This window comes from Eumetopias jubatus, unplaced genomic scaffold, assembly GCF_037043125.1.
Source record: "Eumetopias jubatus isolate StellerSeaLion01/CBP00866 unplaced genomic scaffold, mEumJub1_p1.0 scaffold_4, whole genome shotgun sequence".
Lineage (NCBI taxonomy): Eukaryota > Metazoa > Chordata > Mammalia > Carnivora > Otariidae > Eumetopias > Eumetopias jubatus.
Genome location: NW_028274810.1, coordinates 79,055,290 through 79,191,783, shown reverse-complemented (window position 1 = coordinate 79,191,783; position 136,494 = coordinate 79,055,290). Strand labels below are relative to the sequence as shown.

General features: G+C 50.4%; 4 protein-coding genes and 1 long non-coding RNA gene across 12 annotated transcripts; 1 reads left to right on the top strand and 4 right to left on the bottom strand.

Moving 5' to 3' along the window:
* Positions 1 to 7,987: 7,987 nt before the first annotated feature.
* Positions 7,988 to 11,081, bottom strand: LSM10 (LSM10, U7 small nuclear RNA associated). Of its 2 annotated transcripts, none has more exons than XM_028113656.2 (2): positions 10,766 to 11,081; positions 7,988 to 9,110 (listed from the first exon to the last, which is right to left on the bottom strand). In XM_028113656.2, exons 1-2 carry the CDS (start codon positions 11,025 to 11,027, stop codon positions 8,716 to 8,718), a joined length of 657 nt encoding a protein of 218 aa, XP_027969457.2. In that variant the 5' UTR covers positions 11,028 to 11,081; the 3' UTR covers positions 7,988 to 8,715. The 2 variants fall into 2 exon arrangements, with proteins under 2 accessions (XP_027969457.2, XP_027969456.1); XM_028113655.2 differs by lacking the exon at positions 10,766 to 11,081 and adding an exon at positions 9,979 to 10,736.
* Positions 11,082 to 19,563: 8,482 nt separating this feature from the next.
* Positions 19,564 to 48,464, bottom strand: OSCP1 (organic solute carrier partner 1). 2 transcript variants are annotated; one of them, XM_028113651.2, is made up of 10 exons: positions 48,234 to 48,464; positions 36,019 to 36,173; positions 32,091 to 32,258; positions 31,290 to 31,370; positions 23,872 to 23,975; positions 23,299 to 23,427; positions 22,686 to 22,755; positions 21,148 to 21,287; positions 20,130 to 20,193; positions 19,564 to 19,910 (listed from the first exon to the last, which is right to left on the bottom strand). In XM_028113651.2, the coding sequence occupies exons 2-10, from the start codon at positions 36,148 to 36,150 to the stop codon at positions 19,794 to 19,796; spliced, it is 1,005 nt and encodes a 334-aa protein (XP_027969452.1). In that variant the 5' UTR covers positions 36,151 to 36,173; positions 48,234 to 48,464; the 3' UTR covers positions 19,564 to 19,793. The 2 variants fall into 2 exon arrangements, with proteins under 2 accessions (XP_027969452.1, XP_027969453.1); XM_028113652.2 differs by lacking the exon at positions 48,234 to 48,464 and adding an exon at positions 44,300 to 44,771.
* Positions 48,465 to 48,484: 20 nt separating this feature from the next.
* MRPS15 (mitochondrial ribosomal protein S15) lies at positions 48,485 to 57,107 on the bottom strand. 2 transcript variants are annotated; one of them, XM_028113653.2, is made up of 9 exons: positions 56,453 to 57,107; positions 54,938 to 56,053; positions 54,598 to 54,645; positions 53,429 to 53,504; positions 52,475 to 52,523; positions 51,908 to 51,992; positions 50,444 to 50,502; positions 48,990 to 49,181; positions 48,485 to 48,654 (listed from the first exon to the last, which is right to left on the bottom strand). In XM_028113653.2, the coding sequence occupies exons 2-9, from the start codon at positions 55,068 to 55,070 to the stop codon at positions 48,517 to 48,519; spliced, it is 780 nt and encodes a 259-aa protein (XP_027969454.1). In that variant the 5' UTR covers positions 55,071 to 56,053; positions 56,453 to 57,107; the 3' UTR covers positions 48,485 to 48,516. The 2 variants fall into 2 exon arrangements, with proteins under 2 accessions (XP_027969454.1, XP_027969455.1); XM_028113654.2 differs by lacking the exon at positions 54,598 to 54,645.
* Positions 57,108 to 57,199: 92 nt separating this feature from the next.
* On the bottom strand, positions 57,200 to 70,532 carry CSF3R (colony stimulating factor 3 receptor). 5 transcript variants are annotated; one of them, XM_028113646.2, is made up of 18 exons: positions 70,334 to 70,530; positions 69,132 to 69,186; positions 67,761 to 67,895; positions 67,117 to 67,200; positions 65,009 to 65,305; positions 63,943 to 64,066; positions 63,597 to 63,784; positions 62,587 to 62,793; positions 62,357 to 62,449; positions 62,189 to 62,268; positions 61,734 to 61,941; positions 60,614 to 60,802; positions 60,095 to 60,196; positions 59,322 to 59,468; positions 59,050 to 59,190; positions 58,720 to 58,813; positions 58,407 to 58,488; positions 57,200 to 57,984 (listed from the first exon to the last, which is right to left on the bottom strand). In XM_028113646.2, the coding sequence occupies exons 3-18, from the start codon at positions 67,870 to 67,872 to the stop codon at positions 57,505 to 57,507; spliced, it is 2,628 nt and encodes an 875-aa protein (XP_027969447.1). In that variant the 5' UTR covers positions 67,873 to 67,895; positions 69,132 to 69,186; positions 70,334 to 70,530; the 3' UTR covers positions 57,200 to 57,504. The 5 variants fall into 5 exon arrangements, with proteins under 5 accessions (XP_027969447.1, XP_027969446.1, XP_027969445.1 ...); XM_028113645.2 differs by having other exon boundaries at positions 58,407 to 58,485; positions 62,357 to 62,510; positions 62,624 to 62,793; positions 70,334 to 70,529; XM_028113644.2 differs by having other exon boundaries at positions 62,357 to 62,510; positions 62,624 to 62,793; positions 70,334 to 70,528.
* A 19,620-nt stretch (positions 70,533 to 90,152) lies between these two features.
* On the top strand, positions 90,153 to 97,077 carry LOC148164543 (uncharacterized). Its single transcript, XR_015767993.1, has 2 exons — positions 90,153 to 90,437; positions 95,591 to 97,077. It is a non-coding gene; the product is annotated as an uncharacterized LOC148164543 (long non-coding RNA).
* The last annotated feature ends 39,417 nt before the right edge of the window (positions 97,078 to 136,494 follow it).

Below are 136,494 nucleotides of genomic sequence, written 5' to 3'. Positions count from 1 at the left end.
CTTTAACCAGGCCACCAGCTTCTTGAAATAAGAGCTAACATGTATCATGTGACAGACATGGTTCTGTGTGTTTTACATGTGTTAACTTTTTTTTTAAGATTTTATTTTTAAGTGATCTCTACACCCAGTGTGGAGCTCGAACTCACAACCCTGAGATCAAGAGTCACAAGCTCAGGGCACCTGGGTGGCTCAGTTGACTAGGCATCTGCCTCCGGCTCAGGTCATAATCTCAGGGTTCTGGGCTCAAGCTCCTGCATGAGGCTTGGCTCAGTGGGGAGTCTGCTTCTCCCTCTCCCTCCCCACTTGTGTGCACTCTCTCTCTCCCTCCCCCCTCCAAATAAATACAATCTTTAAAAAAAAGTCTAAAAAAAAAAAAGAGTAGGCGCTCCTACATGTGTTAACTTTTTTAATCTTCACAACAACTCTCTCTTATCACCCGTTTTAGAGATGAGGACACTGAGGCACAGAGAGGTTATACCACTCTCCTACTTGTCACACAGCTAGAAAGCTGCAGAGCCAGAATTTGAACTCGGGGAGTCTGGCTCCAAAGCCCACTCTTCACCACTATACCAGAGGGTTCTTGCCTCTCCAGGCAAAGATACGGTTGTTGTCATGTGGGGAATGAATGAATAAATGAGGGCTACCTCCCAAAACCGCTGGTATAGCAGGGCGGTCAAGGAGTCCCTGAGCAGCTCACAAGCACTGTTTACAAAAATCCTTACAAAAAGGATTCTCAGGCCATACAATTACATATTCTGCTCTTCCTTATCTCATGCAAAACTAAGCCAAGAGGGAAATGTGCCCAGCCCAGGGTGACGACCTTCCTCCCCACCGCTCTCAAAACCAAGCAAAGCCAACCGGTTTCTCCCGTGACTTAGAGCAAAGTCTATCCTGCCACCAAAGGCAGCTGTCATCTCTTCCTTCCGCCAACAAACGGGCATCAAACCTAGGGAGTGGGGGTTGGCAGAGAATGCAGGGTCGGAAATCCCAAAGCCCTTACCCACTGCCCGGAAGGTGTGGCCGAGTGGCGTGGGAATGGGCGGGCCTGACCCGGCACAGCAGGTGAAACTGACCACAGCGGCGTGCTATATCTTCTAGGAAAAGGCCGGCCAAACGTAGCACTGGCAGCCAGGTAGCTCTGACCCGCACCTGAACGCCTCCCGCGATGCCCAAATCTCCCAAGCTAAGACGGGTGAGAACTCCTGGAGGAAGCCCTGGCTGGCCCGCCCTGGGGAGTCGTTCTAACTTTCAAGTCCCTCTCGGGATCGGGAGGGAAGCCGGGAGAGGCAGAGGGTGTCTCTTGGGGAAAACCTAGCCGAGTTCAAACGCCGGTGCCCTCACTCACTGGCAGAATGACTCCGGGCAAGGCTGGCAGTGCCCACCTGCCAGAGCTGCGGCCGGACCGAGGCTCCCCGCGGCCGCCGGGTACCCAGCGCACAGCAGCCCCCGCCCCCGCCGCCCGGGAAGGGCAGACCCCAGCAGAGGAGGGGGCGTTCGCTGTTGCCATTTCTGTCGCACCCGGACGGCCTCGAGCTGTCACCCCGGTCCCACCGCCACGGCCGCTGAGGCCCGCCCCGCTAACCCGCACCCCCCCGCCCGGCTCCCCGCTCCGGGACCCCCGCCCTCACCTTCCCCCGGTGCTCAGCGCTGCTCGCCCATAGTCCGTAGCCCGGAGCCGGGACTGCTCGGCGCTCCGTCCCGGGGGGCCGGGGCCGGGCCGGGGGCGTGGGAGCCGCTCACCGCCGCCTCCCAGCGCAGCCACCCGAGCCGCCACCGCCGCCGCCGCCTCCCTCCATGGCTGCGGCGCCGCCACCTGACAACGGAAGTGACGCACCGCCCCCTCCTCTCGGGCCAGAGCCGCAGCCCCACCCCTCTCCCCCCGACCCCGCCCCTCGCCTGTGTCTGCACCCCCGCGGCCTCGGGATTGGGCGCCATCTTGAGAATGGGCGGAAGCCTTCAGGCAGGAGGCTGGAATTCGATTGAGGATTGGCCTCAGGGTGGGCTCTGGGCCGAAATCTGTGAAACGATTGGAGGCTGGGACCCTAAAGGGGCGGTACTTACCACTCATCTATGTCTGCGGCGAGGCTGGGACGCGCACACCGCCCCCGCCCCAACTCCGCAGGACCTCGCGTGCCCTACCCTCGCCCTGCAGGGTTGGGAGAAGTCTCCCGCAGTTGGAAAATCGGCCAGTTGCAGTGTATTTGTCAGAAAAATGTCTCTTCCTTGATCCCCATTTCTCAGTTTCTGGAGCTCTGTGCGGAGAGCGCTGCAGTTGGGCTCAATAAAATGACAGGAATTCCTGTCTCAGCTCTCACAGTTTATTTCACTCTGGGGCCCTCGCCTTTGTAGAAACCCCGCTCCAACCTGAAGATCCCTGGAGCCTTGACCAGGGACGTTTACAGTGAAGAGGTCCTATAAACAATTCCAGCCATCTAACCTCTCAGTCCCTCCTGCTGCAGTTTCGGTCCCTTTCTCCTCCTCCTCCAGCAACCACGCCCTCCATGAATCAGCTTCTTGCACCAGCAGATGAGCCCTTTAAAGGGATTGCATCAGGCGGGTGACTCACTGGGGCCCTCTGAGACCCTGGCTTCCCTCCTCTGGCATCCAGAAGCTGCTAGAAGGGCTCAGTGGCAGCAGCACCAACGACCGACCGTGGCCCCACTCCTTTGTCTCAGAGGTGTGAGCCGGTGTGCTGGCCGCACGTCTAACTCCCGGGTGTCTTTTCAGCTGTCTCCTGCGTCACTCTGTATCCGTATGTGGGCACATGTCGCCAAGCCTATGTGCCCTGCCGGGTTTTCCTAGGGGCGTGTGGCCAGGTGCTTCCGTGTATGTGCATTTGTCATCTCCAAACAGGCAGTGCCAGGACAGGAGAGCCGGTGTGAGTCTGGCTGCCTCCTCCTGGGTCCATCTCTCTGTCTCTCTGAATGCCTAGTGCCCACTGAGCAGACAGGGCTGAGTGACAACAGGAATCAAAACAGCTCCTGCTGTTGTTGTCACATGCTATGTTAAGCACTTTAGAGGCATCGGTGTTGGGAGTCTGTTTACAGAAGCAGCGGCAGCTAGAGCTCTGAGAGGGGACGTAACCTCTCCCAAGACACACAGCTAATAATGGCAGGGTTGTGATTTGAACCAAGTCTGGCAGATGTGAGTCCTTGCTGCGTCTCTCACAAGCTGAGTGACTCCGTGTGAGTTCCCCAACCTTACCGTTGTGTCAGAACAGGGATCACACTTCATGGGGTCACTGAGAGGATTGGGTGAGGATGGAAACAGCTTCTCACGGGACATGGCCCGTAAGAGTGCTCACACTCACTTCAGTATAGTTGGGGACTGAAAGGCAGGCACAAAGGAGCCCGGCCAGGGCCCCCAGCTTCTGTCTCTGACAAAGGGAAAAGCCTAGGGATTCCGGAAGCAAGCCCTGACTCTGCCAGCAATGAGTTTTGGGTTTTCCAGAACTCTAATTATCAGCTAGATGAATCACTTGGAGCTGACACCACCATCCCCAACCCCCAGAGACTTTCAGTTGCTTCACAATATAGCATTTTAACAAAGAAGAGGAGGAGGAAGAAAAAAGAGGGGAGAAGAAGTAATGAATAGAAACGAAAGGTGCCAGCCAGAGGAAATGAAAAACTGTCGTCAGGACACCAACATGAAGAGACTGGCTGCACCACACACACACACACACGCACACGCACACGCACACGCACACGCACGCGCGCGCACGTGCACGCTCCTGCTGCCTGCAGGCTCTCCAACTTTGGGTACACTGGCAGATGGTACTGCCATAACAAAGTGACGCCTGTCACAACAGCAGAGATGCTTGCTTGATGAGGTATAGGCAGATCTGCCTGTCACAGAAGGAGAGGAAGAAACCTTCACCCCTGAGGAGCTCCCTCAGGCTTCTGTGACCCAGCATACCCTACTTACTGCTGGCTTCTGGCTTCTCCTTGTGGCCAAGCCCCAAGGCCTGGGTATGGCAAAGTTTCGAGTGCCAGCCCCACACCCGGTTGGGGCCACCACGGAGGTGAGCAGAGGCATTGGTGTGATGTCTGGGACACAGAACGGTGTGGTATAGTAGTTAAGATCCTGGAGTTGGAGTCAGACAGACTTGAGTTCAAATCCCCACTGTGTTGTTCCCTGGCTCTTCGATCCTGAGATCTTGAGCAAGTCACTTCACCTCTCTGGGCCTGTTGGCTCATCTGTAACATGAGGCTATGAATATATACCTCCAGGGTTATTGTTAGGATGAAAGGAGATGATTCTTCCGTTCCACAAAGATTTATGGTGTGCCTGCTAGGTGCAGAGCACTGAGTTAGATGGTGGGGTTCCATGGGGACCAAACAGACTATGGCTCTGCCCTCCTGCTGCCCCTGGCACAGGCCCTAGCCGGTAGTTGGAGTCAGCAAGTGGTAGTTATTTATGACGACCATCTTGGCATTCAGCCATTAACTTCACCATGGGACCTGAGGAGAGCCCTTCCCCTTCCCTTTCACTCTGAAGAAGCTGGGCCTCAGTTTCCTCAACTGTAAAATGACAGAGTTGGATTGGATCAGTGGTTCCTGATCTTCTTGCCATCAAAGCTTCTCTTAGTATTTTCCCTCCACACAAGCCTCATATTTGGTAAGATTTTGTCTCCCACACAACCTACATCAAGTCATTTCTTCCCTTTTATTGATTATAAGCCTTGTTTTACAGACCCTAGGGCTTGGGTGATCAGGGGGAGTAAGCCAGAGTGACCACTACTCTGTTAGTGTAATTCCAGCCCGAAGCAGAGAGCACACCAGCTTGGTCACCCTTCCCATACTATGTGCTATTTCTCTGGATCCTTTGGGAAACATTGACAGGAGCTCAAGGGACCCTTGCTGCCCTCAGGCGGGGGGCCTTTCAGCTGGGGATACCAGACTGGAATTTAGGGAGCTGGATGCTCTCCTTCATGCCCCATCTGGCTGAGAGCCAGGGTTGGGGGGGCCCTGCATCATTCGGCTGGCCCCCAGGGAGATCTGAACTTCCAGCTGTATGCCCACCCTGGCGTCCCCTCCTCCGAATGACAGAGACCTAATGCAGTGTGTGCCTCTTCTCTCCAGGAGGGCTGGGCAAGATGGGGACCCAGCAGGCTACCCGAAGCAATCAGAATTTCTTTGTTCAAGCATACATGTACACCAACATGGGGGGCATGCTTGAACAAAGACCACGGCAATGAACAGCAAAACACCAAATCCAGCGGGGCGATAACATTTGGAAATATGTTTTTCATATTTTCTTTGGTGTCCCTCCCTTCCCTTATGCAGATAGTTATGTTACTCTGCCTTCGTGACTTTGGGAAACAAGTGAGACAACAGAATGTAGAGCTCATTTTTAGCTTCTGAATTCCAAAAGCCTAGCCTTCAGGGAGGAATGGAATTTCTATCCACGTACAAATTTAGAAAACTGTAGCAAGGGGGATCTGGGAGATTGAGACTTGTGTGTGTGTGTGGGGGGGTCCCTGAGACTAGACCAGCTTCTCCTTAGCCTGGGAGCTGGAGGGTGTCAGCTGGGTCTCAGGGCCTGGGGGGCACTCAGAGCTGTGCTCTTTTCCTGGGGGAGTGCCAGGAAGGAACAAAACCCTCCAAAGAAACAGCTGTGTGCTGCATTTGGGCAAACAGGGCCTCACTAAGCCAAGAGCCTAAGAATTTCCTGGGCCTAATAAGGCTTGGGAAAAGTAGAATAAAAATCTGAACACCAAGAGAGGTATGAGTTACTCCTGAAGGGGTCTGTGGGTCAGGGAGGAGCAACTGGGTGGCAGCCTGAGTGGGCTGACCACAAGAGGCCAGAAGGAAACAACGACATCTCAGTGATGCTAGCATGATCGGATGAGCATCAGACCAGACCACCTTTCCCACGCTGGCCACCCTTAAGGGAAATGTGCTAGAATTCAACCAGTTCCAAGGAAAGGGAGAACTTTGAGTTTCTGCCACGCTGGCTCAACGGGGTGAAGTAGGAACTCAGCTGAGTAGGGAACCATTCAAGTTCTGTTTCTCATGCACTGGGAACTGGAACCACTACGCTCCTCAGGCACAAGGCCTGGTATCATTTGCCCCAGCCCTGTCCCCTTCTCTTGCCTCACGTGCTTCTCTCTCCTCTGATAGTCTCAGTGGTCCGGTTACTGCCCCCCTCACCCCAGGACCTTTGCACTGGACGCTTATTCTGCCTTCCCTTGGCTCTTTAAACATTAGGGTCCTTCTGGGTTTACATTTCATTTCTTCAGACCACACTTTCCAAAATAAAACCACCTGTGTTCTCTCTAGAGTACCCTGTTTATTTCCTTCATGACATCTGTAAGAATTTTTACTTTTTTTCATTGTCAGTCTTCCCCTGTAGAACATCGGCTTCCCGGGGGCAGGACCCTTGTCCGTCCTGACGTTACTTCAGCAGCTGGTATGGTGACTAGACAGCTTAGTGGAACGAATGGTGGGCAGCAGCTGGGGGAATCTGGCTCACCATGGGCTGGTGGGCACTAAGCTCACCCCCCCCCCATCCTTCCTGGGCCCCTGGCAGCCTTTCCCAGCAATCCTGGACCAGATGCCAAAAGATCCACATCCCTGGGGCTTGCAGATTTAGGGGTTCAGCATAAGTGTGTCTCAGCGGGCCTGTCTCCCCTCCTTTGGCTCTATCCTTCCAGCGCCTCATGTAGGGATGACAGTGGGTCTGTGGGGTCTGGCGCGCGATGCTTCCGGAATGAAGACGTGCTTGGGTCTGAGCAGTCCGCGCTAGCCTGAGGGCTCCCCTCCCCGGCCTGGGAGCTCTCCCTTGCTCTGCTGAGGCCACAGAAGTGCTGGCACATCACTTAAAAGCGTGGGACCTCTCCTCCATCTCCAGGCCAAACTCCCAGCATAAGCCCTCTTCACGTTTGGAACCATCTGCAGACATGTGGGAGACATCTGCAGAGGCTGCTGTGGGACTCCCCGCATTCGTCCCTCTGGATGGGGCAGCCCTCCCCGCTTACTGCAAGCGTGCGGACATCCCCACAGCGAGGCCCTCCCTTCTGTGCCTGCCCTCTGGTTTCTCCAAGCAGCAGATACCTTGTGGTGTTGCTCCCCTTACCTGGGGCTGTCAGAGGGGCCTGGAAACTCAGAGTTGTCATCTCCCTGCTAGAACCCACTGTTCTCTCCTTTAGGCAAAGGTCAAGTCTCAGGGACTTCTGGGACCTCTAAGTGATGAAATAAACAGTATTCCAAAGAATCATGGTGGGTGGGTGTGTGGATGTTAATGATGCAGATTCCTGGGTTCTGGATTCTGGTTCACATCGGGGAAGGGGGAGCCAGCAAAGCGGCTTTTCCAGACACGTCCCAGTGGGTTCTGATGAGGTGGGTCAAGGACAACACTTTGACAAAGACTGGGAGGGAAGGTGAACGCGATGCCTTGGGCTGCTAGTGCCCAAGGGAGCACTCAAGTCCCCCTGGAGAAATGAAAGCATCCGAAGGTCAAAGGCCCCTGCCTTACTTGAGACTCGGGGGCGGCAGTTCTTAGGCTGGATTTCCGCTCGTGTTTCTCGACCACCTCCCCCACTAGACCGTAAGCCCCGCTCTGGAAGGGACGAAATCTAATTCGACAGTGTGTGCTCAGCAGAAGGCCTGGCACACGGCAGCTGTTCTGTGGATGTTTGATGAGGACACAGCTGCTTTTATTGAGATGGTCACTTGCCCCTGGCAGGGCTGGTATGGCTGTAAGGCAGCTATGACGAAGACCTGGGTTCTACCCCCGAGAGCCCCTTCTTCCTGAGGACCCCCAAACTTCTCAGAATCGGAGACTGATTTCTTGCTGTTGGATGAGCTCCCACACTCGAGGGGAGGGCCCAGGATTACCTCAACCTCCCTACCTCAGGGAAGAGCAAGGAGATGAACAGCCTCTTCAACAGGGAATCTGAACAGAAAAGCCACTTTCCATCTGGCCAGACTGAAGCACTCACCTTCAATTCTCAAACTTTGCTGCTTATTAGTATCACCTGAGAAACTTTTTTTTAAAAAGATTTTATTTATTTGAGAGAGAGTGAGAGAGGGAGAGAGAGAGAGAGAAGGAGCAGGGGAAGCAGCAGAGGGAGAGGGAGAAGCAGGCTTCCCACTGAGCAGGGAGCCTGACTCGGGGCTCGATCCCAGGACCCTGGGATCATGACTTCAGCCGAAGGCAGACACTTAACCGACTGAGCCACCCAAGCACCCCTCACCTGAGAAACTTAAAAAGAATCCCAATGTCCAGGCTACACCCAATACCAGTCTGAATAGCTGATGGTGGGACAGGTGATGGCAATGTGCTGCCACATTTAAGCACCACTGCCCTATGACGCAGGACCCACACGGAGCCCAGCACACATCAGGGAAAGCATGAGGCACGGACTTGTTTGTATCCAAGTTTTCTGAGAAAGCAAACACAATTGTGAGAAACCGGAACGCTCAGGGGTGGCTCAGGCTGAGTACGCTCGAGAACCCTCACTGGGAGAGGGCTGAAAACGATTTGGCAGATTCCCTAAATCAGTAAATCAGATTCCGATGTAAATGATCAAGGCCACAGACAGGTAAGTAGGATCCCAGAGTGAGTCTAGGAGTCGGGACCCTGTGAAAGGCAGCTGTGACTGGGCCGGGCCCGCTCTCTTTCCAGACTCTGGGCAGGGAGGGGAGCAGGCGGTTGGCTCAGTAGAACTCTGGAGGAACCTGAGTGGGGACTGGAGCTGGCCGAGGGGAAGGCTCATTTATACTTTTTGGAGGGAAATTCCCGCCGGCCTTGGCCCTTGCTGCCGAAGTTGCGCACCCGGTGGATGACCTGCAGCTGCTGCTCAATGGTCGCCGTGATGTTCACATCATCTGGGATGTGGACATAACGGACGTTACGGCCCGTCACGAAGAGGTCATCCAGCTCGACCTGATGCCCCCAGCGGTCTGTGTAGGTGACGTTGGCCAGGCGGATGTTCATGAAAGCATCCACGTTGTCTATGCGTCCGCGGGCCACGCTCTCATCCCGCAGGTCCACGGTGGTTACCTGGCCCTGGAGGCCCTGCAGCAGGATAATCAGGCTGTTCTCAGAGATGGTCCGCTCCTTCACCGAGTGGCTCACTGCCATTCTTCCACACCGAAGGCTGCTGGCTGTGGGGGGAGAAGCACACAGACGGGAGCTGTGGCAAGCTAGGGGCTGCAACTGCCAACTCACCTCTACCAGGCTCTAGCACAGACCTCTCCAAGTCTGCCTGGCCCCCCAATCTCTGTGTCTGCGGAACACCCTTCGGTGCCAGGTGCTTCGTGCACACGTCTCACAGAATCCTCACGCTACAAGGCAAGCTAAGAATTACTTACACTCATCTTGTAAATAAAGAAAATATGAGCAAGAGATGTGACTTGCCCAAGGTCACACAGTTGATACCTGGAGGTGCTGAGATTCAAATCTATCACTGCCTGACTCCCAACCTCATACCGCTACTTCTGAACCCTCACTGCAAGGCAGAATCACCTGGTGAGTTTTTACCAGCTGCTCCCCACCCCCGCAGAGGGTCTGATTCATTTGGTCAAGGGTGGGGCCCGGGTATCCTATTTTTAAAAGCTCCACAAGTAATTCTGATGTGCGTCCAAGTTTGAGAACTGCTGCTCTAAAGTGTAGTTTACACCCTTGCCAGTCTGTGGACCAGCATTTTCACCATCACCCAGGCACTGGCTAGGAATGCAGAATCCCGGGCGCTTAGGTGGCTCAGCTGGTTAAATCTGCCTTCAGCTCAGGTCATGATCCCAGGGTCCTGGGATCAAGTCCCAGGTTGGGCTCCTTGCTCAGCTGGGAGCCTGCTTCTCCCTCTCCCTCTGCCCCTGCTCTCTCTCTCGCTCTCAAATAAAAAATTAATAAAATCTTAAAAAAAGGGAATGCAGAATCTCTGGTCTCTCCCCAGACTGACTGAAAGAAACTGCACTTTATCATGAACTCTACATCAATCACCAGTTCTCAAATGTTAGTGTGTATCGGAGTCACCTGAGGACTTGTTAAATTGCAGAATGCTGGGCTCCCCTCTCAGTTTCAAACTTAGTAGGTCTGAGGTGGTGCCCAGTAATGTAATTTCTAACATGTTTTCAGTTAACACTGATATTGCTGGTCTGGGGCCCATGTTCCCGGAGTGACTGGTCTACACCATGCAGCCACCACGGAAGTAGAAATTTTGGTAAACTGGAAAAAAACAAAAACAAAAAACCGTAACATGGCAGCATATAAAACACATAGGTTTTGAAGACAGAGAAAAATAGGTTGGAATCCTCACTCCACCCACAAACTCTGTAAACCTAGGACAGTTACTTAATGTCTCTGAACCTGTTTCCACATCTATTAAACCAGAGGCTAAACGAGGCTAACAGAATCTGCCCACACGGAATGTACTTTGCTTTCATCACGTACTGATGCTGTATTAATTGTAACTCTGTCTTATCTAGCCCCTTTTTTCGGACTCAGTGGAAGGTGGTGGAACTTTCCCCCCTAAGACCTCACTCAACCCCTACCCGGGCTGTGCAGGGTGGCATTCAGTGTAGCAAGCCGGACCACACCACCGATGGGGGCGTCGGGCCGGACTGTAAGGACCCCACCCAGGCTTCACCAGAATGCGCCCCGGCGAGGATAAGGGCTGCCCGGGGGGACTGCAAAGGAGCAGTCCCGGGCTCTAGGACGGGCTCTGCCACTTCCCAGGAGAGCGACCTCGAGCAAGCCGCTTAGCTTCTTCAAACCTGTTAGCCCAGCGGAAAAATGGGGATGGTGACGACCCTTTACTCACGGAGCAGTGGGGGTGGGCATGGGGAGACCGGCTCTACTCGGCAAATCGGGAACGAAGCGCTTCCCCCGCTCCCCGCCGCTGTCCGGGGTTTCGGGTGCCCCCGCGCTCCGCCCCAGGCTCCGGGACCCACCGCACCGATTCCTTCCGCTTCCCGGTCCACCCCGCCGCCGAAGCTAGCGGGCGCCTGGCTGGGCTGCCTCCCTCCCGCGGCAGGACCGAGAAGCCATGGCAACAGCTGGGCCACTCTGTCCTCCGCGAGCATAGAGAGCGCGGCCGACGTAGGCCCGCACCACCGCGGACGCGCCCGGAACTACAACCCCCAGAATGCCTCGCGGGCCGCGTGCTCGCGCTCGCGCTCCGGCGACTCCGGGCCTGTGTCTTGGGGTGTCTATTTCACTGGAGCCACTCATTTCTTTCAACAAATACTCATTGAACCCCCACCGTGCGTCAGGCCGCCTCCCCGGCTCTGGACGCCCATCGGTGACCAAGGAGACAAGCTCCCTGATCTGGTGACCCGTAAATCCACTTGGGGGCGGGCGTCCATAAGAAAACAAACAAGAAAATGATAAAAGCCCTTCAGAGAATTAAAATAGCGTGATGTGATAGTGACTGGGTGGCTTTTTATTGAATGATCAGGGATGTCCTGAGAAGGTGACATCTGAGCGGAGATCAATGACATAAAACCAACTTGTGAAAACTAGGGGAGGAGCACTGCAATTAGAGGGAACTGTTTGTGCCAAGGACCTGGTGGAAATGTGCTCGCCAATTTGGAAAAACGGAGAAGCCAGTAAGACAGGGCAGTGGTATGCCAAGAGGTGGGAGAGGGAGGCAAGAGCCCGAGCACTTGTGGCTTTGTAAGCCAAGGTAAGGGGTTTGGAGGCAGTGCCTAGCTTCAAATCTGCTCCCTGCTAACTGACTTTCCACAAGTGAATCATCCTCTCTGTGCCCAGGTTTCCTCATGTATTACTGGAAGTGCAATGATGGGCTATCAAAGGGGGGTGTCTGTGTGATGTGATCTGATTTACATTTTTCAAAGGTCACTCTATAGCCATGGTAAAAGCCTCAATTTCCCTGTTAGAAAAAAACAAGGTAATGTCTATCTCAGAGAATTGACCTTCATTCATACATGAAAGCACCTGGCTCTATTGGAGGTAGGCTTGTTTCATTCCTTCACTCTCTCATTCATTGATTTCCAGCTCCCCCAGAAGCCTTCCCCTTTTCCCAAAGATCACAGTTGTTCTCTTCTCATCCTAATAATACAATCTGCCTTTGTCCATGCAAACTACTCTTGTTCTCCTACCTTCCACACTTGAACTTCTCGAGGAGGCCTCTACACCTGTGGTTCTCCAAGTGTAGTCCTTTTTCCAACTTCATGACCATTCTCCTGTTTTTTTTCCCCCCCTGGGGCATTGTATCATTTGGTTTCACATATTTCCGATTGTTTCTTCTCCATCTCTCTCTCTTTTTAAACCCCATTTCATTCTCCTGCTCCCTAACGTGTGTGCTTTCTCTGGGGCTGTTTTCCCAGCCTCGCTCTCTAATTGGTCATGTCTATCCATGCTGCCTGCTACTATGTGCTGAGTCCTTGTCTAGCTCACCAGCCCAGACTGCTCTACAGAACTCCATTTCCCAACTGCCTGTTGCTTATTCCCACATGTCTTAATGGTCCTTGAAAGTCAGCATGTCTACAAGACAGATTTATCAATCCTTCCCAAATCAGCTGTTCTGATTTTTTCTATTTCTGTAGTTGCTACTGCCATTTTCCAGCTATTCAAATTGGGCACCTTGAATAAACATGATAATTTTGGTCATTTCTTGATTCCCTACACCTGTCAGTCACTGAGCCCTGCAAATTCTTGGAAGAAGGGTCTCTCACCCTTCACTTGCCTTTTTATTCTGACTGCCGCCGACCCAGTTGAGATCTTCTTTCTCTCATTTGATTCATTATAAAAACCATCTTACTGGTCTTTGTGTCTCATGATCATTCGCCAACGGATTCAAAATATAGTTATGATGTTATCATTTACCTGCTAAGAAAACTTTTGATTCACTAGCAGAATAAAGGTTCCAGTGCTGACATTGATCTGATTCCAACTCACGTTCCATCTGGATCTCTTTGAGGTTCTCTACTCAAACCCTCCAGCCAGTGTTTCTTAAAGTGTGGTGTGGGAACAAGTTGCCTCCATGGAAGGCTTTGTTTCCCGGAATCAGAGGCGGAGTTCGGAGAGCTGCACACCCAATAATGTGCACACTAAAATTTGAGATCCAGTATCCTCCCCTCTAGTTAGACCTAGCCACTCAGCAACTCAGACAAGCCCCACACTCCTGCCTCTGCCTTTGTTATCCTGCTACATCTGCCTTGGATCCTCTCTTGTTTATCTTTGGATGTTAAGTCCAATCCCTCCTTCAAAGCCTGGCTCAATTGCTGCACCTTTCTGAAGTCTTCACCAATTACCCCATTTGGGAGTGATGTCTCTCCTCTAACCCCTGTAACATATTGCTTGCTGTATGTTTGCTTGTCATATGCAGATTCACCATACTTATTTATGTTAATCTTACTTCCTCCCCTACTAGTCTCCTGGGTGCTGAGACAAAGAGAAGGCCTTAGGAGGCCCAAATGCTTCACACTACAAGACAGTTGTATAAGGAACACTGGCTTTATGATTGTGGTGAGAAGGTGACAGGGATCTGAATGAAGATGGTGGCAGTGGGAATGGAAAGAAGGGCTGAACGTTAAAGACTGAAATAAGCTAATCAGTCTCCCTGAAGGCTGATTAGATCTGGAGTGTGGGTGGGAAGAGGAGGAATCAATGACTAACATTTTTTTTTTTTTTTTTTAAGATTTACTTATTGGGGCACCCAAGTGTCTTGCAGTCAGCTCAGGTCATGATCCTGGGGTCCTGGGATCGAGCCCCATGTCAGGCTCCCTGCTCAGCGGGGAATCTGCTTCTCCCTCTGCCTCTTCCCTCTGCTCGTGCTCTCTCTCTCAAATAAATGGATAAAAGATTTCTTTATTTATTTGAGGGAGGTGCACTCAGAGGGAGGGGCAGAGGGAGAGGGAGAGAGAGAATCTCAAGCAGACTCCCTGTTGAGCACGGAGCCCGAGGCAGGCCTCGATCCCAGGACTTTGAGATCATGACCTGAGCTGAAATCAAGAGTTGGACGCTTTTTTTTTTTTAAAGATTTTATTTATTTATTTGACAGAGAGAGACACAGCGAGAGAGGGAACACAAACGGGGGAGTGGGAGAGGGATAAGCAGGCTTCCGCTGAGCAGCCCCAATGCGGGGCTCGATTCCAGGACTCTAGGATCATGACCTGAGCTGAAGGCAGACACGCTTAACGACTGAGCCACCCAGGCGCCCCAAGAGTTGGACACTTAACCGACTGAGCCACCCAGGAACCCCTAAAAAATTTTTTTTAAGTTTATTTATTTTTTTAGTAATCTCTATACCCAGCGTGGGGGCTCGAACTCACAATGTCCTGGTCAAGAGTTGCATGCTCTTCTGACTAAGCCCACCAGCAGTCCCTCGATGATTTTAAATTTTAAATTTTAACTCTGGGTATCTTGAGAGATGGTGGAATGACCCTGTGGGGGCTACCTCATTTTTTGGCTACTCAGCCAATTAATCTCCTTTCCCCACATTTGGGGAAATCTGACGTTCTATGCATTTTGGTGGCAAGTAGGGTTCTTCTTCCCACTACAGATGATTTAAGGGCCAGATATTGTCTCCGGTCCTTGTCAGTTATGGTGTGCGCTTGTGACCTAAGCCAGCAGGGACTGTTCAGGCCCCATCCCGGTGTCTGCACCATCCAGGCCTCGTTCCTGGTTCTCTCCTCTGCTGCCTGCCCTTCCTGGGCTCCCAGCCGCCCTCTCATGCTTCTCCAGTCTTCCTGACAACCGTGAGTTGCCTGAAGCCCTTTAAGTACATTCCTTCTCTAGTTAAGTAGCCAGAATTGGTTTCAGTTTTTTGCAGTCCAACACCTAGCCTAGTACTGGGCCCACTTGAATTGTGTTCATTTCAGGAGCTTGAATGTCTCTGTTCCCTTTAGATGAGCTGTTATGGTTCAGTTTCTAATTGTCAGAGGGTCACAGAATCCCGAGAGGGCAATTCCCAGGTCACCTGCTCCAAGTCAGCACCCAGTGTGCAAACTCCTCGACAGCCACTTGCTCCCAGGCATCTGAGTCCATTGTTAGGATGTTTTTGGTAACTTCTACCCATTGCGTCTAGTTCCTTTCTGTGGAAAATTGTCCTATTCTGTATTACGTTTAATGGTTTATTTATTAGAGAGAGAGAGAGAGAGAGAGAGAGACTGCGCATGCTGGAGCCAGGGGAGGGGCAGAGGGAGAGGGGAAGCAGACCCCCCGCTGAGCACAGAGCCCCACTCAGGGCTCAGTCTCACACCCTGAGATCATGACCTGAGCCGAAACCAAGAGCCAGATGCTCAACTGACTGAGCTACCCAGGCGCCCCTGTATTATATTTAATTTTAGAAGTTTCTTTAGCCTGTTGAAAGTAAGGTAAATGTACCAAAGAAGTAAAAATGACATTAGTGTTGGACACTGAGTTATGAGGTGATGTGGAAGATCTCAGGGAAAGTGAGCCTGCAGTCCAGGCGAGGAGGGGGTCACAGAGATTTGCGAGTCAATAGTGATAGTTGAAAATAACAGCCTCTTGGGAAGAAAGTGATGTCAACACTTTTGGGAGCTGCAGGGCACAGGAGAGCCTGTGGTCTGGGGTGGCAGGATGAGGGGGGAGATGCGAAGAGAGTGAGGAATGGGGAGAGAAGCCGGGGGTGAAACAGGGGCCATCTGGCAATTGACCTAGCCATCTTTTTTAAAGATTTTATTTATTTATTGTGAGAGAGAGAGAAAATGAGAGTGCACACAAGCCGGGGGAACTGGCTGAGCCACCCAGGCGCTCCTGACCTGGCCATTTTGACAGACTTTTTAAAAATGGCTACAGCAACATCTGTCCCATGCGGGGCAATCCTCAATCAGGAGCCACTGAGGGAGAGAGAGGAAGTGTGGTCAGAAAGTAGGATGTGAGCCACTGTGGCCAAAGGGGGAGAGAGTTTGAGGAAGAAAATGGAGTTTAGCAGGGCCAAGAAGAGGCTTCCAAAGGCCCAGGGGAATGGGGACGAGAGCAGACCACTGCCTCGGGCAGAGTCACAGAGTCAGGGCTGGAGGAGAAGGGAGAAGGATCTGTGTGGTGATGGGAGCTGGAGGACTGGGGGGATGGGGGGAGGCGACCAGGAAGCCTGGAGTGCAGCTGAGTGAACAGAGGAACAGGACCACCTGGAGAAACAGAGGCCCAAGGTGTGGGTGGGAGCATTTGGCTGGGAGTTCATCCTCAGCAGCCATTCAGATACATGTCTGAGGTGCAGAAAGAAGGCTGGGTGTGACTGAGGGCAGGAAGGGTACAGATAAAAGATATGCTGAAGTGGGGAGGAGAGATGAAGGAAAGTACATGAAAAAGTGGTAACTGAAGCGAGAGGCCCTTAGGACAGGCCATCCAGAAAACCTGCATCAAAGGTCCTTGGCGGACACCATGACTTCCTCTTGGACCCCCCGCCCCAAAAAACCCGATGGCCTCAACATTTCAAAAGGAAGTTAGAGAGTTTTATAAAGACAAAGGAGGGCAGAGTGATCTGAGGCAAATGTGCGCGTCTCGGATTTAGGAGTCCTGGGCCTGCCCCAGCTCTTAGCAGAGTAGCTTCACCATGACTAATGCAGTTGGGGTTTCATGTAGTTTGGGGAACTGACAGAGAAGGTAATGTTATTTTTGTCAGCAGAGGCACCACTGGCCAGAAACAAAAAGAATGTAGTGTGTGTGTGTGTGTATGTGTGTGTGTGTGTGTGTGTGTGTGTGTGTGTGTGTAGTGGGGGGAAGTGTTAATCAAATAATTCAGAGTAATTTCCATTGGCCCGTGGAATGCATTTTGACGTTCTCATTTGAGAAGGGTGAGTTATGATCTGAGAATTTATTTCACACTAAGTCACAAAGCTGTGAGGGCAAGATCCAACTGTGATGGGGTTTTCTTACTCCAACCCCTGGTAAACACTTCCTTTAACCCCCTCTCCTGCTGGCTGTCCAGGAATTTGGCAGCTGAGGAGGAGTTACCCAGGGCACAATACAAAGGAAGTGAAGGTTTTGGGTCTTTATGATTAGGTACTATGGTAAATAAATAGATATACTTTCTAAAGTTCACATTTCTTTTTCTGTGGTTTTCCATGGCTTAAAGTTGGCCTCTATCGTGGATATAAACCGGTGATAAAGCAGGTGCAAGCGGATGAGGGTCGGTGACCCTGTTTAGACCTGAGGATCTCCGGGATCTGGTTACCATGTTGGGGATGGAAAAAGTGAGTTCACCTTTAAGAATTGCTAGATACATGGGGTGCCTGTGTGGCTCAGTTGGTTGGGGGTCTGCCTTTGGCTCAGGTCATGATCCTGGAGTCTGGGGTTTGAGCCCCACGTTGAGCTCCCTGCCCAGCGGGGAGCCTACTTCTCCCTCTCCCACTCTCCCTGCTTGTGCTCTCTCTCTCTGTCAAGGGAACAAATAAAATCTTGGAAAAAAATAAAAGAATTGCTAGATACATATGTGGACTAGGTGGCTTTCCTCTTAGAACTGAGAGCAGGGCTAAATACACCTTTCCCCCTTTTCTTTTTCCCCTTCACTCTCATTTTTTACGCCTTTCTTCTGGGAGCCATTAAAGAACTTTTGTTCAGAAGACTTTTCTAGAACTTTGCCTTCCATAATCTGTAGGGCATGCCAACACTGTATGAATAGGAATGGAATAGTTTGAAACTCAGCTGTGAAGAGGTTAGTCACCGGAGAGCTGAAAGAGAGCAAATTTACCCCTGAAGCATGGAGTGCGGGGCGGTGTGGGTATAAATCCCAGTTCTCAGCTCCCACCTGGGGCAGGGCCTAGCAATCTATACACTCATCACTGTAACTGGGCGAGCCGGCTTTAAGCCCGTGAACAAGTTCTTTCTCTTTCTTCCAGGTGAGGGAACCAAGGGTCAATGAGAGTGACTGCCCGAGAGGTCATGGTGAATTTGGGGCAGGGCTGGGGCCAGAGCCCAGTGTCCTGACTCTGACGACAGGCACCTTCCCCTGAAGCACACTGGGCACTATGGTAGGATACTCTCGTATGCCGGGGCCTGGTTTTAAATGAACACTGTTGTGTTGTTAGTACCCAGTTAGTGCCCAGCCCACATTCTTGCCAGAGCAATCCCTGTCTTCCATTTTCTTTGCCTCCTCCTGCCTCCTTTCTCTGCATGCCCTCAAACACCACACAGGTAAACTTGTTTTTCTCAATATCTGTGCAAGTCTAGAGACATGAAAGTCAAAGGTTGCCTCATCACAAGGCTGCCCTACCGGAGATCTGTATCTTGTTTATTTACTGAGGGAACAGACACGTTTGAAATCATCCGCATGGCTCTGGGATAGGTGAAGGGAGGAGGCTGCTTCTCGGCAGCTGGCGGCCCACCTCCAAGGCCCTAGGACAGGCCTGGAGCAAGCAGTGAAGTCTGGGTTTGTAGCAGCATGGTGGAAACCTGACTCAGAACAGGATAGAGCCTCTTCCTTCATCTGTCACCCTTTCAGGCCACCCCAACTGGTGGCCAGATTGCTTAAAAGAGACTACAACAGAGGGTACTTTGTAAGCTGTAACAAGCAGCTTATAGCATGCTATGCTTCTCCTCCCCAAGAGCCCTTCTGTGGGGTTGTGCAGGTAAGAAGTGTAACTCTCATTGGTAGGAAGCAACGTTAAGTTCATTTGGTGACTTATCTTTCTGTATCCAAACACTATGCCTTAGCCAGGCTAAGGACAGCTTCCCTGGCCCTCACATTCCAAAAGTATGTCTGCCTCCACTCTTGTGGTGTGAGGGGCCAGAGTGGTCCCTGTGGTTGGCTCCATCCCAGGCAATGACCGGCTCAGCTCCATTTCTCTCTTGCCTTCCGGCATTCTGGATATTCCCTCCATGGGACTCAATGGACCCTGACCTCTAGATGTTGGCTGGCCCTGAGCTTGCCAGTTACTCAGTCCAGGATGAGCATGTGGTGGAGGGCTAATGCTCCTTTCTGAAGCAATTCGGGCAGTCCTGGCCTGAGATATTTTACATGGATCTTAATTAGACTTGGCCTCCTGCCAGGGGAAGTAACTCATCTCGTCCGTGGAAGGGAAAGTGGCACACCATGAGTGCCTCCCACGTATCCCACTCACTTACGGCTCTGCCTGGCCCCTGAGGGTGAAGTGGAAATGGATGTCATGGCGCATCATGCTGGGGGTTCTTTAGAAGGCAAGAACACTAAGTGGCAGAGGAAGACTCTGGGGGTGAGGAGTACATATCAAGCAAACCATTTCCTTGTTACACATTTCCATATGGGATAAGCCCACACCACATACAGATTATAAGACGGGCAGAGAACGACAGAGAACACCCACCTGCTCCACGTGGGGCCCAGCTGTGTGTTCCTGGTCATGGCTTGGCTTACTTGGCCTCTGGGAGGTTACAATTTCCAGGGAGCTGGGCAGAGGAGGACTGTCTAAACTGGGCCCCAACCGCCTTTCCCACCTATTTCAAACTCACTCACAAGGCCGAGTACATCCCAGGAAGCTCTGAAGTTTCGTGATGATCCACAGACAGGCATCTGTGGGCTGCACATGTCCACAGGAAAGGTACAGTTGAAAGCAGCAACAGGTGCGCCCCCTCAGCAACTCTGGTGCTTGAACCTATGGCCCAGGATGCTTTGGATGGTTGCCATAAAACCAGAAGAAAACAGAAAAGGTCCAATTTAAAAGCCAGAATCTATTTTGCTGAAAACATGCATATGTGTGTGCCTTCCAGACATGGCACTCCTTGAGGGAGACCTGCATAGTTCGTTACAACATAGACAGAAATGGCAGTTAACTGCTCGGTATAAAACTCGCAGCATCATTTTGCTCCCTGGAGCATCCCCAGGGTCCTTATCAGGCAGCCTGTCCCATAGGGGGCGTTGGGGGGGGGGTGCCGGGCCAGCACAGCTATAACTCATCCATCATGGCAAGCAGATCATCCCCCTTGCTGGCGCTCTGCCTTGGCTGGTCCATGACCTCAAACTCCCCCATGATGCGAGCCAGCTCCTTGTTCCTTTGCTGGTCCTGTTGGAGAAGTGAGAGGGCAAGGTTGAGAAGGGTGTGTCAGCCACACGGCTTCTCCGAGCAGACGGTGTTGAATTTTTGTCCCGCCACTGTGATGCGTGTCAGAATAGGGATTCTGGATACATGCTGATGAGAGAGAAGGGAGGGCATGGGACGTTTGAGGTTGGCAGGAGATGAGGAGTGGACTGACGCTTGGCTTGTGTAATCGCCTGCACCCACCTGAGTAGCTTGTATGTTGAGAACCTCATAGGATAACTCTTCTGGCCTGGTTAGCGCTGCTTGTCTGCAGGAGGTGGTAGAGAAATGGGTCAAAGGTTAGGGTTTTCTCCCTGCCAGTGTGGCACACTGGCATCTGATAATTTCACTGCCTGTTTTTCTCTGCCTCACCTTCTGCCACTTCCCTTCAGCTTTCTGCCCTTTCCCCAAGCAGTGCACCCTATGCTCCAGAAAGTCAAGTCCTTATCTATAGTCTCTGTGCCTTTGCATGTACTGAACTGGGCCAAGAAGGTTTTTCCCTTTCCTCTGCTTGGCAAACTCCAAAACCAAGCCCAGATGCCAACTCCCTCCATCTGCCGGTGCAAAGTCAATCACTGAGTCCTCCATTAGCGCATTTATGACATGGCACTGAAATAACTTGTGTCCGGTACATTCTCTTCCTACCCTGCGAGCTCCTGAGGACAGGCTCTAGGTCTTACACTCCCATCTTTGTGTCCCCGGCACTTACCATAGTAAGCACACAGGTGCACAAAAGTTAGTTCAGTGGATATGGAACTAGAAGGCAACCCCCACCCCAAATATCTGGTTGTGAGGAGGGTCACATGAGATAATGGTGCAAAAGTGCTCTATAAACTGTAAAGCTCTGTATAAATCTGGGTGGATGACTCTTCCTATTGGTTTTGGGGGAGACTGTCCTATCCCAAAGACATCATGCTCTGACTCCCCTCTGGTTTCTAAACAGATTTTTCTTACTATGATTATCTTGACTTCCAATACTTCTTGTTCAGCTATGCTTTGCTAAGTAAAACATTAGAACTATTTCTTGAATGAATCCAGAAGTTTCAGACTATTTAATACTGGTGGATTCTTCTTTAACTAGGTTACTTAATTTGCTGGTTTGTCCTCTGTGACCTTTACATCTATATTTATAAGTGTTACTGGTTTATAATGGCCATTTTCTGGTTCTTATCACACTTAGGATTTTTAGATATGCCTTGTAAGAAACAGGTTTAAAACGTACTCCTCCTCTTCATCAGTGGTAAAGAGATTCAACCGGAATCCTGGCTCAGGACCACTGGGTTTCTTAATCTCCATCCCTCCCATCAGCCTGGCCAAGAAATTCAGCTCTTCTTTAGCAAGAGGGTTTGGAGCAATGCTTTCCTGCAGAAACAATTTCATGATTTTTAGCCACATGAAGGTGATCACATTTCCTGCTGAGACCCTCGAGACCCACGGTGGTATTATAGAACCAGGCAAAACAGTAACTGTTTAATTTATCTTGGGAAGAACTGTGTCCAAATAAAGCATAGAAAACAGGCTTAACCCAAACAGAAAAAATCCACATCAGAAGCAGAAGGACTCTTATTAGCAAGGCAGCAAACCAGAGATTCTCACTTTCAAGATGAGTGGAGGGCCCCAGACATCCCCATTCTCCTCCGACGACCTTCCTCCTTGAAGGAGAACATTGCTTCCTCTTCCGTCAATCTAGTTCCCTGGGCATTTACAAGTAGCCTCAGCAAATGCCCCGGGGCCCAGGGCACTCCTTCCATCGGAGCTACCACACTGCCCTCAGGTGGTGACTGTGGTGAACACACCCGGGATCCATTCCCTCCTGGGGCAGTCTGGCCCCACTCAACCGCTCACCCCTCCTTCCAAGCCCGCTCCTCTGAGCTGCCCCCTGCTCTGCCTCTTCCGCTGTCTTTTTTTTTTTTTTTTCTTTGTCACTCTGCCGCCACTTATCTAAAGTAGAGTTCTCCTCTTACTTCTTCCTTGCTGGAGATAAACCCCTCTGCCTCTTGCCTAAATGGCAAAGTCCAAACTGCTTAAGCCTCTTTGGAATCAGGCCCCAGTGCCCTGGTATAGGCAAATCTCTGGCCACCTGCCTCAGTTGCATTATGGTCTAGCCAGGTGGGAGAGACGCTGCCTCCCGGCTTCCCCCAAATACCACTCTGCTCTTTTGTCCCTTGGTGCCTTTGCTTATACTGACACCTTGGTCTGCATGCCCATCTCTCCTTCTAAGCCAGCTTTGTGTCCCTGGGTTCCCAGCCCATAGAAGTAGTTCAGTAGATGTTTGCCAAATAACTGAATATTTCCTGATCTGTCCTAGAGTTAGCTAGTAGCGACTTCTGTGAGAATTTATAAAAGATGGAATTCAGAGACTCTAAAACCCCATTTTGAACTTAGCTACCACAGCATTATAGAGGGTAGCACTAAAAAGGGTTTGCTGTAATGATCAGAAGACACAGGAGTACTGGACTCAGCAACCACAGACCCAGTGGCACTGGTACAATGCTATTTCACGTGGCCTGGTGTGTGGTTCTAGCTTAATTATGGTGGTTGAGCCAAGCCTAAAATTACCTAATTAGTCAGATCACTGGAAGTCTTCATGAGAAACTACAATTAAAGACCTTTGTACTTGTAAGGCCGAACTGAGAAGATTGCAAACAACGAGGGAAACGCTGGCTAGCTTTGAAGTCTAGAGTTTCCACCCTTTTCCCCGTCTAGATTTTTGTGTCGAGAAATAAGCTCTGAAGATGAAGAAGGAAGGCAGCAGCTCACCTGTGTCCGGGAAGCTAAGTTTCTGGATGCTCCAGACATGTGGGTTTCCACGGGCCGGTTCATACTGTACCTGGTATCAACGGAAAACTGTGAAAACACTGCCCAGCCCTTTCACATCGACTTCCTTCTAACTCATAAATAGAGCGCATAACTTCTATTTTGAGATATTAAAAAGCATCCAGAAATGTGTTCGGAGTACAGAACATAACTAAGTTTGTTATGGTGCCAACCACACAGATTTCATGCTTTCCCAAAGAAAAAATACCTGCGAGGCTGCATGGAAATGGCTCTTCTGGCAAAGGAATGTATTTTACTGCAGAAAACGTGAACACTACATGAAGGCCTCGCCTTTCTGACCTCCACTGCGACACAGGTTTGGGCTAGGTCTCTTCCGTGGCTACTTACAATTTATCTTTTCAGTCTGGCGCGTTGCCTTATGTTTGGAAATGTTGGGGGCCCTTTGAAAATGTCAGTGCTCTGCATGCACTGTATCTGAGAGGGGAAATGATTTCACTTGTCAGCAGGGATTTTCATAGCGGAAGTCAAGCTGGTTTTTTAAGTGAAGTGACCTCCCTCAGACTTGAATTCATTCAGGGAGGGAGGATTTGCTTACATATTGGTTCCCAGTTTCAAGACTCGGTCTCCATAAAGTTCAAAAGAACCTTCTTTTGGTGCAGTGACATAGTGCCCACCATGCTTGAATTCTATCTTCTTCACTTCTTTGCCTTTGTCGTTGAACATTCTACAATACAAATATGACATGATGGAATGTTCTCCAAGCTTGGGGAGTCCTGAAGGCTTCTTTATTCTTTGTACTATGGGACAAAAAGGAATTCATGCACTCCTTCGAGATAAAGATGCTGGCTGAAGCAATAATAATACAATAATAATAATATTTACCAAGTACATATTATGTGCCAGGTGCTGTGTAAGCACTTTAGAGCATTATTATCTTATTCATCCTTACAGCAACCATTTAATAGATGAGGAAGTGAATCCTGAAGAACTGGGTGGTTGGCCTCAAGTGTCTGCTCAGTGGCACAGCTGGGATGAGAACCTGACCTTCTACCTGCTGTGCTTTACTGAAGGAAGGGGGCGCCCAGCAGTGCCGCATTCTCTGTGGTGGCCCACATGTTTGTTCCCTGGCACCCCAACGTTGGTCTGATGGTTACAGTTGAGAATTCACCTGATGAGTCCAGGAACTTCAGTTCCCCAGGGAACAGGCCCGGAGACGGGCAACACAAAGCGACCATTAGAATTCTGGACTCTATCCTTTAGAAATATGGATACCTGGAAAAAAAAATACACTTATTGTCATTTTTTTGGTATATTTTTCTAGACACAAGCACTCTGAGGATGGGTAAATGTATAATGGCTTGGGGATGTTACCTAGTGGGTTTATAACAATGAGAGAGAAAGACTCAGCATAACTAGCCCTGCAGAGTTACAGTGTTGTTACAAACAGGCCTTTTGAAGTGCATAGCAAGTCTTCCAGGTGAACTGTATTACCCCCATTTTAGAGCTGAGGAAGCTGAGGCTCCCAGAGTGAGGTGACTTGCCTGAAGAGAATAGTAAGAGACAGGGCCACGATTCAAAACTAATTCCACACCCATTCCTTGTTTCCCGGCCGAACTTCCCATACATCTGTGAGGCTTGAGCTATCCGGACCTTCATTTTACAGATGAGGAATTGGCAGCTTAGATGTTGAGACACTTTCTCAAGCCAGCCAGCTCAAAGGGGGCAGAGCTGAGGATTCAACCCTTGTGTTTCTGACTCTGGAGCCCAATCTTTTGGCCATGTGCTGGACTGGTGGGAAGAGGCCAGAGCACGTGGATACGGTTGGCATTAGAGTCTGAAGTTTTTCTATGCGACTGAAAACACCACATTATGCTTATTTCTACTCCCTGGTTTGTGTACTTTTTAAAAAATTTATTTTTATTTTTTTTTAGGTAATCTCTATATCTATACCCAATATGGGCCTCAAACTCAAAACCCAGAGATCAAGAGTCGCCTGCTCTACAGACTGAGCCAGCCAGGCGCCCCCTGGTTTGCATACTTCATGTTGAGGTCAGGGTCAGATTAAATCCCATAAAGGCTGTAGCAGTTAATCAGTTTTATTGGATCTTAGCTTCCTCATCTGTAAAATGAGATAAATTTGAAGATCCCTTCAAACTCTAAAACGCTACAAGATTATATTCATAATATCATCAAAAGTAAGCATCTGTTGCGTGCAAACAGATGACAGTGGGAAGTGGTAAGAATTCATAAGCTGACAGTTTGGCCCGGCTCATGCCCCGGCTGGGCCACTCCTTGGCTCTGGGTTTTTGGTAAGTTACACAACCTTTCTGTGCATTGGTTTTCTCTTTGGTAAACTAGGGGTAATAACAGCATCTATTCAATGGGCGAGTGTTACCCGCCAAATCAGATAATGAGAAGGCAGTTATCACAGAGTCTGACACATAGTAAGTGCTCAATACATGGTAGCTAATACTCTCAGTATTACAGTCTAATTGGACACAGGACCCAAGCATAAAATGGGATAAAGGGACAGTATAAAGCAGGAGATGCTGGGGAGCATATGCATAGTTAAGTAACCCACCGAAGAGAACGACCAAAGGCATGGGGGTGGTAGGGGTAACTGTGGGTTTGGAGCTGGCCCTAGAGGAAGGTGGGTGTGAAGACATTTTAGAAAGCAGAGATGGGAGGGCAGAAGATATGTTTTGGGGGGAATGTGTAAACTGGTTTGATTGGAGGGTTTGGCTGGACAACTGTTATGGAATTTTTGCCCTTGAGATTCTGTGACCAAGGGATGTGAATACGAGCACAGAGAAAGAAAATTTAGAGACGTGGGAATGTATATATATGTGCTGGACCCCCTGTGAGCCTAATTCTAACACGGTTGACTATGTCACAGCAGGTCTGAAATGTATGCACTTCAGTCCAGTGTATAGCTGTGTTTGACCCAACAACCTGCCCTTGGCCGGCCAGGACCGTTGGGTCTGTCTGCTGCCCAGCCCCTCTGCTGGCCCTCAGCTGTAAGTGACTCGCCCCTGTCCTTCTCTTCTTACTCCACCCTTTTCTCCCCCAGCTGGTCCCATGTATTCCCAGCGTTCACCTCCGTGCCGATGGCTCCCAGATCTCGAGCTGCCACTTAGCCTTCTTCCCTGGGCACTAGATGCATCTATCCCATTGCCTATTAGACGTGTCCACCTAGAGGTTCCGTGGGATGCACCTCAAATTCATCCTGCTCAGAACAGGGGTCATCGTGGATCCTCCTCTGGGGTTCCCAATTGTAGTGGATGACACCATGAAGGCACCAAGCCAGCAGTCTGAGCTCCCCTGACCCCCACCTTCCTATGTCTATTCAGTCGTCAGGCCCTGCCTCCCCAGTATCACTCCTTGTATCTGGCCCCTCCTTTCCGCCCTGGTCCCTAGTGCAGACCTTTGTCGTCTCTGACTTGGCCACGGCAGGTGCCTCCTAACTGACCTCAGTGCCTGCCCTCTCACCCGATTGTGATCCCTCCTCCAATGGGCTGCTGAAGAGACTCTTTTAAACTTCTCTCTGACCATGTCCCTCCCCTGCTTCAGTGGCTCTCTACTGCCTGCCTGATAATGTCCAGTTGGCCCTTGTTCTTCTCTGTAGCCATGTTCCTCCTTGAATCCTACGTTCCAGCCATACCCAAATGCTTGCAGCCTTCTGCACCCCCTGCACCACCAAATACACTAGGCAGTTACATGCCTCATGCCCTTATCGAGATGGTGTCCTTCACCTAGGGTGTCCGGGTAACCCCTCCCCTTATTTCCCATGGGCCTGCGAAAACCCATTTTTTAAAAAAGATGTCAGATCCTCTATGAAGACTTTTCGTTTTCTTTCCTTTTTAAAAAATTTATTTAAGTAATCTCTACACTGAACATGGGGCTTGAACTCACAACCCAGAGACCAAGAGTCGCACGGTCCACCAACTAAGCCAGCCAGGTGCCCTGACTTTTCTGATTCTCTTAGGTAGAACTGACCACTCCCTCCTTTGTGGCCTCTCTCTTTATACTCTTCTGTTTTAAAATCAAACATCTGCAAGGCACTTGGTGCCTTTTCCCCTTCTCTAATGAGTTCCTGAGGGCAGGAAGCATGTTTCCTATGGAAAGAGGAAATGAAGGTCACAGAGCTGTGGGGCCAGAGTGCTGGATGAGGCGTGTCCCCGAGGGTGGGGGCAGGGCTCTGGTGGCCAGGAGGACAGTGAGCCAGGGATGTGAATGCTCCGGGAACACGGGTGAGTGGCTTGGCAGGAAGTTTCAGCAGTGAGTGCTGAGTGCAGGGCTTTGCACGGTGTTGTGGTTGCTGATCTGGCCTCACTAGAGGAGGGCCACATTGGTGAGGGCAGGAGAATAAAGATCGGCAAGTGAGGGGGCAGGTGGCAGAATGCCAACCCTGCTTCTCACACCCTACCGGTGGATGAGGGAGAATGACCAGCCTCCACCAAGAGCCAGAAGACTTGAAATGCCATCTCTATGATGTACGCTGACCATCTCTCCTCTGGGCTTTCGATTTGCATATTCAGTTGCTTATTTGACATCGCCAAATAGGAGGTCTAATAGGCAAATCAAACTTAGTTAGAGTTAATTAATTTTTCTACCCAAATACACTTCCCTCAGTCCCTCCGCCTCTCAGTCAATGGCACTAGGCACCAGCAGCTGCTCAGACCAGAAACATGGTAGTCATTCTTCATTCTTCTCTTCCTTCCTCCCCACGTTCAGTTTCTCAGTAAGTCTTACTGCTCTTGCCCTGAAGGGATACCCCAGATGTGACGAGTTCTCGCTATCTCCAGTGGCAGCACCTACGCCAAGAACTTTCATTTTCTACCTAGATTTCTACAATGGTGTCGTCACTGTTGTCCTACCTCCACCCCTGTCCCATGCAGTTCATCTTCCAGAACACAAATCAGATCATGTTACCACTTACCTTAGGATGCCTGAAATGTTTTCTTTACTCTAAGAACAAACTAAATTCCTCACTAGGGTATAAAGCTAAAGTCAGCTGGTAGGTGCCAGTTTGGTTATGACTGGTGTCTGGCCTGATTAGTTAGTGCCCCCGCTGCACACTACACCTGTGAACTGCAGCACTCCTGCCTACACGCGCTTCACTCACACTGGCTTCCTCTCTGTCGTGCTTTGTCCACCTCAGGGCCTTTGAACTTGCTGTCCCTTCCGTCTAGATGTGCTTCCCTGAGATCTTTGTTAGTTACGTTCTCAACTAAAATGTCTGTCCTCAGAAAGGCTGCCCTTGACTCGACTCTAACTCTCTCATAAGGATGTGCTGTCCCGTACAGTAGCTACTAGTCAAGTGCGGCTATTAAAATCAAGCTAAATTAGGGACGCCTGGGGGGACTCAGTCGGTTAAGCGTCTGCCTTTGGTCCAGGTCATGATCCCAGGGTCCTGAGATCGAGTCCTGCATTGGGCTCTCTGCTCGATGAGAAGCCTGCTTCTCCCTCTGCACCCCCCCTCCTCGTGTGTTCTCTCTCTCTCTGACAAATAAATAAATAAAATCTTTAAAAAAACAAAATTAAGCTAAATTAAAAAATTCAGGTTCTCAGTCACACTAGCCATATTTCAAGTGCCCAATGGCCACATGTGGCTAGTGGTTATCATACTGGACAGCACAGATGCACTCTCCATCGCGACAGAAAGTGCTATTGGACAGCGCTGGTCGCAGGCGACAGCCCATCCCTGTTGCCCTTTATAACTTTACCTTATCTTGCCATCTTCCTAAAGTTATCAGAACAAGAACATGACTTACTTATCCTGTCTATTCTTACTAGGCGTAGAACCTCGTTAAGGCAGGGCCTCGGTCTTGTTCACTTCTGTATCTCTAACACTGAAAATGGTGCGCTCTATAAACCTGTGGTAGACTGACGCGTGTCACAGGGATGAACTGTTTCCGAGCAGAGCGGGTCGTGGAGGGGAGGGATAGGGAACGTTCTATGAAGAGGCAAAGATGGCATGATGTTTTTCAACAACTGAAACAACAGGAGGCACACAAGGAAAGTCCTCGAGGGAAGGAAGCATGGATGGGAATGAGAGTACAGGAGAGGGTGGCTGAGCTGAGGAGCCTACCCTTTTGGAGGCAACTCTGGAAGGACTCTGGAGGGCTGAGGGGCTTGGGGATGGGGATGGTGGTAAAGAACTGCTCAGGATTCCACGTGGAAGTGGTCTTTGGGCGGTCTCTGGCCAGGCCTGGGTACAGGTCAGGGCCTTGAGCACATTCAGACCACTTCAGGTTGTTTCTTTTTTTTTTTTTTTTTTAAGATTTTATTTATTTATTTGAGAGAGAGAGAGAGAGAGAAACTGAGAGGGGAAAGGGTCAGAGGGAGAAGCAGGCTCCTGGCTCAGCCGGGAGCCTGATGTGGGACTCGATCCCAGGACTCTGGGATCATGACCTGAGCCGAAGGCAGTCGCTTAACCAACTGAGCCACCCAGGCACCCTTCAGGTTGTTTCTTGGTACCACAGAAAGCTGTGGGTATCAGGATGCCGTGTTTTGCGTTTGCTTTGGTTAAACAGCAAAGGAGTGTTAGATCAGACCAGTGTTTTTTTTTTATTTAGTTAGTTGGTTTTACTAAGAAATCTAAAGACTACCAAGGCTGTTTTGGAAACAGAGAAAATCTGCATTGGCAAGCACAAATTGCAGCTGAGCAGAAATACCATTCAAGACCAGATTCAGAAGACCAGCCAAGTGTCACGGAACGGTGGCTGAATATCGTCAGGATATGTGATTCCTGTTTTTCTTCATGAACATTCTGATGTTTCATTGCTTGCCTATTTGGCAACTAAAGCTTAATATATTTTGTGGTTTAATGCATTTTAATGATTTTGTTATAAACTTATTATTAGGAGTGTCTTTTCATTATAATGAATTTTAACTTGTCAGAACTGAGAAATCAATATGGCTGCTCATATCACTACAATCCATAAAACAATGTCCAAATAGGCACTATTTTGATAAGAATCTGATGCAGAGTTTTCAATATTTTAAAGCAATGCAAAACTTAATCTTATTTGTACTTTCATATTTTTTATTTTATTTGATGACTATTAGAGATCTTAATTTATATTGGTGTTATTATTACTCGATCCACAGCAAATAAAATTATTCATGAGGGTTAAACATAAAATTGGCCTCTGAGTTGAAATCTATTTGTCTTCCCTGGTCCGTGGAAGGGAAATAATGATCAGGCACTAAGTGCATCCTACTGCTTCTTTTTTTTGAATTTTATTGGGTGAAAATGTTATGCCTACACAAGTACAAGATTCAAAAGGTTCAAAGGTATATGATGGAACATGGCTCTGTCCTATCCCATCCTCCACGCAGTTCTCCACAACCAGGAGGTATTCACTGTGACCAGTTTCTGGAAGGAAACGCTCTATACTGTACACATACAAGAAAATCCACACATATTACACACGCTGCATCAGCTATATGCTTGCAATAAGGCATCATCGTGTCCAGTTTTCAGATGAAGAAGGTAAGGCTCAAGAAAGGTAATTTGCCCAAGGTCATGGAGCTGTGTTGGAGCTGGGACTCAGACGCCAGGATGTTTGACTCCAGAGCCTCGGCTCATTTGGCCCTATCACCCATCCTTCCCTGAGCAGCTTGTTAAGTTATGCAGAGGAACGAAGTTCTGTCCAAGAGAGACAGGCCCCACATTCAGGAGCTCAGCAGTGTGTGGAGTTGTCCCAAGTAGGCCTGACAGGGTCAGGACGCAGGGTCAGTTTGGAGCCACAGCCAAGAGGCAGAGGGGGGCCTGAGCCAGCCTGGGGGCAGCAGGAAGGGAAAGGAGGACGTGGACCCTGAAAAGGCAGCCTCGGGAGAACTTTAGACGAAGAGCAGAGAAGGGGACTCAAAGGTCACGCTCTGCTTCTGAGCTGAGTGAGTGAAGAGGCGGTGGGGCCCTCAAAAGAAATCGGGAAGTTGGAAGTGGTGCAGGACTGGAATTTTGGAGATGAATTTTGCGCAGACCTTACACTGTAGGCACTGGGTGCCTCCTCACGGAGAGCTCAGCAAGCAGGTGGAGATGTGGGTCTAGGTGGCAGGGCTAGGGCAAGGGGAGGGTGTCGGTGAGACTCCGAAGTCCTACGTGAAGGTGAAGGAAAGGGGGAGGAAGGAGTGCGGGGCACAGAGCTGGGAGGGGTAAAGTGAGGCCAGGATGGTCTGGCCCCGTGAGAGTCCGGGAAAGGTGGGTTTCCTGGAGTGGGAGGGCAGCCTCCTGCCAGGGTCAGATACTGGAGAGGTCAAGGATGCTAACGGTTTGAGAAAGGGCTTTCTCATTGAGAGCAGGCTGGTAGCCTTGAGAGCACATTTCCTCCAGAGACGAGAATAAATCATATTTTAAAGAAACACATAAAGGAACTGGGAAGGAATGGCGGTATCATTGTCTTCCTTGGTCTATTTAAAAACTGCTGAGATTTGTTATCAGAAAGTTTATCATCATGGAGCCAACCACGGAGGAATCACTAACTGGGCAATCTCAGCCCTCTTCTGCCTGACCACTTGGCACCCTGCTTCCCTAGGACGGCGGTGGCAGCGTGCTCCCTGGGCCGCCCATTCACTCACCCGGATGTGCAGGTCCTGGAAGAAGATGAGGAGCGTCTGCCGGATCAGCTGGAACTCCCCCGCAGACAGTGCCCCGTATATCTGCCAGATGCAAAGCAGAGAGAAGCGCTTTACTTCCAGAAGTGAGGTGAGAAGTGCAGACGGGCAGGGCTAGGCAGACCCTGGGGGGTGGGTGGAGGGGGGGCAGGAGCCAGAGAAGCAGGCAGGGGACTCGCTGCTGGGGCTGAGAGGGGCAGTGGCAGAGCCAGTGCGGCCGACCCCAGTGGGCCACAGCCAAGTAGGGGGACACTTCACCTCTCCTGTTCCCCACAGACCTGGAGGGGCCCTTCCCCCTGCCAGCTCCCTTTCTGAAAAGTCAGGAGGAAATGGCCATGCCCTGTGTCGTTGCTTTCCCCATGTGGAAGGCCACAGTGAGAGGGCCTAAGACGGTAATGCCTGTTATATGATCAAATGGATACTTGTAGATTTTTAGGATTTTTCAGGAGAGTGGCAGGCTTTGTCATCCATCATCCTGTTCTGTCTGTCATAGAATCTGGCTTTTTCTTTTTTTTTTTTTTGAGATTTTATTTAATTTGACAGAGAGAGGGAACACAAGCAGGGGGAGTGGGAGAGGGAGAAGCAGGCTTCCCGCGGAGCAGGGAGCCCGATGAGGGGCTTGATCCCAGGACCCTGGGACCATGACCTGAGCCGAAGGCAGATGCTTAACAACTGAGCCACCCAGGTGCTCCGAATCTGGCTGTTTTTAACAGGGGAATGAGAACAAGAATGGGGCTGAGAGGTGATGAACCACGCCCCGCTTACTTCAGTCAACTGCCGGAAAGTCTCCTCCACCTGATGCAGGATGGCTGGGGAGTCTTGGATGAAACCCTTGATGGCGTCTAAATGATTGAAAGTGATCAGCAACACATCTTTGGGGCGGGGACACAGCAGTATTTGGTATTTGAAAGCCATGGTCATCAGGTCATACAGCTGCACAAAATAAATAGAAGCAGACATCAGCACCTCCACACAATCGTCCAGTCAAGCATTTACTGAAAAACAGTTCTGGGCATCTCATACAGCTCAGGTGACCGTGTCAGTTATCACTCAAACCAAGAGTGTAAAAGGGGATGATGTGAATAATGAAGCTAGGACAACAGGTATAAACCAGGGCATTCCCGGGAAAGCCAGGATTTCTGGTCAGCTTACATATGCTGCTGATGGAACATGTTTGGAACAGTATTGGCAGCCGTGGGGCCCTGGACTGGGTGCTGGCCTCAGAGAGAGCGAGTTCAAAAACGAGCCCTCTACTGCTGTGGCCGATGTGTTGTGGATGGCCCTGGCCATGTCCCTTTGCCTCTCTGAGCCTGAATTTTCTCATCTGTAAAAAATATTCCCTGGGGCACCTGGGTGGTTCAGTTGGTTGAGCTGCCAACTCTTCTTTTTTAAAGATTTTATTTATTTATTTGACAGAGAGAGACACAGCGAGAGAGGGAACACAAACAGGGGGAGTGGGAGAGGGAGAAGCAGGCTTCCTGTGGAGCAGGGAGCCTGATGTGGGGCTCAATCCCAGGACCCTGGGACCATGACCTGAGCCGAAGGCAGACGCTTAAGGACTGAGCCTCCCGGGCACCCGAGTGGCCAACTCTTGATTTCGCCTCAGGTCATGATCTCACAGTCTGGGCTCCCTGCTCAGTGTGGAGTCTGCTGGATATTTTTCTCTCTCCTTCTCCCTCCCCCCGGTTTGAGCTCTCTTTCTCAAATAAATAAGTATATATATAAATATAATCTTAAAAGAATTATTCCCTAATTTCCTGTCGTTACTAAACTGCTGAGAGGAGTCAAGGAGAGAGTATGTGTGCATGTGGCAAGTGTGAAATCCTACAACCATGTTAGAGCAATTTTAAATGGTGAACAATCCTTAATGAGATATCAGCAAGCCCCACGTGTGGTCTGACCGTCCATGAACCATCAGAGGCGAGACACTGGTGAGGACCAAAGTGGTCAAGATAGGTTTTGTGGAAGCAGAAGGCTGCAGTCATAGGTTCACACAAACTGTCACATATGGTGATGGCCTGAGTAGGTTTGGGGCCGAAGATGAGGGCTGTCTGAAATGACCACAGTGTTTTCCACCTAGTGCCTGGGAGAAGGCCGACGCTGACAGTGGCAGGGCAGTCTGGGGGATGGGGGTGGAAGGAACCAGTCTGGGAGAGAAGCTAGGGCGTGACTGACGCAGGATGGAGGATAATCTACACCCATGGAGTGTAGTGCTGAGCACACTCACTTACATCACCTTATTTGGTCCCATTTAATCTTCACAAGGACTCTATGACGAAGATGCTAGCCCCAGTTTAAAAATGAAGGGACTTGCTTAATTTCACAAAGCTGGTAATAAATGGCAGGATGAGCTTTGAACTCAGGACGTTCAGATCCTGAGGCATTTGCTAGAACTTTCTACATGATCCCATTTCTCCAACATGCAGCTAAATATTTCATTTAGAAAGCGGAATACCCAGGAACACCCTGGGGTGTGTGTGGGGCAATGTATAAAACTACAGATACAGACTTGGGCTCTCTGCCATCATTATCACACATCAAGCACCTGTTGTGGATAGGACCCCATGAGAGGAATAAAGGATAAAACCAGGTAGAAGATAAAGAAATGAGAGTTCAGAGTTATTCAGTAAATTGAGTCTACAGCTAGTATGGTAGAGCTAAGACTTGAATCCAGGTTTTTTTATTCCAAATTCTGTGTCCTTTCTCCATGGAAACCTAAACCTTCTCAAAGGCAGAAGAAGAGCAAGCAGCAGAGGAGATGATTAACATTGACTGAACATCTATTATGTGCCAGGCCTATGTGTTCTATGTTTTCCCACTTAATCCTCCTGAAACTGATGAAAAAGCTATTATTATCCCCACTTTATAGATGAGAAAATGGAGGCTCAAGGAGATAAAGGAGCTTTCCAGAAATAAGTGAGAGGAGATAAGGGCACAGTTAAAGGGAGACAGCTCCCTGAGGTTGCCAGGTACCAGCCGGCAGTGAGCATGGATGTTGTATACTTGGCACTCACTGTCAGTCCTCAGGACTTACAAACATTCACATAATAGAGGAACTAAAAAATGAATTCTTTTAAAATTATTATTATTGCTATATTAAAAGTAACTGAAGTCCATATTTTATTCAGATTTCATTAGTTTTCCCCTAATGTCCTATTTCTGTTCCAGGACCCCAGTTACATTTTAGTCATCAGGTCTCCTTAGGCCTCTCTTGGCTGTAATGATTTCTCTAACTGTCCTTGTTTTTGGTGGCCTTGAGAGTTTTGAGTATTGGTCAGGTACTTGTAACATGACCTCCAAATGTTATCTGTTTGATTTTATTTATTTGACATAGAGAGAGCAGAAGCAGGGAGAGCAGCAGAGGGAGAGGGAGAAGCAGGCTCCCCACTGAGCAGGGAGCCCGATGTGGGACTCGATCCCAGGACCCTGGGATCATGACCTGAGCCGAAGGCAGACGCTTAACCGACTGAGCCCCCCAGGCACCCCATCTCTCTGATGTTTTTCTCACAATCTGAATGGGGTGTGGGTTTTTGGGAGGAAGACCACAGAGGTACAGTGCTATCCTCATCACACTCTATCAGGGTACACACAACCAATGTGACTTACCACCATTGTCACTGACCTTATAGTGTTTGTTATTTTTCCACTGTAAGTCAGCTGTTCTCTTCCCTTTCCATACTGTCCCTTTGGAAGGAAGTCACTGAGTATAGCCCCCATACAGGGAGAGGGGAGTACCTATATTCTGAACAGGAGAGTTTTTTGAATAGGAGATTTGTCTATTCTCTGCCATTATTTTTTTGGAATTATTATTTTAAAAATCAGAATGCCCCAATAATTTGTTTCCCAAAGAAACAGATATGTTCAGGGGCACCTGGGTGGCTCTGTCAGTTGAGCGTCTGCCTTCTGCTGGGGTCATGATCCCAGGGTTCTGGGATCGAGCCCCATGTTGGGCTCCTTGCTCAGTGGGGAGCCTGCTTCTCCCTCTCCCTCTGCCTGCCACTCCCCCTGCTTGTGCTCCCTGTCAAATGAATGAATGAAATCTTAAAAAGAAAGAAAGAAAGAAAGAAAGAAAGAAACAGATATGTTCATGTTCCTTTTTTTTTTTTTTTTTTAAAGATTTTATCCATTCGTTTGAGAGAGAGAGAGTGGTGAGAGAGCACGAGCCAGGGGAGAGGCAGCGGGAGAGGGACTTCTCCTGCTGAGCAGGGAGCCTGACACGGGCTTGATCCCAGGACCCCAGGATCATGACCCGAGCCAAAGGCTGACACCCAACCAACTGAGCCACCCAGGTGCCCCAATATGTTCATGTTCTAAGTAAAGACTGAACAGTTTTGAATTTGCTTGAAAAATGCCTGGTTTCCTCATCACAGAGCTGAGATTTGTTAAGAATGGAGCAGATTTAAAGTTTTTAGGGATAGGCACTTGTACTGGGTCGAGGTGTGTGTTCCTGAATATGGGCATGAACACCAGCTCTCTCTCTGGGCAGGTGGAACGACATGAACATCAGAGGGGTTGGGATGGATGACTTGAGGTCCTTTCTAACTCTGGAACTCAATACCAACAACTGATACTTACAAGTGCCTTTTTTTGGCAAGGCACCACTGCATACATCATCTCATTTGACCCAGTCTGTGCTCATGCACCAAAGGTACAAGAAATGCAACCAGTGGGACAGAGGCAGCTCTCTGCTCACCTTATCCATGCTGGCCTGGTTTAGTCTCATAATGGAAGCATGAGCAAGGCGGTCGTAGACGGTCCTCAGGGCCTTCTTGGAGTAGAGCTCTTGCGGTTTGAACAATTCCTCCATAAACTTTCGATTGAACATGGTTGAGATGATGTCATTCAGAACTGTAGAGACAAGACAGAATACAGCTAAGCAAGTACTGGAGGAAGCTTTATTCAGGAGATGCTCTCTGTATGTGAATGGAATGCAGGAGCTGGGTCTACGCAGAGTGGGGATGCTGATGTGCTGGTGAGATCTGCTCCCTCGGGAGAAACCACACAGGCATCCCAATAGAAAGCAGGGTCCAGAGTGCTTTATGAGACTGTCTCTGAGCAAACATAAATGTGACAATGTGCTTCAGTGGTTACAAACCACTTTTACACATACATTATCTCACCTGATGATAGGGGAGATGTTTCTTTAAAAAAATTCCTATGAACATTTTAGATTAGATCTCTTCCTTAAAATGAGAAACCACATTGCTCTTTTTTTGGTTTGTTTAGCGAATCTATAATGTTTTTACTTAAATTTCATAAAAATGGGACCAATAACGGTAATTGACTCTTTTTAAATAAAAAACATTTTATGAAAATAGACAAGTCTACCCACTGGTTAGAGATGAAAACATTTCTAATGTTTCTACAGACATGTACTTCAGATTAGCACCATGTTAGAATGTCTTAATTTCTACATTTGATCTATAATATTGATATTACACTGTGGTGATGTGTCTCATATTGTTGTTCAAATGGAAATTTTCCATCTGGTGAGAATAAAAATCCTAAGGCATGTGGAAACCAAAGTGTCTATAATTCTAGTTCTTCACTCGTTCATTTCGATATTTTGTGCTACTCAAATAATATTAGTTGAAGGCTAGGAAAACCTTCTGGTACAAGAAATAGGAACAGGTATGTATGAACACAGATTATTCTTAATTAAGCCAGATATATCCTGACCTAAGGGTGACAGGATAAGGGTGCTGAGAATATACATTCACAGTAATTAAAATTTGAAAGAAAACTGATAACTTACAATAATTATACAAAATCAATTATTAAACATGAGTGATTATCACTGAAGGATACAAATGCCCCTTTCTCTTGCCAAAGGTTGCACCAGGTGATTGGTTGTGACCGTGTATTTTAGAGACGGAAGGCAAGGTAGTTCATTCAGGTCATGGTTTCAGGCACCCTCTCCAGCTTTAAGTAATTGATACAAGTACCCTGGGGGCCAGGCCAGCATTGGGGTGCCCATCTGGCTCAGTTCGTAGAGCATGCGACTCTTGACCGTGGGGTTGTGAGTTTGAGCCCCACTTTGGGTGTAGAGATTACTTAAAAAAAATAAAATCTTGGGGCGCCTGGGTGGCTCAGTCTGACTCCTGATCTCAGCTCAGGTCTTGATCTCAGGGTGGTGAGTTCAAGCCCTGTGTTGGGCTCCACGCTGGGTGTGGAGCCTACTTATCAACAAACAAAATCTTAAAAAAAAGAGCATCTCAAAGAGCATTTTTGGGGAGAAGGCGGAGCTTCTTGGTTGTATTTAAATTTAGAGGGAGAGGAGGGGATTCCCCACCTTTTGATACAAAAGAACTAAATGACTGACTCCCTACAGATGTGTTGAACTCACACTTGACCTTGGACTTTACTTGAGGCTCCATCCTCTTTGTGAGGAAGAACCAAATCCATTACCAACACAGGGTGTCTCTCACATCTGACAATCTGAACCCATTGCAGCTTGCCCTTAATGTGCACTAACATTTCCCCAGTGTGGACAGCTTGGAGACATAGGAACTTTTCTGGGTTTGCTTCATGAATGGTCTTTTGTCTTTGACCTAAGCAAGCAAGGACCGGCAAGAAACTGGGTTTTCTACCTTTTTCTTACCATAGCCTATACCAAATGCAGAATTTGCAAGGAAATAGGTACAAATGAAAAGCCACACATGAGGCCTTGAGAGAAAGAATTTGAAGAACTTTCTATGGATTTATGTAGGGCAAAGAGGAGTCCCCAAGAGGAAGAATTCCAGTTGAAGGATCGCATCAGCTCCGATTATGTCAATGCTTTCAGAAGCTGCCATTCGCCTGGGTGCTGAGCCATTTCTCTAGAGTCTTTTGAGTCCCTAGCATTATCTAGGAAAATAGCTTATACCCAAATACATCAGTTCTAAAAGAAAGAAAATTGCAGGGGGATTGTTAGTCACTCTGGCAAAGTAAAAAGCAAAATGAAGCCTTTCCCCCTGGGAAGTGAATAGGCTATATATCATCACGGCTCCTTGCACCCTAACAACCAGAAAGTTCTCCTGTTATTAATTAAGAGTACAGCACGCCCTGTCCCTGTGGGCCGAGCAGTGAACACAAATGACCCCACAGAGGAAATGGCAGTTTGATGATTGGGCCCTGGTACCCAGAGCTCCCGCCTCTCGAATTTAAGTCTTTGGAAAGACTATGGGGGCACAAATTGACAAGTTTACGTCTTGCACAGTGCTTTACCTAGCACTTGGCTGAGGTGGGCCTAAATCTGTACCAGACGTGAGATAAACACCAGGGCACAAAGCGGAACTGGCAGCTATCCCTGCCCTAGAGAAGTAGCCCAGGTCGTATTTAAGTTAAACCTGAGAAATGGGTTTAAGCAGACCTGTCAGTCAGTCTTGGTGTTAGTTTTTGGCACTCGCATGAGCTTTGCATAATTTCATGAGGCAGGAATGCACTAGGAGCCAGGTTTCGAGGGACAGGGACTAAGGGCAGGGAAGGAAATAAATTTTCACAGGTACATCAGAAGCGTTCGTAACTGAGTTCTTAACAGATCAGGTTGCTCGTCCTGGGTTCTGAAGTCAGTTTCTGCTCATTACTTTGTAATGCCTAAGTTAAAATAAATTCCAATGATTAAATTATGTATGCTGGGGAGCCTGGGTGGCTCAGTCAGTTAAGCGGCTGCCTTCGGCTCAGGTCATGATCCCAGGGTCCTGGGATCGAGTCCCGCATCAGGCCCCCTGCTCAGCAGGGAGCCTGCTTCTCCCTCTGCCTGCCTCTCTGCCTACTAGTGCTTCTATCTCTCTGTCAAATAAGTAAATAAATAAACTTAAAAAAAATAAATTATGTATGCTAACAGCCTTCATAATCCACACCTCTTGCCTGAAATTCCACCCTGCGTCAAGAGGTGGGCCAAAAATTGCTCACAGGAAATGGTAAAAGACAACAAAAGTGTATCAAGCCCTTCAGTTGGGTTTTTCTTTGAGCCTGGCCTGATGAAATAATTCTCCTGATGAAAGCAACTGAGTTTTTACCAGCTACCTCTGCTATACATTTGTTTTTGGGAACGTGCAATTTGGAACCCAAGGTAAAAGGGAGAAGCTACTACTTCTGGATGGTTACGGCTTTTGAATCCTTACTGTGTCCCAGGCACTGGCCTTAGAACTTTCCCTGCATTCTCTCATTTAAACCCCAAGACAACTCTGAATTACTCTCCTTATTCTATCGAGGAGGAACGTTGAGTTTTAGATAGGTTAAAGTCCAAGGCCACACAGCTGGTGGTGGAAGTGAAATTAGGATGGGGTGTTTGATTTTAATGCCTGTGTTCTTACATATTACACGCGTCATCTCCTCAGCACACTTGGTAGGCTGAGAGCATTGAAAACACTGAGGATGATGGCTGATGACATGCATCAACAGCACCCAAATGTCAAGTGATGGAAGGTCCTTGCGACATTTAAGGGTGAGAAAGGCTAAGGTTTTATTCTGAGGAATCGGCAAATTTTTCAGGTTTGCTGCTAGTCGTGGGTGAAGGGAAAAATGGAAGATTCGGCACGACAAGGCCATAGTGCATGCGCGCTTCGGCCCACAGGGCTGGCAGCCGTGCAGCCACCTGCTTCCATGTTCCTCCATTGCTCGGTAGAGACCTCTGGGTGCTGAGCAGAATGGCTCAGGGAGGAGCCCTGGCGTCGAACCACAGTTCTTTGGCTGCATGATACTGTCACAGAATTGTTTTAAGGACTATCAAATAGGGCAGTCGACCCAGAAGTGTAGCTAATGCCCTGCAAAACTTGGAACGGACGAAGGGACAAATACCTCAGGTGCCATATGGTCCTTCGGCCAAAGTGTGCTTGGTTTTCATCTGACATGCTGTATTTATTTAAGTAAGAGATCCCAATGTACAACCAGTCTCTTGGCTAAAGAGAAACTCACGCCTGTGTTTTTCTTAGACATATTTAGAGTGGTCCCCCAGTAAGCCCAATGACGAAGGACCGAGTGAGCCTGTGGATGCAGACTGAACGCATGCAGCCCAGAGATAGCATACCTCGTTTTCTGTCCACCTCTGTCCATTCATCTACATGAAGCATATAAAAAGAAAACACCAGTTCATGAAGCAAGAACATTCTTTTCAAGGAGGCTTTAAAATAGAAATTCCAAAGATCTGGTCTATGAAACTTTGTTTTGCATGTTTGCATTAATGTCTAATGCAAATACTCTCTGCCTTCCATTTGAAACTTTGAAAAGGATGACGGGTAAATAACAAGTTCCCAAAAAGCCCTGGAGAGGCTATACCTTCCCAAGAGGGGGTCTCGTGGGAGAGGAAACCCAGAACTAGCTCCCCTGGGTTTATCTTGAAAGGCCCGAGAAGTCATTTTCTCTAATGCTATAAGAATACACCTCATTCAAAGGAAGGCTTTACAAGGGCGCCTGGGTGGCACAGTCAGTTAAGCATCTGACTCAGGAGGACTGGGGCGGTGGTGCCACAAGGGGCTCAAGTACTCTAAGGGACAGTGGCTCCCTGCTGTCGACAAAGTGGAGCTGGCAAAAGCATGTCCCACGTTGGCGCCCTCCTGAGGGCAATGACGCTCAGCTCCAGCAGAGGTCGCTGGAGTGCTGCGCGCTCCCGCCCCGGTCCTCCTGAGGATCCAGGGGAAGGTAAACCATGTTCGGTCTTTCTGTTATTTTTCCAGATGACTTGCTTATGCCAATTTCACTTTAGTTATATTTTGAGTGGGAGGAAGGCCCAAGGCTATCCAGAGCTGCCTGCTAAATTGGAACTAGAAAAATAAAAACGGAACCTCACCACCATTTTTTTGCTCAGTACTTCACTGTGATCTGCTCCTCCTGGAGAAATCACTTACTGTGTGTCTGTTTCCCCTTCTGTAAAATGAGGAATGTAAACAAAATGTAACAGGGTCTTATTTATGAGTATTTTTAAGAGGCCTGGAGTGAGGAAAAGGCACTTTTATTATTCTTGCTATTGCTTGAAATGGGGGACAACATTCATATGCAACACTCAAAAGTTGCCCCATGGTGAGAGCACTTCCTTTCTGTTGAATGCTAAACTAGAGGCTCCACTGTGGTGAAAAACTGCAGTATCTGCAATGGCCTCGTGGGAGCGGCATGGCCTCCAGGAGACCAATTAGTTGTGTAAGAGAATGAAAACACCTAGAAGAAATATGATTTCCATTCACAGCATCAGTGGGGAACTCGTTTACAGTGGCTCCTGTTTTATAGGCCTCTGTGCACCAGCAACTGTCACAGCGGCTCCTTTAGCTACACCAGCTCTCAATGGTGGGATAGATGGGTGTTTCTCAGCTTTCTGAATCCTGTACTCTCCACCCTGTTTTCTCTCTATCTTCTACGAGTCCCCATGAGCCCGTTACTTTCTGTCATTTCTTTCATAAAATCAGTGGGTCCATTGGACAATTTTTTCAGAGCTCCCCCTCTCTTCCCGACCTCCCATTCCCCCCACCCCCAAAGATTCTGATACAGTCCCCCCAAATATGGAAGTATAGTGTAGCACCTAAGGACACACTGGCTAAGAGTGTGAGCTCTGGAGCCTGATGACCTGGGTTCAAATTCTTTACTCTTCCTTTTACTGACTATGTAACCCCAGGCAAATTAACTTTAGTTGCCCCATCTGTAAAATGGGGATAGTATTACCTACATGATAGTATAGTTGTGGGAATTAAGGTCTTCAGAGAAGTCCTTGGTAGACAGTAAGTGCTTAATAAATGTTGGTGTTGTTAGGAAGGTATGTCCCCCGGTTTTAGAAGCAGTTACTGGATGAGACTGATGCAAAGCCCTACCTCCAGTGAATGTACAGAAGGGCTGGCTCGGGCTCCATCCAGCATCTCACATGATGTCTGACACTCATCTAAACTGTGGAAGGGGGGAAGGAGTGTGTGAATGTGAATTACTAAAAATGGTTGAAACTCCCTAAAGCTGTATTTAGCAAACCCAGAAGAACTGTAGCTCCTGAAGACAAAGGAAACCAGTCCCTTCATATTCACAGGGTCTTGCCCAGACCCACTCTTGAAAGCCAACACCTGCCACTCATTGTGCTAAACATGTTGAATACATGATCTCATTCAATTCTGACAGCTTTGCTGTGAGTATGTACGATGCCCATTTTATGGAAAAAGAAACAGGCTTATAGAGGTTACACTCCAAGGACATACAGCTAGTTAAAGGGCAAAGCTGGAATTGGAACCCAACTGCATGGCAGCAGAGAGTATGCTTTTAACTGCTAATTTATACCGTTTTTTAAGATGCAGACCACCAGTGCAAGGTCAGCTCAGTGGTGCCATTAGCCCGAATGCAATGACAGCACATGTGTGCTAAGGAAAACAAAACCCTCTTGAGGAAGAAATGGCAACATCATATAAAACAGCCAATTTAGATCATCAGTTCAACAAACACTGACTGAACACCAATTTATTCTGGTCTAGACACTATGCTAGGTGCTGGAGTACAAAGATGAAGATGATAATCACGTGCGGGGGAGACACCCACAGACCATTTCAGTATAACCTGGCCAGTGATAAGATAGGGAGAGGCATGCATGGGGTACTATGGGAGTATTCTCAGACCCTTTCCCGGTGTGGGGAGGCTTCCTGAAGGAGCTGATTCTCAAGCTGAATAATGCAGAATGGAAGAGGAACCATTAGCATAGAAATGGGAGCTTTGGGATAGAATGGGATTATTAGCACGGAAATGTGAATGAACATACTTTAAATGTAGGCCTATAAGCAGTTTGTTATTAAGATACAAAGTAGGAGGCAGGCAGTGGTGGAAGGTGGGACTGCAGAGGTGGAGAGAGGTCAGGTCGACAAGGGCCCTGAAATGTCCTGCCAAAGACTTGGTCTCCATCCAAACAACAGTGCAAGCTGACAAAGGGTTTTAAGTAGCAGGGAGTATGGACAGATTTGCAATTTAGAAAGCTCATGGGCAGCAGTGTGCAGAATGAATGGAGGGGTATGAGATAGGGGGTTCTTCTGATCTCTTTGTGTGTGGACTTGGACTCAATTGCACAGACACAATAGTGAATATTTGAGTATGTATGCTTAACATCTGAATATGTACGTTTAACATCAGTTGAGCATACGTATTGCTGGAGAGAATAAATTTTTAATCTGGGGTCGTCAGTTACCTTTATACCACATCTTTCTCTACCTTGAAATATATATTTCTTCTGTACTCAATCCAAGGAAACTTGGTGAAAGCAGTTGTTGGTTGAGAAGGGAGGAAAAGAAGAAGAAAATGGTGGCAGAGAGTTCTGGGTGGTCATTTCTCTGGAGATTAGATGTGATGTATATGGGTGACAGATTTTGCATTTTATAAACTCTCATATAATTATTTCCAGACCTGCCTTCTTTTCCAATAATTGTGAAGGGAATAACGTGCCTTTCTTATGTCTTCTTATTAATCTGTTGTTTCAGAACCCCACCTTTCTAGAAATAGCTTCTGAAATTAGCAAGACTGGCCTCCAGCTCATGGAGGATACCATACAGAGGACAGGAGAATCAGCACCTGTTGGGGTGGGGTGTGGGGGGAAAGGATGCTTGGACTAGCAAACAGTGTTTACCCAGGTGGTGGGCAGCTCGGTCTCCTACATTTGGGAGGGACTGGTTGTCAAGAGAGATGGGGAAATTATCTCTCCAATTTGAGGGGACGAGGAAGTGTGTGTGTGTGTGTGTGTGTGTGTGTGTGTGTGTGTGTGTGTGTGTGTGTGTGAGGTCCCCTAATAATATACCCTAGCGCGGATATTAAATCCTTCTGCCGTGAAAACATCTTTTGGGGAATTTGACTCCTGAGGGGCCCTGAGCGGATGGCGCTGTGGCGTTGTGAGAAAGGTCCCTGGCTACAGGAGCGCGGGGTGCAGGGGTGTTGGTCAGTCTGCAGGGGAGCCTGGCTGTGGAGCTCCGGCTGTGCGCGCGGCGTTGGCGGTGAGGGGGACGGGCTGCCGGGCGTGGGGCTGGCTGTGCGGGCCGGGCGCCTCTCACCTTTGCGGGCCTTGTCTGCCGGGATGTTCTGGGCCCGCAGCCGCTGGTCCAGGATGTAAAGCATCTCCCCGCCCAAGTTCAAGAAGAGCAGCGGTAGTGTCCGCAGCGACATGGTGCCAGATGCGGGAGGAGGAGGCGAAGGGCCACGGGACTGGGTAGCCGGAGGCCGGCCTCCGCGTCCGGTCGCCTGGTTGTCAGGGCAACGCGGCGGATGGCAGAACAAACCAATCAGCGGGCCGTTTGTTGGGAGGCGCCCGGGGCGGACGCTGATTGGGCCGGTGGCAGCGGCCTCCGCGATAGGCTGGGTCTCTGGCTCTAGCGGCGGTTTTCCCGCCGGTGAGGGAGGCAGGGACAGGGCCTGGCACAGCAGGTTCGCCCGACATCCTCCACTCCCCCCGGCCCGAGAACGAGGAAGGCCCGAGCAGAACTTCCGAGCGGGCTCGGGGCGGCCGGACCTGAGGTGGAATCCCGGCTCCGCCCTTTCCTAGCTGTGCGACTCTGGGCACGGAACGTGGAGGGGTGACCCACGTCTCACGGATGCAGAGGGGAATCCATGAGAGATATGCAAAATGCCACGAAGGCGCTCAATAAAATGATAATGGACTTTTCTTTTGAATGGGGGAAGGGCCGGAAGTCCTTGAGTTTGCGTTTCCTTCCTAAAAGTTACTTGGAGTGAATCAAACCAGGCCTGTTCTTGTCTGTCCTGCTCACGCAGGACGCGTGCTGGGGCTTCTCCGAAGCTCTTTCACGTTGTTGAGCAGGCCTCCCACCTGCTTCTCTACTTTGAGGGCATCCTGTAGTTTACCCCCATCTTGAGCTCCAGCATCGCCTTCCTATATTCTGCTGTACATTTTTACTTTGATGAGCAACCATTTCTGTAAATTTCAATACTTCTAAAACCTACAAAACATCTTTCCCTCCGGCCATTCAGGCTTGAAATCTGGGCCTTGGCTTCCAACTGTGTTTCCCTGGGTCCTATTAGCAGTTATCAGTCACTACTTCTGCTTTTTCCTCCAAAATCGTTCTCACATTTATCTCTTCATTTATTTTTCTGCCTGCATTAGTATGTTCCTCCATGTTACTGCTCTTTTCTCTCCACCACAGGCACTGGCTGCTAGGCTAAATTTCAGCAGTTGCCATTGTCAACATGAAGCATCCTTTCAGTGGCTGCCAACTGTTTGCCAGATCACAGTTTAAATGCTTCAACATGGCATTCAAGACTCTCCACTCAGACTTCAACTACCTTTCTATTTATTATTATTTTTTTATATGTAGGCTCCATGTCCAGTGTGGAGCCCAACATGGAGCCTGAACTCACACCCCTGAGACTAAGACCTGAGCTGAGATGGAGAGTTGAACGCTTAATGGACTGAGCCACCCAGGTGCTCCTCCAACTACCTTTTTAGAGACGTCTTCTGCACTCCCTCATTGCTCCCTAATCCAGCTGAACTCATCTACTTCATCAGCTTTGCCCCCTCAATGGAACATCACCTCTTCCTCCTAACCACACCTACCACTGCAGTTTTGTCCTGACATTTGCCAAGCTCAAGTTGTTCCCACAACTTCTCCGGTCCCCTTTCATTCCCAGCCAAGTTTTTGAGTAGTCTACATTCACAACCTGAATTTCCTTAACATCTTCACTCCCTACCTCACTGCAGCTAGGATTCAGCTCTCTCCATCCTACTGAAACTGCTTTACCATGAAGACTTTTTCCCCCTTAGCCAACATCTCAGCATTGGATACTATACAGTAGTTGAAAGCTGGCAGTACAAGGCTTTGATTTTTGTCTGGTCTCTGCAGTTTTAAAGGGGACAATAATAGGATAGGGCTATATCAAGCAGCTTAGCATCACTATCATACCTGGCCTTCATACATGACCTGCCTGATTGCTAAAGGCATTTTACTTTATTTTTTTAAAGATTTTATTTATTTGAGAGAGAGAGAATGAGAGAGAGAGAGCACGAGAGGGAAAGAGGGTCAGAGGGAGAAGCCGACTCCCCGCCGAGCAGGGAGCCCGATGCGGGACTCGATCCCGGGACTCCAGGATCATGACCTGAGCCAAAGGCAGCCGCTCAACCGCTAAAGGCATTTTAGTATGTTATAGCATAGAATCTGCCCATAGCGTCTCAGGTCATGTTTTGCCCCTAGGCAGTGTGGAATAATGAGCAGAACACAGGCATGGAGTAAAGACAGATGTGGCCTTGATTCCTAGGCCTGTCTTTAACCAGCTGTGTGAACTTGGACAAGTTACCTAACCTCTGAGCCTTAGTTCTTACATGGTAAAATGAGGATAATCATGCCAATATGGGGTGGATGGGTGAGGAAGGTGGCTTTAAGGAGGAGATGAGATATTGTGCCTAAGGCAGCACTTACAATGATGCCTTACCTGTAGTGCCTGCTCCATGGTGTACCTTTTCTCACTTCTCCACTGGTCCCCCTAAATGATGGTACCTGGCCCCTCAGTGCGGGATCTCCATGTAGCTGTGTCCACTCAAAGTCCTGCCCCATAAAGAGCCTTCCTGTTCCTGGAGGTGACATCTGAACACCAAGTCTGCAGTACTGAGCCTCTCATCTCACTTCTGATTCTGCAGGACCCCACACTCTATTCTACTCCTACTTCACCCCCCGCCCCCCGCCCCCCGCCCCTCAGTTGCTCCTAAGATCATCCTTCCCATCCTGACATGCCCTTTCTTTGTTTACACTCCTTCCCTGGGCAATTTTACTCACACCCATGGCTTCAATCACCATCCAAACCTATCCCCTAAGCCTGTCTCTAGCTTAGGCCTCGCTGTAGTCCCAGATCTAAGTTTCCAACTGTTTTTTGGATGTCACTTTACGAGACCAGTGCTCTAACCCCTGAGCTACGGAGCCCGGCTGGATGTCACTTTAATACACCTTCCCCCGTTTTGGCTTTCCTTCTCAGAAAGAAGCCCAAAGTCTTTTCCCCACTGTTGTGGACTGAACGTTTGTATACCTCCCCAAATTCGTGTATCAAAACTCTAAGCCCCAGGGTAACGAATTAGATGAGGTCATGAAGGTAGGGTCCTCACGATGGGATTAGTGCCCTTATAAGAACAGGAAGAGATCTTCCCCCCCCCTTGCATGTGAGGACATAGAAAGCAGTTGTCTGTAAGCCAGAAAGATTCCTCACCAGAAACCAAATTGACCAGCACCTAGATCTTGGACTTCCTAGCGTCCAGAACTTTGAGATAGTAAGTTTCTGTTGTTTAAACCAGTTTATGGTTTTTAATGGCAGCCTGAACAGACTAATACACCCAGAAAAGTCTATTATTACCTGGTGTTTGCTTTCCACTCTGACCTCATTTCTCCCTACTCTTTTCTTTGTTCAGTTTTAGACACACTGTCTTCCTTGGGTTCTTCAAACATGCCAAGCATACTCAGACATCAAGGCCTTGACATTTCACATGGCGTGGATGGGTGAGTTTTGCAGGAAAAGGGGTATCCATAACTCCCCAGAATTTATAAGGAATGTTTTGCATATGCGCAGTTTCTTGGGGATAGGACTTGTAGCTTTTATCAGACTCTCAATCTGAACATCAGTACCCCTGACCCCCAAACAATAAATTGCTCTGATGTCTCCCCCTCCCATTTACCCTCCACACTGCTGCTGCTTAACCATCTAAAATACAGACTTGGTGCTGTCATCACTCCTTTGTTTTAAACCCTGTCTCCCAGCTCCCTAGAGGGCAGCCAGCACATCAAGCCTCTCACCGCCCAGCTTCAGCTTACCTGTCCAGCTTTACTTTCTGGTCCCACTGCTCCTCGAATATGGCATGCACCTGTGGACTTCTTTGCTTTGCACTTGCAATGCCTTCTGCCCAGGATGCTTTCCCACCCCATTTCTGCCCCGTGAACTTTCACTCATCCTTCAGGGTCCAGTCCCGAAGGCAGCTCGTATAGCTGGCCTACTCACCCGGCAATCAGCCGGCCACACTTCCTCTGTGCGGCTGGGCACTCGGCCTCACCTCCGCAGGGACGTCGCCTGGACCACAGGGTGCTGTTTATATGAGTGTGTGTGAGGTGTGCTGTGAGAATGTGTCCTCTGGTGTGTGAGGTCAGAGGCTCTGCCTCTGACAAGACTGGGATCTCAGAGCTGAAGGAAAGAACAAATTCCTCCTCCTCCTCCTCAGGCCACACAGAGCCCCCTCTTCTCTCCTATTATCCTTTAAGGCAGAGAGACAGAACTCAAATAAAATTTATTGGTTTTCTTTGACTGCTTCTGGTCCAGTTTTGGAAGGGCTCTCTGGGTTCTTCTGGCCCTGTTTCCGGGCTGCTGCTGCTTTAGCTTTTAAGGCCCTTTTTTGCTTCTTGAGCTTTTGTACCTCCTGGAAGACCTGGGGATGAAAAGGAGCAGGAAGAGACTGTAATCCTATGCAGAACCTCTGGCTTGGCACAGGTGGGGAGGGAACGGACCTCCCTGGACGGGCACGCCAGCCTTTCTCCGTGGGGGTGATGGCCTGTGGGTCTCCTCAGGGCATGGGGCCAGTTCCGTGCCTCAGGCAGGAACAGACCACCCTCCCTGCTGCTCTCCCCACCACAGTTCCAGAGCGGGGCCAACCAAAGCAGCAATTCTTTTTTTTTTTTTTTAAAGATTTTATCTATTTACCTGACAGAGAGAGAAAGAGAGACAGAGTAGCAGAGGGAGAGAGAGAGAAATTCTGACTCATACCCGAATGCACAGGGCCTTCTTGGCTGCCCAGCGTCGGTGGCCTTTCCGGTGGTACAGAGGGGGAGAGATGTACTCAATCCCCAGCTCCTTGCATATCTTCTCGAAGACACTGTAGTTGGTCTTCCGGAGGTTTTTGAGCATCTTTTTCCTCTGATCAATGCTCATCAGCAGATAGCGCTTGTGGGCTTTGTCCTGTGAGAGAGGTGGTGGATTACTTTTAGTATTATATAAATAAGTGGTATGCCACTTTATAGTAACAAAGGACGGTCACCTTATCATCTCACTGGAACTTCCTGACAATCAGACGCAAATATTAGTGTAATTCTGCGGTAGGTGTCATCATTGTTATTCCCATATTATAGACAGGGCAAAGAAAAGGCTCAAAGATATCCACCTGATTCATATAACGTGCTAGAACTGTGCAGGGTAGGGCCCTTGTGTGAGGTCAGGTCTTGCATCTGCGTCTATGGGTCTCACTCCAAATCTCATGCTCTTTCCCCTACCACCCCCCGTACAGCCTCTCCACAGCTCAGCCAACCGTCAGCTTGGGTGCAGAGAAGGCCTGGGGCTCCTCTGTGAGAGACCTCTGCAGTGGGACTGCTGTGCCACACTCCAAATGAGCAAAAATCTCATCTCCAAAGAGCAGGCTCAGCCGGCTCCGGGGAACACTGAGGTGCCAGCCCAGCATGGTGCTGGGACCAGTCTGGCTTACAACGGTGCGTTTGTTAAAAGTACCTGCAGCTGCCTAATTACAGCAGCTCTGTGCCCAGTGCTGTGCTGGGATATGGCATCATGGTTAAGAGTGTGTGGCCTGGAGCAAGACCCCCAGTTTCAAGTCCTAGCACATCATTTCCCAGTGCTGTGCCTTGAGGAAGAACCTAATCACCCCATGCCTGGATCGTTCCCCTGTAAAATGGAATAGGATAGTTATAAGGGTTAAACGAGCTGATGTATGTGAAGTACTCAGCACAAGGCCTAGTACTTCACATGACCATGCTGGTGCTTTATTACTTCACATAGTCATCGCAATCCTGTCAGCAGGTACGTCTATGATCCCCACTTTACACACAGGAGACCTGAGGCTTGGGCACGTAAAGTAACTTCTCCAAAGTCACACATCTGGTTAGTGGAAATGGCAAAGCTGAGAATCTGAACCAAGTCCAAGAATATTCAAGAAATATTTACTGAGCACCCACTATGTGCCAGACACTGCAACCGCGTCCTGAAGTTTGTGTTCTTGACTGTGGGTGACACTCAGCGGTGCCCTGTAAGGCTCCCATTTCCCACTGGAGGCCGGAGGGAAATGTTTTCCCCACTGCAGCTGAGGGATGGGCACCCTGGTGTTGTAGCCACTTGGCTTCTCCAGCTGGTTCTCTGGACCCAGGGCCCTTAACCTCTTAGACTCCTCTTCCCTGGCTGCTGGTGCTTAGCCGTGAGCGATGCCTAAAGTTTACCTTTCGATGTTTCTGCATGTGTTCTTCGTAATTGCGGATCTTGACAGTCAAAGCAACAACTGAAACCACAAACCACAGAGGATGAGAGCTGGCACAGAGGAAGGAAGGGCCTGGGCCTGGGTTATGTTTTAAGACCTCAAGGAATAACAAACACCAATGCTCTGGTGCAGCTCTCTACAATTCCCAAAGCACTCTGAATTTCAAGATCTCAGAAGACTTTGGATTATCTTTCCCTCAGAAAGCAAACCCTAAGGAAGGAACGTTTCTTAATCTTTTTAAAGATTTTACTTTTTTGTCAGAGAGACACAGAGAGAGCACAAGCAGGGGGAGCGGCAGAGGGAGATGCAGGCTCCCCACTGAGCAAGGAGCCTGAGGACCTGAGCCCCGCTGAGCAAGGAACCTGGGATCATGACCTGAGCCAAAGGCAGCCGCTTAACTGACTGAGCCACCCAGGCGTCCCGGAACGTTCCTTAATCTTATAAAGGTATCATTTCCAGACCATCGCAAATAGTATTTTTTTTTTTTTGTTTAAGATTTTATTTATTTATTTGACAGAGACACAGCGAGAGAGGGAACACAAGCAGGGGGAGTGGGAGAGGGAGAAGCAGGTTCCCCACTGAGCAGAGAGCCTGACTCAGGGCTTGATCCCAGAGTCCTGGGATCATGACCTGAGCCAAAGGCAGATGCTTAATGACCGAGCCACCCAGGAGCCCCACAAATAGCATTCTTAATGGTAAAACTTCAGAGCATTCCTATTACGTTCAGGAATTAGTCTACAATACACGCTATGGTTTTTTTTTTTTTTTACCAAGACAGAAATCAATTTTATTACAGTAGAACTTAGAATTTCACGCTATCGTTCTTAATGATTCAACACTGTGCTGGCGGTCCTAGCCAATGCAGGAAGATTAGATTCCAGAACTGTCAAGGGTCTACTCCTTGCCTCTCCCCTTCCAGCTGCCACCCTTAACTCTGTTTTCACTAGTGAGTTTTCAGAATTGTCAGCTCCCACTCCTCTCCTAAAGCCCTGCAATATCCTTCCTTAGGTAGCCTCTTGTTTGATTCCTGCCTGTACTGCAAAGATGCGGGCAAAGGCAGAAGCGGAAGGTGGCCCCAAGGAGATGCTCTCACTACAGCAGGCCCTTCCTGTATACACATTGAGTTTTGGCAGCATTGTAGAGTGAGGTGGCCCTTTGCACCACCTTAGCTGCAGAGTAAGAGAGACACAGAGACAAGCTTTGGTTCTGAGGAGACTTGCATGAGCTCACAACAGAGGTATGAGGTGGGACCTGGGCGCTGACTCCAGCATCACAGAGTCCAGTTTTCATTGCCCTGGGTCCTTCTTGTCTCTCGCTTCATCAAGCCACATCTAATACCTGGTGCCCTTGTAGATAAGGGCCCTGGATCGAGTACCAGCTAGCAGACTCCCCTGCACTCCCACTCCCCAAGGGCCCCCTGACCAACTTCGAGCCTCCAGGGAGCTGGTGTCCTCAGGGTTTGCCACAATCTTGTTCATCAGCTGCTGTTGCTTGATTTTTAGCTTCTCCTTCTGTTGAAGAGAGAGACAGGGAATCTGTGAGGTCTGGCACCCACTAAGAACTAGCCTTCATACCTTGAATGCCCTGGCTGCAGTCATAGAAACTAGGCCACAAAGCTCAGCACCTGGCTTCACTCTGTTCACCAGGGCATGGCCTTTGGTCAGCCCATGGCTATTCACACCTAGGTGAGCCCAAGGCCAATGACAGGTGACATAGCTTTTTAGATGAGGGTCTCCAAACCATGCTCAGTCATTCAGGCATTAGATCATTACGGAGTACCTACTGTTTGTTGGGTGCTGGGTGCTAGGGATACAATGAGAGAACAAGACAGCGCCTGCCCTAGAGATGCTTGGTCTGGGGGATGGACAAGTGGACCCAGAATGACAGTGGGATAAATGCTGTGAGTTGAGAAGCATGGGATGGAGGTGTTACCACAGTAGGAGGGAGTCCCAGAGGAGAGGACTGGGAGAGGCCGAGGTCACAGGTCACTTACCTGGTTTGCCATTTCTAAAGACAAGAGTCTTCTCACGACATCGTCAAACCTGTGGGAAAAGCATAGCAATGAGAGACAGGTGTGGGGGAGAGGGGACAAGGGAATCAATGCTGGTTCCGTTTTAGTTTGGAAAAGCAAGAATGACTGAAAATTTCTTTTATAACAAAAGTGTCTCTATGGAAGTGGGGAGCCATTTCTCAGGGATTAAAAGTCAGCCAGAATCTGATTTGCTGTGCTGAGAATATGGAATGATGTGATAACTGCACAAAATTGGGGCTGTCAGCTTGACTGTTCCAGGCTCCTCACTGGGAGGGCAAAGGGAGGATTTTCTTTCTTTCTTTTTTTTTAAGATTTTATTTATTTATTTGACAGAGAGAGACACAGTGAGAGAGGGAACACAAGCAGGGGGAGTGGGAGAGGGAAAAGCAGGCTTCCTGCAGAGGAGGGAGCACGATGCGGGGCTCCATCCCAGGACCTTGGGATCATGACCTGAGCTGAAGGCAGACCCTTAACAACTGAGCCACCCAGGCACCCCCAAAGGGAGGATTTTCATTTCAGCTAGAATATGGTTCAGTCAGTCTGTCTTGAGACATTTCAATTCTATAATCATTGTTTTTTACCCCTGTCACACAGTATGGTGAAAGGGACTGTCCCGCTCTCGCTGTATAGGGCAGGGGCTGAGCAGAAGAATCCTGGCTTTGGTGTCTTTCAGCCCTGCAATGTTGCCTCCCTCTGTCTGAACCACAATAGAAAAAAAGGCAAGCAGTTGAGCTCCATGAACTCCATTCTGCCCCTGCTGCTCCTCAACAAGCCTGGGCTTCAGTAGTTCTCTGCCCGGTTCTATCATCAAGCTTCAGATACAGTGGGCCAGGCCTCAAAGCCACTGTCTTCCCTCTCTCCTCCCCAATCCTCTTAGGGCCCCCTGCCTCATCAAAGAGATTTCTTTCTGCTTACTTCTCAATTCCAGGAATGTTCTGGTAGTCTTTGAGCAGCGTGGAAGGGGGCGGGTCATCTTCTTGGCTGGGCTGGACTGTCAAGTGTAGGGACAAAAAACACCCAGAGTCAACTCTCACTGCCCATCCTCCCGTCCTGACTCTCTTCACCAACTCTGTCACAGACACCCAGGGCCTCAAGCAAGGCACTAGAGATCTCTGGGCTCAGCCTCTCCTTTGCAAACCCTGTGGTCAACTGTCTTGATATTTCACACTGGGAGTAGATGACCTTTCCTAAGGTCCTATATTGTGCCTTTACCTCTCACACCACTTTAGAATCCCCACCAGAATGGGTCCTTTTGTGGATGGTCTGAGTTTGACTCTCTTTGAATCCCCTGGTCTGGTCCATGGCCTCATATAAAACAGACACTCAACAAACACTTGCTGGCGGAGGGCATGAATGAAATAAGGGGGTTGAGGAGGGCCCCGAGCTTCAGGACACAGTAAGCACCAAAGACCACATATAGGAAACTCTCAGCCTTGGTGTGTGTCATATTCCCTGGGAGGTGAGGGAGAGGCACCAGGGAGATCAACTGGCCCTCTCCAGTCCGACCCTGCTCTGCCGCTATGCAAATCACAGCAATAAATGCTAATATATACTACATGTTTTGCACCCAGTACGAAGAGTGCTCTCTTCACGTGTTAGCACTGAACCCTAACAACAATCCTTTCAAATAGATACTTTTATAATCGTTTTAGAATGAGACAGAGAGAGGAAGTAACTTGCCCAGTATCATTTACCTAGGAAGAGAGATCTTCCCACCATAAAGACTGCCTTGAAATGGGAAACCAAGCCCTCCACCTCAGAAGGACACCAAGCGTCTACCTATATACTCTAGGTAGACCTGGGTGGTGCCAGCACGCCCTCCCTCGGGCTAGCTCATTCTCACTCAAACCCAGTCCGCAGGCTCCTGCTCCGCATCCCCGCCCCCCGCCTCTCCCCCACACCAGACAGGCTTCAGGCTACAGCCTGGTGGCAAGGCGGACGTGGGGGTCTTCTGCTCAGGACCTCTGGCCTACGCGTCTGCCCACCCCATCAAGTGGTTCTAACTAGCCGCCTCCTTCCCTTTGGCCACCCGGCGCCCCTCCAGGCAGTCCCTCTCTGCCTAAGTCCCACCGGAGAGCTCCTACCTGGTGGTTTCTGGGTGGCATATCCGCGAACGGCCGGGAGGATGACACCTACGCAGAAGAGCGAGGGCTCAGGCCATCTCCTTAACTAGCCCAGCCTCCATTCCTTTCCCTGTACTACCCTTCCTGCATGGTCTTTGCGCCTCGGCGTCTAACCGCCGCGCGAGTTCTTCCGCACCCCGCTGCCCCACGCGTCTCCCACCTCGTCTTCCTTCTTCCCCACCCACCGGCCTTTCTCCCTCATCCTGCCGCTGCTCTTCTCCCCTATCCTCGTCCCCCGTGTCTTCCATTCCCGTCCAACCCCACTTCCCTCCTCGCGTTGCCCCGCTTCTCTGCGCCTCACCGCGAGGAGAGGGAAGGCCCCACTGGAGGGAGGGAGGCCTGGCACACGCTCCGCCCGGCAGCCCAAGGACTGGGGCCTGGGCCACTGCCTGGGTCCGAAGCGACCTCAGCGCCCTCCACGCCGTCCTCAGCATGGTGACTTGTGACCGCGCGGGGCCGGCGCCACGGCCGCCGTCCCTTTCGCGGCACAAACCGTGTTACATGGGCGCCGCCATGCTGGCTCAGGCTCGACCAATGGAGCGCAGTTGCGAGACCGGAGCAGATGAGGACCGAGACAATGGATTAGAAAGGCGAGACTCGGGGTGCGGCGGGATTGGGTCCAGGGGAGAGGTCAGTTTAGCAGCGGCGCAGGGCAGGAGGCTGGGTGGTTGCGGGCCTGGTTAGTGGTGTGCGGTGCTGTATAAATTCTAAGATGCCGTTTTTTTTCTTGGGCATGCATCCCACCCTTCATCCCACTCTATGTTCCTGACCTTGAGCCGCGGTTTTTTGGAGGTTTTCTTAGGGCCTGCCTTAGTCTTCTCCCCCAACCTAGTCTTTCTACCTCCTCTCCCACCGCGTTCCAGGATGAGGCCCCGTAAGAGCTACTGGGTTTCATTCAGCCTCCTCTCGGGCAGCCTTGTAAGCCTCGTGATGAAGGTCGTTTATTTTGGAATGAGACAGCTCAGGGCTGGAATTGAAGCTCAGCTGTTTACTCACTGTGATCCTGTGGGCAAACCACCCCACCTTTCTGGGCCACGGTGTACTCATTCATCAAACGGGAATGGGAATAACAGTACCTACTCTTTATGTTGTTGGGGTATTAACTGAGGCAGTTGTGTGCAAGGGACCTGCCTGCTATACAGTAGGCATTAAGTAAGTATTTGCTATGATAATATTTGTGAAATGAGGGGTGTAAAGACAACTACAAATTAAAAGCAGGAAAAATAAATTTTGAATGAAATAAAAATAACATTTGGGGCGCCTGGGTGGCTCAGTCGTTAAGCGTCTGCCTTCGGCCCAGGTCATGGTCCCAGGGTCCTGGGATCGGGTCCCGCATCGGGCTCTCTGCTCCGCGGGAAGCCTGCTTCTCCCTCTCCCACTCCCCCTGCTTGTGTTCCCTCTCTCGTTGTGTCTCTCTCTGTCAAATAAATAAATAAAATCTTAAAAAAAAAGAAATAAAAATAACATTTTAATTCTCCCTTGGTGCAAAAAGGGAAAAAGCTCTCCTCCCCCTCACTTTTCTTAAAGCATTTACTTTTGAAAAGTTGTAATTGTGAATTATTTCTCTGTCCTTTTGAGACCTATGTAAATCTTTTCAAAAACTAAGTAAGCCTCTTGCTAGTTTTACAGCACGGGAATGTTTAAAGGATCTAGGAGCCATCTCTTGAAATGTAATCATTAAGGAAGACAGTGGCCCTGTCTCCCGGTTCCTGCCTGGCTCTAAATTGCCAACCTGCCTCTTCTCATAAAGATATGAGAAATTTTGTTTTCTTTGGGATAAAGGGAATTAGCAAACACGGGTGGCTACCCCACTTACCAGGTGAATTTAGGATGAACTCTGTGTGACAGATGGTGCCGTAAAGTCCTTTTGCTTGAGGACTAGGTATTATCTATCTCGAGAAAATGCATGCAATAACGTGTATCCACTTGGCTATATACAAAGGTAAGATTTCTTTCTGTCTTTTCAAACTCTTTAGGGAATTGCTGGTGATGCACATCACATCACAGAGGGAGAGAACCTTGCTCTGGTTTAACGTTCATTCAGTAATAAAACTGATTTTGCCTTCTTCTACCCTCGTGGAGAGGTTTTCTAGGTTGGCAGAGAGTTTATGTTTTTTACTATTTTATTTTTAAGCAATCTCTACACCCAACATGGGGCTCAAACTCACAACCCCGAGATCGAGAGTTGCCTGCTCCACCCACTGAGCCAGCCAGGTGCCCCTGTAGATTTTGTTTTTAATTATATTTCTCCAACAGGGGTTAGTCTTTTCTGAGGTCTGTTCCCCATGTCCCACAGCACTTTGTGACCCCCCTCAACCCTGACCACTGTGCCCTAATGGCCAGTCTTCAAGTCTCTACCACTAGAGTGGGAGCCCTTTGAGGGTGGACTGAGCCAAATCATTTTTGAATCCCTGCTTCTAGCACACAGCCTACATGCTAGGTGAGGGCTGGTGGAATGAATGAGTGAAGGAAGGAGTACACAAATGAACACTTCTGATAAGTACCCCCATCACTGCTAGGGCCCTGGAAAGAGAAAGAACAGAGGCGAAGGCACACTCAAGAGTTTCTCAAAATCAAACCAAACCAAACCATGGATCAGTTTAAGAGACTGAAATTACAGGAAATAAGCACAAGAGCCTAGTGGGCAGGGTTGGATGAAACATTCTCTGGCCACCCCAGTGAGAGGCCCAGCCTGTGGGGACTGGGGAGATAGAGGAAGGGTGCTGGGGGCCGGAGTTAGGGAGATCCTGGTACTCTTTCTGCCCTTCTGGGGCTAGGTGATTTTTTTCATGATGGGCTTACTGACACTCTCCTCTGGACAGCCCAGGCCTTTCAAGAGGCAGGCCCAGGAGGGGGTCCCAGGAAGCACTAGACACCCCCTAGCCCCTCCACTCCATGGACTTGGAGCCCTTGCAGGAGGGGGAAATCAAGCAATGGCCCGAAGACACAGTCATCCTCCTGGTTTGGGATGAGGGGCTCTGGGGTCCCCAGGGGGCTAGTCTGGAACCAGAGGTTCTCATAAAACTGGGGGCTGGGAGTAAGGCCCCCTAGGAGGGGCTGAGCAGAGTCACAGCGGAGGTAGTGCCTTGGACCTGGGCCTGTGGGGCTGCCCAGCACCTTCCCATAAAGGACCTGGTCACTGGTGATAGATGGGGCCTGGGGCTGGGTGGAAGGTGCTCGTGGGTCCCCCTGGAGCACATAGGCCTGGACCAGGGTGGGGAGGCCACAGGTCCCTGAGCTGTCATTGGACTCCCAGGGCCCTGGCTTTTTTTCTTCTTCCTCCAGCACCGTGATCTTGGTGATGGGTGGCATGCCGGAGTCCCGAAGGCTGGGCAGCTGGAAGGTCTCCTGGACACAAGGACGTAGGGTGAGGGCATGATTCCTTTCAGATGTTCATCCCAACCACTGCCCCTTCCTGTGTTGGGGCAGTTGTGGGGCTATTCTTCCTGCTCTCTGCTGGAACCCAAAGGATGACACTTGTAAAGTGCCTCATACTTTCCTGACACGTGCTGTGTGCTTCAGACTTAGCTTGGTGAATGTCCCCAGCGATTCTGTGTGAGATACGTCCCATTCCACAGTGAGATGGCCGAGGCTTTGAAATGGGTAGAGCTGGGATTCAAACTCAGATCTGCTTTCCTCCGGGGGTGGGGGTGGGGACCTTGCTAGGAAGTTGGGGAAGCCTGAGTCTTCATCCTCGGAGGAGTATCCTTTCACTCTGAGCCTGGACCAGCACCCCCAGCCCCATTTCCCTCTCCCTCTGGGGTTCTCACCTCCACCATGATGGTAGGCACCCAGGAGCCCAGGCTGCTGTGGGCTGGGTCTGGGACACTTGGCCAGAGGGGATTCTTCCTGCTGCAGAAGACGGCAGATGAAGGCTGGGTCAGGCATGCCCTCCCATTTCTTTCTCCCACCCACTCCCAGCAGCTGAAGGCCCCTTGGGCAGAGAGGAGTTGGTGCAGGGCCTGATCCAGACATGGGCCCTGAGGCCTGCGAAGGTGAAGGGGGACTTGGATTGGCCCACTCCAGCCTGCAGTTCCCTGTGGTCAGGGGTAGCTAGGTGTCAGGTCTCTTGAAAGGACTCACCTGGGTCTGCAGCAGAACCGGGCCGCCCCACAGAGGCAGGTGAACAAGAGTAGGAAGCCAAATAGGCCCAGGAGGACATGCAGCTCAGACTCCTCTGGGGTGAGGGGAAAGCCAGAAGAGATTAGAGTGCATGCGAGTAAGGCTGGGTCTCTTCCCTCAGATTAGGCTCTGAGGGCAGGATTGGGCCTCCTCCCTCAGGCTGAGCTTCATGGGCAGGGCTGGGTCTCCTCCCTCAGACCAGTGGATCCAGGCAAAGCCTCCAGATGAAAGATCTGTTGGGTGAGGAACCTTCCCAGCAGCCTTGTCTGGCCGGCCCATTTCTGCTCTTACCTAGGGCCAAGGTCATCAGGGTAAGGCTTGTACTGTTGGCGGCCCCGGCCTTGCTGGACGCCATGAGGTGGACATGGTACAAGCTGGCAGGCTCCAAGCCGTGGAGGACCAAGCCGTGGGAGGAGGCATTCAGGACAGTGGCTGGGAGTGCAAGAGAATGGTCAGGCTGGGCCCAGATGCTGATGCTCCCTCCAAGGCTGCTGAGGGCCCCCCCACCCCATGTCCCCCCTCCCAGGCCTTCTGGGGCTGTGGGGTACTGAGGAGAGACTCACAGAAGGACCGGTCCTGAGCATTCGTCCAGAAGACGGTGTAGTGGCTAAGGGGGCTCTTCCCCGGCTCGGGGGCCTGGGGCACCCACTCCAGCTGGGCCCAGGTCTTGCCAATGTGCTTTAGATGCAGCTCTGGGGCGTGGGAGGGGGCTGCCGGAAGAGAGAGGTACAGGGGCTGATGTGGAGCAGAGCAGAGTGGAGAGCCCAGCGAGATATCTTGTGGCTCCCCGGACTCCAGAACTGAGACACACTGTGGTGGGGAGTAAGAAAAGAGAGTCCAGGGGGACTTGTGCCTTAAGCCTCATGTTGCCAGGACCTTCGACTGAATTCCATCAACTGCTAAAAATGGCCGAGTCAGGATTTGAACTTGCTTCTCTTTGACTCCAAAGCCTTGCCGCCTGATTTCTGCCAGGCTTGATTTTGTTGGGCTCACTATCTGATTTCTGCCGCTTACTCTCTGACTTTATGCCAGGCCCTCTGTCTAATTTCTGCCACACATGACACTTGATTTCTGTCAGGGCAGTTGATCGATTTTTGTCAGACTTGCTTCCCGAATTCTGCTAAACCCACTTCCTAATTTCTGTCACCCCACCACCTGACTTCTGTCTGGTTGCAGGGGTCCAGTGTAAGCCAGGGGTAGTCTTGGGGTTGGGAAAGAGCCTCTTCTGGGCCAGCAATTGGGGACGAAGGAAATGTTCCTTCATTGTCCTGAGTGTTGGGGCCCAGGCAGGCACTGAGAGGAGAGGATTCTGGGAGGGGCCAGGTGGCTGACGCACCCATCTCTTGGGAGTAGGCATAGATGTGCTGGGAGGGTCCCATGGTGTCCTGGTAGAGGGGGGTCACAGTGATCTCGTAGAGCTGAAAGGGCCTGATGTTCTCTGTAGAGAGAAGATGGGGCAGGCCCCCTGGTGAGGGGCTGACCTCTGCAGATGATCATGAGCTAACCTCAGACCTCCAGCTGGGGATAACCCAGGCCTCATGCTGCAGAGCTAGCCTCTATCTCTTCTTCTGATCATTTGATAGGGGGTAAGGGCAGAAAAGTGGGAAAGCTAGAAAAGTGGCAGGGCCAGGGCTGTGAAAAGAGAGTCTGGTTAGATTGAGAGAAGAATGTCCTGATTCTGGGGATAGGAAATGAAGGTAAGAGTCTAGAAAGACTGGGGAGTCCGCTTCTCTGGGCTGTTTCAGGCTGCCGTTGCTGTCAGACTAGCACTGCCTCCCTGCTTCCCAGGCCCAGCCCGCCCGCCCCCGCCCCCAGCCTGCCCCGCCCCCTGGGCCCGCCTCACGCTGCCCCTCACCCTGCAGCAGGGTCCCAGAAATGTTTCCGTTATGCTCCATCTTCCAGCTCTTATTGCTGCCACTGGGGCTGGGGGGCCCCAGGCCCCACTCAATCACATAGCCCCGAGGCCGAGGGCTGGGGGGTTCCCAGCCCACCCAGAGGCTGTGGGGATCTCGAGCCACGGTGTGGAGTCTGGCCAGGGGCGGGCCTGGAGACAGAGTAGGAGGTGACAGAACAAAGCACGAAGTCTGGGTTCCAGTCCTGGCTTTGTTACTTACAAGCTGGGTGACCTTGAGTGAATCAACCTCAGGACCTCATTTTGCTCGTGTGCAAGGGTTCTGGTGCAGATCACATGAGATGATGCATAGGATGAGCCTAGCACAGTGTCCTGTGCCGAGGAGTGCCTGACGATGATCAATGCTAACACGGTGTAGTTCGTGGTATGTATCACTGTGGTCCTTGGTCCGTGTTAATGTCCTGAGTCCACTAAGAGTCCTGTGGGGGAGCCGCCACCCTGGCCCCATTTTATCAAGGAGAAAACTGAGACAGGTTAAGTAACTTGTCTAAGGTCACATGGCTAATAAGTTGGAATATTCACTCTTGTTATCGCTAGTCTCACCTGGTGAAGACCCATGCTCGGGGGAACCTGGGGATGATGGTGGTGGCTGATCCCCTGAGAATGAGCAGTTAACTCAGGGACTGTGTTTCAGCTGGAAAAATGTAGGGCTTTCTTCCCATTTTCCTTGGCAGAATCGACTCTGTGTGCGTGCTTATGGGAGTGTATGTCTATGAGCGTCTGCACTCATGAGTGTGTGTGTGTGTGTGTGTGTGTGTGTGTGTGTTACCATCACCAGCTTAACTTGGTTCTGGCTTGTGATAATAATAGTAGCTAACACATACTGAGCAGTAACTTGGTGCCAGGCACATGTTTGAACGCATGTAACCTTCATAACAATGCTTTGAGGTAGGCACTGTATCATCCCCCTTTGCTAGGTGAGTAAACAGAGGTCAGGGAGGTTAGGTCACTTGCCCTGGTCACGCTGTTAGCAAGTGACAGAACTAGATGTGAACCCAGGCAGTCTAGCTTCTGAATTTATGTGCTTAACCACCACGCTCTACGAGCCGCCTGCCCCCTTTACCTCTGCTCTCCAGGAAGACCACTGGGGTGGGATGAGAGGTCCCGGCTGTGTTATAGGCCATAAGTACCACCTCCTGGGTTTCCGAGGGCAAGTGGAAGGTGCAGCTTAGCTCCGTGGTGTTGCAGAGCGGGGGATCTGCCTCAGCCTGGTCTGGAGCTCTGACCAGGTAGCCTTGGATCTGCCCGCTGTATTTGTCCAAGGGCATTGGCTGCAGTGGGCATGGGAAGAAGAAGATAAGGGGGCTGCACAGGTCATTTTGAGTGTGGGGGGGGCTTCTAGATGGGGTAGATGGGTCACAGGAACTGAGCCCCACAGGCTGAGAGCCAGCCTTCTTCCTTCCCTTCCTTCTTTCCCTGTTTACCCTGTGCCCCTATTCGTCCGGAGCCCCAGCCCACAGGGATCTGTCTGGGTTGGAAGGCATCTCAGGGGAGGAGGGATGTCAGAATGGGGGTCACCTTCCAGAACAGCTGCACGTCTGCCATCCTGGGGTCCAGCTGTCTCTGCCGCCACCATGTGTCCAGTGTGACGATGGGGGCTGTGGCGGGAGCAAGAGGGTCAGGGAGGGCCCTGGAGGCTGGGACTTTACCCTGATAGCTGCTCCCAGCCCCTCACCACCCACTTACCCTGTTGCGTGGTGGTCAGCGTCAGGCTAGGGCTCCAGTCGCTCCACTGGCCAGGCAGGGGCCAGCGGGTGCAGCGCATCTGCAGGGCATAGGCTGTGGATGGGAGGAGCCCGCAGAGCTCATACCGGAGGGTCTGGGAGAGCAGGGGGCCCACCTGGTGGGGTGGCCATGGCTCTGAGCCTGGATCCTGTGCCCTTCAGGGCCAGCTCAGCCACCCTCCCCTCACTCACCCCCACACCAGGCTCTCGAGGTTGCCCTCCGCCTCACCAGGGCCCAGCTGGCTTCTGCAAGCTGTGGCTGGTGGCGCAGCTCACATTTCTGTTCTATGTACAGGCTTGGCTTCCATGGCTCCCAGTGCAACAGCAGACAACCTGGCTGGGGTGCAGCCACCTCAGGGCTGGGGGCCAGGGCCCACAGTGTGGGGGGCTCCAGCTTCACTGCAAGGAGAGGGGCTTGTCAGAAATGTTCCCTGCCCCATCCTGTAGGGGGTCTGCTTTACTCCTGCTTTTCTCTTTACCTGTTGCTCCATTTTCGGCCCTGGGTCTCTGTCCGTCGATCTCTCTCTTTCTCTGTCTCTCTGTGTCTCTTCCTCTCTAGGTCTGCCTCTGTATATGTGTCTGTCTCCCTTTAGGTCTGTTTCATCCTCTTGGCCCAGGGCCTTTGCACTTGCTGTTCTCTCTGCCTGGAGTTCTTCCCCTCCCGATATCCAGTGGCCTGCTCCCTCATTTCCTTCAAGGCTCTTCTCAGATGTCACCTTCTCAGTGAGGCCACCCCTGACCACCTTACCGAAAGGGCAGTTGTCCCCCACCCCCAGCTTTCCCTACCCCCTTCCCTGTTTTAACTTCCCCATCACACTTCTTGTCGCCGGACATTCCATTTTATTTAGTTTGCCCCCTAGAATATAGCGTTCCAAGGATAGGAGTTTGATATTTTGTTCAGTGCTGTATGTCCAGCATCTAGAGCAATGCCTAGTAATTAGCGGGCGCTTTAAGAAACTTGCTGAAAGATTTAATGAACGTGTCTCCTGGCCTCTGTGTTTCTTCCATGTCTGTGTGTCTGCATCTCCATAGCTCCGTCCCCACCTGCATTCCAGTTCGTCTCTGTCTCTCTTGTCTGCCTCTGTCTCTAGGTCTTCCGGTGTCTCCTTGTCTGTGTCTGGGTCTGTGATTTCTTCTCTGTGCCTCTCTGGGTCGGCCCATTGTGGGGGCCTCTCCCCTCCCCCGTACCCAGTGTCACCCACCGACATCCATGGGAACGAGGCACAACTGTGGGGACTTGCTGGTCCCTAGCGCGTTCTCTGCCTGCACCCAGATGCCCATGTTCTGGTACAACTGCAGGTGTCTGCGCGGGATGGAGCAGTGGTTCTGGCCATCATTAGGCACGCAGTCGGGGACAGTGTCCTCTTGGGTTTGACAGTAGCCCCGGCTCCTGCCAAGAGGCCAGGCTTGGGTGTCTAGCAGCAGAAGAAAGCGAGCCTCCCTTCTCCCTCCCGTGTTTGCCTCTGGTTCCCCCATCCCACAGTCTCGCCCACGTCCCACCCTAGGACCCAAATGAACCTGGGGGCTAGTGCAGAGACCCTTACTTACTTGAAGCTCTTGAGGGTGAAGTTGGTGGGCAGGTGGTTGTTGGGTCCTGGCTCCCACTGACAGATGAGGCTGTTGGTTGTGAGGTTCATGAGGCAGGACAGGTTGTGGGGTGCAGCGGGAGGGTCTGCACATGGCGGGGGGAGAGTGAGGGCTTTGGGTAGGACCATTCAGAAAGCTCCAACTGGAACCAGTCAGCTTTGTTTCCTTGCTCTGGGTTGTTCCCTCTGGGGTCACCTTGTCTATTTGCTCGTCTCCCTATCGGGTGACCCTGGAGAGGCAGCCCTGGGGAAAGTTAAATGCAGGCCTGGACAGGGGCAAGCGCCACAGAGCCTCCCACCCCCCCAGCTCTGCCCCCTTGGACAGGGATAGCGTAGACCTTGCTTTTCATCCTGTGTCTGCCGTTTATTAGCCGTTGTGATCTGGAAGTCACTTAACGGCCCTGTGCCTCAGTTTCTTCATCTGTGAAATGGGGGTGATGGTAATATGCTTACCCCCTGGGGTTGTGGGGGCTGAATGACATACTATTTATGCAGTGCTCAGAGCCATGTCTGGCACGTGGTAAGTGCTATGTAAGTGTTAGAAGGTACTGAGTGACTCCTAACAAAGAAACTGGTCTTAGGGTTTTTCTTATGCATTGGCCTGGCAGAAAGTCCTCACTTCTCGGTTTGAGTGGAAGGCTGAGACTGCCTTCTCATGGGGAGAAACAAGGAGCAGGCCCAGCTGGTCAAGTGTCCTCCGTGGGCACACTGTCCAGTGGCTGGGTATTTGGGCTTACTTGCCAGCCACATGGAGGAGTGGTTACTCCACTGACTTTGGAGCCACACTGCCTGATAGAAATCTCGGCTACATCCTCAGTTTGTAACCACCAAATCACTTACTTTCCCTGAGCCTCAGTTTCCTCGTCTGCAAAATGGGGCTAAGCAGCACTATCCACTGGTAGGGAAGATTATCTGATGCCATGCCCATAACGTGCTTATTGAGCAAGAGCTCATAAATAATAATAGCTGTTATGAATGATGGCAGGAGGGCCTGGAAGCAGAGTGGGTGGATGGCTGCGGGCACTTACAGCCTGCCTGCACCTCAGCCTGGTCCAGGATCTGCAGGCTGTTGCCCCAGCGCAGGCAGCAGGAGAGAAGGACCCATGGGCTGTCGAGGTGGGGCAGGGTGATGGTGGATTCCTGCCTTCCATCTGCCAGACGCCGCTGCCTCTTTCCGGGTTGAAGCTCTGTTCCCAATTTCCACAGAATCTGTGACTCAGGGTCCAGGTGGCTGCAGTTCGGGCTGATGATGCAGGAGGCTGTGATGGGGTCCCCCAGGTGGACAGTGGGGGTTGGGAGGCTGATGCGCCCACACTCCTCCAGGCCTGGGGTCGAGGAGAATGGGCCATGAGTCCCTCCTATGCCTGGCAGAGCTGAGCTATAAACCTAGGCCTTTGTACTCCTAGACTCAAGGCCCTTACCTCCTTGCCTCACCCCCTAAGATATGGGGGCTAGAATGGGGTGAATGCCTATGGGGATGGTGAGGGGCTCTAGGGGGTGAGAGAGAGCTAGTGATGTGTCAGTCAGTGTTTATCAGCTGGCTCTTCGAGAAAACCAGATCCTGATTGGTAGTATAAGCTGCTTTCTCTGGTATAAATATTCCCACCAAGACTGATTTTCAAGCTATCAGTGTGACATCACTGAACGTGAACTTGGGAGGAAATGTGCACACTTAGGTCTTGCAAGCCGGCACCAGCATGCCGCCAGGCAGAGACTAGGCCTCTCCGCAGCAGCCTCCCCAGAGGTGGTGAAAGCAATGATTGGAATGATAAGAACCCCACAGCCATACAGCTTTCAGAATCCAAATCTGATTGTGTTACCCCATCTGGACCACAGCCCTCCAGCACTTCAGTGGTGTGCTGGATAAGAGCACGGTTGGGTTTAGAGCCTGTTCTATTGCTTATTAATTAAATGACCCTGGTAGGTTACTGAGGCTTTCCGTGCCTCAATTTTTCTCATCTGTAGAATGGGGATGAAAAATAGTTCCCACCTTCATGTTGCTCACCTGACTAACATTTAGCATCTTGGGGGAACCAGACCAGGCCCTGATCAACCAGACCAGGCCAAGTGCCCTGAACTTTCCCAAAGCTTTTATTCTCCTTCATAATTATAGAGTCATGTGATTAGTTGCTTATCTGTCTCCCCAGTTAGACCAGAGGTTCCGCGAGGCCAGAGACCTTGGCTGTTGGTCTCATTACTGTATTCCCAGAGCTTAGCATAGAAAGGACCTTGGTGAATATTTATTGCATAAACAAATAAGGAAGCACTGCACTTTGCCCACCAGGCCTTCTTTCCTCTGTCATGTGTTCTGAGGCCTGTTTTTGCTGATGAAGATGCTGAGGCCCTAAGAGGAGAAGGAATTTGCCCAGGATCACAGAGCAAGTTCATGATTTTCAACATGGGGCTCCTATCGCTTCACTGACTCAGAATTTCAGACTGGAAGGAACCTTGCAAAACTGTTTAGTTCAGGACTCCACCTAACATTGCATCCTCTTCAGCAGGGCTAGGATGACCTGTTTTTGTATGGCCTGCCAGCTAAGAATGGGTTTTACATTTTTAAAGGGTGAAAACAAAACAGAAAACAGATGAGAACATGCAACAGAAACTGTATGTGGCCTGCAAAGCCTAACTATGACTATCAAACAATGTTGGCTGACCCTTGCAATGCAGCATCCCTGTCAGTCCTGCCCTCAGCTTGCATACCATCAGAGATGGGAAGCTCTCCACCTCTCAAGATAGTTTCCATAGTTGGAGAGCTCTGCCTGGGCTTCCTTATTCCAGGAGGAAACCTGCCTCCTTGTGACTCCCACCCTGATTCCTTTGTTGCCCGGGAAGGCTTCAGAGGACCCAGAGCTTCCTTCTGACAAGCCTGGCAGAGATTTGCAGACAAGACCTGGGTCGCCTGGCCTTTTCCAGGCTGACCAGCCCGGGCCCTCTGGCCATTCCTCATGGGTGGTGGTTTGCCCACAGAGGTCTGTGGGTGGGGGCCTGGCTACCCCACATCGGGGGCCCAGCCTTGAGTCTCTGGGAAGCCCAGGAGCAGTATGGCGGTGCAGGCAAATGATTCCCTCCTCTACCCGCTGTATCTCTGTGACTCCCTTCTCCCCACCGCAGCCCTATCCCAGGCCATACTCACTTCTGGGGAGCAGCAGGATAATCACGGTGGCCACGGGCAGGCTCCAGGTTCCCGGCCCTGCCATAGCGCCGGTTTGGTGTTCACCTGGAGGCGGAGAGGGATGGGGAAGGTCTTGGGCTTTGGAGTCAGAGCTGAGCTTAACCCTTGCTCTGCCACAGTGTGGCTTTGGCCAGGCGACTTGACCTCTCTGAGCCTCAGTTTCTTTGTCCACAAAATGGAGGTAACAGCAGCCTATACTGCACCGGACTTTGGGAAGAAGACATGAAACGATGCAAGGCACATAGGAAATGACTCTGTAAGTGACAGCCCCTGTTGTTGTTGTTATATTTGCCTTCTAGGAGAGAGCAGGATAGGAGCGTCAAGGAACAGCATTCTCCCCACTGCCCTTTTATCTTAGCTGGGCTTGCATGCAGGTAGTTTATTTTGGAAAGATCCCAGTAACAGAGGGAGGAGTTGGGGAGAATGAAACAGGTAAGGAGGGAAAGCCGACACGAGGGCGCGTCATGGAATTGGGGTCATCCCTATGGGTGACGGGGGCTCCCTCCTGCTGGAACCTTCCAAGGAGCTGTGTAGAACACACCTCAGGACTATCCACTCCAGGGAAAATTCATCCCTTGAACAGGAGGGAGGATGGGAACATTTACCTACTGATTTCTGTCCCCCATCGGTCAAGGGATGTTCTTTGGGGTATGAACTTCCTGGCACATCCAGGTTGCACACGCATGAGTACGAGGCAGGTTCTCCTGGACGAGCCATGCCAGAAGGGTCTGAGACGCTCCCTGGCAGAAAGGGGTGACTGCATGGAATAGCTGAGGCAAGGGGCTGTCAGGTTATACCTGTGGGAAGCTGGCCTCCATGGTGATGGCGGGAACGGGAGGGCGCAAGGGGTCCAACACTCCCCCAGTTCTGGGCACAGACCTCTGGAGGTTTTCTGGGGCCAGGTGCCCTGTAGTCATGGTGACAGTGTCTGGATGTTGGGAGCATTAGTTCCTGTCTCAGGAACTATGCAAAAGTATTCTCCCACTGGGGTGGGCGTCTAGCCTCACCCTCCATTCTGCTCCCATGGGGATCTTGGGACCAGGCACCTGATTCTCCAGCACCAATTGGCACTCTTGGCCACAGGTCAGTGGAAATCACTGAGTAGCCTGTGTGTATATACAGGAACACATACATGTAGGTGGTGTCCCAGCAGATCCCCTGTGCTTAGAGGCAGGAAAGCTTCTCTCCCTTTTCTCTCCCTCCCAGACAGAGGTGTGAATAAGAGCTGCCCAAGATACCCAAGGCTGTTCCTTCTCGCGGGGGCCTTACCCCAACCCCTGGGCTATTCATGTACATTTCCATATCAGGATGCGGGGGGACTGCTAGCCCATAAGTCACTTTTTTTGCAAACCAGGAAAAAAGTACCCCTTCCTCTGGACAGATGTAGCCCCACACTAAGACCTGGCAACTGAAGAATAGGCTGAATTTCAGCCTCCTCTTGCTCTTCAGCTGGGCAGCTTGGTGCAGTGAGAAACCTGCACAACTGTTCAGAGCATCCCCGTCTACCAATGAGTTTTGGCAACTTTCTTACTACAGCATAGCAGTTTGATTATCCCCTATTCACACTTGTTGGGGAAGATTTAGCCTCCTAGGCCCAGACTTTGGGACGGTGGTTTCCATTTCCATGTGCTTTCGATCATATCCCAACCCTGCTGCCCTTGCAAGGGTCAGCATAAGGCCTAGCCTATGCCCAGCAAGGTACTATTTCATTCCTCTCCTCTGGCTCCTGTCCAGAATGGGCAACCAAACCCTACTCTGAGAGGCCCCAGCATCCTATCCCTGGGTTGCTGAGTGTTGGCATGTTTGGCATCAGTCCCTGGTCCCCTACAGCACCCCGGGGTGCCCCTTGCCCCCATTGAGTGTGACCGGGGAACTGTTGGAGCATGGTCTCACTCTCTGGGGGCCAGTATGTGGAGAGGGTGGGAGCCCAGCTCTGAGCCAGACCACCTGCTCTGAACCCCGGCTCCGCGACTTACCAGCTTTGTGACCTTGGACAAGTTACTTCACCTTTCTGAACCTCGGTTTTCCCATCTGTGAAAGAGGGAAAACATTAGCATGCGCTTCTCAGGGTGGTAGTGAGGGGGCACCGAGACGGGCTGGGATAAAAGCGCACTCAGTGACGGTAAGTTCTCATGCGCCTTGAAGTGGAACACCGTATCATGGAATCCAGCATGTGGCCTCCTCTCCCCCTTGCAGGCCGTGGGTCACAGCCTCCTAGGACGGCCACCTTGCTTTCGTCTGTGTCGCGCTGCATGGTTTCAAAGCCCTGTTTCTGGGTCCCCTCCTTGTAGCTCCTTGGCCCCCCAGTCTCCCCTTCACTTTGGTTCTCCCCGATCAGTCTCAGCAGAACCCGCTGCCTCCTGGAGGCACTGCCATCACCCACCTCTTCCTGCTCTCCTCTCCTTTCCCTGCACTTGGCCTTCTCCCCTGCTCTCCCTGCCCCGGCTCACACCCTCTCCGCCCTGTTGTGTCTCGTCTCCTTCAGGGAGATTCTTCCTGTGGGAGGAGGGGGCTGGGACTGAACAGAGGGAGAGGCCCTCCCAGATGTGGTGCCGAGAATGGAGGGAGGCAGATCTGCAGAAGGAGTAAGACTGTGGAACGGGCATGCAGGCAGGGAAGGCTGGGCAGCACAGGCGCAGAGAGAAAGAGCCCCCCGGGAGACAAGGACGCTGATCCAGGTACTCAAGGCCGAGAAGCAAGAGGTCCCCAGGAGAGTTTAAGATTCGAGAGAGGGAAATGTGAGACACAGGGAAAGGCACAGAAAGACTCCGAGACACACGGACAGACAGAGACCTGGAGCCCACATAGGCCAGGGAGGGGCTGGGGAGGCAAAATAGAAACAGGGGAGACAGGACAGGCTGAGATGTAGCGTCTGAGACGGGGACGTGGAGAGGGATGGTGATCATGCCCTTCCCTGAGCTCAGCTCCGTGTCCCCAAAGAGATATTCAGTAGTTTGTGACTTCCCCAATGCACACACCCCCCAGAAACGTGGGGGCAGCCCTGGTAAAAGAGACTCCGCGTTCAGGGCTCCTGGTTCCCAGGGACTAATGCTAAAGGCAGGAGCCCTGGTCCCAGGCTTGCGCATGGGCACTTGGCAGAGCTGGGGGGGAGTGGACCCGGGACCCCAGGGTCCTGTCAGGCCCCAGGTACAGCCCTCCCTGCGAATCCCCTACTCACGCTGGAGCCTGCGGCGGGCACCCGCCTGGCCTCCCTGGTCTCTGCTCTCCTCTTGGGGGCAAGTTCCTGAAAACAGCCGCGGTCCGGCTTCTCTCCCCAGCCCTGTCGTTAATGGCTCGGTTTGTGACAGGCCCAGGGGCTGCCGATTGCAACACCTGCCCGGCCTCCTTCCCTCCCTTGCACTGTCAGTCAGCCGCTGAAGCACAGGGCAGCCCCTTCCTCCCAGGAAGGAGCCTGGGAGGGAAGCCGGTGAGGCCAGGCAGCCTTCCTGCCTCGGGGGTCTCAAAGGGGCCGGGGAATGTGGCAACGGTGTCCCTCTCCTCTGCCTCCGGATTTCCTGACCTCAAAGCTTTGGGGCTGGCCAGGGCCCAGGCGTCAAGTTGCCTGGGTGCCATTCCCATGCCCCCACCCCTGGGGGAGCATCAGTGGGAGGCAGACCCTGGCTCCAAGGCTCACTTTGCCCTAAGCCTCTTTTCGACTCTAGCCTTGGGTGGGGCCCCCATCCTCACGGTACTCGGGGCAGCCTCCCGGTTATGGGAAATTTTGTACCTGACTCACTGTATCACTCTTGACTGCATATTTTCCACCACTGACTGACCATGGAGAAATGGGGACTCTGGAAACAAGACAGGGGGATGACCTGGGGAGGCTCAGGGTCTTCATATGCTACCTTGAAATTGGTTTACTCTCAACAATTCCGCTACCCTGAATATTTTTTTGATTGAGTGCAGTAGACCAAATATTGTGTCTTTCATTGTCTGTATCCATGATTCCCCCAGAACTGCTTATAAAGATTGCTTAAAATTCATGTATTTGACAGAGAGAGAGAGCGAGAGCAAGCCCAAGCAGGCAGAGAGGCGGAGGGAGAGGGAGAAGCACACTCCCCTCAGAGCAGGACTCTAGGATCATGACCTGAGCCGAAGGCAGGTACTTAACCAGCTGAGCCACCCTGGTGCCCCTTGGAACTGCTTATAAATAATTTTCTGTGCATTTTTCTGAAGAGGGTTCAGACTGTTCGTAGTTTGTTGGATTTATGAACCAGTAAGGTTAGGTACCAACCGACTAGCGGAATGACCATAACATATATGATCCTTTTTAGGAAAAGAGGGCTTCTGAGTCTGGTGTGAGGGGCAGACCTGGGCTGCAGTGGAGGGTCCAGATGGAAATACCCACCTGTCCGTGGCAACCTCTCCAAGATGTCCTGTAGGCCCCGCATGCTCAGCAAATCCCGTTGACTGTTCTTTCAAAATATAACCAGAATCTTGGGTAGAGGGGTATTCCCTCTAGAGTTCAACTTGGCTCCATGTTTCAATATTTTCATGATAAAAAGTTTGAAAATATAAATATCGCTTAAACCAATACCAGTCAGGATTAAACCACCCTTATCCCTTACTTAGATCGTTGCAGTAGTCTCCTTCCTAGTCTCCTACTTCCATTCATCCTTGTCCCACACCAAATCTGTCTATTGTGCCTTCAGCAGCCAGTATGATACTGGCCAAAAAAAAAAAAAAAAAAAAGTCAGTTGATGTCAGGTATGTTCATGTCATCATCTGCCCCAAACCCCCGGTGGTTCCCATCTCACTCAAAGTCGAAGTCAAGGCTCTTTCGATGATCTACAAGGTCCCACTCAACATGAGGGGCCCCATTCCCTCCCTGGCCTTTCTCTTATTATTCTCCCCCTTGCTGCTCTGCTCCAGCTACTCTGTTTTTCTTGTTTGGTGAATGTGTTAGGCTCCCTCCTGCCTCAGGGCCTTTGCACTTGCTGTTTCTTTTGCCTGGATTCTTTCCACCGCAAGTAATGACATGGGAACTCCCTCTCCTTCTTTAGATCTTTGCTCAAATATCAACTTCTCATTGAGGCTTTCTCTGACCACCCTTTAAAAAAATTGCACCCCCTACTCCTGATCTCTCTTTTTTCCCATATCCCTTTTCACCATCTGTCATTGGCTTTCCCCACACTCCACCTCCCACTAGAATGGAAGCTCCATGAAGGCACGGGTTTTAGTCTGTTCAAAACTTTATCCCGCACTGTCTACAACACTGCCTGCTACCTAGTGAGGCCTCAGTGCATACTGAATGAATGACTGAATGGATGAATCTTCTCCCCACTTCGCTAAACCTGTCCCCTGTCCTCATGTGTCTCATCTTGGTAAATTATATCACCATCCCCACTTTCTCAAGTCACCCAACGCAGGGACCCAGGAGTCCTTCCTCACACCGCCTTCTCCACACTCCCATATCCAACCAGTCCATAATGAAGGAGAATGGGCCTTTGGTCATCATTCAGAAAAGCGTGTTCCCAGAGCAGGTGCAGGGGTATAATAGTGATCAAAAGCAGTTTTCATTCCTATCTTTATGGAGCTTTTTGTCTTGTCCACAACTCTGGAATTCATCTCCTCTCCCTGCCTTTGTCAGGTCTCCCCAGCCATCGCTGGGGATCCTCACAGGATCCCTGCTCTAGGCTCTCTCCCCCCGTCCTCCGTCAGCATCTGGCAGAGTGAGCTTTCCTATACGCAGGCACAGCTGACCATGCTGGTCCCCTTTCTTCGGAGGCCCTATGACGCATCCTAATTCCTTCACAGGACAATCAAGGCCCCACCTCCCTCTCTTGCCTTGCCTGCCTCCCCTTCCCCAAACCCACTTCTTGGGGGGCTGTAGTCATGTAGCATAGGCTTACGTCTCCCTGCCTGCCCCAGGCTCTGAACACCTCCGTGTGTTTGCTCTTGCTGACCTCCTGTCACCTCTGGCTGGCTGCTTCCTGCCTCTGACCCCGCTCAGACCACCAGCCTGTGCTGAGCGTCTGTCCGGGCTGGCTCAGGTGCCTCCTTCCTTGGCGATCCTGTATTACTGCAGCGGATCTTTGGCTGGCTGCCTCCTCCATTAGACTGTGAACTCCTTGAGGCAGAAATCATATTCTCTCTCTTTTTTTAAAGATTTTATTTTATTATTTATTTGACAGAGAGAGACACACACACAAGCAAGAGAGGAAACACAACAAGGGGAGTGGGAGAGGGAGAAGCAGGCTTCCTGCCAAGCAGGGAGCCTGTTGTGGGGCTCGATCCCAGGACCCTGGGATCATGACCTGAGCCGAAGGCAGACGCTTAATGACTGAGCCACGACGCCCCAGAAACCATATTCTCATCTCTCCCTTCAGCCTCCTCATAGAGGATCTCCTGGGCTGTAGAATCTTCCTCTCTAAGCCTCCGTCCTTTGCCTTACCTGCCACAGGGAAAATAACTCCTCCCGGGGGTTTTGTGAGGGTTAAATGATCTATGGGAGGTATAAAACCCAGCATGGTAGGTGTTCAGTAAAATTCCTTTCCTTTCCCCCCAGTGCATAGTTCAGTATTTCAGAGCAAGATTTTACTGATCTTGTCTGTGCCCCATTCTCCACCGAAGACCTGCACCAGGAAACAAAACTCAGCAGCTGAAATTGAAAGTTTGATTTAAGGAAGAACTTTCCTTAGGGGAGAGACATTAGTCATTATATGAGCATTGAGAGGTTAAGAGCAGGGCTGAGGAGTCGGACTGCTTGGGTTTTGCCACTCACTAGCTGTGTGACACCGGGCAAGCTGTTTAACCTCTCTGAGCCTCAGTTTTGTCATCTTTAAAATGGGGATAGTAGTATTTCCTTTACTGGATTTTTGAGAGAAACTGGTGAAATAATGCATGTGAAGTACGTGAAACACAGCCAGGTACACAGTAAGTGCTCAATAAGTGTTTACTCTGGTGAGCTGAAAAGCACGAGACAGATGTGGTCATCCCCTCCATCACACCCAGTGTCTACTTTGTGGATACTTCCTCCTTCAGCTTGCCTGCCCCTGGCCCCCTCCTCCGTCAGACACAGTGACCTCCGTGGGCTGGAAAGCCCAGGCAGGGAGCCCAGAGGAGGAACCCCACTCTCAGCAGCCCAACTGCGGGCTGATTCGTTTCAGTTTCTGTCATTGCCTATGGTGCGTGGGGCTCCTGAGTGGGTCAAGGAGCTGCCCGTCCCCAGGGGGCAGGAATGGGTGGGCCAGCCGGGTGCGTGTCCGGAAGTGGAGGCTGTGCTCATCTGCCCTGGGCTGGTTTGGCTGGAATATAGCAGTCGGCTGAGATTGTGCAAACAGGTCATTGTGCAAACACGTCCCTGTGTGTGACCTCGATTGTGCAAAAAGGTGTTTACTGGAGGCTGCCTGCCTCGGACTGCCTGCTTACAAAAAGTGCCTGAGCTGTTGACTCAGAAAGAAACCAGAATCTGGACACTCATTCTTCCTTGAACACACCCTGAACTTTGTGCCTCCCGGCTTTGCTGGGGCCGGTCTCTCTGCCTGAGGGCCCTCTCCGGCCTCTCTCCACTTGCGGAAATTGTACCCATTCTTCATGGCTCAGAGAAAATAACACTAAGTCTTTCTCCATAAACTTTTTCCTGGCTTGCATGCTCAAGGGACATGATACACCTCCAAATCAATGGTCCTGTTTTACCTTGTGGCCCTTTCTAGACCTTGAGCTCCCTGGGGACAAGGACCTTGCTTTGTTCACCTGAGACAGGTTAGGAAACTGAGGCCCACAGAGGGAAAGTGACCTGTCCCGTGTCACACAGCCAGCTCGCGGCAAAGCGGGGCTCTAAGGCTGGTCTCTGTGCTTCCTGTCGTACTCACCATCCCTCTTTTGAACCCCACTCACCTCTGACTGTGGATCTGTAATCCAGCCCCTAAATTGAGCTCCAAATGGAGGGTGAGTGGGATGCTACAGAGGAGGAAGGGGTACTCTGGACAGGGGAACAGCAAGACTGAAGGCATAGAGGCCGGGAACAGGAAGAGGTAGGAAGAGGCAGCACCGGCCCAGGAACCGTGGTAGGGCAGGCTTGCATTCCAGACCCAGAGGTGGCATTGACTCTGTATGTCCCTGGGCAACACCTCACAGGCCTGCCTCTCAGATCCCCATCTGCCCCTTGATACTCCAGAGATAACCCAGGCTAAACATGCCCCCCATACTGAGCTTCTTCTGAAACACAGTCCCGGCTGGCCACTGTCCCAGTGAAAACCTTCCACTGGTGCCTCATTGCCTGTGGGATAAAGTCCCAAGTCTTCCTCCTGGCCTTTGAGGCCCTTCAAAACCAGCCTCTCACCCTTCTTGATGCTGGAGCCTCATCTCTTCACGCTCCCCGCCTACTTTTTTTTTTTTTTTTTTAAAGATTTTACTTATTTATTTTAGAGAGAGAGCAATGGGGGGGCAGGGAGGAGCAGAGGAAGGGAGAATCCCAAGCAGACTCCTCACTGAGTGCAGAGCCGGACATGGGGCTCCAACTCACAACCCTGAGATCATGAGCTGAGCAAAAATCAAGAGTTGGATGCTTAACCGACTGAGCCACCCAGGCATCCCTCTTCATGCTCCCTTTCTAAGCCTCCTCTTCCCCTTCATGGACCCGACAGCCCTGCTGCTCCAGTTATTACCACTGTCCAATCACGTGCTGTTTTTTCACAGCTCCAAGACCTCTCCACACTCTTCTCTCTGCTTGGAATGCCCTTCCCCTTATTTCTGTGTCTAAAGAAATTCCTTTCATCCTTTAAAACCAGGGGAAATGTCACCTCCTCCGTGAAGCCTCCCTGGATTTCCCAGACTGGGTGAGCTGCTATTCACCTGGGCTCCCAGGTGTTCTGTGAAAGTAGGGACTTGATCTGTGACTCCAGTACCCGGCATGGGACTTAGCATAGAGGAGGTGTCCATGAAAGGATGCTGAACAATTGGGATGTTGGACCCGGGTTTTCAGGCCTGAGGGGTCCCCAGCAGCCATCAGATTTCCTGCCAAGAGCCAGCACTCCACTATTCTGCTTCCCTGGTGCTCAGATTGGCAGGATTTTCTCCCTTTGATTGGTGCTGCCAAATGAGAACTGAGTCAGTTAGGATGTAATTAGTGCTGGATGCTAGAGTGCAGAGTGCAGGGCTCAGGCTGTGAATGGGCTGAGATGGCTGTCCAGATGCTCTCTTGGGGCCCGCCTCTAGGGAAGGAAGCAGATTTCGAGCTTTGGGTGGGCAAAAGGGAAGACCTGCCCCTCATCCTCCCTTGTGGTCTGCTGGCCAGGAGGGCCTTATCTCTGCTCTCCATGGTGTGGCTGGGGAGGGGGTACAGTCCTGGGCAGGGTGTGGGAAGATCAGAGGCTGAGGGGAGATAAAGCTCAGATACTTATCTTGGCTTGTAGGAAACCTATTCCTTCTGCAACCCTGTGGCTGGCAGGCAGAGTGGGGGGCAGCCAGATAAAGGGGAGAGTTCCCACGCCAGGCCAGCAACTGCCCTCATCGTGGGCTTCCTTGGGTGGGGGGAGCTAGATCAGGCAGCTAGTTCACCTTCTTACAGCACTGGGGTGGGCCCATGAAAGGGACAAGATGGGCATTTTTTCCTAAAAAATCTTGCCAGGAAGAGTGTCCAGGAGAAACCAGATGACCTGTTTATGGCAAGAGAGAGGTGAAGGCAGGTCCATAACTTCTGTGATGAGAACTGGGGTCTGCATTCTCCCCTGCTTCCTGGGGTTCTCCATCTGGATCCTGAGAGGGAAGAGGTGTCCCCAGCGGTATCCAGTGCTCCGTTGTGCCATGTCCTCTGCTCCACCAATCTAGATGCAAGGGTCACAGATGGGGGCTTCTGGCCACAGATAAGCCTTTGGGCTGGGGGGCACCAGGGAGCAGAGGGATGGCGGCTTTTGCAACCTCCTTGTGCTTATAACTGTTCTTATGAGTGGTTTGGACTGCTAGGGAAGGGCCTGACATATCATCTCTGTCACCTTTCTTTTCTTTTTTTTAAGGTTTTTATTTATTTGACAGAGAGAGAGACACACAGCGAGAGAGGGAACACAAGCAGAGGGAGTGGGAGAGGGAGAAGCAGGCTTCCCGCCGAGCAAGAAGCTCGATGTTGGGCTCAATCCCAGGACCCTGGGATCATGAACTGAGCCGAAGGCAGACGCTTAACGACGGAGCCACCCAGGCGCCCTCTGTCACCTTTCTGACCTCCCATGTTTCCTGGAATGCCAGTTTATTTAATTCAGGCATTTGTTGATTCACTCACCCCTATGCCCTACCTTGTCACTCTTTTTTCTGTTCACCCCCTTACTCACTCATCCACCCATCCATCTATCCATCCTCTCGTCTATCCACTCATCTATCCATCACACTCTCATTCATTTGTTCATCTGCCACCCATGCACTCACTCATCCACCCATCCATCTATTCCGCAAATATTTTTGAGCGCTTGCTACCAACCAAGCCCTGCGTGTGAGCCTGAGGATAGTGTATGAATAAAAGACCAGCTTGTGTGGTCTTTGACAAACAAACTTGCCATCCCCTCAAGCTCTTCAGAGAACCCCTGAGTGCCTCCCATCCCTAAGGACACCTCCCTGCAGCCCTTATGAGTGGAGGCAGCTCCTTCTATCAAACTCCAGGTATGATAGGAGCCAGAAGCATGGTCGAATTTCCTCTTGATCCCAGTGTTGGATCTAGACATGGCTCCTGGGTCCTCGTTTGAAGCTCTTGCCCGTGAAGCTGTGACACCCTCTTTGGTCCTGTCACTCTTCTACTTTTCTCCGGTCACTTGGTCTTATTCTCTTGACTTGAGTGCCTTCCTCATCATCATCCTCTCCACTACCATCCTGCCACCATCTGGGGGGTCTTCTCAGCCACATGGATGGTACACCCACATGCTGGTTGTTCAGTTCCTGGACCAGTTACCTCCAAGGCCTTTGTCACTTTAGCCACTAATACAGGTCACACTGTGGGCCTTACCGTCACGTGGTACTGCTCAACTTCTAAGACGTTACACCCCACCCCTCCCTCTCCGACCATCTCCCTCCCTTTGTCTAGCTCTCCTCCCAGCCACCCCCACAGCTCCTGCTCTCTGAGCTCGGGGAGACCTCCAGGCTCCAGTTCCCCTGCTCCCGTGTTATCGGCCTTGACCTTGTCTTTTTCCTTCCTCCTGCTTCAGGAACCCAGCCTGGACTCACTGGTGATTCTCTCACCTGTATGCTCAGTACTTTGCAGCCCTGTGCTCCCACCTCCCTGGCCAGAAGGGCCGCACATACCCAGCTATAATCAGCTATCCGCCCCCCGCCCCAGGCCTGCTGTGGGTCCTGCAAAGACTCTCCTGGAAGATCAGACAGGGGCCTGGTGCTGGCTCCAGTTTTTCCTGGGCCTTCAAGCTGCCCCTCAAACTCTGTTCTTGTCGCTTCAAACGGTCCCTTCAGTGCTTTTGAGACACTCGAGGCTCCCTCTCAAGAGTTTCCCCCCTCCCCCCAACCCTCAGTTGTCCGGGAAGAGAGACGACTCTTGGTTTTCCGCCATCAAAACATGCGTATCCTGGTATTTCCCAAGGATAAGGGGGTCCCACTCATGGTCCAGCTTCACCCTCCATTGCTCTCCCAAGTTCTCCACTTCCTCACCATCTTTTTTTGAAAGATTTTATTTATTTATTTGACCGAGAGAGACACAGCGAGAGAGGGAACACAAGCAGGGGGAGTGGGAGAGGGAGAAGCAGACTTCCCTTGGAGCAGGGAGCCCAAAGTGTGGCTCGATCCCAGGACGTGGAATCATGACCTGAGCTGAAGGCAAGACACCGAATGACTGAGCCACCCAGGCGCCCCTCCTCGCCATCTTTTCCATCACTTCTCCCCTGCTTTTGTGCTAATAGTAACTACCATAACCTCCTTTAGGTGCTTTGTATTGATTCATTTATTTAATCTTTATGGCTGCTCTATGGGTAGGGTCTATTCTCACATCAACCCATACCACAGATGGGAAAACTGAGAGAGGTTGCAGGTGGCGGAGTCGGGATGTGGTTCTGAACCACGCAGCTTGACTCCAGTGTTTGTACACCATGGGCTTCTAGGCTTTTCCTGCTCTCTGGCTCTGCCTGCACGTTTCACCATGATCCAGTTTCTTCTATTCCTTTAACATAATCTCCTTTTCAGTACTCTATCTTTCTCCTCCCATTCAAGTCAAAATATGATAAAGATTTGTCAACATGTGCTCTTTCCGTTTCCTTACTGCCCAGTCTAATCTGGCTTCCACTCCATCAGTCCAGAAGAATGTCTTTCTCCAGATTACCCACAGCCGTCTGGTGACCAGAATCTTCTTCGTCCTCCCCTTACTCATCTGGGTTGCTGGCTTTGCCACTGTCAACCTCCTATTCCTTTTGACTTAATGGATTTTTGTTGAGGAATAACGTATAGGCACCATTGTAAAATTGTAAGTGTATTTTTTGACTCTCTGCTGAGTGTTTTTAACTATATATGTATGTACTTCTAAGCTCTTAATTTTGAGATCATTTCAGGTTTGTAGAAAAGTTCCAAGAATAGTACAGAAAACTTTTATTTATCCTTCACCCAGATCCTTAACATTTTACCAAATATGCTTGTTATCTATCTTCCTTTGTTCCTCCCTCCCTCCCTCTCTCTTTCCCTCCCTTCCTATCTGTCTGTCTATCTATCTATCTATCTATCTATCTATCTATCTATCTATCTATCATCTATCTATCATGGGCTGAGGTGTGTGCCCCACCCCCCAATTTGTATGTTGAAGTCCCAACCGCTAGCCGAATGTGACTGTATTTGGAAATAAGGTCTCGCAGGAGGTGATTAAGTTAATATGAGGCCATTCCTATAGGGCCCTAATTCACTATGACTGGTGTCCTTATAAGAAGAGACACTAGGGGTGCGCTCATACATTGAAAAGACCTCTCACCGTGAGGGCACAGCCAGAAGGTGGCTGCAAGCCGAGGAGTGAGGTTTCAGAAGAAACCAGCCCTGCTGACACCTTGATCTTAGACTTCTAGCTTCCAGAACTATGAGAAAATACATTTCTGTTATTTAGGCCCCTTGAACTCTGGTATTTTGTTATGGCAGCCTTAGCAAACGAATACAATACGTGTGTATGTGTGTGTGTGTACATATACGAATACAATTCATTTCTGAATCATTTGAGAATAAGTTGCCCATGTGATCCTCCATCACTCTTAAGTGCTATCATTGTGTATTTCCTAAAAACAAGGACACTCTCTTACCTGACCACAGTACAATGATAAAAATCAGAAAATTAGTAATGTTATCTAATCTACAGATCTTATTCAGACTTCAATTGTTCCTAGATATATTTTGAAAATTTATTAAAAAATTATTCTCTACTATTCGATATGTAAGCATACTTGAAAATTATGAAGCATCGTAATAAAATGACCATCTGTCCATCAGTCACTCAACTTCAGGTCTAGAATAGGCGTCTTTGGCTATATAAAGTCTATATATATAGGGAGAGAGACTATAATATGATATAGTATAAATCACTGCCTGATTTTTTCTCTTAGCATTATATTTCTGCCATGTTGCTCGGGGTGATTGGAACTTTTTCACTTAATCTCTGTAGAGTTCATTGTGTAGCCATACCAAAAATTAGTTTTATCTATTTCTTATTAATAGAGGTTGAGGTAGTTTCCCTTTTTTTTTGCTCCTAGGAACATTCTTGCACAGCTTCCCTGACACATGAGTTCCTGGGTTTCTTTGGAGAAATTACCCAGCAAGTAGGATATGTAAATATTCCAACTTGCAAAGGGCACCATCTTGTCTTCCAACACACTACCAACGTGCTCATTTGCATTCCTACCAGCTAAGTGTAAGGGCTCCTATTGATCCAGATCCTTAACAACCCTTGGTGGTGTCAGACTTCTTCATTTTTTGCCAACATGGTGTAAAATTGTAGCTCATGTTGTCTTCGTCTGCATTTTACTGATTATTAATGAAGTTGATCTTTTCATATGTTGATTGTCTTTCATGTCCTACTTCTGAGAAATCCCTGTTCCTGTCTTTTGCTCACGCGTTCAACTGGGCTGTCATTTGTGTGTGTTGCAAATAACTTTTCCCCAGCTGGTGGTTTGTCTTTCCATTTTCTTTGTGATGTCTTGATGAGTAAAAGTTCTTCATTTTAAGGTAATTGAATTTATGAATATTTTCATAAATAGTGGAGCTTTTTATTTTGTTGGGGAAAGCCTTTCCCATTCTGAAGTCATATAGATATTCTCCTGAGTTTAAAAGTTTTGGCTTTCATATTTAAAACTTTAATCCACCTGGGACTAGTATTTATGGTTTGGGGAAAGGATCCAATTTCATCTTTTTCTGTGTGGATATCCACTTACTCACGTATAATAGCTCTTGCTTTTCCCAGTGATCTGCAGTGGTACTTCTATCTATATCATAGATCAAATTTCCATATATTTGTGGTTTGAGGCTCTCCATTCTGTTCTGTTCATCTATTTGACCATCCCTATGTCAATGCCATATTATTTTTATTACTTGACCTTTGAAAGTCTTAATATTTGGTAGAGCAAGTCCCCTTGCCTTATTTATTTATTTATTTTTTGCCAGCAGCCTCTATGCTTGGGTGCTTGCTCTTCTAAGGTGGTTAGAGTTAGCTTGTCTAGATCCGCAACAATTTTGTTGTAAATTTCATTGGAGCTGCATTGAGTCTATAGACCAATTTAGAAGGAATTGACACCTTTAAACACTAAGTTTTCCTATCCATGAAGGACTTTTTTCTTTTCTTTTCTTTTCTTTTCTTTTCTTCCTTTCTTTCTTTCTTTTGATTTTATTTGCTGTCTTTAAGTTTTAAGATTCTTTCCATTCAGGTTTTACACGTCTTTTATTAGATTTACTCCTGGTTACCTTATGGTTTTGTTGCCATTGTAAATGATACATGTTTTAAAATTGCGTCTCCTAAATGCAGCTGATTTTTTTTTCCCCTTCAGGAAAAGATACCTTTCTCCTTCCCTCTTATATATTGTTTTAAAAACCTAGCAACTTTGGGAGCACCTGGCTGGCTCAGTCAATCTAGCCTGAAACTCTTGATCTTGGGTCCTGAGTTCAAGCCCCACGTTGGGCATAGAGCTTACTTAAAAAAAAGAAAAAAAATCTAGCAACTTTGTTACATCTCTTATCCTAACAATTTCTTTGTAGATTTTTGGGTTTTCTATGGAAATAAATATACAATCTCTGAATGATGTACATTTCTTTCCCTCTGATCTTTACATTTTTGATTTCATTCTTTTGTCTCATGCACTGGCTAGGATTACCAGTTTGGCTTTGAAGAGAAGCTGTGGAAGTAGCATCTTTGTCATGTTTATTATTTTAAAGGAGATGCTAATGTTTCCCATTAAGAATAAAGTTTTCTAAAGGTTTTGGGTAGGTAACCTTATTATTTAAGAACTTTGTCCTCTAGAAAAATAAAAAGAATTTTCTCCTAGCTCTGGTTTGCTAAGTTAAAAAAATCATAATTAAGCTGTTAACATCCTATCAAATGCTTCTGCAGCTAATGAAAAGATAATGTGGTTTTTCTCAATTAATTTGTTAACGTGATGAATAACATTTGTAGGTTTAAAATATTAAAACATCCTTGCAATTCTAGGATAAACCCAACCTAGCCATAATATATTATCATTTTTATGCACGGCTGGGTTCAGATTGTTACTACCTTGTTTAGGATTTTTTTGTGTCTAAGCTCTTGAGTGAAATTAGCCTATAATTTTCCTTTCTTGTAGTCTCCTGGTTAGGTTTTGGAATCAAGGTTATACTGTCCTCATGAAATGGGCTCGGAAGTGCTCTTTTTCTAGTTTCTGTAGGTTTGTATAGGTTGGAATGATCTTTTCCTTGACATAGAGTCATTCATAGTGTTCACTTCCTGTCTTTCAAATCTCTTCTGGATATATACATATGTTCCTTTATTTATTTTTTTTTAAAGATTTTTTAATTTATTTATTTGACAGAGAGAGACACAGCGAGAGAGGGAACACAAGCGGGGGGAGTGGGAGAGGGAGAAGCAGGCTTCCCGTGGAGCATGACAAGAGCTGAAGGCAGACGCTTAACGACTGAGCCACCCAGGCGCCCCTACATATGTTCCTTTAAAAATTCTTTTTTAATACAGAATTTCGGATCAATCTTGCCAGAGGTTCGTCTATTTATTATTCTTTTCACGAGGCCAATTTTTGACTTTGTTGATTGTTTTTGCTTTGCTTTGCATTAATTTGATTTGCTTTGCATTAATTTAATTTCTCTCAGCTTTATTACTTTTTAAAAATCTCTTTGGGCTTATTCTGTGGTTCTTTTTATAAGTTATTTTTTTCTTTTAAAGATCTTATTTATGAGAGAGAGAGAGGACTTGAGAGTACAAACAGGGGGAGGGACAAAAGGAGAGGAAGAAGCAGGCTCCCCACTGAGCAGGGAGTGGGGGGTGCCCCACGGGCCGGGGGTGTGGGGTAGCTCCATCCCTGGACCCCGGGATCATGACCTGAGCTGAAGGCAGATGCTCAACCAACTGAGCCACCCAGGCGCCTCTTTTTATAATTCTTAAGTCGGGTGCTTAGTTCATTAAATTTTTTGGCTTTTCATCTTTTCTAATAGAAACTTTCAAGGCTCTGTATTTTACTAGAAATACTACTTTGGCTCTACCCCATGGTTTTGACAGGCACTATTTTCGTGCTGTTCTAAGTGTTTTTAGATTTTCATTTGGATTTCTTCTTTGATTTATGAATTACTTAGGAGAAAACTTTAAAATGTCTGAATGTATGGGGATTTTAAATTGATCGGTTTCTTACTGACTTCTACTTTAAATGCACTGCGGTCAGAGAACATGATCTGTGTGACATTTCTTTGGAATTGAGACCTGCTTTATAACCTAGTATGTGATCAATTAAAATAACTTAGGGGCGCCTGGGTGGCTCAGTCATGAAGCGTCTGCCTTCGGCTCAGGTCGTGATCCCAGGACCCCAGGATCATGACCTGAGCTCAACCAACTGAGCCACCCAGGCGCCTCTTTTTATAATTCTTAAGTCGGGTGCTTAGTTCATTAAAGTTTTTGGCTTTTCATCTTTTCTAATAGAAACTTTCAAGGCTCTCTATTTTACTAGAAATACTACTTTGGCTCTACCCCATGGTTTTGACAGGCACTATTTTCGTGCTGTTCTAAGTGTTTTTAGATTTTCATTTGGATTTCTTCTTTGATTTATGAATTACTTAGGAGAAAACTTTGAAATGTCTGAATGTATGGGGATTTTAAATTGATCGGTTTCTTACTGACTTCTACTTTAAATGCACTGCGGTCAGAGAACATGGTCTGTGTGACATTTCTTTGGAATTGAGACCTGCTTTATAACCTAGTATGTGATCAATTAAAATAACTTAGGGGCGCCTGGGTGGCTCAGTCATGAAGCGTCTGCCTTCGGCTCAGGTCGTGATCCCAGGGTGCTGGGATCGAGCCCCGCATCGGGCTCCCTGCTCGGCGGGAAGCCTGCTTCTCCCTCTCCCACTCCCCCTGCTTGTGTTCCCTCTCTCGCTGTGTCTCTCTGTCAAATAAATAAATAAAATCTTAAAAAATAAAATAACTTAAAAAATGGTGCTTGAGAAGTATAATCTCTAATTGTTGGATGCAGAATTCTAGAAACTTCCATTAAATCTAGCTTATTATGTTGTTCAAGTCCTCTGACTAATTTTCTGTCTGCTTGGCCTACCAATAGTGGAGAGGCGAGTATTCAAATTTACCCCCATGAGGTGGGTTTTTCTATCTTCCCGTGTGCTTCCATCAATTTCTGCTTCCTAATTTTTTAAAAAAGACTTTATTTATTTATTCGCCAGAGAGAGAGATAGCACAAGGCAAGGGAGCAGCAGAGGGAGAAGCAGGTTCCCCGCTGAGCAGGGAGCCCGATGTGGGGCTCGATCCCAGGACCCCTGGGATCATGACCTGAGCCGAAGGCAGACGCTTAACTGACTGAGCCACCCAGGCGTCCCTCTGCTGCTGAATTTTTGAGGCTGTTTTATTAGGTACGTGCAGATTTAGAATTGCTGTCTTGCGGGAAAAGCAAATTTTTTAGTTTTTGTGTACCACTTTTTCTCCCCCAATAGAGCTTTTTGTAAACAACTTTCATAAACTGTAAACAGCAAAAAGCTGGATTTTAAAAAATCCAGTCTAACACTATGTCTTTCCGATGGCTCATTTAGTACTTTTAAGTTTATTGTGATTATTGCTGTCTTTTGACTTACTTTTGTTTTCTTACTTATTCTATTTTTTCTTATCCTTTCTCTCCACTTTGGAGTTTTTGTTTGCTTCTTTTCTTATTTTACCCTTTTCTACTCCCTTTATTGATTTGAAATGTATGTACTTTTATTTCTATAGTTCTAGTGAAATATATGAAATTTGAAATTCTATCCCACATACCTAATGAAGTCTAAGGTTTATTTATATTAAAACCCTTTTCTAAAGGATACAATGAGCTTTGAACTTGAACTTTGCCTACAGATGCACATACTAGTCGTAGGCAGCATTTTAGTTCTTTCTGTTCCCTTATATTGTTATTATTTTATACAATGTTTGTGTAGACTTAGCTACATGTTTATCAGTGTCTTTGCTCACCATTCTTCCTTGCACACCCAATCTTTCTTCTGGGATAATTTTCCTTTTTCTTACAGCACATCCTTCAGAGGCCCCTTTAGTAAAGACTTGCCGATGGCTCTTTTTATTTATCAGAAAAAAAAAATCTCCATTTCAGCCTCAGCCTTGAAAGATAGTTTGGCTAAGCTCACAATTCTAGGTTGATGGTTATTTTCTCTCAGTGCTTTGAAGCTGTTCCCTGTCTTCTGGTTTCCACGGTTGCTTCTGAGAGGTGTGCTATTTATCCTTTCTTTGTAGGTGTTGGGGCTTTTCCACGTAGCTGCTTTTAAGATCTTTGTCTTGGGATGCGCTTTGCTCTGCCGTTTCACTACGTGTGGCTAGATGTGGGTTTCTTCTCATCTGCCTTGTTAGATGTAGGTTTTACTCTCCATATCTGTGGAGGCGTGCCTTTTGGCAGTTCTGGAAAATTCTCAGGCATTATCTCTTCAGGTATGCCCCCTCCCCCTTTCTCTCTCTCCTCTTTGTGGGACCTCGGTTGGGGCCACCGTGGCCGTTCCCTCGTCTTTCACATTTTCTAAAGTTTTTTTTTTTTTAATTTATTTGAGACAGAGAGAATGAGAGAGAGAGAGCGAGAGAGCACATGAGAGGGGGGAGGGTCAGAGGGAGAAGCAGACTCTCCGCCAAGCAGGGAGCCCGATGCGGGACTCAATCCAGGGACTCCTGGATCATGACCTGAGCCAAAGGCAGTCGCTTAACCGACTGAGCCACCCAGGCGCCCTCGTCTTTCACATTTTCTATCTGCTTGTGTTTGCACCATGCTCTGTGTGATTTCTTTGGGTCTTTTAGCTCACCCTTTGTCTCTTCCATCATGTCCGATCTACTGTGGGACCCATTTGTTGACTTTCAGTGGCAAGTTACCATTTCTTTTTTAAAGATTTATTTATTTATTTGAGAGAGTGAGAATGAGAGAGAGGGGGGAGAGAGAGAGAGAGAGAGAGAGAGAGTACATGAGAGGGGGTTGGGTCAGAGGGAGAAGCAGGCTCCTCGCTGAGCAGGGAGCCCTATGTGGGACTCGATCCCTGGACTCCGGGATCATGACCCGAGCCGAAGGCAGTCGCTTAACCAACTGAGCCACCCAGGCGCCCCACAAGTTACCATTTTTATTTCTAAAAGTTCTAGTGTGTTCTTTTCCAGAGCTGGCGAGTCACTTTTTTAAATTGTCTCTTGTTACTTGGTAACTCTTAAGATTTCATCTTTTATTTCTTTGAAAATTTCAACCAGTTATTTAATATACTATAATTATAACAGTTGCAATTTCTGACATCCTTGGGGATCTCAGGCTATTGTTTGTTATATCTGCTCACTCTGGCCTCTTGGTATATTTGCCATTTCCCAAAGCCCCCTGGCTTACCTCACTCACAGCATTCACAAACTCATGTTGAAAGTTACCATTTATGCATTTGCTTCTCCACTAAACGGGGCTGCCTCTTGACGTCAGGGATGGTTTCTCACTGTCTGGGTATTCACACTGCTTGGCAGTCCTGGCATGGAGAAGTTCTTCCATAAACATTTGTTGGATTGAACACGGACCCTTTTTTCCCCATCCTGAAATTTCTCTTCCCTGAAATTATTTGTTGATTAGAAGCACTTTTACATATGAGGACATCATTTAATGTTGTGCATGTGAGGTTCCCTACCAGGGCTCAGAATAAGAAAGTTCCTTTAGCTAGATAGGTCTGTTGGATGCACAGACTGATGGGTGTCTGGCTTCCTTGTTGGGCATCTGCCATTGTGGGTCCGGTACTCTTTCAGTTTCTGTGCCCTCCTGTGCCCACTGTGGTTGCAGTGATAATACTTATTATATAGGTTTGTTAGAAATAGTAAATGAGGTGCTATATGCTCAGTGCTTGGCACACAGTAGGCACTCAAAAAAACCTAGGTCCTTTTTTCCATTAATGATTGAATTCCTTGAGGTTGGAAACCCCATGTTATTTATTTCCTTGGTTCCTACTCCGTGTAGTTCAAGACCTGACACAAAAGGCATACACTAAATGTCTGATAAGTGCCTGTGTGTGTGAAACCTTAACATTCAGGACGGGACTACCCTTCTTGGGGATCTCTGGTTTCCATAGCCTGTGGCTCTGCCCCACTCCCACCCCACAGTACTTTGGCATCTGTCAAAACCAATTACAGCTTTCTGTTCTTGAAAGACAAAACCCAGCAAGAGGTCAGACACATGGGGGAAATTCCAGAGTTTTTGAGAAAATACTTTTTTTTTTTTTAGATTTTATTTATTTATTTGACAGAGAGAGAGAGAGACAGCAAGAGAGGGAACACAAGCCGAGGGAGAAGCAGGCTTCTGCAGAGCAGGGAGCCCGATGTGGGACTCGATCCCAGGACTCTGGGATCATGACCTGAGCTGAAGGCAGTCGCTTAACCAACTGAGCCACCCAGGCGCCTGAGAAAATTCTTTTCTGAGCTTTAGCCTACAGGCAGTCCACATTGCTGGGGCCCCCGAATCTGTTGTTTCCAAGACTGCATGATGCCCTCTATGCTTCTACTGAGCTTCTCCATCTGCTCTTGCTGTCAAATCGTGAAGAAACTTGCTTTCTTATTATGTCACACCATGTCCCCGACACGAGGCCCAGTATGAGAAGTCTCTTTCAGAATTAGTTCCTGGAAATATGTGTACCTGTGGAGGAACTGATCCGCTTCCTCCTTTCTGATAATCGGTATCAGAACTTAGTGTTTCATTTCTTGCCCTGACTACCTGGAAGCTCAAAGCCAGATTTCAGGACCAATTACGACAACTATGGCAACCCTTCAGATTGCTATTTTTATTCTTGAGCAATACGGATCTTTTTTTTTTTTTTTTTAAAGATTTTATTTATTTATTTGACAGAGAGATAGAGCCAGAGAGCACAAGCAGAGGGAATGACAGAGGGAGAGGGAGAAGCAGGCTCCGCATTGAGCAGGGAGCCCAATGCAGGACTTGATCCCAGGACCCTGGGATCATGACCTGAGCCGAAGGCAGACGCTTAACCATCTGAGCCACCCAGCCCTGGGCAATACGAATCTGTTGAACGAATTAGTCTTTCCCGTTGTAAGCCGTCTTGTGCCCTTTTGGGAAAGAGATGCAGCACGCAGGGGTTTCAAAACTATGCCGGTACTCATAGCAGGTAGTCACTGCAACAGCACAGAGATGGGGGCGGGGGCCACAGAGGGAGAATTGGCGGGATGCTGGCAAGAGCTTTGGCCCCGGGGCCAGACTGCGCCTGTGCACATCCCAGCTCTGCCCGTCACTCCCGTCACATGCACATTTGATAACCTTTCTGCGTGTCCTCAGTTGTAGATAGGGATCATCATTGTCTCTACTTTAAAAGGTCACCATGAGGATTAACGAGCACAGTTCCTGTAAACTACTTAGCATGGGATCTGCCACAGAATAAACCTCCAACTGTTTTTTTTTAAGATTTTATTTCTTTATTTGAGAGAGAGAGAGAGAGAGAGAGAGAGAGAGCGCACAAGCAGGGGGAACAGCAGGGGGAGAGAGAGAAAGCAGGCTCCCCACTGAGTGGGGAGTCTGACACGGGACTCGATCCCAGGACCCGGGATCACGACCTGAGCTGAAGGCAGAGGCTTCCCTGACTGAGCCCCCCAGGCGCCCCCATCTCCAATGGCTTTGAAGGTATCGCACCCAACACTTGAGCCTGGGTGGCTGGACCACAAGACAAGAAGCAGGGAAAAAGGATTCAGTGTTAAGAGAATCGTGATGGTGGTGGTGGCTGGGTGCATGTGCCTTGTTTAGAGTTTCCCCCAAGGCCTTGCCAGCCTGGGAGAGGACCAGTGGAGTCACATTGACAGTCACGACCTGTCCTTGGCTGGCTTCTATCCCCATCTGTTCACCAGGACTTCCAAAAGTCTGCAGGGCTCATCCAGTTATTTCTGGGCGTCCCCAGGGGCTTTTGCATGGTGTTCATGAAGGATCCGACCAACTTGAGGTGCCTTGTGGCCTTGGCGGGGTTCTCTGGTCCGGGCTCCCGCTCCCTGTCCCCTGGGTGTCCTCTGTCTGTGAGCTTGCCTCACATGTCACAGCTGCGGGGGCCCTCTGTGGGGCACCTACGTCCTGGGGACAGACAAGGCTTTTCTAAGCAAGGCACACAGTTCAGAAGCTATAAAGGAAAACACTGTCAAGTTTGACCTCATAAAAATAAAAATCTCCTGTAAGACAAATGACACTGTAAACAAAGCTAAAAGACAAGCAACAGACTGAGCTTTGAAGGGGAAAGAGGAAAATAATCTCAAATTTTCCCCACAGTGTCTCGGTATTGGAGGCAAAGGAGGAGGGATGATTTCCCTGAGGGTGGGGGCTGGTGCCGGGTCTACCCATTGGGCTGACTCCGAATTAGTCTGACGATGCTTTCTCTATCAGCCAGAAATGAGATCATCCCTTCTAAGAGGATCGTATACACAGGCGGGTCACTTTTCATGGCTTCCTGTTAAACAGAGTCCAGAGTGGGCCAGTAGCCTGACACAGCTTGCATAGAACCTCATGAATCACTTACTTGCCAGCGCGTCCTGCCACAAAATCCTCCTGGTTCCCGATGAGCTTCTGAACCATCTCTATCCTCTCCTGGCCCTGATCCTAAGCAGTGGATCCCCATCATCGGCACAGCATGAAGAGTGCCATCCCCATTCCCTGCCCCAGGAGGTGAGGAGGATGGGGGAGCTCTGCTGGCTCTCAGCTGGGCTGCTAATGTGCAGGATAAGGGGCAGCAGCAGGATGTGCGTGTTCGTGGTATCTCGGATGGGTCCAGGTAACAGGGGCGTCCACCTCTCACCTGGCTCAGGTGCATGAACCGCCCAAGCCCAGGGCCAGTGATGGATCCAGGGGGACCTCCCCCATGACCACCCTGCCAAGTGGCAGCCGATACCCTTGGGGTTCTGTGTGCCTGGGGAGTCCTGCAGGGGGTGTCCTTGGGGGAGGCCAGATAGCTAGAAGCAGGGGTGTGACAAATGCAGAGAGGGTGCATTCCACTCAGGTGAGGACTAGAGCGCTGGGTGGGTGAGGTCTCAAAATGCAGAGGCGGGACAGGCCCACTCATGTGCTGGGCAGCCTGGGACTGCCGTCAGATCTAAGTCTGGTAAGTTCTGTGCTTTCAGACAGGTCAAAACAAGTTCAGGAATGGGAACGCTCTGTCTGCTGGACTTGCTCACAGGCCACCAGGGTGATCCCCGAGGTCAGGGGGACTCCTGAAGGAGAGTTCCAGAGGTGGTGAGGATCTGCAGCTGTTCACGTGGGGCTGGGGTGCCACGTGCATCTTCCTGCTGAGCGGTGGGCCCCCCACACCTCTGGCAGAGAGTGGGGATGGAAAGCAAGAACAGGGGGCCTGGCTGGAAGGATCAGGACTCTCCCCAAGGGCACCTCTGTGTTATTGTTGGGACCGGGTAGACTCACCAGTGAGACACTGCCAAGGGCTGTGGGAACAACGGGGAAAGACCTGGTTGCCCCCAAATGCTGCTTTCTGACCTCTGGCCACTTGAAGATGGACAGAACTCCAGCTAGTCGGGCTGTCTTTCTGGTCCAAGATGGCAGAGGGTGTCAGGTACAAATGGGAACCCTGACCTCTCATGGAAGAAGCCATATGAGAGACTTACCTGGTGATCCTTCCAGGCACTGGGCCTCACATGTGAACATGCTGACATTTCTTGTCTTTGAGAGTCAAAACCTCTCGGCTGGGATTCATCAGTTGCCTACGACGCCCAGCCTTGTCGGGCTGGGTGGGGGTCAGAAGGCACCCACAGCGACCTCGGTGGTCTGAGCAAGGCAGCCTTCAGCATGTGGGTTTCCTCTGGAATTGACTTGAATTGGGACATTTTTGCAGGTGTTTGTGAGAAATGCCTCCCCTCCTGCAAAGCCCATGTCTGAGGCAGGCATTTCCATTACATGGCGACTGGGAAGGTGTATTTGTTTGGGGGCTTAGACAACAGAGAATTTCTTTGCCTGTCATGTACAAGTCCAGGGCTGGAGGGGCTCTGGAATGTTCATGGACTCTGGCTCCTGGCAGCTTATTTCCCCCCTTCCCCAGGGTGTGCCTCTCATCCTCATGGTCCAAGATGGCAGGTCCACATTTTAGGAAATAGTCTGGAGGATGGGATGAAGAAAGAGTACAAGGCAAGCTCCAACTTCCTTCTTTTTTTTTTTTAAAGATTTTATTTATTTATTCATGAGAGACAGAGAGAGAGAGAGAGCGAGAGAGAGAGAGAGAAGCAGAGGGAGAAGCAGGCTCCCAAGGAGCAGGGAGCCCGATGCGGGACTCGATCCCAGGACCCTGGGATCATGACCTGAGCTGAAGGCAGACGCTTAACCATCTGAGCCACCCAGGCGCCCTCCAACTTCCTTCTAAATAAGGCCCCAGGAGTGGCCACACACCACTTCAGGGCAAGGCCATAGTGACATGCTGCAAGGGAGGATGGAGCCTGCGGAACCTGGGTGCCTATATGGAGGGCATCCCGACTTGAACACGAGTGGAACCAATGGGCAGCATTTTAATTTTATTTAATAAGTTTAAGTAAGCTCTATGTGGGCCTCGAACTCACGACCCCGAGATCAAGAGTCACGTGCTCTACTGACCGAACCAGCCAACCGCCCTTGACAGTATTTTTGATTCATGTAATATTCATATACAGCTTGCTATGTGCCAGTCACTATTCTAGCTAAGCATTTTACAGGTATTAATTCATTTAGTCCTTGTGAGAACTGACAAGGCAGCTACAGGCAGCACCCCCATTTTATAGATGAACAGGAGAGGTTCGGCAACCAACTTGATGTTGCCCAGTTAAGTGTCTGAGCCGGGAGGGGACCCAGGCAACCTAGTTTGTGCGCCCAGCTCCGGTGCTCTTCTGCTAGTCGCTGCCCTGGGGTTGCTGCCATGGGATTCTCTTGCTGCTGCCCTTCCCTAGGCTGTGTGGTGGCTTCGCAGGGCCGCTGGCCTCAGGGGTGAGTTCAGGAATTGAGCCAGCTGGCTGCAGGTGCCCTTTGCTGCAACAGCACAGGACCAGCCCTGGGTGATGCTGGTCACTGCAGGAAGGGCATGACTACCGCCCAGGAAGGATAAAGCAGCCCAGTGCTGGAAGCTGCCGGTGCTGTAGGATTTTACCGGTGTGTATGGGACAAGTAGAGGGGGACGGGGCAGGTGCAGGGGAACCACAGAAAAAGTGACCGACGGCCCCGAGGATGAAAGTGCCCCTGCTGTAGCTCAGTGGATGGGGATCATCATGGCAGAAAATGGGCCCCCTCTAGATAGACTCTGAGGACTGTGACCCTAGTGGTCTAGGGAGTGAGAGGCGACAGACCAGTGAGAGAGTCAGGGTTGCGATGTGGGGGCAGTGGCTTGTTGGACCGGGCGCTTAATTCTGTTCCCCTTTGAGAATTACTCACCTAGGGTGACCGGGAGGACCAGAGCCCTTGGGTCTTTCCACAGAGCCGACAATCTGGGGGCGTGAGGAAAGATGGGGGCATCAAGCAAGGAGTTAACAAGGATCCAGGCTCCTCCCCAGATCCTCTGGGTAGGACCACCACACGACGAGGCCTTCTTTTTCAGGGGACAGTGCCTGTCTTGGAAGACTCAGCTGAGAACAGGAATTCTGGTATCCAGCCTGCACACCCAACCATGTCCCTCTCTTCCAGGGTCAATGTTGTTTGCAAGGCTCTGAGGTTATAGCTTTTGCAGATGGTCTAACAGGGTTGGGAGCATTTTTTCTTCTTTTCTGAAGCCCTTCCTTCTGCCCTGGCTGGGGAGGCTGAATCAGCAGGAAGAAATGAAAAGACATCACTTTTCTGTGGAGGCCCAGTTCCCTTTGTGTTTCCAAGTGTTGGGTCCCCCTCCATCCTCAGGGAGTGAGTGTGTGCGTGTGAGCGCATGGCATGTTGGGAGGACTGGGGTGATGGGTTTCTGCTGGTCCTTAAGCTCTGTCTGTCAGATGCTACTGTGGGAGAAAAGAAGGGGAGCCAGGGTGTGGTGTGGATCACCCCTACCGAGGGAAGGGCCAACCAGGAAAATGAAACCATTCAGAGTATTTAAGTAGAGGGAATTTAGTGCAGGGTACTGGCTACACGGCTTATAGAAGGGGCGAGAAGCCAACAAGGAGGCTGTGAGGTGGACCCGACACTGTTAACAGCTGGGAACCATTACCACTCCTAGGAAGGAGACACAAGGCAAGAAACAGGGTTCCTGACACTCAGGGGCTGGGTCAGGTCGCTCCACGGAGGAACTGTAAGGCACGAGCTGGAGCCCCGGATGGAGACACAGCTGTTGTCAGAGATGCTACCCAAGGAGGGAGGATGGCAATGCCCTGGCTTCTCCCTTCCTCCTGCCCTCCAGTCTCCCATGAATGCCTCCTATAGTCCCAGGGACCTGGGACACCCGGCCTGCAGGGGCCAGCCCCTGGGTACTAGGCGCAAGGAAGGGCTTTGAGGGCAAACAGATCTGGGACTAACACAGGGAGAAACTGGAGGAGAAGCTGGTGGGGAGAGAAGGGGGGAGGGGTGGGCTCCTGGGCTGGGAGCCCAGCCTGACGCCTGATAGTCGTGTGGGAGCAGGCCGTTGCTCTGGGCCTGCCGGGGCATGCCTGGGAGCTGAGAATAGCCCCCAGCACTCTGCTGGGGTGGCTTGCTGGGGTGCTCTGCTTCTGGGTGAGGGGACAATCAGTCACCTGGCCCCGCGTCCTCCAGGTGGGCCTGGGAGAAGTGGCAGAGGAGCTCTGGGAGCTGTCCTTTGTGGTTGGAGAGGGGCACGTGGGTTGGAAGGTACTGCTCACTGGAGTGGTGTGGAGGGAGACGGGGCACCCGCAGAGGCCGCTGTAGGTGACCCAGGCCGCGGGAGCAAGAGAACAGCATGGATTTGCAGGATTTCCAGGAGGGGGAATCAAGAGGATTCGAACACTCTTTGGATGTGATCAGGGGCACATGACATGGGACACATTTTCCCTCCAGTCGGAGGAGGATGCAGAGATGGTCCTGGCTGCTGAAGTGTGATGCTGCTGCCCTTTCTGAGGGCAGGTCCCCATGTAACAAACATGCATATCTTGGTTCAGAGGAGGCTTCTGGGGAGAGATAAAAAATGAGCAGGCCCTACAGGAGGTCAAGTGGGGCTATGGAGACTGCCTGCTTCTCCCTTCCAGGAGGCCACAACCCTGGGGGTCAGGGGGCTGCTGGGACAGCCTAGGAGCTCCACACTGGGTGGGTGTGGGGAGTCCCTGGAGCTCAGGGGCCCAAGTCTGATCAGGGCAAGACCTCCCACTCAAGTCCAATTCTGGGGACAAAGGCCCCAGCTGGCCACAGGCCTGTCCCTCAGGCTGGTCCTGGAAGCTCTGCAGGGTCCTGGGACACGCTGACCTGTGCTCATCAGCCACAGAGACCGAGCCCGCTGGTCTGCAGGCTGTGAGTCTTTGCTTCCCCGGCTCAGGATATGTGGTCAGTCCTTTCTGCCCCTGCTCAAACCCTGGCCTGGACATCAGTGTCCCCTCTTCCTGCCCAGGCTCTGAGCTCACCCCTGGGCTAGCCTGCCATTCCTGGGAAAGAGGAATTACCAGCAGGTCTCAGAACAGCATGGCTTCCTCCTGGACGTGAGAAAGCAGAAATCAGAGGTGGTACTGTTGGGTTGTAAATCCTGGGCTCAGGTCAAAGACCTGGGTCCTCTTTGTCCCATTTCACAGATGGGGAAACATAGAGACCCAGAAACGAGATGGTATTTACGGTCACTAGACAAAGATGGGAATAACCCTGTCTGTGGGCCCGGCCCTTGGAGGAGCTGAGTCTCCCTGAGTTAATGACAGTCATGATGGGGTTCCTCTTACTTCCAGGACTCCTGGCTGCACCCCACGCTCCCGCCAGCCCAGGTTCTTTCTCCCCTGCAGGCAGCCCTGACCCACGACAGGCTCTGCTTTCAGCCCCTTCACCCCAACCAGACTGTGGCTCCCCTGGGAGCAGGAACTGGATCCTCTCTCCTCCGAGACCCTCCGTCCACAGCAAAGTCTTACAGACCTGAACTGAAGAAGATGTTCCTTTTACTGTGATGGGCCCAGACCCTGGAGCCTGGAGGGAAATGTGCCATTTAAATGATGGAGTTGCTGTTGCTGTCACCCGCAACTTGGAGAACTGTGACCTGGCCACCACCTTCTCCTGGCCCTGCCCAGGGGATCTGGGTAGGCTCTGAAGCAGAGAGAAGGAGCCCGGGACCCACTCTGGTGGCTTCTTGGGGGAGGCTCCCAAAGCTGCTCCTCCTCACAGCAGAGAATCTGGCTTCCTTCTCTGGCAGGCTGCTTGTATCTTTTCCCCAATGGCCAGCAGGTGGTGTTGTGTCCCCAGCTTTGTGCATCCTCAGGTCTGGCTCTGCAGTTGGGCTTTGCCGTGTTGGAGGCTGGGCTGCAGCCTTGGGGGGACTCTGAATCCTGCCAAGGCCCCTTTGTGGCTCTCTTCCTGCCTCTGCTGGTGGTTTCTGTGGGGACAGATGTCTCCCGGGGCTGGCAGAGCCAACACAAGCTCATGGCATGCTCCTTATCCCAGCTCCTTGCTATCCTGAGAGGTTTCTCGGCTGCCCAGGTGGCCTGTCCTCAGTGACCTGGGTGTTTCTTCAGTCCCCGCCAGTTGCAATGTGCCTGTGTACACACATCAGTTCAGGTACTCATCACACAACTGTGTGAAGTAGGTATCCATTGTCCAGATGAGAACACCAAGGTCAGGGTACTCAGCTAACATGTGGCACAGCCAGACCCGCAGGATGCAGAATACTAGACCGTAGCTGTGTCCTGGAGGAATTACTGCTTTTAGACAAACGGCCCCAAATCTGGGACCCTCCTTTCCTCCTCCCCCACCTCAACCCTGGGGTACTTTGACCATCCACACGAGACGCTGGGCTGAGCCAGAAGGGACAGCTCGACGGAGCGGCCTGGGCCTGCCTGGGCAGGGTGGTGCCTTACCCTGACTTCACACGTGCAGTCAGCACAGGGGGTGAGGGGCAGGACGAGGGAGTGACAGTGGGCACCAGGGCAGAAAGGGTGCCCGTCCTCGCCGCTGCTCTCCCGCTCGGCTGCTGCTGCTTCACTCTGCTTCTCCCTTGCGCGTCGCTCTCCCTCTTCCTGACCTCGTTTCCAGTTCCCCGCTATCTGGGTGCCTCTCCCTCCCCAACTCTCTGTCCCCAGTTCTCCCTTTTACTCTGTCTCTGCTGCTCTGTCAGCTCGTCTTTCTCTCTTTTTGTGTTTCCGTCTCTCTCCAACAGAATCGGAGTTAAGTGACAAAAGAAAAATGATCCCCTCCTGCCAGGGTTATTAAAATCATGTTCTACAATTGAGCCGCCAGAAGAGCCCCAGTTAATGACGGATGATGAGGCCACAGCTTCCCCACAGCTGGGAGTGAGGCGATAGGCTCTGCGGCAGGATTACCACCAATTACTCTGGGCAGAGAGTGAGCGGCCCCTCTCCCCGCCTTCCAGATCTCCGCCCTCCTGCTCTGGGCAGATAAAGCCTCGCTCCTGGCGGGGAGGCTGGTGCTGGGGCATGGGAGAGGAGGCGACAGATCCCTGGGAGCCAGGCAGCCCTCCAGTTTGCAGGGATTGTCTCAGTTTACCCAAGGCTTCCCCATCTCTCAGCGGCCTTGGGGGCAGGCAAGGCAGGATTCGGAGCCCTATGGAGATCAGTGGCTCAGAGAAGTTAGGTAACTTGTCCAAGGTCACACAGCCAGGAAGTGGCAGGGCTGGTACTTGAACTCCAAACTCCAGTGTCTTTTTTATTTCTTAGTCAGTGAAAGGAGCATTGGGAAAAGAAAGGTTTTGTTTGGTAGAAAATGATAGACCTCGGTCAACCAGGTTTTGATCTAATTGGGATTGCAATGAGAGTAAGCAAGTACGGGGCGCCTGGATGGCTCAGTTGGGTAAGTGCCTGACTCTTGATTTTTGGCTCAGGTCATGATCTCCGGGTGGTGAGATCAAGCCCCACGTCGGGCTCTGTGCTCAGCAAGGAGTCTGCTTGAGATTCTCTCCTTCTCCCTTTGCCCCTTCCCCCATGCTGTCTCTCTCTCTCTCTCTCAAATAAATAAATAAATAAATAATAAATGAAATCTTAGAAAAGAGTAAGCAAGTACATTGCAGCAAAGTGGATTTGAGCCAGACACTGGGAAGGACTTCCCAAAGGAGTAGGCACTAACACAGATGAACAAGAGTCTGTGGTTTTGCCTTCTCCGGTAGTCTATCAGAACAGGAGGAACCGTCTTGGTAGTCTTTCTAAGCTAGACAGGGTTCTGGAGCTACAGAAATCCAACCAATCCAAGGGGGTCTGAGGGTCTAGGGAAGGCCTATGACAGAGGCAGGGAGACCTGACAGGGTAAATTGCAGAAGAGATCAGGAGGCCCATTTGTTAGACCTAGGCTCAAGGCCCAGAGCCTGGGAGTGAGGTGGGGGATGCCAGGGCCCTCAGGATCCAGACGCTGCCTGTGTGGGTGGGGGTCACATCTCAGAAGCCCTCTCCTGGGCAGCTCATTCAAGTTTCCCATCCTCTCTTTGGTTAGACCACTGAGGAATCATCATCCTGATTTTGCAGATGAGGAAAATGAGTCTCCCAGAGGGGAGTGAGTTAGGTAAGGTCAGATTATGAGGTAAGACCTTGATGTCCCAGCTCCATACTCTGGTTCTTTCCATGCCACCCGGCTGGGAGGAGGCCAGTGGGGGCGGCTGCAGCATCCCAGAGGGCTGTGAGCCGCCTCCTGACCGATCCCGCATCCCGCACTGGCCTGACCAGTTGCTCCCCAGTGGCCCCCCCCAGGAGTTGGGGGGCTGGTTCCAGCGCCGCGGTCTGTGCAGAATGAATGACTATCTCTTTCCCATCTGGATTCTATTATTTTTCAGTTTATCCTTGTCAAAAAGCACAAGATGAACGTCTAGAGGAAAAAAAATATAATCTTTGAGAAAATTGAAAATATGTATCGTTTGGGCTGGGGGCTTGGGGGCCCTGCAGGCTGGTTCTCCCTGACTGACTGCTGGGGGCCTGGCTCAGCCCATGGCTGCACACATGGCTTCTCTGCACCCCCCTTCCCGGGATCCTCAGGGCATCTCTTTCCCACCCTTGAGGCTCTGTTCAGGACCTGGTCTCCAGGGTGTATGTGGTGGGGGGCTGGGAGGGAAGAGAAGTGGAGCCACAGGCCCTCAATTTCCTTCCCTGGGAACATGGGCCTGTTCTGGATATTTTTGTGACCTCCAGATTGTTCCATGGAGGAGAGAAACCCGCCTTAGCCCCATTAGCTAAGGTATATTGAGCCTTTATTATGGACCAGACATCTTCGAACCACCTTCTGTGTATTCTAGGGACTGTTCATCTTTTGGGTTCCTCACACTAACCCTCTATGCTAGTATCACTGTCTCCTTTTATAGATGAGGAAACGGACACAGACAGCTTAAGGAATGTGTCCAAGTTCGCGTAGCGAGGCAATGGCAGAACCATTCAAATCCAAGTAGTTGAACTCCAGAATTCACTGCACAGCCACTGAGCTGTGAAGCCTCCTTTCTTGGAAGGAGACAGGGGAGGAGCAGGAGAGAACGTGCACCTAAGTGAGTATGTGGGTGGTTATAGTGTATGTCCCAGTGTAGAACAGTGTAGACTTCGTAGCTCTGTGTCTTTGCATCCTTCCTAGTGTCCTTGACTGTATGCAACTATATTTGTTCATCCATCCATCGGTCTACCATCCTCCTACCTACTCACATCCATCTCTGTCCCTCTCTCCCTATCACCTACCATCCATTATCTATTTACCCATTACTTACCCATCCATCCATTTTATTATCTATTTATCTTTTCCATCCATTCATTCCTCATCATCCATCCATTTATCTATGTATCTATCATCTGTTTTTAACTCTGGGGTCACATGTATGTGGGGACACTGCCAACTATGTCTGTGCATGCGCATGCATACATCTGAGTGCATGTGATAGGTGTCGGTGTATATCCGCTGTCCAGACAGGTGGCCCCCTCCACCCCCTCACTGGAGACGCTTCCCCCACACCTGGAAAGTGACCTGAGGGAGGGGAGAGAGGCCCAGCCTCAGCGGGCCTGCCCTGGGCCCTTGGCTCCCCTCTGAAGCCTCAGTGGAGAGTTAATTAAATCCTTTCCCCAGTAAGCGTGATCATTAATGCTGATGGCCGGCTGCAGCTCACTGGGCAGCTGACGAAGTCCTGCCGGGGGTAGGGGTGGGGGTGGGTGGGTGGGGGAGTGGGATGGTGTGTGTGTGTGTGTGTGTGTGTGTGTGTGTGTGTGTGTGTGTGTGTGCACTAGGGACGCACCATCTCTGAGCCTTGCTGGGCGCACCTACATGACCCTGTGCGAGAGGAACAGTGATGTGAAGGGGGCCATGCCGGGCTGTGTCATGCGATGGCCCCCGTCCGTGCGCTCCAGGTTTGGGTGTCCATGGCGTGTGCGTGAGCAGGTGCTCCAGGGCGTGCTCTGGGCGTCTCCAGGTGTCCCTGGATGCGCATACCGGTGAGTGTGTGCCTCTGTGCGTGTGTCACAAAGAGCCGGGAGCAGCAGGGCAGCTGCCTTCCGGGGCCTGACTGACACCCCTTGCAAATAAATGTGACAATGAAATATAGTCCTGGAATTGCTTTGGATGCTCCGTCAAGCAGGCGACATGGAATAGGTGAAGTTGTAAAACGTTCCCTGGGGAGCCGCGGCGGCTGAGTGACAGCCTGTTCCCGGCTCCGCCTCTCTGCCTGGCGCTACCGCGACCCTCGTGCCCTCCCGCCCCCAACTCTCCTGGGGGGGACAGTCCGTCTGGCAGGACTTCTTTGCTTGACCTTGGTCTCCCCACTCCTCAGCATATAAAACCCCAGCATCAGGCCGTGTGCAGTCTCCCGCCTCCTCCCTGAGGCCATGGCCATGTCTTCTCCTGAGACTGGGCGATCTGGGGCCGGGCTCCTGTCTTCCCCTCCCAGACTGGATGTCTTGAGGGCATGGCCATGGCACCCCCCTCCGACTGGGCTCCCCGAGGACACAGCCAGATCTACCCCCAGTCAGGCTCTGCCTCCTTCTCTGACTGGGGCTTCCTTGAGAGTGGGGAGGTTTGCTCTGAGATTGAGAGACCCCCTAAAGAGGGTGTCAGGTGTCCCCAGGCACCCCAGCCACCCCCCCCAGCTTGCACCTTGTGAATGCATATCTGGGGGTGTGCACATTTGGAGGCCGAAGAGCAAAGTTTGCATGAGCCTTGGCTTTGGAGACCCGGGTTCAGATCCCACATCTGCTGACTTTGTGACCTCTGAGGCCGCCCTGGCCGGCCCAGCGCTCCGGGGTAGAGTGGAGGGAGAAGCAGCTTCCACAGAGCCGCCGTGCTGCTTAGGGCTCTGGCTGCAGGGCTGAGTGGGATGCCTTTTTCCACAAAGATGCTTTCGCTCAGTAGGCCACGGGCCCTCCCAGGCCGCCCCTGGTTCTAGCCTGGTAGCCCAGAGCGCGCCTTGTGAAAGTCACCCCCGAAGAGCGGCACGGGCGGCAGCGTGTGGAGGGGGTGCTGCAGACAGGTGAGACAGGGCCCTGAAGCACTTGCTCAGTGCTCGGCCTGTGGGGAGCGCCCCAGGGGGCGAAGGCTGCTGGTCTTCCCTCGGTTGGCAATGACCGTCAGAGTCCTCTCCGGGCCTGAAGGCTGCGTGGGGGACACTTTGGTGTCTTTGTTTCGCCTTTTTACTTGTGGGGGTGGCCATCTGTCCTGAGAGCCAGAGGGTGTGTGTGTGTGTGTGTGTGTGTGTGTGAGAGAGAGAGAGAGAGAGACAGAGAGACAGAGAAGAAGAGAGGGAGAGGGGAAGAGAGGGAGGGAGAGAGCAATAGAGAGAGAGAGAGAGGAGAAGCTCTGGCAAAGAAGACAGGGTGGAGTAGGGAGGGGGCATGATTAGGAGCCTGGTCCTTTTCCCTCAAGCTGGGACCTCTCATCTTCTGACAGGAACATCCCTGGGGTTTCCACTGCCCTTTCTGGGACCGTTCCTGCATCTCTCTGTGCACAAAGAATTCCAGGCTGTGTGTCCAGACTGTGCACAGGGGCACACTCTTGCCCTCTGCCTTGCCTCTTCCACTGCAACCCATCCCTGCTCCTCTGCAGGTCATAGCCCGTCACATTGGCCAGTGGCGTGTCCCCTGTTCAGAGCCTACGACACCATGAACCTCACGAGGGCCTGGACCATGGCTTCTTCACGGCAACGTCCTCAGCTCCTGGCACATAAGAGCTGCTTCATAAACAGCGGTCTCATAACTGTGTTTTCATATCGGGATCCATCCTTCCAAAGCCGTGGCTTCTAGGATTGTGCATGGCATGACAAAAATTAAGACCAAGATTGCTTGGCTGGCAGAATGTTCTGGAGGTCTCATCAACAGGGCGTGTATTCCACGGGATGAGGGTCAGCAAAGTCTTGGGTCCAGCTTGACTCCGAGAGAAAGATTTCCTCTTGGCCTTTATAAGCCCTAAAGGGACAATAACATCCATCTCTCCTTCTACCAATTTCATCTCCATTTTCATGCGACACCTGGGCCTTGGCAGGGGAGGAAATTTGTAGCTGTGACTTTTGCTCTTTGTCCTGGAGGCTCTTCACTCCACCTTTAATCTTCCAAATAGGCCATCAGTTGACCCCTTGGTGCCCTCAGCCAAATTTGAAAATTCTGAGATTCTAGAGTGCAGACCAGACAGTTGGGAATGGACATTTCCACCTTGCCCACCTGAACGCTTGTTTATGATCAGACCCGGTTTGGACGCCTCTGGCTTTAACAGAGGTGTACATTCTGGCCAGTTTCTTCAGGAAGAAAAAGAACAAAGGGAAAAGCCGTTATGCTGAGATGTATGATCGCTTAAAACCACTCTGGCTTTTCCTGGGAAGGGAATGGGGGAGGGAGCCAAGTTTCAAAGTGTCTGCCCACACCTGGGTCGCTGCTAATTTCATTTTAATATTAGACCATGGTATGATGAATAATTATCTACCTCCACAGAGCGAAAGAAAGATGGAAAGAAGGTGTGTACAGGGAAGCAAAGAGCAGATGAGTCAGAAGTGAGGGTTTGGCTCTTCTGCTTAATAGCGTGGTGACCGCGCAGAACTTAGTTAGCGACTGTGCCTCAGTTTCCTCGCCTGTAAGACACGAATGGCACTTACTTTACAGGGCATTTGTAAGTATGAAATGAGATTATGCATAGAAGGTGCTAAGTCTTGAGACTTCAGTATATGAATTTTGGGCGGTGGGGCACAACTCAGTCCATAACATTGGGAGAGAAAAATTCTCCGCACAGTGTTCTCTGTCCAGAACACCTTGACCTGGCCCTGCTCCAGTGTCCTCATCTGTAGCATGGGGATAAATGGTACCGATCTTACAGTTGTTCTGAAAATTAAATCAGTTAATCTCTGGAAGTGTTTAGGGTGGTGCCTGGCACACGGTCTGTGCTCCATAAACATTAGCCGTTTTTATGACCATTTATGATTCTATATCATTAACAGGTTTGCATTTGCTGTGTTACGGGTGATGCTGAACCTCTAATGATGGTCAGTCCGGGCAGCCGGGATGGTGAGCGAGGTGTGAACCTGTGACGTGGGCTTCCTGCTCAGCACCCATGGGCTTAGAAAACTCTACCCCTGAGATCCGACCTAGGGCTCCCTTGCTGAGCAGGAATTCTCTCTGTAACCCCCTGACAAGCACAGCAGGTTGTTTTTTTGTTTTGTTTTTTCATACCTCCAGGGACGGGGAGCTCATTTCCTCCCAGGACACCCTTGATAGAAAGTTCTTCCTGACAGCTACCCTGAGCAGTGGCATGTCCTTCTCGCCCAGGTTTCCTTCTTCTGCCCTCTGTGGCCACCCAGCAAGCCTGGTTCCCTTTCTAAATTGTTTCCCTGGAGCCGCAAGCCTCCGGTATTTCTGTTGTCATGTGAGTTGTGGCCCAGCCAGGCCCTCAGCGTAGACAAGTGAGGGAGATTTTTTTTTTTTTAAGATTTTATTTATTTATTTATTTGACACAGAGAGAGACAGCGAGAGAAGGAACACAAGCAGGGGGAGTGGGAGAGGGAGAAGCAGGCTTCCTGCTGAGCAGGGAGCCCGATGTGGGGCTCGATCCCAGGACCCTGCCACCATGACCTGAGCCGAAGGCAGATGCTTAACGACTGAGCCACCCAGGCACCCCATGAGGCAGACTTTTAAAGAAAATGTTAACAGCGCTCTTATTTTTCTTGATTTAAAAGCGTCATACATGGTCATTAAGAAAACTCAGACAATACAGGGAAATACGAAGAAGAAAGTAAAACCACCCATCACCCCAGCAACTAGAGATAACCAGTGTTAACATTCTTTAATTTAATTTTTGAATAGGCAATACATTCACAGGGTTCAAAATTAAAAATCATAAAAGGGTATTATTCAGGGAAAAATTTCCCTCCCACACCCCTGACTTGTAGCCTTAGTTCTCTCCGCAGACTAAAAAAGTTATTAATTTCTTATGGATATTTCCAGAGATATATTAAGATATATAAGGCTATTTTAAGATCTTTTAAGATACTGTAAGGCAATTTGAAAGGATTTTAAAGGGTATTTTTAAGCCATGGGAGGACACACACACACACACACAAACATACACGTTTTCCTTCCTACGCCCCATTTTTATTCACGGCTTTGTCTGCTAAGCAGCAGATGTAGGTGGAACTCTCTTCCTGTTGGTTTTCAAAGAGCAGATTTTTCCCCTTTTCCTGTTACACATTGTCTTCTTGGCCTGAATGCGCTGTTTCAGACTCGCGGGGTCAGTTTTCATTCCTCCGCCAGCCCTTCCGGCTTTCTGACGTCTTGTCATTTTCAGATCTATTTGCAATGACCGTCTCCAGTGCCGTGGCCCCTGCACCATTTAATCAGCACTCAGCACATCTTCAGTCAACACATGACTATCGTACCCAGCCCACATTTGACAGAGATCGACGAGGCTCCCTCGGGAGAGCATCGGATGTGTTTCTGAAGTATCCTTAGTGCTCTTCCCACGCATCATTCCAGATGGGTGGAACTTTTTCAAGGGAACCATTGTTGGCTCCTGGGGACTTCCCTTTTCTTCCTGAAAAATTAACAAATGACCATGAGGGCTGAGCGCGTTCCACCTGCCACGCAAGTTTACTTCACACAACTGAGGTCATTTCTTCCCTCAAAGAACCTTCTAAGGAAGGTACCCATACCAGCCCTATTTCAAAGTTAGAAAACAGGCTCAGAGAGGTGAAGTCACTTGCCTGAGGCCGCACAGCTTGTAGGAGGCCGAGCCACACCTGAAGCCCACCACCTGGCTTCCACCAGAGCCCACACCCTCTTGGCCACCCCCCCCCCCCCGCCCCAAGGTCCGAGTTAACTCTGTTACCTGTCAGCTGAAAAATGTGCTGCAGAGTTTTGCAGGGATCCACGCCAAGTTTCTGTCCCTGCACTGCCATCATCCTGTTGGACCCACTGGGCTCAGGGGTCCAGGCTTCTTCATGGGGTCTCCTCTTCATGGGGCTGCAGAGGGGGCTTCACTCATTGGCTGACCCATGCTCTGCCTTTGCAGATTTCCTCCATGCAGTTTTGTGGAAGGGTTTTAATCACAGGGGCTGCAGCAGCAGGTGTGAGCCGGCCCTCCCACAGGCCCCTGGAAGGGCCTGGGCACAGTGCAGGAAGGGTAATGATCGAGACCACCTGAGTGTCAGCCAGGTTCCACTCCTTACTACGGTGTGACCTTGGACGAGTTACTTAACCTGTCTGGACCTCAGTTTCCCCATCCTGGGGGAACAACTGAGAGGATGTGTGGAAAATGCTCAGGGTCAAGGAGGTGGTCAGTAAATTCCCCATCATTATTGTGGTCATCCCAACCTTATTTGTCGTACTTCAGCTACCTGGGCCTCCCTTTTGCTCCTGTTTCCTCAGTCCTTCTCCGATGGTGCAGTTCGGGTCCTAGCTGGGTGGGCCGGGGCTATAGAGGAGAATAATCTTGGTCCCACCCTTGAGACTTCCAGTGTGTGGTTGGGGCAGCTGGGCCTGGGGAAGGGAGCCTGGGATTGGCTCTGTCGGTCCTGTCCCCATCAGCTTCTGAGGCCCACTCCCTGGTCCCTTCTGAGGGAGGGCCATTCCAGACACCCCCTCCCTCACCCCGTGACTGCTCAGTCTTCCTGGTCTTTGGGTTATCCAATGGAGTATCAATGTATCCAATGGAGATACTGGCCTTGTGCCCTGTCTCCCTTCCTCGATCAGGGGCTCTCCTGGGAAGGGACCATGTGTCCTCAGACTGGATGTCCCATGGCCTCGGCTATGTCTCCCCCTTCAGACTGGGGCCTCCAACAATCGGTGTGTCTTTCCACCGAGGTCCCCCAGACTGTCCCCCTCTGACTGCTGTCTTGTTCCTCTCAGAATTGGGGTACCCAAAGAGAGAGGCTGTGTTTCCCCAGGCCAGGGCCCCTTAGGGATATGAGTTAGGTCTTCCCCCCTGCCCCCGGGAAGTTCCTTGGGGGTAAGAAATCTATTTCTCCTCTCACACTTGGAGACACTCAAAGATAGAGGCTATATCTCCCCCCTCAGTCTGGGGCACTCTGGGAACATGGGTTGTGACTTCCTGCTCAGATTGGGGCTCCCCTGGGGTCAAGTTGTATCTCCTGTCTCACACTTGGGCTTTTCAGGGACAGGCCTGTTTCCTCCCTCAGACTGGGGTTCTCAGGCTGGGCATTTGTAGCCACCCCTCCCCCCACCCCCACGCCCTGGCCAGGAGTTCAGTGCCAGGCAAGTAATTGAATTCCTGTACGTTAACAAGTCAATCATGGAGTCTTAATGAGTCTTGAGTAATCTCAGACATGCGTGTTAATTAAATAGCTGTCCTGGTTCTAGTCCGCTGGAAGTTAATCACTGGGGAATTAGCAGGTGTCAGCTGGGGAACTTCATTAAGGTAGTGAGGGTGAGGTCTAGCCAGGGGAGGGAGGGAGCCAGGGATGGGGTTGGGTGGGGGGGTGACCTGTCCTGAGTGGCTCATCAGAGAGTAGGGGTGGGGGTATGTGGCTGGAGGGGTCCCAACCACCTCTGGGCAGCAGGGTCAGGAGCATCCCCACCCTCAGTCTTTGCCAGCCCCTTATACATGGGCAGGACCCCTCAGCCCCCAGCCTGGCCCAGCCTAGCCCCTGCCCTGCCTCAATCTCCAGTCCAGGAAAATTCAGGAAGAGGCACAACATACAGAAATTGCCAGGCACACAGTAGGGCTAGCACAGGTATGCTCTGCAAATACAGGTTCTCCTAATCTTCTGGGGTTTACCCACTCCCTCCACCCTCCTCTGCACCGGGGAGGCAGAACCGCTAGGGATGGATCACCGGGGAGGTGGGCCAGCCCACCTGGAAGCCAGAGGGCCTAGGCGGACATATCTTTGGAGGCTACAAATTCAACCCACTACACTGGGTATCGTGGTGTACTGGGACGTGTGGGGGGTCTGTGCCAGTGGTGCCACATGGGACACAGGGATTGTAGCCAACAGAGATTCTCAGCCCACTGCCAACCTGCACTGTGGTTCATGGCATCTTTTCTCTCTCCCCTGGAGATTGAGTCAGGGTGCCTTCTCTGGCTATCTCCACGCCATGGCCACATGCACTGACCTAAGCATGGGGCACAATTAGACAAACAGTCACTAAAGGTGGCTCTCCCCACCAGCATGAGGTTTTGTGGGGAGAGCTCTCTGCAATCCATATACCTGGAGGCTGTAGCCTTCCCTGATGGCTGGGATGTTCCCACATAGCAAATGGGGGCTGTGGGATAAAATATAATCACGACTGCTCTGAGTCCTCACAGTCCAGCTCTTTGAAATCTGCCCCGGAGCTTAGCAGGATTAACCTCTCTCTCTTCTGGCTTTCACGGGGCCCTGGGTAAGCATCTATGACTGCGCATTTTGTTCCCTGCTCTTCTCCTGTCAACTCCGAAGTCCTACCCCCGGCCCTGAGCTGGGAGGTGACAGCTGGCTCGCTTCAGTTGGGAATTTTTTTGCTGAGTTCTGGTATCTAGATGTTGGGAGGGACCCTTCCTTACTCCCAGCCAGATGGCAGAAGCAGCTCTTTCACCGGACGTGTTGTCTCGAAAGCTTCTAAAGCTGAGCCCGTTCTGTAGGGTTTCCCCCACTGGGTCTGGTCTACAGCCTTGACTGTATCCTTGTTTGGATTTGGTTTGTCCTGGTTGGTGGCCTCCAGGACCATCATCCCTGTCTCTGGGTCCCTTGCACACCCCGAGGTCTCCTCTCCCGAAGCCCCCACATAGTCCGGGTTGGTGTAAGGTCTGGGTCTGTGCGAGGCGGCAGATGTACAAGGGGCTTAGCGATGACGATGGAACGGAGGACTGTGAGCCCCTGGCCCATAGTTTCACGTGTCTCCCATCTCCCTTCTCCCTGGCTATGTTTATTCTGCCCTGTCTGCCTGCCCATAGATCAGTGATAGGACGTCTGCAAGCCAAGCTTCTGTGCTGCTAACTATGGAGGACGGACACACCAGCCCATAGCACAGGCCACCTTCCTGGGCCTGGTGGGTGCCACAGCCCCTTTGTCTTCTCCTCCTTGTTCATGCCCCTCCTTCAGCAGGTGAGTCCCTTTCTGGTGCATCCTGCTGGGTGAAGCCCAGAGCGGCTCCCCAGTGAACTGACCTGCTGACAGAGGGACGGGAGAGTCAGTTCTCTAATTTTTTAGAAGAAATCTGCCTTTCTTTTTCTTTCTTTCTTTCTTTCTTTCTTTCTTTCTTTCTTTCTTTCTTTCTTTCTTTCTTTCTTTCTTTCTTTCTTTCTTTCTTTCTTTCTTTCTTTCTTTCTTCTTTTAAGATTTTATTTATTTATTTGACAGAGAGAGAGACAGCAAGAGAGGGAACACAAGCAGGGGGAGTGGAAGAGGGAGAAGCAGGCTTCCCGCCGAGCAGGGAGCCCAATGTGGGGCTCAATCCCAGGACCCTGGGATCATGACCCGAGCCGAAGGCAGACGCTTAACGACTGAGCCACCCAGGCACCCCAGAAATCTGCCTTTCAAGAGGCAGTCTAGGCAATGATAAAAGCCCAAACTCCCACTAGATGTCCTGAGTTTGAATCCTTGCTCTGTCTCTCTCCAGCTATGTGATTTCAGGCAAGTCAACCTCTCTGTTCCTCTGTTTCTGCCTCTGTGTCACCAGGAGAATAACAACACTACTTGGTAGGACTGGTGGTTTGAACGATGCCAGGCAGGTAATTTCTTGATAAACATCAGTTACTATTCCTGACGGCCAGGGCATAGGTCTGACTATGTTCAGAACTGTCTCCTTTCCACCTGTTTTTCTTCCTCTTCTCTTCTTCATGCAAACAGATAGGAACGATGCTCTGTACCTTCTCTCTGCGGCCCCCTGGCTGTCCTGGGGCGAAGGGAACCAGGTCCCTCTCCCTGCAGGCTTGAAGACGCCTGACAGGCAGTGGGCTGTGGAGGACTAAGTGATGTGCCTGGGGCAGGCAGAACACAGAAGCTGGCACCCAAGGGCCACGGAGGTGAGGAATCTGAAGGTGACTCTGGACTGCACAGTTTACAGAAAGCTCCATGTGGTGAGTAGATTTTGAGCCTGGCTTGCTTCTTGTTCACTTGTCCCAACCATACTGGTCTTTCTGCTGGTGTGCCCATGCCTCAGGGCCTTTGCACATACTTATCCTACTGTCTGAACTTCTGTCCCTTGATAACCATGTGGCTCTCTCTTTTACTTCACTTAGATCTCTACTCAATACCACTTTACAGAGGAATCTACTCTGGCTAAAACAGCATTTCCCATCACTGCCTCCCCACCTCTCCCTGCTTAGTTTTCCTTCATAGCACTTACTACTGCCTGAAAAACTGTTATTTGTTGTTGGTTTATTTGTTGCTTGTCCCCTTAAGATAATATAAACTCCTTGAGGGAAGGGGCTTTGTTTTGTTCACCTCTGCTTCCCAGTGTCTATAAGGGTGTCTGTCGCATGGTTGTTAAGTGAAGGAATGAACATTGACTTATTTAAGCTTCATAATATCCCTTGGAAATAGCTACTCTTAATTATCCCCATGTAGAGATAGGGAAACAGAGGCACAGAGATGATAAGTAACTTGCTCAAGGTCACAGAAATGGTAAGTGGCTTAGCTGGTTCACAAACCCGGGTAGTCTCGCTCCAGAGAGTCTCACCACCCTTGTCCCTGGATTTCCTATTTGCACCTGACCCACGGGGGTGGGCTGACCTCCTGCAGTGGTCTGCTGACAAGTCAGGGGCTGGCTGAGTGCGTTACAGAGAGCAGAATTTCTCATGAACACGGTTTCTGTGCCTCCCATAGATTTTGCAGGAAGAATAGACTTGGTCCCCAGCTTTCCTGGGGTCCACATGGCTCTGGGTGAGGAGCGCAGAATAAGCACTGGGGATGGGCTGCCCTGCAGGTAAGAGGGGACCTGTCACCAGCCCACTGCCTGACTCACTTGCCTGGCCTTCCCCCTTGTCTTCATTATCCTGAGACAGTTCTTTTTCAAGAAGAGCCACACCCAGTGCAAGTTACAGGATTCAATTCAGATTTCTCTTGTCAAAGGAAACCTTCCATGACTTTGACCCCTTCATCCCCGAAGCAGACTTGACTAGTGTTCATGCGCCTCAGGTTTGGACCCATGGAAGACCACACTTTCGGCTCCCGTGCAGGTAGACAGGGCCATGTGACAGTTCTAGCTGACATAGTGACTGGAGGTGGCATGTGTCACTTCTGAGCCGAAGCATTTCAGACTCTTCCAATTCTCTGGGGCAACGTTGGAGGTCCTGTGTTCCTTATGGTAGACCTCCAAGATGGCGGGGTCTCTCTTCATCAGCCTGGGTCCCTGAAGTTCACCGGGTGAGGCAGAGACCCTTGTTCTGCTGACCCAGGTTGAGCCTGCAATATGGCCCGAAATAAATCTCTGTTGTTTTATGCTACTGTGATTTGGGGTTAATTTGTTACTGCAGCTCGGCCTAACCTTTCCTGACTAATGTGCCATTTCGGCCCTGTTTTGTGTATCTTCAGTATTAGCGGCTCATATCTCATTCACTGCCCGTGGGAGCGTGAATCCGCACAGTGTTTCTGGGAGACAATTTGGCGGTTTGTGTCTATGAAAAGCCCTAAATAAATGTATTGTCTCTGACTCAGAAATTTCACTTCTAGGAATTTATCCTCCAGAAATAATTGGACAAGTTCAGAAAGTTGTATGGATAAGGAGGATATTCATCACATAAAATGGTGAGAATTGGATCAGACTAAATATCCCACAACAGCAAATTGGTTAAATAAATTGTGATCCGGCTCTACAATAGAACACTAGCTGCTGGCCGTGGCGCAGATTTATTGGCATAGAAAGAAAGCCACAGTCTATTAGAGTGCAGTGTATGCATAATGTGAGCCCATCTTTGGTAAAAAAATTATATATATATATATATGTGCATGAAGAAAGTCTACGTGATAGTCAGCAAAAACTTAATGGGAATTTCTGGGTGTGGAATTCCTGGTGGTTTTATCTTTATTGTTTTTGTTTTGCCTCGCTCTATTTAAATTTTTCCTCAGTGATTTTGTACCATGGGTACAATTAAAAATTAAAGGGGAGGAAAAAAAGACTATGCACTCTCGGACACGTTAACCCCGAAGAGTCATGCTTTCCTAATCTGTGAAACAGGCGTGACCATACCCACTTCACCGGGTTTGGGAAGGATTCCATGAGATCACGTGTTATGAAGCACCTGGCACCTGTGAGGCGCTCAAAATCCATAGCTATTGTTATCAGTTATCAGTGAACTAAGGAACCTCAGAGGTTGGTTGGTTTATTGATTAATCCATCCACCTATTAATTCAGTAAGCATGGCCTGGAACCTACTGTGTGCTTGGCTGCGTGCTGGATAAAGACAATAGGCATAATAAGAAGAGCAGATACTTACATGGCACTTAGTGGTGCCAGGCACTCTTGTAAGCACTTGGAATTTATTCACTGTTTTGATCTACACCCTGACTCTATGAGGGGATACCATTCTTAGCCCTGTTTCATAGATTCTGAAACTGAGGCACAGAAAGGTCAAGTGACCTGCCTAAAGTCACAGGCCTGGGGGTAGGCAGAGCCAGGCTCCAGAGTCCCCGCTCAGCCTTTAGGCTACGACATGCCTGAGGTGGACGGGGAGTCTCCTCCACTGGATTCTACCCTGCTCCCAAACTGGGAGCAGCAGGGGTGAGGTGGGAGGGGCCCGCTGGGGAAGGAGAGCAGCTGAGTTGGAGATCTCAGGGCTAATCCCACTGGAAGAGGGTGATTGGCAGGATTAGGGGATTTCTATTATTCTGAAGCCCCTGGCTGAGCTGAGGGAAGGAGGGAGCCGCACCCTGGCTCTCTGAACCCAGGCTCACAGGAAACTCAGACTGAGGGGGACACCAGTCTCCGGGTGAGCTGGGTGGAAGCAAATCATGGCTCCCATGCACTGTGCTCACTGTGGGCCGGGGACGGGGTGAAGCACATTCATGCAGTATCTCATTCAATCCTCACATCAACTCGGAAGTAGACACTACTTTTTAGAATGTGCAACCGAAGCTCAGTGAGGTGGAGTGACTTGCCCAGGGTCTCACAGCTAGTAAGTGGGCAGCCTAGATTCGCACTAGGGTCCTGAGCTACAGTCTTAATTACTTTGCCCGATATGCCCTCGTGTGGGCCTCCCACATCTCCCCTCCACCCTCCGTGAGGGTCCTGGGGACACCAGGGAGCTGGGAGACTTCCTCTGTCAGGCACACCCCATTTTACAGGTGCGGAAGTGGAGGCAAGGGGCACTTGTCCGGGGTCCTGCAGTGAGAATGGAGCAGGTGCTGGAGAGCTCAGGCCTCTTGGCTCTGAAGCCAGAATTCTTTTCTCTGTACAAGCTGCCCCCTCCGGGGTCCCGCTGCCCCCGGAATTTCGTAAAGTAGGACCTACTCTTCTACCATAGTGGGGCACGAGCTGAGGATGTGGGTGGGATGGGGTGGGGGACAGTGGCCCCTAAGCAGTTACCTCGGGGGGGGGAAGGTCCCAGACTCCTCTGGGGCAGGAGAACATTTAACATTCCTAGAGATCCTCAAAGTTTTGGGCACTGAGTGTGACCAAGCCCCAGGTCGTCACTCTGGCTCTAGAAGTGGGAGCTTTGTAAAAAAAAAAAAAAAAAAAAAATTCCTGAGAGACACTCGGTGTGTCTCTCCCCCACTTCACAGCAGAATCTTGGGAAGGCGTCTTCTGTCCTCACTGTCACCACCTCCGTCTTCCCACTCTCCCACCCGGTCAGCCCTTGCCCCCCACCAGCCTGGTGAAACAGCTCTTGGCAAGGTCCCAGTCACTTCTCAGCAGTCATTTCTCGCGCCTCTCTGGACCATTCTCTCTTCTCCCTGAAAGAAACACTCGGTGCACTCAGCTTCTGCCCTTGGGCAGCGCACACCCAGGCTCTCCTTCCACCTCACTGGCTGCCCTCCTCTGTCTCCTCTGGGGGCTCCTGCTCTTCCCAACCTCTGACCATTAGGAAGACTAACATCAGACTCTTCTCTTTTGGGGGTTGGGGTATGTGTTTTTCTGGGTGCAGGGGGCTGGACTATGTGACAGTTCATCCTTATGGATACTCATTACCCAAACAAACAAAAATTAATACCATCTTATAAAGAACACCTGGACAGCCACTGCCCAGGAGTCTTCTCCCTCGACGTTAGGCCGCTGGTGACTTTGAAGAGGGAGGAGGAAGCCATGCCCCAAGAAATGCAGGAAGCCTCTAGAAGCCAGAAAAGGCAAGGAAACATTTTTCCCCCAGAGCTTCCCGGAGAAATGCAATCCTGCTGTCACCTTGATTTTAGCCTCATGAAGCCCCTTTGGACTTCTGACCTCCAGGACCGGGAGAGAGTAAGTTTGTATTGTAGTGAGCCACTAAGATTGTAGTAATTTGTTATAGCTGCCCTAGGACATTAATAATTTCTGCTGATATGATGGATTACATGGATTTATTTTTGAATGTTAAACCAAATTTTTATTCCTGGGATAACCCCCACTTGGTCATTATATATAATCCATTTGATATATTGTTGGATTCAAGTTGCTACAGTTTTGTTTAGCGTTTTACTTCTGTGTTCATCAGGGATTTTGATTTGTAGTTTTCTTATAATGTCTTTGGCTTTGTTATCAGAGTAATGCTGGCCTCCTAGAATGGGCTGGAAAGTATTCTTTCCTCTTTAATTTTCTGGAAGAGTTTTTGCCGAATTGGCATTATTATGGCTTCCTAAAACGTTTGCTAGAATTCTCCACTGAAATCATCTGGTCCTGCAGTTATTTTTTGTTGGAAGGTTTTTAGCTACAAATTCAATTTATTTAATAGATACAGGGCTATTCAGGGTATCTGCTTCTTTTTGAGTGAACTTTGATAGTTTGTGTCTCAAGGAATTTGTCCACTTCATCTAAGTTGTCAAATTTATTTGCAGGAAGCTGTTCATAATATTCCCTTATTCCTTTTAATATGTGTGGAATCTGTAGGGATGCCATTTCTCTTGTTCCTGATACCTGTAATCTGTGTTTTTTCTTTTTTCCTTACTGGTCTACCCAGAGGTTTATCAATTTTACTGATTTCTTCAAAGAATCACATTCTTAAAAAATTTTGTTTATTTATTTGTCAGAGAGAGAGAGAGAGACCACAAGCAGGAGGAGAGGCAAGTTCCTCCATGAGCAAGGAGCCCAATGCGGGACTCGATCCCAGGACTCTGGGATCATGACCTGAGCCAAAGGCAGACGCTCAATGGACTGAGCCACCCAGGCATCCCAGGAATCACATTTTGGCTTCAGGGATTTTCTCTTTTATTTTTCTGTTTTCTATGTCATTGATTTCTGCTCTAATTTCTAGTTTTTCCTTTCTTCTGTTTACTTCAGGCTTAATTTGCTTTTGCCACCCTAGTTTTCTTTGCCTTTTCTTTTTCAAATTGAGTTAGAATGGATGTATAACATTATGTTAGCTTCAGGTATACAAGATGATTCAGTGTTTGTGTATGTTGCCAAATGGTCACCACAATGAGTCTAGTTAACATCTATTACCATAATAGTTATACATTTTTTTCTTGTGATGAGAACTGGGTGCCTGGGTGGCTCAGATGGTTAAGCGTCTGCCTTCGGCTCAGGTCATGATCCCGGGGTCCTGGGATTGAGTCCTGCATTGGGCTCCCTGCTCCTTGGGAGCCTGCTTCTCCCTCTGCTTCTCTCTCTCTCTCTCTCCCTCTGTCTCTCATGAATTAAAAAAAAAAAAAAGATTTACTCTAATTAACTTTTAAGTATGCAATACAATATTAACTATTATTAACCCTAACCATGCTGTACATTACATCTCCAGGATTTATTGATTTTATAGCTATACGTTTGTATCTTTTGACCCTTACCACCCCATCCCCTTCCCCAGTTTCTTAAGGTGGAAGTTGAAGTCAATGTTTTGAGACCTTTCTTCTTTTTTTAGTATTGGTGTTTAATGCTATATATTCCGTCCTAAGTACTGTCATAGTAGCATACCATGAATTTTGTGTTTTTATTTTGTGTTGTGTTTTCATTTTCATTCAGTTCAGAATACTTTGTAATTTCCCTTTTGATTTCTTCTTTGACCCATGGATAATTTTTTATTTTTATTTATTTTTATTTTTTATTTTTTTTAAGATTTTATTTATTTATTTGACAGAGAGAGACACAGCGAGAGAGGGAACACAAGCAGGGGGAGTGGGAGAGGGAGAAGCAGGCCTCTGGCCAAGCAGGGAGCCTGATGCGGGGCTCGATCCCAGGACCCTGGGATCATGACCTGAGCCAAAGGCAGACGCTTAACGACTGAGCCACCCAGGCGCCCCGACCCATGGATAATTTTTAAAAAATTTTTATTTATTTATTTGTCAGAGGGAGAGAGAACACAAGCAGGAGGAGCGGCAGGCAGAGGGAGAAGCAGGCTCCCTGCTGAGCAAGGAGCCCAATGCTGGACTTGATCCCAGGACCCTGGGATCATGACCCAAGCCAAAGGCAGATGCTTAACCCACTGAGCCACCCAGACATCCCTGACCCATGGGTTATTAAAAGTATGTTTTTAGTTTCCAAGTATTGGTGATTTCCCTTATATCTTTCTGTTATAGATTTCAAATTTAGTTCCATTATGGTCAGAGAACATTCTTTGTATGACTTGAATCTTTTTAAAATTCATTCAGACTTGATTTATGGCTCTTCTAAAATATTCCATGAATACTTAAAAATCATGTATATTCTGATGTTGTTGAGGAGAGTATTCTATAAATGTTGACTACATCAAGTTGTTTTAGAGTGTCGTTCAAATCTTCTATATCATAAGTGATTTTTTGTCTACTTGTTCTATCAAAAATTGAGAGAAGACTATGGAAGTCTTCAACTATAACTGTGGATTTTTCTACTTATCCTTGTAGTTCTGTTTGTGCACCTTGTATTTTGAAGCTCTGTTCTTAGATGCCTACCATTTTGGATTATTATGCCCTCCGTATTAATTGATCTCTTTATCACTAATGAAATGATTTTCTTTATCCCTGGTGATAGTTTTTGAACTGGTACCTACTTTGATATTAATATAACTACTCCAGCTTTCTTTTGTTTAGTGTTAGCATGGCATAACTTTTGTACATGCTTTTAACCTATATGCATTTTTATATTTAATGTGTTTTTTTTTTTTTTTTTTGAGACATGTAGTTGGTTCTTGCTTTTTTATCCAACCTGACAATCTCTGTCTTTTAATTGGGGTGTTTGGATCATTTACATTTAATGTGATTATTGATATGGTTAGGCTTAAGCCTATCATCTTGTTACTTAGTTTTATGTTTGTCCCAGCTGTTCTTTGTTTCCCTTCTCATATTGTTTGGTTTTCTTTTGGATTGGGTATATTTTTTTAGGATTCTAATTTAACTCTATTGTTGGTTTATTAGCTATAACTTTTAGTTTTGTTATTTTAGTCATTATTTTAGGATTTATTTATTTATTTTAAAGATTTTATTTATTTATTTGACAGAGAGAGAGAGAGAGAGCACAAGTAGGTAGAGCAATAGACAGAGGGAGAGGGAGAAGTAGGCTCCCTGCTGAGCAGAGAGCCCGATGTGGGGCTCGATCCCAGGACCCTGGGATCATGACCTGAGCCGAAGGCAGACGCTTACTTGACAGAACCACCCAGGAGTCCCTATTTTAGGATTTATACTATATATCTTTAACTTACAATAGTCTACAAATGGTATTGTGCCCCTTCAGGTATAGTATAAGACTTTTATAATAGCATGCTTCCATTTCCCATCTCCCAGCCATTATTCTATTGTTGTCATACGTTTTACTTATACCTGTTATAAACCTCACAATATACGTTGTTGTTTTTGTTTTAGTGGATAATTACTTTTAAAAAGTGGTTTAAATGATAATAAAACTAATATATTTACCTGTGTAGTTATCATTTCTGGTGTTTTTCATTCCTTGAATCCATATATCTATCTGGTATCATTTTTCTTCCGACTGAAGGGCTTTCTTTAACATTTATTATAGTGAAAATCTGTTGTTGATGAATTCTTTGAGGTTTTGAATGTCTGAAATAGTCTTTATTTTGTCTTTGTTTGGAAAGACATTTTTGCTGGGTTTGGAGTTACAGATTAAATGCTGTTACTGGAACATGGTAAGGATGCCCCTGCATCAGGGAGTTCTTCTTTCTCTTTCCATTGCCTGGAATGCTTTCCCCCTAGACATTTCTCTGTCTGTCTCTTCCCTGGGTCTCAGCTCAAGTGTCCCCTCCTCATAGAGCCCTTCCATGGCTGTCTGATCTAGGATAGCACCTCTGCTGCTTCTCTTCGTACCACGCTTTATTTTTCATTGTAAAACTTATCCTCACTTGACACTCCGCATAGTTATTTGTTCATGTGCTTATCATCCCTTTCCTCCGCAGAATGCAGGCTTCACGAGGGCAGGGACTTAGTCTTGGTCACTCTTAGGTTATCTATGCCTAGGACAATGCCTGACATACTATAGATGCTCAGTGAAGCAGATTGAATGAATGAATAAGTGAATGGGTGCTCTTTGTGGCCATTTCAGTCTGCTTGCTGTGTGACTGTAGACAAGTCCCGTTCCACCTCAGGGCATGTCCTTTTCTACTGGGCAGTGGCTGAATGTCAGCTTATCCTCCTCCACTGTGCACTATGCCAAATGATCCCTGGGCTTCTCTCTTCTGTTCCCCACCATACTGGAGGGGTTTGGGCCAGATGTCTTCTATCCAGGGCGTGATGGCTCCAGGCTTCCGATCATCACGATCACCACCAGGGGGTACTCGACGCTTAGATTCTTGACCATGGGCTCTGTGCACTAGCTCTTCTTGGGTTGGTAGAAGTCACTGTGATTGACTATCAGTTAGGATTCTGCATGCAGGTGGTGTAAATGCATGTAGGGAAGGGGAAGGCATTTCTAGGAGCCCTGACTCCAGAGCTCAAGGTGTGGGCTCTCAGCTCTCACTGCTCGCCTTCTCATGGTTCCCCACCCATGGACAGACCCCATGAAATGATTCACTTGTGTCTTCCTGCGGAAGGGAAGACATGAGCCCACTAGGATGGAAACTGTGCGGGGTGCTCAGTGGCTTCTTATATGTCCGGGACCCCAAATCACCTGGACAAGTAAACCCTTTGGCATCACTGAGTAGTGTGACCCTATTATCCTTGAGGTCCATCAAAGAAGCTCGAAACCTGGCAAACCTGTTCCAGCTCTTTGGCTTCCTCTGGGGTTGAGCCCTTCACTGTCCCTTCTCAGGTCATGAAAGAACCCCGGCCTGCATATTGTCCCTTAGACTCTGAGGCCCTAACAGGGCAATCCCAGGGGGAGTGGGGAGTTGCCCTCTGAGTGGGGAGGCTCACATGGACACAAGCTCATTTCATTCTCTCAAGAAGTGGGAATGTTTTTGCTACTGACCCATAGATGGATGGGGAAACTGAGGCCCAGACAGTAGGAAGATCAGTTTGAGGTTGCATATCGGCGTGCAGTGTACTTGGTTCTACGGCACCTTCTGTTTTGGGTGTGTGTCCAATGCCCCTTTGGGCCATTCCTTTTCCAGAGCATTAGCTCCTTTAGCTGACATGGCCTCTGAGTCTTTGCATTGCTATTGCCTCTACCTGGAACACTTTTCCCTCAGATCTTCACATGGCTGTTTCCTTCTTGTCATTTGGATGACAGGCCAGATGTCACCTCCTCAGAGAAAACTTCCCTGACCACGCCTGGTCCCCCGCATCTCAGCAGCTTTTTGTATTTCTTCTAGAACACTTATCACCATCTGAAATCAGCCAATTTCCTGGTTTATGGTTTATGCTGCATCTCCCCTGTCAGAATGAAATTGCCACTAGAGCGGGGGCCTTGCCTGCCTGCTCCCTGATGGGCCGTGTCTCACACATGGCACACAGTAGGAGGTACCCATGGGTATTATTGAACGAGTGAATGAGGAGGACGGAGAGTCACCTGTCACTGTGCAGGTCTCCAGACAATAGGGCAGAGTCACACTGACCCTCCCCTGGAGGCCCCAGGCTCTGGGATGCTCTGTGGCTGATGTGCCCATTCCTCTCTGGGCTTCTTACTCCTTCATCCTCGGGATGCCTGGGTGGCTCAGTTGGTTAAGTGGCTGACTCTTGATTTTGGTTCAGGTCATGATCTCAGGGTCCTGGGATCAAGCCCCACATCGGGCTCTGTGCTTAGCAGGAGTCTACTTGAGGATTCTCTCTCTTCCTCTGCCTCTGCCCCTCCCCCAGCTTGTGTGCACACATGCTTGCTCTCTCTCTCAAATAAATGATAATAAATAAATCTTAAAAAAATGAAAACTCCTTCATCCTCTCCCCCATAAGCAGCATATTCCTCAGACGGGAAGCCATGGCGTGTCTGATTTATGAACCAAAGCCAAGATATGGGAGGAGGTAGGAGGGGAAAAATGGACCCTGAGGGTGGGGTTCAGCCCCTGGTGTTCTAGAGAGGGGAGCCCAGGGATTGCATAGGTGCTCCATGCCTTTGCTTTTCCAAACTCAGGCTAAGTGTGTGGACGGGATTTCTGACCATGATGACTGCCCTGTGTGAGAATATGAGTTCCCGGTTAGAGGACCAGTCTTGTCAGGAGGCTGCAGAGGGCACCCCTTCACTGTGTGCGAGTGCTAGGTGTTCCCGAGATCCCTCCCAGAGGCGTGAGTGCCTGCTTGCAGGACAGCCTGGTGCCCGGGTGCAGAGCAGACAATGCAGCAGGACGTGAGTCGTGCTTTGGGCCCAGAAGACCTGAATTAGAATCCTGGCTCAGGCACTTCCATGCTGTGCGACCTTGAGCAAGCGACTTTCTCTCTTTGAGCTAAGAAGAAATGAGCTCTGTTTTTTGGGATTGTCTCTGGAACTCAGTCATCCAGGCCCAGCCGTTTCTGACCTGGGTTCCTAGCCATCTTTCAATACCCAGCCTAAAGGGTACCTCCTCTGGGAAGTCACCCCTCCCCCACCTGGGGAGTCAGGTTCTTCTTCCCCTGGACTTAGCCTGTTCCGCCGATGTCTATAGCACAATGGCATTGTCTGTTTAGATGTCTGTCCCACCACTGGACTGGTGCCCCTTGCAGGCAGGCCTGAAATTTTGTTCAGTTCTGCATCCATCATGCCCAGCATGGGGCCAGGCACGCCACAGATATTGTGGTGATACCGTGTGAGTTTGGTCGCTGAGACTGGGTTGATTTCTGTTCTCAAGGGTATCTCTGGGACAAACTTGCCGTCCACATCATCCTGTCCTGAACTCATCCAGCACTCCCGGCCCTTCCCCTACCTCCTCAGTGGGGCTGCCCAGAGTGGGGCAACATCAATGGCAGCCCCTACCTTGCCACGTGCCAGGCATGGTGCTGAACGCTCACCCACGTTATCTTATTGAATCCTCACTGACACACCATGACACTATTTTATGCCCACTTTAGACATGAACACACTGAGGCTCAGAGAAGTCCAGTGACTTGCCTGAGGTCATACAACTCATAAGGGACAAAACTAGTGGTGTGCTGGTCAATTTGACAACTAGCTCTCGAAACAAAACAAAAAAAGCCTGAGTTTGAGGTGTTTGTCACTCTCTGTGGTGCACATACTCCCACAGAATTTCAAGCTACCAACATGGCATCGCTGAACTTGAGGTTGGGAAGAGATGCTCAGGATCGGCTCTTGGGTGTGGCTCCGAGCCAGCTTCAGCACATGGTGGGGCAAAGCTGAGATTAAAACCCAGGCCTGTTTGGTGCTGATCAACCAGGGTTCTAGATTCCTAAGATCTGGTATTAAGTGAAAAGAAGCAAGATACATAAGTGTGTATATCAAAGGGGAAGGAGAATATACATATGTGTAAAAGGACATACATGTATGTATGTGTGCATGTATGTGTCTGCTTGTGTGTGTGTATCTTGAAGGATTTGCTAGAAACTGATAACACCACTGTTGTTGTTGTTGTTGTTGTTGTCGTTTTTCCCAGGGAGGAGAACTGTGTGGCTGGGATACAGGGCAGGAGAGAGCTTTACTCTGGGTGTCCTTTCTACTCTTTGAATTTTGAACCATGTGAGTCCATTAACTATTTTAAAAAAAAGAAAAAACAAACAACAAATCCCGACAATGAACCAACTGCAAACAAATGCTGGGCCTGCCCCTCTTTGCAGCTGGGCCTGGGGCTGGGCGGGGTGTGCTGAGTGGCTTGGCTGGGGCTGGTGTTTTGGCGGCCCCCGGGCCCATGCAGCCGGCTGGCAGGGACAGAGAGGGACAGAGAGGGAGGCCCCTGTCTTCCCACACGTGAGGAATAGGTGCACTTGTTTTAATTCTCACCCACACGGTTTGGTCACTGAGACTCTGGCACTGCACTCTAAACTCAATTAGAGATTTAACAAACCTTATAAATCCTCCCTAGCTTGAGCCTTGTAAATCTCCAGAGCGGGGCCAGCTTAGCACTTATCCATCTCTGGCTTAATGACCTCCCCAGCCCGGCCTGAGAATGATTCAGGGCCAGTGACGGGTCTAATTAGTGAGCACAAACTGCAGCCGCAGCCACCGTTGGGTGAGGGGAGGAGGAAGAGGGAGGCTGGTCCCTGCCCAGGGGCGTTAGGGAAGTGGGTCCTGACCCTTGTCCCGTCTGGAGGCTCTGGCACACAGGAGAGGGGCAGGGAGGGGTGACAAGGGCCTGACTGACTTCCCTAGTTAATGTCGCCGTTCCGGTGGTGTGTCTTCCTTGGGGAAGGCCGTTGGAGGCCTGCCACCGGTAACGCTACTGCATCGAGGACCATGTAGGACCCAAGTAGTCTCCTAGCAAGGCAACAAGTTCGTGGGCGGATTTGAGGCTGTGTTGACAGCCAGTCAGCATCAGCATGGGTGAGTTTTGAGGGTGGGTTCTGATCTTCCAGTGCCCGAGGGAATTGTATTCCAGAGCAACACGTGTGAAATCGCAGGAGGTCCAGATAGCTCCATTTTTAAGGGTGAAGGGTTCAGGATTAGTGAGAAGATGGATTTCCAAACGAGCTATCCTTGTGAGGTAGTCAGTTCGCCGTCAGTGGATAAACAAGCCCAGGATCCGCTACTATTTTTTTTTTTTTTTTAAGAGTTCAGCTTTTTATTGACCAGGTTATAGAAGAGGTGTGGTCAAAAAAGCCCAAAGCCTACATCAACATCAGACTCCTCTGATTTTTCGTTCTTTGCTTCCAGGCAGCCCTGGTGGAGGGAGTGGGACCTTCTTTGGGTGCAGCACCAGCTGCTAGGGGCCGCTCCCCCAGCCCCTACAGAGGAGGCTCCTGATATTGACATTGACCAGGGTCTTTGCAAAGAGCCCGGCCAGAAAGGTTCCAACATTTATGCCCCCTGTTTTAATGAGGGCATTGATCTTATCCTCTGTGACCGTCCGTTCACTGTTGTGTGGGATGTGGATGCAGCCCAGCTCCAAGACGGAGGCCATGGTGTGGGTGAGCACTGAGCCAGAGTTGCCGGGCATGGTGCTCGCCGCCAGAGGAAGTGAGGGCCTCACCCCAGTGCAGCCTTAGCTTCCTTGGAAGGACCGAACACCTTAGCAGCAGCTGAGGAAAGGGCCAGCATTCTCTACTATTAATGGAACCCCAGCTGTGTGTCAGGCCTTTCACACATCAGATTATCTTCAGGTCCCATTTTACAGATGAGGAAACAGATGTTGAGGGAGGTTATGTAACATGTACCAGGTCATTCAGCACCAGGATTGGAATGCTGGCCTGTCTGGCTTCAGGACCCGGGGCTCCCCCTCCATGCCTCTCCCACTCTCTGCTGAAGATACGCCCCTCAGGCTGCTCCTCACCTAAGAGGAGGCTCACGATGATTCTGGGCACAAAATGATTCAAGTCCCCAGAGCTCAGAGCCACAGTCTCCTGGCAACATGGGCTGCTTTCGATAGGCTGTTCTACCATGTTCAGCTCCCTGGTGGGAAGACGAGGGTCCTCTCTCTCTGCGTCTTTCCCTTCTCCCTTGCTCTCATTCTTAGGCCTCCCTCTGGCCTCTGTCTGGCCCTGATCCCAACTCCCACTGAGTTATTTGCCAGGAAGTTGGGGGTGGGGTAGGACTGAGCTCTCCCCTTCTACGAGTCACCTCGGGTGCTCGGTGGTGCTCGGATGCTGGCACGCTGCCTGGGGAGATGGAGGCTAGCTCTCACCCCCACCGGCCCCTCTGACCCTCTCCCTGCCCCCAACCCTGGAGCAGTCACCAGGAGGAGGCCTGGGTAATTTGTTCCATCCAAGACTCATTCTCAGTGGCGTGAAAGGGGAAGTTATAAATATTTTTATCTATAACTCATGACGAATAAAAATTTAATTACACTGAAAAATTTAAATTTCATAAGAAATAAATATTAATCCTGGAGAGTGACTTTTGTGGGAAGTGAACTTTCAAATGTCGTCAATCTGGAGGTGCCCGGGGTCTAGGGGGGAGGGGGAGACCCCCAGTTCTGGCTCCTGGTTTGGGGTGGGAGTCTCCCCTCCTGAGACTGAAGGTTCAGAGACTCAGATCTCCAGCCCGGGAAGAGCCCACCCTCAGGTCCCTTCCTCTCTTCAATGATAATTGCTTACCTACCCCAGCCAATTTCTAGATGCGGAGGGTACTACTGCAGGAAAGGACATGGACGATGTTCTTGACCGCGTGGAGCATCATGCCGTGCGGAGGCAGACATGAGATGAATAATCACCAATACTACAGCCCGGTTAGTACCCTCTGCTGGGCACAAGTCCCTGCTGGGTTTTATTTTATTATTATTATTTTACTTTTGAAAAATTCAACCCACATACAGAACATAGAAGCACACAGCCCGGTGACTGACAGCGTACGGGAGGGCCCCTGGCCCAGGTCACGAAGCTAACTGTTGGCTCCCATGCGAGACTTTGGGGAAGGGGTAGGCCCTGCCTCGAGGGCCTCTGCAGACTGCTTGATGGATGATTTTTGCTACCTGACCAAGGAGAGAGCAATTTGGGGGTAGGGTGGCCTAATATTAGCAACAACATCTCAATACACACCGGAGGTTTATCATGTGCCAGGCCCGATTCTAAGCACCGGACGGGTATTAGCTCCTTTAACCCTGACAAAACCCTACAGTGAAGAAACAGAAACGCAGAGAGGTTAATGAACGAGTCCAAAGTCGCATAGCCGGTGGAAAGCATCCCTGGGTGGAACTTGAGTCCCCTGGCTTAGAGGCTTCTCTGAGTTTCTCTGAGGTGGGACAGCCCAGGTCTTGGCCACAAGCGCCTGGGTTCTGGTGCCCTCTGGAACCTCCGCAAACCCTCTGATGTTTCACACCTGCTGCACGGCCTCAGGCAAGTATCTCAACCTCTCTGAGTTTCAGGTTTCTCTTCTGAGAAACAAGGATTAAAAAATCCCTGCTGTGTGCCTCCACAGGCTTGTATGGGACTGGGGAATGGTGGCAGAGGTGGATGTTGTCATTGGGGTCACAGAGATAAGGCTAGTGCTAACCACCAGCCGCTCTGGCCCATGTGCTGATGGGGGGACCGCAAACTGCCTCCCTGGGAGGCAGGCCTTGTTGCTATTTCCATCGGACGCTGAGGACATTGACATCTCAGGAGCCTGAGGAGGGCAAGGTGCTTAGAGGAGCCACCTGTGGGGAGTGGGGGAGGGGTGGTGGTGGGGTGCTGCTCGGGGCCTGGGGGTGAGGGCAGGATTTGGGACCTGCTCCAGGAGGGCTCTGACGTGAGCAGAGGCGAGCAGGTCCACATGTGCATGCCGTGTTGGGGGAAGGGGAGGGCAGGGTGGGTTCTGAGCTGCCCGCCTCAATGGTTTCCCCATTCCACAGATGCTAAAGCTGAGGCTATCCTGGGCGGGGGCTACGGAGCCTGGGTCTGGATCTAGGCTGTGGTTGGGTGGAGGAGAGGGGCAGTGGGAGTAGGAACTTGGACTTGAGCCTGGTCAGCAAAGTCCGTGGCTCTCGAGCCTGAGACCGAGGCTGAAGGGGGTGGCTGGGCCCAAGTACCAGCTTGGGGCAGTGCAGTAGTGTCCCGAGGGCCTTGTCCTGCAGCTGTCAGTGATGGGGGGGCTAGAACTGTCCATGGCTCCCGGTGGCGAGGAGAACCCAGAGGAAGCTGGCGCTCAGAGTCTAATTTCCTTTGTTATGACCCTCGAGGGAGGTGGGTGACAGAGACCTACAGCTCTCCAGGGACTAAATGGACCAGATCCCCTTTAGTATTGGGAAATACTCTGAATCCTTATTTGGCTGGCCCACCACCCTGAATGGGGCTACTTTAGGGGCTGGGTGGGAGATCCACCTTCCGTGGCAAAAACTCAGGAATGCTTCACCCTTCCCCCCAGGCCCAGGCACACATGTACACTTGCTCACATACCCAGACACGGACCTGTGTGCGGACGTGCATGCGTACGTCCATAGATGTGTGTGCTCACACGGACACGCGTGCACACAGATGCTGGTACGCAGGTGCTCACACAGCCAGAGAGAGATTGCCGGGTATTCGTGTAGCCCCGAGTCCACCCTCCCAGCAGCATTCCGCTGATGGAATGCTGTAATATTTTTTTTATTAAATGTTGCATTTGTTGTGCCTTTTAGTAGCTCCCCTCATTAAAAATGATATTATCCCCATAAATAAGCCAGCTCCTGAGAAGAGTGCCTGACTCCATTTCTCTTCCTAATTGAGACACTTAGCTTTGATTTGCTCGTCGGCACGTAGTGAGCGGATTAATTTTCAATTAATGCTCCTGGGCAGGCGGCTGCAGGCAGTGTGGGCTTGCAGCCCAGTGGCTTGGGAGCAGGAGCAGGTGGGGCCCCGGGGGACCCAGAGAGGGTGTCTTTATGTTTCCTGGCCGTAGGAAAGAGAGCACTGGGGACAGCCTGGAGTTTGTGGTTTTGTTCTTTGTGGGAGAGTGGACCCTGGAGGGGGGGGGCTCTCCCGTGGGAAGCACCCTATTCCCATACCAGGTGCTATGGACTCAAAGTTTGTGTCCCCCTGCCCTCCCAAATTCCCATGTTGAAGCCCTACCTCTCCATGTGATGGTATTTGGAGGTGGGTCCTGCTCATCCTCAGAGACTCACCCCTGGTCATTGACCTTCTGGGCGAATGCTGGGGAGGTGGTAGGGCCCTCGGGCTAAGTGGGCACACAGGCCGCTGACCTGGGTTCAAATCCTGATTCTTCTGGTTAGCTCGTGACCTGATCCCAAGGCCTCAGTTTCCTCTGTAAACCAGGACGATAATAAGAATACTGATTTCATAGGGGTTGTTAACAAACAAAATTCAACTGAGTAAACTGGAAGGTCTCGTGGGCTTTGCTAAGCAATTCACAAATCAGGCAGCATCCCGTCTAGCAAGAAGAGGGGGAACTTCCAGGAGTTGTACAAAATGGAAAGTTTTTACAGGAAGGAGAGTGGGGCAAGAAAATTATTAGCAAAAGGGAAGAAAGGGTTCTTTCAGGCAAGGCCACCGGCCCTCAGGTGGAAACAGGGCAGGGGGTCTCATTAGGTGGATTACTTCATCTTTGGGGGTTGGAGATGGCCCAGGTGACAGGTTACTTCCTTGGTGCTGATCACAAAATTCCCGACTGACTGGTTGACACTTAACTTTCTTGGGGAGGTTGAAACTTCGATTGGGTTAGGTATTAAGCCCCAGGTTGGATGACTTGGCCTCAGCGAAGCCATTTTAAGCCTGTGGTTTTCTTTTTCTTTCTTTCCTTTTTTTTTTTTTTAAGATTTTATTTTTAAGTAATCTCTACACCCAACGTGGGGTTCGAACTCACAACCCCGAGATCAAGAGTTGCATGCTTTTCTGACTGACCCAGCTGCAGGCGCCCCTAGCCTGTGGTTTTCTTTTTAAAAGTGTGTTGTGCCAATTAGATGAGAGAAAGCATCGATGCTTGATACTCAGAGTATGGCTTCTGGACTGGCAGCCCGGTATCTCCTGGGTGCTTATTAGAAATGCAGAGTCCCAGGCCCCCCCCGACCTGCTGTACCCGAGTCTGCATTTCCACAATTTCCCCAGAGGTTCCTTGCGCACAGCCAAGTTTGAGAAGCTCTGATTTAGCACAACTCTTGGCACAGGGTAAGTGCTCACGGGTGGTAGCTGTCATGATCATTAGTCTAAATAAGAATCCCTCACAGGAAGGCAGATTCTGGTGCTGGAGAGAAGTGGGGGGGGGTGCTCAATGTCTGGCTCTGCAAGTGAGTGATGTGTGCCGGCTTCAGCTCTGCTCCCCGCCTCATGGTCTCTCCCGGTGGAAATGGAGATCATGATGCCACCTTCTGGAGCTGACTGGAGAGTTCAGGAGGATGAAGCGGAAGGTGCTTCTGGGAGTTGAGGGAGGTGATTCCGAGATTTTGAAGCTCTCAAAGCATTTTTGCATATGTTTTACTTACTCTTCCTGCTATTGTTCCCATTTTAAACATGAGAAATGGAGGCATTTCAAACCAAGTGAGGAGTCCAGGCTCCTTTGGTGAGTCAGCTACAGAGCTGGGTCTGGTCCCAGGCCTGGTGGCCTCGAGCGGTGCCAGACCCTCCAGGAGCTCCTAGAGCAGCCAGATCAGGCCCCAGCCCCTCCCTCCCGCAACTGAAACCCTCCTGGTGCCTACCTCTCGCTGGATTGTGCTCTTGGCTGATTATTCCTTTTATGTGTGTGTGTGTGTTGGGAGTGGAGGTGGCTGCAGATCAGGGAGGGTGGTGGACAGGCAGGATGGGGCATCTGGGATCTGGGATCTGACGGTTAATTAAAATGTCCTCATGGGTGATCAAGCCACAGTTAGTGCCTTGAATCCACAGTGACCCAGCTCCTCTCTGGCCGAGCACTGGCCTTCCTGGGGGTGCTGGGCAGGGCGCCCTGCTGTCTTCCTCCTGGTCCTTGAAGGTCCGGCACGGGATGTGCTGTCGATGCTGCCTCCAAAATATTCCCATCTTGTTTCCATAATAGCTTCTGTCACTGCTCTTGACAGGCCAGTCATTAAGTCTTTTGCAAAATTGTGAGAATTATTAACATATGAGGTTTTATATTATTTGACAGCTGTCGGCTCCGTTGGAATCCACACCACCTTGTCCTCTCCCTCCCCTCCTACCCTCTCCCTTGGCGTCACCCCTCCTGGCCCCAGAAGGATGGGAGGGGCCTCCCAGTCACTGGGGAACCAGCGGGGAGACAAGCCCATGTTGAGCTTCAGTCACAGTCTCTCCTGCACATCTGTGGGGTGCTCCCTGAGGCCTTGCACACCCTGTCTCCCGTCCTGATCTGGATCCTTCCTCAGCATGCACCCTCCTCATGCACACCCTCAGCTTCAGTGGCTTCAGAGATGACTCCCCATGCTCTACTTACCTCCCAACGGTGCCTCAGGCCCATGTACCCATCTGCTTCTTAGGCATCTCCCTGATGCTCCAGACTCCAACCTGGCTCTACCTCTTAGATTTTCCATTTAGGTCCTCTCTCCAACATCCATCCTCTCTTCCAGGCCAGAAATCCGAGGGTCACCCCAGTATCTTCTCCCTCCCACACCCTCACAGTGTCAGATCCCCAGGCTCTGTCCATTCTGCTTCCTAAAGGCCTCTTGACTTTCCCTTCTCCTCCCTTTGCCCTTGTCCGGGTCTCTTCCTCTCTTCCTGGACCACCATACCTGCTTCCTCACTGGGCAGCACCCTGCCCAGACCCCTTGGGCCTTCTATCCAGGTAGTGCATGCCTGCCCTACTTCCAAAAGCCTGCAGAGTTTCTCTGGAGCCCTCCCTGCTTCTCAGCTCTCCTCTTGGCCAATTGCTGAGGGGAGTTGGTGAATAAATGCCCCAGCTCCTTCCCCTGTCAGGAGGATAATTGAGGACCAGGGTCTAGACAAGTCCCCGAGTCCCCAGGGGACTGATGCTCCATTGTAGTTACTGGCTTGCTAAAGGCATGTGTCTCTGCTTTCTCCCACCCTGCCTCACTCCCCTGCTCCCCTGCTGGGTTTCTGGGATGCTTCCCAAAGAAACTGCTTGCACTCAAATCCTTGTCTCAAAGTTGGCTTCTAGGGAACCCAAGCCAAGACAGGACTCATGGTCTATCCATCCTGCACACCCTAGAGTGAGCCTTGGGATATGCACATCTGATTCTCTCTTTCCCTTCTTAGAATTGCATGGGGAGGGGGTCCCCAGTGCTTCAGCTGTGATTCCTTCACACTGCTCCAGCAAAGTGGGGGGTCTTTAGAAACCCGAGTACAGTATTTGCGGACTGGGGTGCTTACATTTCAAAAGCAGTCATCATAGGCTTCAGATAGTATGCTTTTCTGGTACCTTCATTGGTAAAGTTTACACATTAGGTAAAGCATTTACACAGCGATTAAATAATACAGACCTGGGGCCATCAATGTTAAAGAGAAACATGTTCTCAAATATCAAAATAGATCACAAAGCTACCCTTAATAAAACTTGAGTTGGTTAGCGCAGAAATTAACAAAGTAAGAGAGATGTCCAAAATTGGACCCTCATAAATGATAAAAGTGGCATTCCAAATTAGTGTAGAAATGGAGGTGGACAATTAGTTGATCACTTGGGGAAAAAAAGGACACCGACTTCATGCAAATCCCCGATGGATAAAAATGTTAATATAAAAAATGAAATCATAAAAGATCTAGAAGAAACAGGTGATTATCTCCAGATGTGGTAGGCCTTCCCAAGGAAACAAGGTAGGAAGCCACAGACAGGGCTGTGAGAATTGATGAAGTAAACAGAGAATCCCCAAATTAAAACAGACAGGGGGTGCCTGGGTGGCTCAGTTGGTTAAGTGTCTGGCTCTTGGTTTCAGCTCAGGTCATGATCTCAGGGTCATGGGATCGAGCCCCGTGTTGGGCTCTGAGCTCAGTGTGGAGTCCGCTTGAGATTCTCTCTCCTTCTCCCTCTGCCCCTCCCCCACTCGTGCTCTCTCTGTTGCTTTCTCTCACATAAATAAATAAATCTTAAAAAAAAATAAATAAAAAGCAGACCAAATGGGAAATAGCTTGGCAGTATGCACTATAGGAAAAAAAAAAAAAAAGAAATCGAGTAGGGTTTAATTGAATCAATCTCCATTTTAGTTTGCTCCTGACACCTAGGATTAAAAATCAGCAAAAGTTCTAGAGGGGAGGGGGATGGGGGAATGGGTGAGCCTGGTATGGATATTAAAGAGGGCACGTACTGCATGAAGCACTGGGTATTATTATATGCAAACAATGAATCATGGAACACTACATCAAAAACTAACGATGTAATGTATGGTAGTTAACATAACATAAAAAAAATCAGCAAAAGCTAGGACAAATTCCAGAAAGGTGAACATTTGGTCATCTGCTTGTGAAAGTGCTTACCCTTGTGCTCAGGAAGTTCTTCCTGGTGTTCGTCCTGCATCCTTCTTGCTGCAGTGGGAGACTTTTCTATCCTTCAGGCCTTAGGGGAGTCAGGGAGCCTTTTCTTGAAGTGACTTCATGTACTATGTGTGGTTCTCAGGGTGTCCAGGCCAAGAAGCTTTGGGAATTCATGCCTCGGCAGATACTGTTCAGCCACACACAAGGTCTGGGAGAATTCAGGCTTCTCAGAGTTTCCACTGGATCTTCATCCTGAACCCACGGGTCCACAAGCTGGCCCTCATCTCGTGCTGTCCTCCTCCCTGTCCCCATCTCCTTCCCGAGCCCACCACGATCCTACCTGGTATTTGTCCTGAGCCCCGTTCAGAACCCCATCTGGGTCCCTGTCTTGAGCCTTCTCTGACCCCCGGTCCACCCATCCCGGGCCGTGGCTGGAGCCCCCGTGGCCAGGTCCTGTGGGGCCGAGCGGCTGCTCGGAGCCAGGCTGGCTGTGCAGGGAACAGATGGGCTCCCCGTGGATGCGGCAGCAGCGCAGAAGTTAATCCACTTTTATCTCGTTATGGTGACAGCCACCCTGTTAAATGGAATGGACTATCGATTTGGGGCTCACTTCCAGCCCGAGGATTTTCCATCACAGGCCTGAGTAGAATAGGAGAAAAGCAACACTTATTACCTCGGGTGCCAGTCAGGGAGATTTGGGTGGGGGCAGGCACCTGGGCTGGCAAGATGGGTCCCCAGGGGCACTGGGGATCCAGGCTCAGACCCGGGGTCCGAGGGAGCCCCTCCTTGCCTCCTCCCTCAAGGAGGATGGGGAGGCGAGGGGCAGACATGTGCATGCACACTGGCCCGTGGACACATTCCATGCTGGTACACGCATGCACGCACACACAGCACTGACACACACATGTTCAACACTGACACACGTAGGCACCCACTCGCTGACCCAAGTCTAGAGACACACCTACGGACCAACCAGCACTCACATCCAAGGGACATATATGGTGTGCCATGCTGATGGCCCGGCGCAGACCCAACACGGTAGTGATGCTGGTGTCGGTACTTGTCATCCGCCGACACACAAGTTAACAATGCAGATGTTTACGGCACATACACACCTATACACAATATTCACGCACGCGCACACACACTCATTAACCCACTGGCAGTTCCCTTTGTTCAGGCCCTGGGCACTATGGAACACCTTTCCTGCTATGTTTTGGGCGGGTGCTGGGCCGAACAGAACAGTGAGACTTGGTGCCTGTCCCCAACAGCTTTGCCTCCAGTGAGGGAGACGTACACACAAACAGACCGTGCAACACACAGTAATTACAGGTAACCTGTATATAGGACTTACGTACGGCCCTTACTGTTCTAAACACTACGTGTATAAACTTAGAGTCTTCCCAACAGCCTTTGGAGGTAGGTACTATTATTAGCCTCAGTTTATGAGGGACCTGGGCACAGAGAGGCCAAGTGACATGCCCAAGGTCACACAGCTCTGGAGCCATCGAGCTGGGATTTGAACTCAGGCCATCAGGCTCTCGAGTATGTGTAACCTCTGTTGTCTCCTCACATCTGCATCTGACCAAACCCCGCCCCCCCTCAAAAACCAAAAACCTATGCCACCACCCTCACAGACCCAGAGCCGTCTGCACACAGACGCGCACCCATGACCCATCTGCAATGATGTGCACCCACTTCCGGGGAGGGCTGCATGCAGGGAGGGTGCAGTGTGAGGACTTCCAGCGGCCTGCCTCTGAAGGGAGGGGCAGTTCATGCTGGAAAAGGCCCTGGAGGGGAGTCCCGAGGGCTGGTGGGGGGGTGGGGCGTGCTTTTCTAGGCGTCATGTCTGAGGCCTCTCTGCTGTCTGTCGTCCCAGGGCCTTGTCCTCTGCCCGGTTTCTGCGTCCCCCTTGGTGGCACTAACAATGGCTGTTTCACGCAGCTGGGATCTCTCAGGGCCAGGGCTGGGGGGAGGGGGGATGAGGGGGGTGAGGAGTGGGGAGGAGGCTCTGCCAGGCAGGGAGGGGCAGCCAGGGACCTGGTTTTCTCAAACAGAACAGGGAAGGTGAGCCACTAAGCAGGACAGCTGGGCCCGGAGGCTTTGCTCCTTGGGACAAGTTCTGCTTTGGGCAGCAGCCTAGTGACCAGGAGCCTGGCACTGAACTGACCACATTCTGTCCTGTTTAGGACTGACTACTTTTGTTTGACCCACCCCTTGTGGGCAGGTCACTTCATCCTCAGTTTGCTCATCTGAAGAATGGAGCTCATAAGATCGCCTGGCACACGGTATTATTGGGAGGATGAAATGAAACGACGCATGTAAAAGTGTCTGGCACAATGGGGTGGGACATACAGACTCCCCTGTCCCCTCTTCTGTGGGTTCTTGGGATCTTAGCCAAGGGCAACTCCTGTGGTTAGGGGCTCGGCTCTCCTTCTGGGAGGGAGCTTCAGATCAAGCGAGTGCCCCAGTGGCCTGGGTCCAGGGTCAGGTAGGCTGGGGGATTGCTGTGGACTGATGTGTGTCTTCCCCAAAACTCATATGTGGAAGTCCTAACGCTCAGTGTGATGGCATTTGGAGGTGGGGCCTTTGGTAGGTGATTAGGTTCAGTGAGCTCCTGAGACTACGGCCCCCATGATAGGGTGAGGGCCCTTTATAAGAAGAGACACCAGAGGGCTTACGCTCTCCATGCCGCCCTCCCCCAACACGGGCATGTTAGCACACAGTAAAATGGTGGCCACCTACTAGCCAGGAAGAGGGCTCTCACCAGAACCCAGCCATGCTGGCCTCCTGATCTTGGGCTTCCAGCCTTCAGTCCTGTGGGAAAATAAATTTCTATTGTTTAAGCCCCCTCGGTCTGTGATTTTTTGTTACAGGAGCCTGGGCTGACTGGGCTGCTGGAGAGGGCTGGTCCGAGGCCCGCCCCGAGACCGGGCTCTCTCATTGACCACACTGCAGGCTGGACTTGCCTTAGGGCTTCTTTTTTCCTTGTCAAATGGGGGCCTGTGAGACTCTCTCCAACGACCTGCTCCATTGTGACACCATGTGACCCTGGAATGAGTCGTGGCTGAGTCTCCGGAAGGGAGTGGGGAGGCATACCCCAATGCTGCTAGCTGCCTGCCCTCCTGCCCCATTTCCTGGAGGCGGTGGGAGGTGGGATGAGGGGGTGGAGGAGGGTGTCCCCCCATGACCCTCTCCTGTTGTGGCCTGGAGCATCAGGGGGACACTGGCTAGACCTTCCCAAAGCATTTCTGGAAAATAGGATGTAGGCTGAAACACTGAAGACGGGGGTTGATCTCCAGAGTCTTTAGGACCTGGGGGATCCCTGACACTGCCATGTGGCTCTGTTCTGATCCCATCAGCCAAGGTGTCCTCCTCCCCACCTCAGCCCAGCTGTCCCTCCACCTCAGCCAACTGTCCCCCACCTCAGCCAACTGTCCCTACCTCAGATCAACTGTCCCCCACCTCAGCCAACTGTCCCTACCTCAGATCAGCTGCCCCCCACCTCAGATCAACTGTCCCCCACCTCAGATCAGCTGTCCCCCCACCTCAGCCAACTGTCCCTACCTCAGATCAGCTGCCCCCCACCTCAGATCAACTGTCCCCCACCTCAGCCAACTGTCCCCCTCAGCCAACTGTCCCTACCTCAGATCAGCTGCCCCCCACCTCAGCCAACTGTCCCCCACCTCAGCCAACTGTCCCTACCTCAGATCAGCTGTCCTCCCACCTCAGCCAACTGTCCCCCACCTCAGCCAACTGTCCCCCACCTCAGCCAACTGTCCCTACCTCAGATCAGCTGTCCCCCACCTCAGATCAACTGTCCCCCACCTCAGCCAACTGTCCCTACCTCAGATCAGCTGTCCCCCACCTCAGATCAACTGTCCCCCACCTCAGCCAACTGTCCCTACCTCAGATCAACTGTCCCCCACCTCAGCCAACTGTCCCTACCTCAGATCAGCTGTCCCCACCTCAGATCAACTGTCCCTACCTCAGATCACCTGTCCCCCACCTCAGATCACCTGTCCCCCACCTCAGATCAGCTGTCTCCCACCTCAGATCAGCTGTCTCCCACCTCAGCCAGCTATCCCTCCACCTCAGATCAGCTATCTCCTCACGTCAGCCCAGCTGTCCCCTACCTCAGCCCAGCTGTCCCTCCACCTCAGCCCAGCTGCTCCCCATCCCAGCTCAGCTATCCCCTCACATCAGGCCCACTGTGCCCCCACCTCAGGTCAGCTTTCCCCTCACCTTGGTCCAGCAGTTCTAACTGCCTTCCAGTATAAGCCTAGCTATTACCCAACATTATTCAAGATGACCTTCCCAGATCAGCCCAGCTGCTTCCCAACAATAGCTTAGTTGTTCTTTCACATCTGCTGTCTGTTTCCTTAGATCAGGCCAGATGTTTCCCATGTCACCCAGCTGTTCTACCTTATTGGACCAGTGGTTCTGCCCTTACATCAGGCCAGGTGTCTTGTCACATCTGCTCAGCTCTTCTCACCCAACACCATCCCAGTTACTGCTTCTCAGGCAACCCAACTGTCCCCCTCCACATCTGTTCCTCCGTTTTCCTGTCATCACATCAGCCCAGCTGTGTTCCCCTTCCCCCGCCCCGTTCCCCAAGGTTCCTGCATCAGCTGGCTCTTCTCTCTATCAGTTCAGTGGTTCTCTGTTCTGGGCACCTTCTCAGGGAGTAGGAGAAATATATTGGGTTTCCCCAGGGCAGCTTCTCTGGCATTGCTAGAGGGTCTCCCCACTCTGCTCCAGCTCCCCTCACCCCATGGGAAGCGGGGACATGGCATGAGGTGTCTAATCCTAGGGTCAAACCTATTCTTCCATGAGAAAGGGTAGGGAGGGGGATGCACTCGAGACTGGAAGAAGATAGAGAGAAACCAAGCATTCCCATCCCCCTATTGACAGGAGGGACCCCTACATCACCGCCAACCCCTCCCAGAGGCAGGCGGAGTCCTGGCCTTACACCACCTCCAGAGAGGCAGGGGGAGCCCCAGGCATTCCACAGTTGCCCCAGCTCCAGATAGGAGAGACACCCCCTCAATCATCCCCTTCCCCAGAGATATGAGCAACCTCTGGAATCATCTTCCCCACCCTAATCTGAACCCCCAGAGGAGAAAAGACAGATCCTGATTAAATATGCAAATTCAAACAGATGGCGGAGCACAGTGATGGACGGGCTGTCAGGAGAGCATGTCACCATGTGATGTGTGTGCCTTTCGTGTAAATGTGTGTCTGTGCAGTTAGTGTGGAGGCTACTGCATGGGGGAGGGAAGAGTCTGGGGGGGGTGGCACTGCCTCGGGCTCACGGGGCTGGACGGTGCTGGGCGGGGATTCTGTGGGAGGGGGAGGAGCAAGCGAAATGACCTTCCACAGTGGCCAACCTGCGACTCCCTGTGTCCAGCTCTCCAGGCCACCGTGCTAATTCCACTGGATTGGGGCTGGGAGGGGAGGGGGCTCGTTAGTATAATCTGCACCTGTATCCCTGCTCTTGCCATCGGCCAAACAATAAAAGACACAATATTTATATTTACACAACTTACTGGGGGAAGCAATATTGGGCCATTGATTTTGTGTCCCTCTGATTTTCACGGTCTAAACCTTAATGGTTTTTAATCATAAAATATTAGTGCCGCAGGGCACTTAGCCCCGGTACCTTGCTGGCAAGGGATGGCCCCCCCCCCCGCCCCCTCCACAGCTCCAAGGGGAGCATCCCATGGAGGAGGGGCCACTATGTCACTCCACACACGGCACACCCAGGGTAGCAGAGGCTCCAGGCACCTGCTGTGGAATGGGACCAGGCCTGGGCACAGTTGGGGGAGCTCCCCGAGAACAGGGCACTCCATGATCAGTCCTCCCAGTTCTGGAGGCAGAGCAGGAGCGAAGAAATCAACCGATTCTCAAAAAATGGAGATTTGCCTTCATCTGGAGTACTTAAAATACAAT

What these genes read in the sequence shown, in the direction of transcription:
- LSM10 (XM_028113656.2), bottom strand. Translation starts at nt 11,027, where the DNA reads ATGCTCGCGGAGGACAGAGTGGCCCAGCTGTTGCCATGGCTTCTCGGT. An exon ending in ATGCCCACCCCCACTGCTCC is followed by an intron (nt 9,111 to 10,765) that starts GTGAGTAAAGGG and finishes CTCCCCCCACAG; the next exon opens with CCAGCAGCCTTCGGTGTGGA.
- OSCP1 (XM_028113652.2), bottom strand. Translation starts at nt 44,411, where the DNA reads ATGTCGCTGCGGACACTACCGCTGCTCTTCTTGAACTTGGGCGGGGAG. An exon ending in CTTTCCGGCAGTTGACTGAA is followed by an intron (nt 31,371 to 32,090) that starts GTAAGCGGGGCG and finishes TGCATCTGGCAG; the next exon opens with ATATACGGGGCACTGTCTGC. An exon ending in TTGAAACTGGGAACCAATAT is followed by an intron (nt 22,756 to 23,298) that starts GTAAGCAAATCC and finishes CGTTGATACCAG; the next exon opens with GTACAGTATGAACCGGCCCG.
- MRPS15 (XM_028113653.2), bottom strand. Translation starts at nt 55,070, where the DNA reads ATGCTGAGGACGGCGTGGAGGGCGCTGAGGTCGCTTCGGACCCAGGCA. An exon ending in CTTTAGAAATGGCAAACCAG is followed by an intron (nt 51,993 to 52,474) that starts GTAAGTGACCTG and finishes TCTCTTCAACAG; the next exon opens with AAGGAGAAGCTAAAAATCAA. An exon ending in CAGCTCCCTGGAGGCTCGAA is followed by an intron (nt 50,503 to 51,907) that starts GTTGGTCAGGGG and finishes TTGTGGTTTCAG; the next exon opens with TTGTTGCTTTGACTGTCAAG.
- CSF3R (XM_028113644.2), bottom strand. Translation starts at nt 67,872, where the DNA reads ATGGCTCGTCCAGGAGAACCTGCCTCGTACTCATGCGTGTGCAACCTG. An exon ending in GCTGACCACCACGCAACAGG is followed by an intron (nt 62,269 to 62,356) that starts GTAAGTGGGTGG and finishes CTCCCGCCACAG; the next exon opens with CCCCCATCGTCACACTGGAC. An exon ending in TGCCTACCATCATGGTGGAG is followed by an intron (nt 57,985 to 58,406) that starts GTGAGAACCCCA and finishes CCTTGTGTCCAG; the next exon opens with GAGACCTTCCAGCTGCCCAG.